Source organism: Ambystoma mexicanum, chromosome 4p (genome assembly GCF_040938575.1).
Source record: "Ambystoma mexicanum isolate Mex_15411 chromosome 4p, UKY_AmexF1_1, whole genome shotgun sequence".
Lineage (NCBI taxonomy): Eukaryota > Metazoa > Chordata > Amphibia > Caudata > Ambystomatidae > Ambystoma > Ambystoma mexicanum.
Window position 1 is genome coordinate 48,313,251 of NC_090927.1, and position 129,423 is coordinate 48,442,673.

General features: G+C 46.3%; 1 protein-coding gene across 1 annotated transcript; it reads right to left on the reverse strand.

Annotated features, from left to right (window-relative positions):
- Positions 1 to 53,555: 53,555 nt before the first annotated feature.
- On the reverse strand, positions 53,556 to 121,374 carry LOC138452962 (uncharacterized). The gene is made up of 3 exons (XM_069605332.1): positions 121,292 to 121,374; positions 112,974 to 113,085; positions 53,556 to 57,834 (listed from the first exon to the last, which is right to left on the reverse strand). Exons 2-3 carry the CDS (start codon positions 112,996 to 112,998, stop codon positions 55,361 to 55,363), a joined length of 2,499 nt encoding a protein of 832 aa, XP_069461433.1. The 5' UTR covers positions 112,999 to 113,085; positions 121,292 to 121,374; the 3' UTR covers positions 53,556 to 55,360.
- Positions 121,375 to 129,423: the final 8,049 nt, after the last annotated feature.

The following is a 129,423-nucleotide window of genomic DNA, read 5'->3' on the forward strand; positions in this document are numbered from 1 at the left end:
GCGTGTCCCTGAAATACACGTACCCCGCTCTCCCAGTCCCGATTGCGTGTGAAATCACCTGCAAGCCCCTGAAATATACGTACCCCGCTCCCCCAGGCCCGATAGCGTGTAGAACTTCCCGCGCACCCCTGTAATACACGTACCCATGCCAATCGCATGCAAAACCACCCGTGAGCCCCTGAACTACACGTACCCCGCTCCCCCAGGCCCGATCGCATGTGAAACTTCCTGCGAACCCCTGAAATACACGTACCCAGGCCAATCGCGTGTGAAACTTCACGCGAGCCCCTGAAATACACGTACCCTGCTCCCCCAGGCCCGATCACGTGTGAAACTTCCTGCGCACCCCAGAAATACACGTACCTCGCTCCCCCAGGGCCAATCGCGTGTAGAACTTCCCTTGCACCCCAGAAATACACGCACACGCTATTTTTGACACAGCGTGTTTGTCGCGTACACCTTTGCACGTCATTTGTCCTAGAGGGCCACAGTATGGGACATTCATCATAGCTGTATATACGTGCTTTTTGTTAGCGCACATTTTGGCGCACATTTTTTTCATGCGCAGGGACGCTACCGCCTGCCTTTGTGTGGCGGACGTGTTCAGGCATGAGCGCGTCTTTGCCCGTGCACTGTTTTGCCCTATTCGATTCCATGAATACGTGTTGTAGGCGAGTATGTGGGCGTGTTACGCCTACTTTTGTTATGTGCGCTTACGCTGTGGCAGTAGCGCACGCCGTTAGATGACCTGTGCGCTGGTGTGCACCGCGCAGATTTTCAGCGCACATCCCAGATTTTACTCGCGCACAGACTTCCATGAATAGATGTGCACAGGTTTTTCTGCGATTTTCGCTCTTGCACTGCGATTTTCGCACTAGCACTGCAAATCGCACGTTTTCGCACGCTTGCAACGAAATTCTCAGCGCACATTCTTTCCATGAATCGGCCTGCTACAGTGCTCTTGTTCTACCTGGCAACCCATATATGAAAGCCCAACTCTGAATAAAGATACTCCATGCAGGAGACGTTCCGCAAGCCAAGACATCTTCTCTAAAGTGTGACCTCTATGTATTTCAGTCAAGTGGCTGCAGTACATTTTATCAAACGTCTATAGACCATTCATAATCAGGGAGGTGTTTATTGTTTCAGACTGATGATTACCCCATATTATTCTCGAGCTTGGTTATTACTACTTTTTACAGAGTACAACTCAATATATGGGTTATATTGATGTTGGTCTTGGGTCAGTAATTGGGAACGCATTTCTGAAGACAAATAAGCATTCTTTACAAGCTTATGGTTACTGTGAAAAAAAACATTTGCGTATCGCAACCATTGAAGATGTTTTTTGCCTACATTTTTGGGTGGAAATTAAGGCCTTATTAAAATAATCTTTGATGTCAGCCAAACATAAATTAAAAAGAGTGGCCAGGATGCAACCTTGCTTTAGGCCACTGCTCATGTGACTGTTGTCCACAAGCTCCACCCCCCTTTGGTAACTAGACACCCCTGTAGTGGTGCAGTAACTAAAGCCAGTATTTTACCCGATACACATGATCAAATGAGTCTGAGAAATCTGTAGATGGAGGATATACTGGGTGTCAGAACGCTGCCTTACCCGAGGACCCACTCGCCCCACTGGTGCTTGGGTGCAAGTGTTTCAGTCTTGTTGCCACATTCACAAGCTTGGGAGCCGCCATGTTTTCCAGTCTGGGCAGGTGTGGGGGAACCAGCAGCATGGTTCAATGCATGCGCTTTGCATGGTCCAATGCCCTGGGCAAGATTCAGGCCGGTTGGGAGGCTCATTCTCATGTGAGCCACCACAAAACCTGAGGAGTTTCACAGGCCTTTGTGCCACAATTTCCTTCAGTCTGCATTGTGAGGCTTAGTGTTGGCGTGTTCTGCCTCCTGCTGCTTTGTGCCCGTTTTGCCCAGGGGCCTCCTTGCCTCTGCTCCGCCCGATTTCTTCTCTTTCTTGTAATTTCTTGTTTAGGGTCTCCCTGTTCCCTCCTTGGGGCGAGCTTTCTGTGTCCTTCCATTCTGACTCCCTTCTTTCTGGATACCCTCAATCAGTGTCCATCTCTGTTCCAATATCAGGTTAATACGTGCGTGGCCTGTCTTTCGTGGTGGTGGGGGAAGGATCTTCTACCAGACAGGACTGAGCCATTCAGTATTGGGTCCCGGGAGAGAGGGATTTCTATTCCCCACAAGGTCCTTCCACAGGATCAGACTAGACTCCAGGCCCTAGAACGATATGCTGGACCATTAAGAGACCCAGATATCTGGTACAAGTGGACAGCAACAAAACAGGGATCATGACCTCCACCCAGGTGGTTCAACGACAACCTCAAATTACAACAAAAAAAAACCAAGCACTGTCTGGAACAGACCTGGAGATCCATCCCTACGGCCCAGAACAAAACTGCCCTAGCAAGAATAACCAGAGCATACAGTCTGGAAATCAGAATAAGCAGGAAAACCTATGGGAACAGAATCCTAAACGTTCAGCAAGGAACTGCAAAGAATCATCTCTGAATTCAACTCCCTGGCCTGCTCCAGCCCCTCCCACCCGTCTCACAAGCTTTGTGACACCTTATCATTACACTTCCACAATGTCACTATTGAGGGACACTCCGCCATCATTTCTAAATTGGAACACATGCCCTCTTCCCCACAGGCCGACCCTCATCAAAACCCCCCTCAATACAAACCTTCAACTCTTTCTCTCCTATTTCACACCAGGAGTTCCTCTCGTTCCTAGCACAAGGCTGCCCATCATGCGTCCCCGGAGGACCCCTGACCACCCTCCTCAAAAACATCCTAGCCTCAACCTGTGCAAGCAGTATCACACGCTCAATCCTCAACCTCTCACTTACATCAGGACCCTTCCTGAAAGCCCTAAAAACCTCCTACATCAAACGCCTACCCAAAAAAACCTACACCCAACCCACTCCTCCCCCAGAACTATTGGCTTATCTCCAACACACACTTCATTGCCAAACGATGGACCGCACAGCATACAAGCAGCTTAGCCACTGGAGCCAACAACCTCCTAGACCCGGTGCAATCAGGCTTCAGACCGCTCAGAGTAAAAGAATCCTCCCTAGTGTCTGTCTGGGAATACCGAAAAAGAACATCTGATGCAGAAGGCTGCGCTGTACTCATTCTTCTTGACCTCTCTGCAGCCTTTCAATAGCATCGATCACACTACCCTACTATACAGGCTACAAACACTAGTAATCAAAGACACAGCCCTCTCATGGATCCTCTCTTTCCTCTCTAATCGCGCACAAATTATGCTACTCTACCCGTTCTCCTCCACCTCACGATCAGTAATAAAAGGGGTCCCACATCCTTTCAACCTCTACCGAAAACCCGCTGCCTGCAAATCATCCGCTGCAGCAATCTTACTTGCGACAACTGTGCAGACGACACCCAGATCATTCTTAAAATCCCAATATCGACAGGCTCCGACAGTCCAGACCTGTAAACATGCCTCACAGATATTGACCGCTGGATGAAGACCAACCACCTCATCCTCAACCCTGGGGAAGTTGAAATCCTAGCCTGCGGGAAAACAGCGCTCCTTCCCCAACCGATTCAGTGGCTGCAACCACTAGGACCCGCACCGGTAACTTCCAACTTGGTGAAACACCTCGGATGCACATTGGACACAGACTGATCCCTCTCCCAACACACCACCTCTGAATCTAAAACCTGTTTCTTCCATCGACGGATTCTCAGGCGTATTTTCCCTTACCTCACCTATGCTCCCCATTGCTCGGCCATTAACTCCATCCTCTCCTGCTTAGGCTACGCAAACTACCTTTACCTAGGTGCACCGGTGTTTCAACTAAGGAAACCGAAAAGAATCCAAAACGCTGCAGCATGCCTGTTCATTAACCTACCTCCCAGAGAACACATCAGCCCTATACTAAAAGTCCTCCATTGGCTCCCGATTGGTCAATGCAATACCTTTAAAGCATTGTGCATCACCCATAACACCGGCCCGTAATTCCTTCAAGACAAAATCCAGCACTTCCACCACTCAAGGTGTCTCAGATCTCGCACAGCTTATCGGCTAGTGGTCCCACTTCACATCTCCTCCAGACTGTGTGGCTCCTCGTTCTCTGTCCAAGCGCCAATCATCTGGAACTCCCTACCTCTAGAGATTTGCAATATTGAAAATCACCTGAAATTCAGAAAGGCCCTCAAAACCTGGCTGTTCCTTGTCTCCTCTTTAAACCTCCCCCTCTCTAAACTACATCGCTGAACCCAAACACAACATTCCTATCCACCCATTACAGCAAGGATGCCAGCAGCGTTCGCAGCATCTCACTGTGACAAACTATAACCCAACAACACCTCACGAATGCCGGCAGCTTTCGCAGAGGCACTCCCTAACAAACCTTCGCCCTCCATGTTTTTCTCTCACCCCCTATCGTCCTCCCTCATCCCCAGCACCCTCCCCATCCAGGAACCGCCCTCACTGCTTAGACTTTCATTACATGGAGACCATGAATAGCGAGACCAGCCATCTGCATCGGACAAAGAAAAAGAACACTGCAGCCGAGCTCTATCCAAGATACGGTACATATACCTTATACCACGCCTGTGGACAGAGGCAGCAGGCACGACCAATCATCCATGCACCATAGAATGCAGCTATGGCTATTCCATTCCGGTCTAGCAGCACACATAGCCGTCAACACTGAAACCTCTGACGAACACCTCTGCCACTAGATACAGCGACTACCAATGAAAACAAAATTCAGTCTAGCTGGGCACGCATCGAATCTTCAGCACTAGCACATTATCCTTAACCACCAACAGCGCCCACCCACGTGCCTGGCGTTTGGGCTGCTTACTGGAGCCTAGCTAGCCACCTAAATCCTAATACAGCAAAAATGCACACAAGCATCTCTTAATCGAAACCCTTAGAACCGGCAACACATGGACTGCGGTCAGCAAAGGGCGTTCCAACCACAAGCACATTGAGGCCATACAAATGGGGAAGAGCGCTATATAAATAACAAATACAATACAAGGAGTGGGCTGCTTGACAGATTGTGACACCTACCAATGCTTGGAAGCATTATAGGCCCTATGGGATGAACTGCAGGTCCACTAAAAAGACGTCATACTGACGCACAGATCTTGACTCGCAGTACTGCACTACTGTTAAAAGATGCCATCCCAAACGCTGGCTGCCCTCACTCTGAACAGAGCCACACTCTCGAGGTAGGTGGTCTCTTTAAAAAATAAATTAATACAAATATTAACCATGCGCACACAGCTCCTTCAAAGTCTCATTTGGGATCTCTTCTCTTTTTCATGTACAAGAAAGAGGGACTTCACTTCATCAAAGACGTTCTGGGGTCCTCAAGGGAAGCCAAGATGTATTGCCACCTGGAACTGTCGTGCCAGTTATTTAGTCAGAATTAGACCTGAATATGAGTGGAAAACTGTCTTCTAAATGCGCTGTGGGCATTACGAATACAAGGTGATTTTTTTTCATTGTGCATTTAGTTTATTTTCCAATCAAGAAAAACTTTTTGCACATTTTTAAAAAAACAAATCAAATTTGTTCTATAGAAAACTAAAAACGTAGATAAAATAAATACATTGCAATACAAATTAAGAATATTACATGCAGTTAACTAATTCATGGCCTGCTTCCAAATTTAAAAAGCTGCTGCATTGATTACTAAGGACTCGGCCCCCATCAATGCGGCCTGGAATTGTTCTCCTCTTATGACTTAAGAATTTCACAAAACCACCATATCCTCTGACATAAAGAGCTGTCAACGCAGTGCAGGAGGTGAGGATATGTCTACTTGTCTCAACTTCACAGATGCAGTACCTACAAATTTCATCCAGCACCTCTGTTTTTTTCTACGTGCTCATGAACTGACCCAAGTATGTTCAAGCGGAGTTGCATTGTGAATCGCCTAAGGCTTGGATTTGATCATTTAGTTAAATAAAAACAGGGCTTACCTCCTTTGAATCCCCGACAGGCATATTCTCTGTACCTCTTAAGGTTATGCAATTTGTCTATCGCCCTGATCATGTCCATCTCGCTTGCTTTCCTCTTTATCAGTGTTACAATGTCAGGGCGGTCGTGAATTGCTTCCAGGGTGAGTAAAATTTTGTGAAACTTATTTGGGCACGTTTTATGCAAATCTTTACCCAATAGTTGTAAAAGATAGTTTGAGAAAAAAGCCACCCGGTCTAATTTAAGATATAGTAGTACCTTTTTGATCGACCATCATGAGAACAGAGACTGTAAGCATATTCCAATCTCAGGGCCTCGACTGGAATCCCATTAGGCATATTCAGGAACATAGCAATTTGGCCTCCAGTTTGTCAAGCCAAGCTACTTCCGTGTCTGGCAAGACCTCCAAGGCATATAGAATAGCTGGATTTATACCAGCTCTATATATTTGGACAAATTCTTTTATATTGCTACCACTCCTCTACTGAACATAGGTTTTTATGGCCGACCATGTCCTCCGTATTTTTGTGTATATATATATATATATATATATATATATATATATATATATATATATATATATATATATATATATTCAGTGAAAAAACTTTGTCAAAGTGACGTTATGGTTCCAAGTAAAACCGAAAAACCCTTGAAATTCGCCAGTTATGGTAAGCTAAGCAACCATAACTCGCGCCACCACCCTGCACTGCTAAGACTAACACCCAGGACATCAAAGATGACATCACAAATGTCATTGATGACATCACTGATGACATCACATGTGTATGTAGTTTTCATGAAATATGTGTACAAGGGATTCTTATTATAATGTTGCGAAAAATGTGTCAAGGATCATTGCAATAAATATCATACCCTAATTAGTGCATTGAAAGATGCATTGATATAAATAGCATTCTATTATGGGGTTCTATCTGGTATACTGAGCAACTCATACAGAAACATAACATTGTGTGCAGCGTACAAGATGAAGGTATAATATTCGTAATGTTAATATGTTGAATAATGAAATGATAATTGTTTTCTTAATAGATTTTTGTGTACTGTGAAATATGTAATACGTAGCTAATAAAACACATGTATTACATAATTGCATTACTATAGACAAAACACAAAGACACAAGAACACATACCAATATGGGTATATACAGGGAAAGTGAAGTTAGCAAAAAAGCAGTAGCAGAAACAATTCATGACTTAACTGATTATTTTCATGCAAATAAATAATTGCTCTGTTTCAAAGCTGCTATTTACCCTATGTATATGTATCACTTGATGTGATTGGACCCAGAGGGAAAGTACAGCCATAAAAAAGAAAACAACAGAACTATCAGGAAGTGCTCATAAGTCTATTGATTATCTTTATACACAAAAGGGATTGCTGTCTTTCAAGCTTGTGTCTTCCCGTATGTATATGTTTCATATAATGTGACTGGACTCTAACAGAATTACTGTAAGAACCTACTTGAAGGATACGTCTACAAATAAAATAACATTTTTAGTTTCTGGCTGTTACTGAAGAAAACCATGTGGCCTAGACATGTCAGCAAAAGAAAGAAGAGCGAGCCAGACATGTGATGTCATCAGTGATGTCATCATGACATTTGTGATGTCATCTTTGATGTCCTGGGTGTTAGTCTTAGCAGTGCACGGTGGTGGCGCGAGTTATGGTTGCTTAGCTTACCATAACTGGCGAATTTCAAGGGTTTTTCGGTTTTACTTGGAACCATAACATCCCTTTGACAAAGTTTTTTCACTGAATTTCATAGGTTTCTAGTAGCGCAACTTAACCATAACGTCCCTTTAACAAAGTTTTTTCACTGAATTTCATAGGTTTTTAGTAGCGCAACTTAACCATAACGTCCCTTTAACAACGTTTTTTCACTGAATTTCATAGGTTTTTAGTTGTGCAACTTAACAATAATGACTTTCACTTTATATACATATCATATGGAACTGACTGAATCTCTTCTACTGTACTTGATGTCCGCGAACTAATTTAATGTTCGCGGACATGTTCGAAGAACAGTACCACTACCTAAAAAACTCTGGGGGGTATATTTGATTGTTGTATCATAACATAGGAACATTTAACACATTTAAAAAAAAGCACACAAACACATTATATGTACTAATACATAAGAAATGTAATACTAACCATTCTTTTAAATGCACTATGTTCTAAAATGGAATATACCACAAGAAAATAAATTGGCTTCCAACATAATTACCTCACAAACACAACAGAACTGAGAACAAGAGCAGACCCACTGAGTACATAGGACATATCTTACCTGAAATAGTAAGTGTACTTAATTTTATTCATATATTTATAAACTTTCTGTATTAGATAAAAAAAAATATATTATCTTTTTTTTTTTTCTCTCACAGAAATGTCTAGTACTCTGGAATGGCTAGAGGAACATTTCCCACATGAAGAAATGTCACAAGATAGTGAAACTAATGGTAAACACTTTACAATATAAACCATTTAATTATTATTATTTTGTGTACCTTTAACATATATATATATTTTTTGTACAGAGCATAACAAAATAGAAACTACCTCTGAAGAAGCTGTTATGGAAAACACGCTTGAAAGCATAAAAGAAAAAATTGATTTATTGTTGACCAATTTTAATAATTTGAAAACTTTTGTTGAAGATCATTTTAAAACAAAAACGTCATATCATTGCCCCACATGTACTTGTCCCCCCTCACCATATCCCAGTCAATTATCCCCAAACCCTCTCCATAACCCAAAACGTTTTGATGAGACTTCCATCCCTTCCTCACCTAATACCAATCATGTTGAAACCCCAAATTCTCCTGTTTTTGTTTCTGTTTCTGCCTCACCTTCTCTGTCATAAATTATTAATATATGTTAAATAAAGTTTAATTTTTATATTGTGTTGTAAATAGTTTCATTTTTTTTTTAAAAAAACAATGTATGTGTCCGCGGACAGTGCAGGTGTTCTAAAATGTTCGTAAATAAACGAAAATGGAGGTGTCCTGAAGAACACTATACCTGTTTGTACTGTTCGCTAGCAAGATGAAACTATTCTAAGAACACACGCGGTGTCCTGAAATGTTTGTAAAAAAAAAAAATTAAAGTGTCCTAAAGAACACTATATCTGTCCGTAGTGTTCGCTAGCAAGTTCAAACTGTTCTAAGAACACACGCGGTGTCCTGAATTGTTCGTAATTAAACGAAAATGGAGGTGTCCTGAAGAACAGTATATCTGTCCTTACTGTTCACTATTAAATTTAAACTGTTCTAAGAACACACGCAGTGTCCTGAAATGTTCGTTTCACGTGTGACGCAATTTTAATTAGTTCAGGACCCGAACAGTGTCCGTAGAACATCAACGCACAAGCGCTAGCCAATCTCCATGCATTTGGTGTCCTGCGGACATTTGCTTCCTTCGCGGACTTTTTCGCGAACGGATCATATGCCCGCGCCCACGCTGATCGCGTGTTCTGAATGAGGACACTGTTCGGGTCCCCGAACAAATTAAAAGTACATTTTCAATTAATCCATAATATTTTTCAATAAAATCTCACCATGGCACAAGTCCCACATAGTAATCCTGAGTTTCTACATACCTTTTGAAACTTTTCAAACTTTTTGTGTTTGATCTGTCCGCGGAGAGCGCGCATGTCCGCGAACCGCGCACAAGCACCCCTATAAACGACCACGCCCTAGAGCTTATTCTCATTGTGTTTCTAGCTATTCTTCAGAGCACAGCTATTTCTCCAGCAACTTGCTGATTAGACCATCGAGATGGCATCCCTGGCTGCAGAACTGCCACCTGGTGCTGCACCTGCTTCAGCACCACCCCCACCGCCTCCACCACCTTCCCAAGGGCCTGAAGAGGGGAACAGGAGTGAGGATGTGGAGGAGGAAGAAGAGGATGATGAGAATGAGGTAGAGGAAAACCCTACTACCCGCACTAGGCGTGAGTCTTGGGTGTGGCGGTTATTTACCATTCATGGTAATGTTCCTAAGGCTCGTGCGAACCGTGTTACCTGCAATGAGTGCAAAATTATACTCAGTCGTAGGAAGCACGGTAAGCACAGCTTTGGGACCACTACTATGAAGCGACACCTGAGGTCATTTCACTCTGGGGCTATTCGCAGGGTTGTACCTTGCGAAGAACGTAGCAGGTTGATTTCCTCTACTTCATCCTCTGTTTCTGATCCTGTCACCACAAGGACCACCTCTGTGGGACAGCGTCTTCCTCAAGCTGCCTCACAGGCCATACAGAATGCTGATGACCCTTACCTTTCGAGGGTCACAGTTGTATGTATGTACTGTGACACAGTACTCTGCAGGGGGGAGCGACTTCGTAGTGCTTTTGAGACTATTGTCTCAGAGCACGAGAAGATCTGCTCACTACCCAAATAGAACCCACTCTACATCTTCCTCTCTCAGCTCGCCCTTTCTTATCCCTGTGGTTGGTGTGCCCCCCCTTACCCTCCTTTCCCCTCCTCTCGTAGTGTGTCGTGTGTAAAAAACCAAAACAAAATACAAAATAACAAAAATCCCCCAAAAAATAAGGCTCTTTTCAGAGCCGCCTTTCACAGTTAAAAAATAGAAGTAACGATAAAGAATGCAGGGCCCTTTCTATTTCTTGAAAGTCTGCGGACAGTTCGCGAAATTAAAAAATAATTGGGGTGCTGCCCTATTGTAACCATTGCATCTTTCTCTGGGAAGAAGTGGTGGATCTGAAAAGAGCCTTTGGGTGGTGTTTGTAAGTCAAAAATTATAAATGCTTAACACCTACTTCAAAATGGTTGTTGTAATTCCAAAAAAGGTCGCAATGCATTTTGTACATTTCTCAGAATAATCTGATTGCCAGCATAAGATGGACTCCATCTCTGCGAAAAATGTATGTACTACGAAACATAATATTTTCATTGTGAAAAGAGGACATGCCAAAATCTCTTAGAAAGGCACAAACAGCCTTATTAACATTGCGCCTTGCTTTTTCCATTTGTGGACCAAACGAAGAAGAACGAAGCCACATTTGTCTCTGCGCAATCCGTGAAAATATCACTTGAGAATTAGGAAACATGTCCATAACCTTCCCAAGTCCTTCTTTCATAGCAAATTGCAGAAAAATTCCAGTCACATGTCCTAAACTGTTCCCTCCACAATGAATTACAATTATGCCTGGATGTTGCTCTGTCTCCAAAGTAGCACAGAGAGGTAGCAAGTCCAACCACTTCATTCCACATACTCCATGCCAGTGTACTTCCACATTTGGGAATACAAGATCTACAGCTACTCCACAGCTTTGTGCATGCACCTTCAACCAATGTATCCACGAATCTCCCAACCAAACAATCTGTTTTCTGAAACACACAGCCATAGCTATCTTTTGTTCTCTCAGGAAAAAGAGTATCTGAGAAACTCTCTCCTGGCACAACACACCCACTAAACTTTCCTGACCAATCCCTTTCAGTGCTTATTCTCATTTGCATGACTTCTGAACCCAACAATCCCCGGATGTAACTCCTGATGTCCGCGAACTACCGCCATGTCCGCGGACATATCGTAACATGAACAGCCCTTCTACCATTTCCACTTCACTCTCTCTGCCATTCCCTCATTGGATGTAGCTAAAAAATCACATGACCATGCACCAATCACATTCAAGACCTCTAGATATAACTGCATCATCATAGATCAGCACTGCAAATGTACTGTGAATATCTCTGAGTACAAGTGTCATATCATTGGCAAGCACCATCTACCAGAAATACTGTACAAGTCTCCAAGATGTCTTCTTGCAGCTCCATGCATATCCATATGCATGAACACAAACTTCAGGTATGCATATTTTCTGTACAGTAGATGAACACATTTTCAAACAGACTTTTAGCTTGTGTAATCTGTAAAATTAATTTACTGTATTTTTTTCAATATCATAAAATTAACTATCACTTATAAACCTTTATACTATTTACTTTCTTTATACACACACACTCAAATCATGTAAAACTAACATTTTTTTAAATGAAATATATAGACTACATATATTCAAACAGAATTGCATGCAAGCACAATCTATGTTTAAATCTTTAAAAAAATACTTATACAATTTCATATTTTTTTGTTTTTATTTATTTATTTACTTAATTACTTTAATTTAGACATGACATTGAGGCGCTATTACCTAGAACAGCTTACTTACAGAAATAGTGGTATTCACTTGTATATTATAACTTTCACAAGACATAGTAAAGATATATTTTTTTGCTACAGTTAGTTATTCAATACAATTTGTTCATTAAGAACATATCATATGTACTGAACTGATGCAATGTATCTTATGTAAATAAATTAGTTTAATGGTTTTAAAGAACGCACTGAGGATTTCAATTAAAAAAATAAATATCTAAATTAAAAACAGCGCTATATACAAACAAAGTTACTAATTTTAAGCTTTTACAATTGCAGTGAAGACCAGTCTCCTGAAAAGAAGCAGCCGAATTCGAAGAACAAAGAAGAACTAAGAAGTTACCTGTTAATTTAAGAAAAAAAGTAAGTAGAATATCACCATAATATTTGTATTATTAATCAAACATACTATAACATTAATACAAGCTATTTTGGTGCCTAAAAATAGAGATTGTGTACCATTTTGTCCAAAAATCTCCATGTCTTAAACAGCGATTTACAGCCAGAATGGACCACAAATTCCTATTTTTGGACACACAAATTACCCAACTGAACCGCTACAATTTTCATATTATAGAACAAACAACTGTTTTAATTGTATACATTAGATTTATTATTTGTACTTTTCCACACCACTAGCTTACTTTTTTTTGTCATCTGAACCCCAGTTTACTAACACATAAATTCAAGAATACCTATCCCTACTAGTTGTAGTTCCCAATGCACAATCACACACCATTACATACATCTTTATCATCTTACTCAAACACTCATGCACACAGCACACATACATTCCAGAACACCCCAACCCATATCTTCTTTATTTTTTTCAACAGACCCTAAAGAATGCCTACCAAAAGTCAAGTCCGTAGAAAACAACGCAAAAGTAGAGCAAATGAAAATAAGTGTTCAACATAAGCATCCATCTCTAGCAGAATTTGTAAAAAAAAGTTGAAACAAAACAGCTAATACAGTCATTTACCGAAACACAAGAAGTTTCAAGTACAAAAACTTTGCCTCCTCTATCAAAATGTAAAACAAACCAAAAAACAATTAACAGAAAATCAGCTATCACTACAGATAAAACTACTTCTTCAAATTTTAATATAGTGCAAAGTAAGCATACCAAGAAAAGTATTTTAGCCAAAATGTACCGTCACAAAGTCCTTCAAAATCTTATAAAAACAGGAGAAAAATCAGGTTCAATGCTTAAAACCTATCGTAGGAAATTAATCTTAGAAGCGTTGATGGACAGTGCAATTCTTCTGAAAAGAAAGTTATTTATTTTACTGTTAAACAAAATGAAACCACTAACAAAACTAATAACTAAATTACAAAAAAGACTTCTCAATAAGCGAAATGTCAACAGAAAGAACTTCTTAAGTATCTGCGGAGGTGAATAGAATCACACTACGAGCACAGAACCATATTTTAATGAAGAAGCGTACAAACAAAAGCAAACAAATACAATTGCCATACATAGCAGTGGTCGAGGTTATGAAAAAGTGAATAGTACCATAATGGAACAAGAAGTACTCCTTACAAAAATATGCCCTGAAAACTTAGAATTACCCCTCCATTCAACTGAATCAGAACGTCTAGTGTACAAATGGCCATGCACGTCAATGTGTAACATTCCCAAACAATGTTTCAAATCTTTACGCCAATTCCTCAATAAATATGTAAAAGGCAAAGACAAAATCAAAATTAAATTACTGCAAAATATGGATACCTGTCCAGTGCGCAAGTACACAGGACTACAAGGACATTCATTGGCCTGCATTACAGGACCTACTTGTAAAACCACTTTCCATGATATCAAAAGGATATCAACACATCATTCAACTATAAGAAATCTAGTCTATAAACTGTACTATGCTAAAAGTCCCACTTTAGCACTAGCAAAGTTAAATAACATCCTTCTACATGGTACAGCAAAAGACCTACTTGAAGAAATTCACTATATCCAGAAAAAATATTTTGGAAGTGAAAGCCATTTACAGAATGAAATAGCTTTAAACCAATTAAGCAACAATTCTACACATGGCAACTTTTTGCTAAACACATACAAAAAAGAAATACTAAAATTTAAAAGTACATCAGCTGAAGTACCAAACCATGTATGTGTATGTTGCCGTAGAACTTTTTATAAAAGTAACACAAAAACTGTAGACCTGTCATACAAAATAGAAGACAATGAAGATTCTGATGGTTTGAATTAGCTCTCTACCTTGTAGCAGAAAACAAATACGAAATAACTGAGCCCTTAATACTTTGCAGTTACTGCACTACAAAACTTGACAACAACCAAACTCCTTCACGTGCTATCACAAATAATTTGGAATTATACCCAGTACCAAAACCCCTACAACAACTTAATTTATATGAGAGCATCATAATTCAAACAGTACACCCATTTCAAGCAATAATACGCCTTCAACCAAAAACAGCAAAATTACCTCCCTCTAAATTGGTAAAAGGTATTCGTGGAAGAGTAGTGTATTTACCAGTAGATCTAAAAGAAAATGTGCACACTCTCGGAGTGCAACGTCCAATGCAGCAATCTTTAATTATCTTAGTAAATGGAGTACCTACAAAAGACAAAAAAATATGGCAACAGCTGGTAGATTTATATAAAGTTAGACAAGCCTTCCAATATCTTAAAGGGAATAATGAATATTACAAAGAAATTAATATTGAAGAAAACTTGAAAGATACAACTGAAATAATTCAAGAAACACAAGAAGCTGGTCAATTTGAGCTACTAGATCCTGCTACAATATCAAATACTTTAGACCATTATACAATTCATCCTTTGCACTGTAATGACACCGTAGAAGATGTACTGGAAACTTACCAAATGCGTCAAACAAAAGGATCGCCAATCAGCATATGGGAAAAAAGTATAGAAGCACGTGCTTTTCCTCTACTCTTTCCTACTGGCAAAGGAGGAAGGTATGATGATAGACCTATTCAAATATCAGCTTCAGAATACCGCTCATTACGGATGTATTCTGAAGATCCAAGATTTAGACAAAATGTGGAATACATATTCCACCTACTCTTTGAAAGTGAACTAGCAACTTTATGTTACGGAGTTTCACACATATTAAAATCAGGATCACACTTTCAAAATAGGACAGCTACACAATTATTAGAAAAAGTGCAACAAAAGTATGAGGTTTTACAATCAAATATTACAAATCTATTAGCAAATATGCGTGGTACTAAAGAGTACTGGTTTCGACGTCATGGAGATGTACGCTGTATGATCAGAAACCTTGGCCCACCCACTTGGTTTGTTACATTAAGTTGTGCAGAATATGCATGGGAAGATTTACATGATTTCCTACGCATATCAAATAAAAACAAAACAAACAGATATACTAACACCTGGAGAACTTTGATCTTTGGATCCTGTTAATGTTTCAAGATATTTTCACCATCGCTTCATTGCTATGCTACATTTTATTTGTAATAAAACTGTTCCTCCCCTTGGAGAAGTGCAACACTTCTTTTGGAGAAAAGAATACCAAGCCAGAAGAGCACCACATATCCACATGCTTTTATGGATTAAAGATGCTCCTTAATTTGGTCAAGACAGTGATGCCACTGTTTTACAGTTTATTGAAAAATATGTCACTTGTGAAATTCCATCAGAAGCCACAAATAGTGATCTTCATGCACAAATTTTACAATTTCAAAGACACAAATGTGGAAAATATTGTCGTCACAAATACAAAAACAAAGGGAAATACTACACCAAATGCCGATTTGGTTTCCCTAGACCAGTTACAAATGCAGGTCAAGTGAACAACCTCATGTCTTCAGTTAGACATAGTGTTAAAGGTAAGTCACCTAAAAATACATATTACATAAAAAGAAAAGAAGAAGAAAAATATATCAATGATTATAATGCAATCATTGCCCACTTATGGAATGCAAACATAGATGTGCAGTACATTGCAGACAATTCTACTGCAGTTGCACGATATGTCACAGCATACTTAACTAAAGCAGAAAAGACAGAGCTCCAAGACCTCTGGAATGACCTGTCATCAGATAAAACAGTATCTCAGAAATTATACAGCTTGGGCATAAAAATGCTCACCCATAGAGAATGTGGATCATATGAAGCAGCTGATCGTTTAACTGGTACTGCATTGTATGGTCAATCTGAAAATATAGTATGGCTAAGTCTTGGTCCAGCTAAATCTAGAAAAAGAGTTCTAAAATCATATGAAGATATAGAAACAATAGCCAAACATGATCCCAACAGCCAAGACATTTTAAAAAACAATTTATTGGACACATACTACCCAAACAGAAGTAATACTTTGGAAAACATGTGTCTATACCACATAGCCCAAAACTACACATACAAAAATAATATGAAACCTGATGAAAAAAAAAGGTAAATATAGAGTAACAAACTGTGAAGGCAGCTTAGTTAAACTCACTAAACCAAATTTAATTAATCATATCAAATTGTCATTAAAGACTCCTCAACATAAAGAAGTATATTACATGTCCCTGCTACAACTCTTCAAACCATGGAGAAAAGAAGAACAATTACTAGATAACTATGACTCATATGAGGATGCTTTCACAGCAAATGAAAGCACTATAACTGATGTAAACTTTACACAGTACAAAACAATGTTGCACAATGAACAGCAACACGAAGAAGAACTCCAAGCCCAACTAGATAAGGACACTCGTGACAGCAGTCAACCTTCTGTAACAGGAAGCCAAGAACCACTCGGAGAACCACTAATAATAAAGGAGGCAGAATTAGCTATGATAGAAGTAGAAAACACCATGTGTCAGTATGAAGATAAGGAAGACTTAACTATACTACAATCAAAACTAAACAATGAGCAAAGTAGCATTTTTCAAGAAGTAACAAAACAAATTGCACATGGTGTAAAACATGAAAATAAAGAAAGTTCCTGCCATAATTATAAACCTATACTACTGTACGTCAGTGGTGAAGCTGGTTCTGGCAAAACCTTCCTAATCAAAATCATTAGTAAGTTCCTTCAACAATTGACAAACAACAAACTGTCAGCTGTTGTCACTGCACTCACAGGTTTAGCTGCCTACAACATAGGTGGTGTTACATTACACCGATTACTACTATTACCAGTAGAACACCAGAACAAATTAGACTATTACAAACTTTCTGCAGAAGCTGCAATGGAATTACGCAGAGTATTGAAACAAATGAAAATGCTACGAATAGATGAAGTGAGCATGGTCTCCAACCTGATGTTAGCTTTGATTCACCTCAGATTACAATAAGTACTCAAAACAGACTATGAAGAGCTCTTTGCAGGAAAACACATTATTGTTTTTGGAGATCTGCTTCAATTAACACCAGTAAAAGGTGAGCCTATTTTTAAAACATTAGGACACAAACTCTGCCGTAAAACTGTTGGCAGCATTGGAAATGTCAACCTTTGGCAACATTTCCAATACAGAGAATTAACAGAAAACATGCGGCAATCTGCAGATCTCACTTATGCCAACATTTTTAAAAGTATCAGAGTTGGTATACTTTCTAAAGAAGCAGAAGCAATATTGAAAACCCGGCACATTAATGCACTTTATGGCGATAATGCATGTGCTACAGATGTTATGGAACAATTAGCCCACAAAAATGTCAATTGTATGGCCTTAATGCCAACTCTTGCAAGCTATTTCAAATTCAATGAAATCATGCTAAGTAAAGAAATGCAACCAATCATGGAAATTAGCGCCACAGACAAACTAGATGTACATGGTATGACACTACCCATGTGTGACCAAGCCACAACAAGACTGAATAGTTTAGAAAAATCAATCTCAAACACAGCAGGCTTAGAAAAGATAATAAAAGTATCCTTAAATTGCAGAGTAATGCTTAAACGTAACCTTGACGTGGACCAAGGACTAGTTAATGGAGCACTGGGTACAGTTGTTGGCTTTCAAACATACCCACGCAACAACAAAATTCAGTTTGTCAATATACTCTTTGGCAAACTTTCAGAAGTAAAAAGGATAGGATGCTCAACAGCTAGATTCCTTCTCTTCAAAGATATGTATGTACGCAGAGAACAATTTTCTCTAACTCTTGCATACGCAGTCACGATTCATAAATCACAATGTCTTACCCTAGACAAAGCAATGATAGATATTGGTAACACAGTCTTTAAAGAAGGCATGAGCTATGTAGCACTATCACGCTTACGTACACTTGACGGTCTATTTCTAATCAACTTTGATGCAAGTAAAATAAACGCTGATATTCCTGGCATTTTAGAATACAATAGACTTCGCTCACTATACACCCCCCACTAAAACACATATTCTGTTCCACAAAAAGTAAAACGTTATAAAAGAAAAATAAATCAAACAGAAATGCAACAGGATGTCACTGCAAATCCTCCAAAGAGAGTAAAAGAAACTAATACTTCATCAAGTACCACAAGCAAAAAAGAATCAATTAGGGAAAGTAAACAAGTACTCTTTAAAGAAGGAAGACAAACTCCAAAAAAAGCAGTTAGATACAGAACTACCTGGACCATTTAAATATAGTTGGTGTAAGTTGCTACGCAAATGTAGCAATGAATATTCTATTTCAATTACCACCAATTGTTGACAACATTTACTTACACAGTACAGACCCATTGTGTTTGCAAATGTTAGTACTTCACAGAAATGCAGCAAACAATCCTGACAACATGTATAGTGTTTTTGGAATAAGACAACAATTGGACTACTGTGCTGGAATGGTGAAATTCACTATAAATTCACAGGAACATCCACAAGAATTTCTAATGTACTTACTACAAGTACTGGAAAACAAAAACATACCTATAAATGAAATCTTTCAGATTTCATACATGTGGAAAGATACATGCACTTTCTGCAACAATGTGACACGAAGAAATCCCCAATGAACGCTTCATATATATATATCAATACCAAATTGTGAATCCATTCCATTTCAGCGACTTGTACAAAATGCAAACCATGGTAGATTATGCTCTACCTGCAATTCAGATAATCGCTCCACGTTAGTAATACAAACACATAGTAAATACATAATACTAATTCTTCTACGTTACAGTGCAGATGGTACCAAAAACAACTGCAAGCTGACTGGATTCACACATGGTCAAATATCACTTGGTAAGAAAACCTTCACAACAATAGGTATAATCTACCACGCAGGAGCCACAACCAATTCAGGGCACTACACTGCATATATAAAAAAGAAATGTGGATGGTTTGAATGTAATGATAGTACCATTACTCTAAAGCAGAGATTACCAGAAAATCTTACAAACGCTTATTTGATGTTCTTAAAACCAAAAACTTGTGTTAAAAAAATATAAACTGTTAGAATACTTCAAAAGCTATCTAACTGCTCAAAGATTCTACAACAACTAATCAGATAAATGAATACCACTAAATTAGACCAAAAAATACACAGTTAGAATACGGCAATTGGTATCTAACTGTCCCAAAATTTAACAATATCCAAATAGATAAATCAATACCACTAAAATATATATAAAAAAATAGACAGTTAGAATACGCCAATTGGTATCTAACTGCTCCAAAATTTTATAATATCAAAACAAATAAATATGTTACTGCTCCAAAAAAATACAACAAGCCAAAGTATAAAGCATTAGCCAGAAACAACAAGTGAACACTGAAAACAGACAACAAATAAACTGTAGCATAACAGAAAAAGTTTTTTTTTTAATCCAACATGGATTTTTTTTTCTCCCACAGACCCAATGATTTTAGCAACAAATACAGAAACTGAGCAAATTGCACAGTACTCTGATTTGTAATCTACTAAATATGAGGGTCCAAAAAAAAAAGTATATTGATTATACAATGTAATACGTCATTACAAAATACTAATACTAACATGCTATTTTCTTTTATCACAGAAATTAACAAGAAAAACATGGACTCCCGTTACTAGACCAAACAGTAAGTATACAATAATAAGGAGAACCATAGCAGCATATCACATCCATAGTATCTAATACCTTTGTTCCTTATACATTTGTTTTTCACCCAAAGTTATAAGCAAATACGAATGTGATATGCTGCGGTGGTTGTTGCCGGGGCATACAGTCTTGGGTGCATGGCCAAGTGGCCATGCACCCAAGACTGTATGCCCCGGCAACAACCACCGCAGCATATCACATCCATAGAGTCAAACATTTCAACTATGGTCTATGGAAACTTTTAATGTCCGCGGACATTGAGTGTTCTTGGAAGACTTTCAACTTGCCAGCGAACAATACGGACAGCGTTTTCAGGACACCCCCTACGAACATTTCAGAACAACGCGATAGTTCTTAGAACACTTTCAACTTGACAACGAACAATACGGACAGTGTCCTCAGGACACTCCCATTTTGTTTATTTGCGAACATTTCAGGACACCGCGAGTGTTCTTAGAACACATTCAACTTGTCAGCCGCAACCCCATTCATATTTGCAAACATTTCAGGACACAGCAAGTGTTCGACAACGTCTTCAGAACACCCCCATTTTGTGTATTTGCGAACAATTCAGGACACCACGAGTGTTCTTAGAACATATTCAACTTGACAATGAACAATACGGACAGCGTCCTCAGGACACCCCCATTTTGTGTATTTGCGAACATTTCAGGACACTGCGAGTGTTCTTAGAACAGTTTCAGTTTGCTTGCGAACAAAACGGACACATATTGAGTCCTCAGAACACCCCCATTCAGTTTATTTAGAACATTTCAGAACACCCGTGATGTCCGCAGACAAATCGAACACAAAAAGAACGTCTAACACATAAAAAACACAACTTTCATCCTATCTCATACACTCCCACCCTCCCCAAACACTCCTACACATCAACACACTCTACTAAATACAAATTTTGAACAAAGTTTCACCGTGCTGTCCGCGGACGACCGCAAATCCAAGATGGCGGGCGCTACCGAAAATCTGACGCGCTTCACGCTCCACGCCTTCCAATCAGCGAACACGTTGCATGTCTGCGAACATCACGCAAGCTGATTGGCCAATCAGGACACTGTCCGCGGAGCAAACAGGGAAGTGTGTCCGCGGACCGAACACAGATATCACTAATTTTTTTTACCTACTTTTTGGTCATTTTAAAAAAAACTACTGGACGGATTTTCACCAAATTTGCAAAAGCACGCTTTCGGGACCAAGCCGCTGCTCCTGGTCCAAATTTGGTGAAAATCCGTCCAGCGGTTTAGGCTATAGACGCGAGCAAACATTTTTTCCCATTCAGTCTATGGAAAAAAAAAAGTTTTGGGACCCCCCCTGGACGAATCCTCACCAAACATTCAGAGTGACCCAAATACTTCTTTTGCAAAGTTTGGTGAGGATCCGTCCAGGGAAAGCAAAGCCGCCCAAAAAGTGCTCTTCCTATGAAAACAGCAACTTAACCATAACTACATGGCCACTACCGTGGCCATGTAATATATATATACGGTAGTGGCCATGTAGTTATGGTTAAGTTGCTGTTTCCATAGGAAGAGCACTTTTTGGGCAGCTTATAACTTCGCTCCCCCTGGACGAATCCTCACCAAACTTTGCAAAAAAAGTATATGGCACACTCTGATTTTTTTTGCAAAGTTTGGTGAGGATTCGTCCAGGGGGGGAAAAGTTATAGGGGGGGGTCCCAAAACTTTTGTTTTGGAAAAAAACTTTGCTCACGCCTACAGCCCAAACTGCTGGACGGATTTACACCAAATTTGAGGCAGGAGCGGCGGCTTGGTCCCAAAAGCGTGCTTTGCATTATTTGGTGTAAATGCGTCCAGTAGTTTTTAAAAAAATGACAAAAATGTAAGTGAAAAAAATTAGCGATATCTGTGTTCGCTTCGCAGACACACTTCCCTGTTTGCTCCACGGACAGGACGGTGATTGGGCAAGCAGCTTGCGTGATGTCCGTGGACATCTGACGTGCTCTCTCATTCGATGCGGTGAAAGCGTGCTGTGCGTCTGGCTTCAGAAACGCCCGCCATCTTTGTTCCTCACATGAGAGGCTATGTCAGCAGGACCGGGATCTGCCGCCTGCACAGTAAGTCCGCCCGTGTCGGTCTCCTGTTCCTCCCACCCCCCGCTCATGCCCCGTGTCTCTCTCCCTCCCGCCGCCCAGCCCCGCTCAGGCCCCATGTCTCTATCCCTCCCGCCGTCCACCCCCCGCTCATGGCCCCGTGTGTCTCTCCCTCCCGCCCACCCCCCTGCTCATGCCCCATGCGTCTCTCCCTCCCGCCCACCCCCCGCTCATGCCCCATGTGTCTCTCCCTCTCCCGCCCACCGCCCGCTCATGCCCCGTGTGTCTCTCCCCTCCGCCCGCTGACCACCCCCCCGCTCATGGCCCCGTGTGTCTCTCCCTCCCGCCCACCCCCGCTCATGGCCCCGTGTGTCGCTCCCTCCCACCCACCCACCGCTCATGGCCCTATGTGTCTCTCTCCCTCCCGCTCATGGCCCCGTGTGTGTCTCTCCCCCCCGCTCATGGCCCCATGTGTCTCTCCCTCCCCCCTCAACCCCCCGCTCATGGCCCCATGTGTCTCTCTCCCTCCCGCCGCCCACCCCCCACTCATGGCCCTGTGTGTCTCTCTCCCTCCCGCCGCCCACCCCCCGCTCATGGCCCCGTGTGTTTTTCCCAACCCGCCGCCCACCCTCGCTCATGCCCCGTGTCTCTATCCCTCCCAGCGCTCACCCTCCGCTCATGCCCAGTGTCTCTATCCCTCCCGCCGCCCACCCCCCGCTCATGCCCCGTGTCTCTATCCCTCCCACCCATGCCCCATGTCTCTATGACTCCCGCCCACCCCCTGCTCATGCCCCGTGTCTCTATCCCTCCCCTCCACCCCCCGCTCATGCCCCGTGTCTCTATCCCTCCCCTCCACCCCCCGCTCATGCCCCGTGTCTCTATCCCTCCCCCCACCCCCCGCTCATGCCCCGTGTCTCTATCCCTCCCCCCACCCCCCGCTCATGCCCCGTGAGTCTCCCCACCCCTCCCTCATGCCCTGTGACTCTCCCCTCCCTCATGCCCCGTGACTCTCCCCTCCCCCCACCCCTCCCTCATGCTCCGTGTCTCTATCCCTCCCGCCCACCCCCCGCTCATGCCCCATGTCTCTATCCCTCCCGCCCACCCCCCGATCATGCCCCATGTCTCTATCCCTCGCGCCCACCCCCCGCTCATGCCCCATGTCTCTACCCCTCCCGCCCACCCCCCTGCTCATGCCCCGTGTCTCTATCCCTCCCGCCCACCCTCCGCTCATGCCCCGTGTCTCTATCCCGACCGCCGCCAACCCCCCGCTCATGCCCCGTGTGTCTCTCCCCCTCCTGCACACCCCCCCTCATGCCTGTGTGTCTCTCCCCCTCCCGCCCACCCCTCCCTCATGCCCGTGTGTCTCTATCCCTCCCGCCGCCCACCCCCCGCTCACGCCCCCGTGTCTCTATCCCTCCTGCCGCCCACCCCCCGCTCACGCCCCGTGTCTCTATCCCTCCCGCCGCCCACCCCCGCTCATGCCCCGTGTCTCCATCCCTCCCGCCGCCCACCCCCCGCCTCTATCCCTCCCGCCGCTCATGCCCCGTGTGTCTATCCCTCCCGCCGCCCACCCCCCGCTCATGCCCCGTGTCTCTATCCCTCCCGCCGCTCATGCTCCGTGTGTCTATCCCTCCCGCTGCCCACCCCCCGCTCATGCCCCGTGTCTCTATCCCTCCCGCCACCCACCCCTGCTCATGCCCCGTGTGTCTATCCCTCCCGCCGCCCACCCCCCGCTCATGCCAAGTGCGTCTATCCCTCCCGCTGCCCAGCCCCCGCTCATGCCCCGTGCGTCTAGCCCTCCCGCCCACCCCGCGCTCATGCCCCGTGTCCGTCTCCTGTTTCCCCCACCCGCTCATGCCCCGTGTCCGTCTCCTGTTCCCCCCACCCGCTCATACCCCGTGTCCGTCTCCTGTTCCCCCCACCCGCTCATGCCCCGTCGGTACACCCTGTTTCGGCGTCGCCGGTTCGGCGACGGGATGTTTTGGCGTGCCGCACACCAGTGCACATCGCCTGCTGTTTAGGGAAACGTTCAGTGCCGTGCACTGAAAATGCGAGTTTCAACTTCACCCCACACTATTTTAATATGAAACTGTTCTAGAGCGGTTTCATTTTAAAATAGTGTGGGATGAAGTTGAAACTCGCACTTTCAGTGCACTGCACTGAACGTTTCCCTAAACAGCAGGCGATGTGCACTGGGGTGCGGCGCACAGAGCAGAATTGATCAGCCGGGCTCACGAGGGTGGGGGCTGTGCTGCTCGGAGCAGACTGCTCCGAGCAGCACAGCCCCCACCTTCGCGGGCCCGGCTGTGTACTCTGCGTGGCTGTGGTGCCTGCATGAAGAACTCGCAGGACATTTATGTGTGGCCAGTTCGGCGCGGGCTGCCGCGCCGTGCCGAACCGGCTCCTGTGCCGAACCAGCCGCACCAAATCGTCCCGCCCCGAAATGTCCTCCTCTGTGCCCCGTGTCTGTCTCCTGTACCCCCCAACCCCCTGCTCATGCCCCCTATCTGTCTCCTGTAGCCCCCCACCCCCGCTCATGCCCCCTGTCTGTCTCCTGTTCCCCCCACCCCCCACTCATGCCCCGTGTCTGTCTCCTGTACCCCCCACCACCCGCTCATGCCCCGTGTCTCTTGTGTTGCCCCCAACCACCCCCGCTCATGCCGCCTGTCTGTCGCCTGTCCCCCCACCCCCCGCTCATGCCCCGTGTCTGTCTCCTGTTCTCCCCACCCCCGCTCATGCCCCGTGTCTCTCTCCTGTTGCCCCCCGCTCATGCCCCGAGTCTGTCTCCTGTACCCCCCACCCCCCGCTCATGCCCCGTGTCTTCCTCCTGTTCCCTCCCACCCCCTGCTCATGCCCTGTGTCTTCCTCTTGTCACCCCCTCCTATGATGCCCCTTGTTGACCTCTTGTTCCCCCACCCCCCGCTCATGCCCCGTGTCTCCCTTCTTCCCCCCCACCCTCCGCTCATGCCCTGTGTCTTCCTTCCCCCCCGCTCATGCCCCGTGGCTCCCTTCTTTCCCCCTAACTCCCCGCTCATGCCCCGTGTCTGCACTGTTGGAACAGGGCAGACACGGGGCATGAGCGGGGGTGGGGGCCCCACCTTGCCCTACCCCCGCTCATGCCCCGTGTCTCTCCTGTTCATCCCCACTCATGCTCCGTGTCTGTCTCCCTCCTTTTCCCCCCGCTCATGGCCCGTGTCTCCCCTGTTCACCCCCACTCCCCGCTCATGCCCCGTGTCTCCCTTCTTTCACGCTCATGCCCCGTGTCTCCCTTCTTTCCACCCCTTGCTCATACCACTGTGAAAACATAAAAATAATATGAGGCCGGGAAGCCCAAAAAGAAACACACCAACACAGGTTACAAAGAACATACAAGTGCTTTATTTAAAAGCTACAACAGTTACCAAAGTCAATTGACAAACAGATAGCTATTCGGCTCTCAGAGTAACGTAACGAACTTCAACGAAGGTTCGATGCATTAGAGAGAGAGACCGTACATTGGAATACTTGGGATTTTATACTCTTTATCCAGCCCCTGGCCAACCCCCTCGCGGGTTAACCATTCTAGAAATTGGGCCTATGGGTTCCTAGCCAGGTCAATCCTATAATATATGCATTTTGATTAGTTTCGCTGATATAGTTGTACATTTACACATAGGTCAACAATAGGACAAGGTCTCAGTTCGCGACCCCGACAAGTGGCCTGCAGGCATATTAATTATTCGTGCATACGGAGGTCACTACCGCCAGAATCTTACTCAGAATGTCATTCGGCCTCCATTTTGATGTTCAGGGTGACTTCCACATTACAAGAGGACCTAAAATGGCGGCTTAATCCAAGATCTCTAAGGTCAAGACCTTGCCGCAGAGTTTGTTCGTATATGATGTTTAGACAACTTGGCGTAGGCCAATACACATACAATTGTTGGGATAGGAGGCATAATATTATTTCAATAACCCCATGCATTGTCGTTCATACATCCTGAATCATTATCTGTAATGTCTATAGCCATTAGGTCGTTCATCAGAACCTCTTGTAACACAAACTCTTTAGATGCTGTGTCCGGGGCGTACATTTTGTGCCCTACTGTGCTCACCGCTTGAGCACAACATCCCCCTAGCATTGCACATATACTAGGTAGACACTGGAAACAGCAACAATGGAATAGCAGGATTCCCAAAATAATCAAGATAACGGAAAACACCTTCCAACCCCAGGATCGTAGAGAATCCCAGAACCAGGCGCTAATATTCCAATCTCCCACAGGAACATGCACCTCGGAACTAAGGATGTGCAAGTTCTGTATTGCTTTAAAAATTGTCGGTGCGGAGTCTGGTACGAAAACACAGCAAGCGGACCCCACTAATTTGCATACTCCACCACGTTCTGCCAGGATGACATCTAATGCCATCCGATTTTGGAGTGCTACCAATCTTATTGCCTTTTGTTCTAGTGTCATATTGTAGAGTATATCCGTGGTCCGGTTGATGGTTCTCTCCAGTACCCTTGCTAGCCCCCTAATGTTTTCAGAGTTTGCTATCTGTCCCCAAAATGGCACAACTGATTTCGCTATATCTCCCAATACTTGCCCAGGGGTATCTCCGTTCTCGTCCTGCCGTGGGCGAGCCTTAGAAACTTCCAATGTACTAGCTATAAATACCCCAGGTAACAGGATTCCTAAATAACAGGTTCCCTGCCAATCCTTGGGCAACCAGGGAAATGCTGAACTACCACAAACGAAATAAACAGCCCCCCCTACATACAGAGGCCTGTTCTCCCCAGTCAAATTTACAATGTTCACACAACCTTCAAAATCTCCCATTGGCCGAGTGCCATTTCTTTGTACACAAAAGGGGACTGAATCGGGGCTATGGTTAATAGAGTAGGAAGGGGGCACAGCGTCCTTATTGCCTATCAGAGCCATTTTAAAGGAAATTAGAGTTTGGAAAGGAAAAGATAGTTTATCAGATGGCCTAATAGAAGCAACATTAGGTCTACTTCTATTTGCGAAAAGCGAGCATCCCAGGGGAGTCAATTCACGTTTCTCAAAATCATTTAAATTAGTTTCATCAAAGTTCCCTGAGATGCTATCATTCCAACGGCCAAAGAATAGTGCTCTAAGAGAAGCATAGCAAGCAGTCGTTAAAGATAAAGGGTGAATATACCATCCTAGCCCCTTGTTCCCTTGTTGCGGTAAATGAGTGCAAATCCAACAATTACTCTTATTAAAAATGGCATGCGTTGCATTCATTACTATCATTAAAGTGTTATTATGATACTTTCGTCTATGCTGGGAGTCTCTAGGTGACAAGGTGTGGAGGTGTACAGAGGGAGTCAAAGCAGTAGGTACAATCTCAATTGGCAGTAGAGGTTTCAGAGGGTAAATTTCTTCGAAATACCAAAGTCCCACAGCAATAATTACACAAATTCCAATTATTATTAACACAACACAGCAATACGTTTTCGGGGCCCAGGCACATTGTTCGTTGTCCGAGTTGGTCACCCCCTTATTTACAAGTCCAATGCAGGGAGCAGCGGTGGAGGTGGCAGGCATCGTAGTTTCTCAATCGACGACCCCAATGTTCGTTGCTGGCGACACTATGGTCGAGCGACTTAGTCCTTCCCAACCCTAGCCAGCAGAATCCCTTTTTTTTCCTTTTGTTCGAAAGGAACTTTCTTTTACAAGAGAAAACTTTCAATCACTTCTTCTTTTCAAATGCATGGAAAAGACCCGTGCCGTAGTTCTATTTTCTTTGTCGAAGGTCGTACCAGATGGTACCCGGTACTGTTTGATCCGGAAATAGGGTAACGTCACTTCCTGAGGGAAGCAACGTATCGGAGGCGACGGAAGTCGCAGAACTTGAAACAATGTTTTCCGGAAATGACTTTTTCAAAGAGTGCAGAGACGAAATGGACTGTTCCCCAAGCTCCACGGGCTCAGTGAAATTAGCGCTGTTTGCTACTCCAGGATCAGAGATTGTAGCATCAGCGAGGGGTTCTGCTTCTTATGTAACATGTGGCGTCGGGTGAGGAAGTTTCTTGACGTGCGTCGCGTGGATCCAGTGTTTTTTCCCAGCCACCCGCACTGTTGTCTGGGTGACCAACAGCACCTGGTAGGGTCCCCTCCAGCGAGGAGCGAGACAGGAAGACCTTTCGTAGGCCTTCACTAGGACCCAACTTCCAGGCTGAATATCGTGTCCTGGGCCCGTAAACCGTACAGGTAAAGCTGATTGGATCTGATGGTAAATGAGATACAGATTTTTAGTCAACTGTTTACAGTAGTCTACAAGCAATACATTATCAACCTCCCTCAATGTTTTAGGCCTCGGAAGACCCCAAATATTAGCAGGTCTCCCCATCACTACCTCAAAGGGGGAGAGCCCAGTCTTAGTTTGAGGTGTGGTACGCATGGCTAACAATACAATAGGTAAGGCATCTGTCCATTTCGGTTTGGTGTCGGCACATGTTTTTGCAAGCTTATTTTTTAGGATGCCGTTATGTCTCTCTACCAACCCAGCACTTTGAGGATGTCTAGCAGAGTGAAATCGTTTTTCAATGTGTAAAGCTGTGCATATCTGCAAAATTACTGCTGCAACAAAATGGGGACCATTGTCCGACCAAATTACCCTTGGAAGCCCAAATCGTGGAAAAATTTCTTTTACCATAGTCTTTGCAGTGGTCATCGCCGTAGCATCTTTAACGGGGAAAGCCTCGACCCATTTACTAAAAGCACAAATAATCACAAGAACATATTTTAGATTGTTACACCGTTCCATCTCAATAAAATCAAAGTGGATGACCTCGAAGGGAACAGAAGGGGGCCCAAAGCTTCCCCTTGGAGTTACTGTCCCCTTTCCCACATTGTGCTGTAAGCAAATCATACAATTCTGAACATGGCGCTGTGCAATCTTCCAAATTTTATCATTTACCCATACTTGTTCTAGCATTTTCGTGATCTGCTGGGCACACACATGCATAGGATCGTGTGCCATCGTAACCATTGCCAGCACATATGAATCAGGGAGCAACCATTTTCCTTCAGATGTATCCACCCAACACCCATCATCATCCAGTTTCCCCATTCCTTCGGCCCACCTTTTAGATTCTTCTACTGTGGCATCAGTTTGGATATCTCGCACAGACCCAATACCCTCATCCATTACATAGGCATCTTTTGTTTCCCTTAGAGCATACATGTCTGCGCTAAGGTCTGTAGCCGTTTGCCTGGCTATCTGGTCAGCAAAAGCGTTCCCTTTTCCCACATCATCTATGACCTTACGATGTGCTGCACATTTCATGATCGCTAACTGCCTAGGGAGTGAGAGTGCCGAGAGCAATTGCACTATCAGGGGACCGTGCTGAATCTTGGTCCCATGTGAGGTTAGGAACCCTCTTTCCGACCAGAGCCTCCCGAAGTTGTGAGCCACCCCAAAGGCGTACTGGCTATCAGTATATATGTTTACTATACGCCCTTCGGAGAGTTCACAAGCTCGGGTCAACGCTATAATCTCTGCGGCCTGCGCAGAGTTATGCAGAATTCTCTTAGTTTCAACAACCGTGCTCAACGTAGTAACTGCGTAAGCAGCTGCAGATGTACCATCTGGAAGTTTGAAGCAGGAGCCATCACAAAACAGCTCCCTGCATTGCCCAAAGGACTAAGGTCTATCCTGCCCTTGGTTTCCTGTTCAGTGGCATACAGGCAGTCATGTAATTCTTTGTCACGGCAAACAGTATTTTGCGGGAAAGGTAGAAGTTCAGCCGGATTAAGAACACAACACCTCTTAATTTGAATGTGAGGGGCAAACAGAATTAATTCATACCTTGTCAGCCGTGCAGAGGTGAGGTGTTGTGTTTGAGTCTTATTCAATAGGACATCTACAGAGTGAGGTACCATCAAAATTAAATCATGGCCTAGGACCATTCCCTCACTCTGTTTTACAGACGCGGCAGCAGCAGCGACAGCTCGCAAACATCTTGGCAAAGCGCATGCGACAGGATCAAGGGCAGAGGAGTAGTAGCCGCACAGCCTATTCTTCCCTCCATGTTCCTGCGTTAACACAGCCAAAGCACATCCATCACATTCATGCACAAACAACACAAAGGCCTTGTCATAATTTGGAGTACCCAGAACCGGTGCAGAGCATAACGCGGTTTTGAGAATCTCAAATGATTGTTGATGTTCCGATTTCCATGGCAGTGGCAGAGAAATGCCCTTCTTCGTCAAAGCCAACATCGGTTTTATCACTAGTGAAAAGTTCAGGATCCACAACCTACAGTAAGAAGCCATACCTATTAAGGCTCTGACTTCCTTCTGTGTATTTGGAATAGACATGCCAGAAATGTGTTTTATTCTTTCAGGTGTCAATCTTCTCCCCTCCTTTGACAGGAGGTAGCCTAAATAGGCGACCTCCTGACAACAATATTGAAATTTTTTGAGCGAAGCTTTATGACCATTTTTAGCTAGATGAACAAGCAACAGTACAGTGCCTTCTTTATAAGCACTTTCAGAATCTGCAGCCAAAAGCAAATCATCGACATACTGAAGTAGTGTACAAGTAGATGGCAATACAAGGGTGTCAAGCTGCTCTTTCAAAGCTCTACTATAGATGCTTGGACTTTCAGTATACCCTTGAGGTGCCCGAGTAAATGTGAATGAACGGCCACCCAAGGTGAACGCGAACAAATATCTACTCTCCTCGTGTATAGGAATGCTAAAGAAAGCATTCTTTAGATCCACAACACTAAAATACATAGCTGTAGCAGGGATCATTGTTAGTATCGTTGTTACATCAGGCACAATTGGAAATTGTGGGGCGACAACTTTGTTAATAGCACGAAGATCAATTATAAAACGGTATGGGATTGCATTGTCGCCTTTCTTGTATACAGGCAAAATCGGGCTGTTACATAAACTACCTGCAATCTCTTCAATCACTCCTCGATGCACAAAATCGGAGACAATGCACTTCAAAGCACGCTCGCACTCAACTGATATTTTATACTGCGGAATGCGTGGTAATTTAACTCCATATTTCAAAACTATTTTAACGGGCTCAATCTGTAGTACCCCGACATCATTGTCGTCAACCGCCCATAAACATTCCGGAACAACACTAAATTCAGGAGGCAATGGTCGAGTCAAAAACTGAGAATTGGGAAGTTGCTGTGGTGAAACAGTCAGTCGTACTCCATCAGAGGAACAATGAATAAATGCATTCAATTTTTTCAGCAGATTTAACCCCAGCAAATTCTCTCCACAGTTCGAAGTCAGAAGGAAGGGACAATGGTCCGTAAAGGGACCCAAAGAAACAGACACCGGTGAAAAATCCGGATAAACAATTGGTATACCAGAAAACCCTACAGAAACGTTTGTTTGCCCCGACAGTGGAATGTTTGGAACCCGGGAATGATCAATGGAGCACTTCTGTGCTCCAGTGTCTATCAAAAACTGATGTTTCCTATTCCCTACTAACAATTCAACGTTGGGACCTTTCTGATTAACGGGAATAGGTGAAGGTTCCAAACCCTGCTTCGGGCAGTCCTAACGAAACAAAATGTTATCGGAAGGAAGCTCTTCAGAAAGGTAGGCAGCAGAAGGGTGATCAAATATGTTTCTTGTATCCACACTCGCAATCTGATTTTCCCGTGAAAAAGGTTGCTGAGGATCTGGCGAAAACTGACCTCTATCAGGGCCCCCCGCTCCAGGGCGACCTCTAGGTCGTCTACCCATACTCCCAAATGCATTGCTTGACCTTTGGCGAAGGACGGGGCATTGTGCTCGCCAATGACCTTCCTGGCGGCAATAGGCACATTGATTAATATTCACAGAACCCAAAGGAGCGTTTCCTTTTGGGACATACTGACCTCTGGTCTGTGACATACCTCCTCTGGGATTTCTAACAATTTGTTGCAATAATACTTTAGTCTTCAAATCTCCTTTCCTCTTCTCTACTTTCTCTTTTTCATTATTCACACGGTTCTCATAATACTGAGCCATGTGCAAAACTTCAGATTGGGATTTCGCCTGCCAAGAGCTCTCAGAGGACATAATCTGTGACTGGATGTCGGGCAACAACCCACGTACAAATTTGTCCACAAACAACCTTTTCCCAGACTCTGTGCCCAAGTCCTGTCCACTGAAATCAGAGAATACCTGTTCAAATCTATTAAAGAACTCGGTGGCACTTTCAGTTTTTCCTTGAACACAGGCCGTAAGCTAGTCCCAAATAATTATTTTCTCAGGAATTATGGTTTTCAATTTTGCGACAATTCTATCAGGCAAAGTAAGTATTACCTGAGGTGGTTTTTCACCAGCTGGTCTTGCCCCATCAAACCTAATCATGTTAGCCCACGTATCTCCTAACCCTGGTACATCGTCTATTGTTCGAACCTGCTTCCATAAATCTACGGGCAGGAGTACAGGGAATAGCAAGTCAATGTCACTTAAGGTGAACACAGAGGACTGCAAAACGGACTCTATCTCCTTGTAAAACCCTGTTGGGTTTTTTCTGATATCAGGAATTGATTGTCTAATAGTGTTCACTTCCTGTCGTGAAAACGGGACGTGAACAAATTGCGATACATAGTGTGCAGGGATGTTCACAGCGGGTGCACCAGTCCCAGCATTAGCGGGAATCTCAACCTTAGGGACAAATGTCGGAGGAACCTCTCTCATAGGCAACTGAGATGTAGGTAACTCCGACCGCTTACTAAGCAACAGAGCCAAGTCGAGCGCTAAGGCAGCTGAAGAAGTGTCGGGCCAAAAAGCCCTCTTACAAATACCCAATAATTCTATAGGACAACTAACCTTCTTCCTTACACATTCATCTTGCAGGTACTGTACCATTACCTGAATCACCTTCTTCTGCATTTCTACTGTATACTGACTATACGTGTCATATACTTCATCTGGCGGTATCGATGAATCCGAGATCCATCGAATCGCATCTTTAGTACAAATTCGTACTTCCTTAGGTGCCGATCTACGACACGGAAGGAACCGTTTCTGCACATACATACTGTCGTCTTCATCATCCTCATCTCGTGATTTCTCAAAGTCCCTCCTATTCTCAAACAATCTCTCAACATGACCATGTACTTTCTCCTCTGTGTCCCTCGAAAGTGCTAAAGTATTTAGATCCCTCACCCCTTGTGGGAGATCCGAATTTTGTAATCTATCCCACATTACACATAAATGAGTCCCCAAACATTCGATAAAAACATTTTTCTCAGGAAAATTGTCCATATTTGATGTGGAAAAAACGTTAACTTGATCACCTTTCTCCATACAGTGCTTAGCCCATGCAAATAATTCCTGTTTCCTGCCTGCAGAAACAGTATTTCGAGTGACAATCTTCGACCCCGTACCCCGATCAACTTCAGTCAATACAGAACCACTCGGGAGCAGAGGTGCGGGCAAATTTAATGGAGGCGCAAGGATCGGCGTAAGAGGAAGGGGTGGTTCGATAGGCGGAGGAACAACAACTAAAGGAATAGGAACAATAGGTTGCACAGGGGGAACAGGAATAACAGCAGGAATAACAGCAGGAATGGGCAGAGCACCCGGGAGAGGATCATACGGAGGTGGCGCGGAGGCACCAGGTCTGCGTTCGTTTAACAATTTTTCAATAAATTCTTCGGAAACATGAAAATCTTTAGAGGGATACATTTTCTGGATACCTAGGGAGAAAGCCCTATCCATATTTTTGACTGACTCCGAATGTTTTTCCTTATCATATAACAACGTCTTTTCGGCATTTGTTTTATGACGGCATGCATGTTTATCCCTGCTTTTAAGCTGCTGCAGCACTTCTTTTTTCCAATTCTGCAAAACGTCAAACGCTGCAGGTCTGGCCTTCTTTTTTAGCAAGACCGATTTTAGGTATTCAATACGGGGGATCTCGAAACTACCATTGATTGGCCACTGAAATTCGGAGGCATGTCTGGTTTGTCTGTGCCAAATATCATTAAATACTATACTTCCAATGCCATACTTACAGTACATAGTATATGCCGGCGACCCCTCCTGTGGTGCTGGGCGGCTAAATTCCAAAGATTGTCAATCGCTGCGGAACAGAGCCCTAAAGCAGCTAGACAATTTCCCAGGCATTTCACAAAAAATTGGTGTTACCTGGTCAATAATTGTGTCTGCAGATACAATACGCCAAATTCAAATTGTCAGGGTTAAATTAAGAGCCGGGTCACGACTGCACCTGACCAAACCTAAGGAGGACCGTACGGTTTATCAAAGAACTTACATAATGAATTTTACCTTGTGTTTGGTGGTTTCGACAAATCTGCCCGCCTCAAAAATGGACCCTCGTCAAGATGCCGTGTCAGATCACACGACTATCGTCCAAGGATCGGATCGTGCAGCGCTGCCGAGGTATTGCGTCTCGTTCGGTCGGGCCCGCAGTATCACACCGTCCGATCCCGGTTCGATAGTCTGCATCAACCTTCAATGATCCGGCATCAATCTTGAGGGTCCCTATTCGGGCGCCAACTGTGAAAACATAAAAATAATATGAGGCCGGGAAGCCCAAAAAGAAACACACCAACACAGGTTACAAAGAACATACAAGTGCTTTATTTAAAAGCTACATCAGTTACCAAAGTCAATTGACAAACGGATAGCTATTCGGCTCTCAGAGTAACGTAACGAACTTCAACGAAGGTTCGATGCATTAGTGAGAGAGACCGTACATTGGAATACTTGGGATTTTATACTCTTTATCCAGCCCCTGGCCAACCCCCTCGCAGGTTAACCATTCTAGAAATCGGGCCTATCGGTTCCTAGCCAGGTCAATCCTATAATATATGCATTTTGATAAGTTTCGCTGATATAGTTGTACATTTACACATAGGTCAACAATAGGACAAGGTCTCAGTTCGCGACCCTGACAAGTGGCCTGCAGGCAAATTCATTATTCGTGCATACGGAGGTCACTGCGGCCAGAATCTTACTCAGAATGTCATTCGGCCTCCATTTTGATGTTCAGGGTGACTTCCACATTACAAGAGAACCTAAAATGATGGCTTAATCCAAGATGGCGACTTACATTACTTTCTCTAAGGTCAAGACCTTGCCGCGGAGATTGTTCGTATATGATGTTTAGACAACTTGGCGTAGGCCAATACACATACAATTGTTGCGATAGAAGGCATAATATTGTTTCAATTCCGACACCCCGTGTCTCCCTTGTGTTACCTCCGCCACTCATGCCCTGTGTCTCTCTCCTGGGCTTCCCGACCCCCTGCCGATGTCCTGTTGTGTTCTCTTTATACACCCTGCCTTCCCTTTCCCTGGTGTCCATCTTGGTAAAAGATTTTCCTTCCTACACCGGGACGCCTGACTGCGGTGTCCTGGTTTGGGAAGAAAAATCTTTTTTTTACCACCCCGGGTTCCCACTTTGAGAACCTAGGATGCTAGTGGTCTTCCTCCATTGTAAAGGACGTAATGGTTACGTTGCACTAATAAAAAACTATGAAATTCAGTAAAAAAACGGTGTTAAAGCAACGTTATGGTTAAGTTGCGCTACTAAAAACCTATGAAATTCAGTAAAAAAACGTTGTTAAAGGGACGTTATGGTTAAGTTGCGCTACTAAAAACCTATGAAATTCAGTAAAAAAAGGTTGTTAAAGGGACGTTATGGTTCAAAGTAAAACCGAAAAACCCCTGAAATTCAGCAGTTATGGTAAGATAAGCAACCATACCTCGCGCCACCGTGCTCTGCTAACACTAACACCCAGGACATCAAAGATGACATCACAAATGTCACTGATGACATCACATGTGCATTTACTTTTCATGAAAACTCTGTACAAGGGATTCTTAGAATGCTGACCAAAAACTGTCAAGGATCATCGGGATAAATATTATGAGCTAATTAGTGCATTAAGCAATGATAAATAGCATTCTATTATGAAGGTCTATCCAGTATACTAAGCTACTCATGCAGAAACATAGGCAGTGTGTGCAGCATACATGATGAAGGTGCAATATTCATAATCTTGCCATGTCGAATAGTGAAATAACTGCTTTCTTATTAGAGTTTTGCGTACTGTGAAACATGTAATAAGTAGATAATAAAACCCACTTAATACATAATTATTACAGACAAAACACAAAGAGACAACAACACATACAAATATGAGTATATACAGGGACAGTGAAGTAAACAAAAAAGCAGAAGTAGTAGCAGAAAGAGTTCATAACCTAACTGATTGTCTTTATGCAGAGACATTATTGCTCTGTTTGAAAGCTGCTACTTACCATATGTATGTGTATCACATGATGTGACTGCACCCTAAGGAAAGGAGAGGGAGTACAATGTATACAAATATGAGCATATACAGGTAAGGTAGAGTAATAAAAATAAAACTATGAGAAAGTGCTGATAAGCCTAATGATTACCTTCATGCACAGAAAGGATTGCTCTCTTTCAAGCCTGTGTCTTCCGCTATGTATATGTTTCATATGATGTGACTTAACCCTAAGTCTACAAATATAGTACCTTTTCAATTTTTACTTCCTGACTGTTACTGAAGAAAACTATGTGGCCTAGATATGTCAGTAAAGGGAAAAAAGGGAGAGCCAGACATGTGATGTCATCAGTGATGTCATCAATGACATTTGTGATGTCATCTTTGATGTCCTGGGTGTTAGTGTTAGCATTGCACGGTGGCGCGAGTTATGGTTGCTTATCTTACCATAACTGCCGAATTTCAGGGGTTTTTCGGTTTTACTTTGAACCATAACAACCCTTTAACAAAGCTTTTTTACTGAATTTCATAGGTTTTTCGTAGCACAACTTAACCATAACATCCCTTTAACAACGTTTTTTCACTGAATTTCATAGGCTTTTAGTAGCACAACTTAATAATAACTTTGACTTTATGTACAAATAATATGGAACATACTGAACCCTTTCTACTGAATTTGACGGTCCGCAGACATGCTCGGACAACAGTACCACCACCTAAAAACTCTAGGGGAGTATGTGTAATAGTTATATCATAACATAGGAACATTTAACAAATTCACAAAGCAGCACACATACAAGGTATATGTAATAATACTTAAAAAATGTAACCCATATATGTAACACACTAACCATTCATTTAAATACAATATGTTTTAAAATGGAATATACCAAAAGAAGATACAGTGGCTTCCACCATAATTACCTCACAGACACTCCACAACCAACAGCAAGACCAGACGTATAGACTACTGATTACATATCTCATCATACATAGTAAGTACACTTCTTTTTGACCATATTAACCACAAAATGGACAAACTTATGAAAAATTTTATGGATTTAAAAAGCTTTGTTGAAGATAACTTGAAACTACCAACAGCACACCATTGTCCAACCTGCACTGGTCCCCCCTCTCCCTATCCCACTCAGTTAAGTCAAGTCTCTATGGACCAAACCGTTTCGATGATATTTCCTTCCCTTCTTCATCTGATCCCAGTTATCTAGAAATCCCTAATTCTCCTGGTTTTTTTTTCCGTTTCTGCCCCACCTTCCCAGTCATAATTGTATATATATATGAAATAAACTTACTTTTCTTATATTGTGTTGTAATTACTTTCAGTTCTTTGTGATAAAACCAATTTAGGCGTCCACGGACAGCGCAGTTGTTCGGAAATGTTCGTAAATAAACGAAAATGTAACTGTCCTTAGGACACTACATCTGTCCGTAATGTTCTCATGCAAGTTGAAAATGTTCTAAGAACACTCGTAGTGTCCTGAAATTTTCGTAAATAAATGAAAATGGAGGCGTCCTTAAAAACACTATGCCTGTTCGTAGTGTTCCCTAGCAAGTTGAAACTGTTCTAAGAACACTTGTGGTGTCCTGAATTATTTGTAAATAAACGAAAATGGAGGTGTGCTTGAAAAGCTATGTCTGTCCATATTGTTAGCAAATAAATTAAACTGTGCTAAGAACAAACAGCTACCTTAGCGAACATGCTCACGAAACAATCATGTGACCACGTCCACGATGATCTCGTGCTCTAAATGCGGACACTGTTCGTCTCTCCGAACAGTTTAAAAGTACATTTCCAAGTAATCCCCATTATTTCTCATTAAAAAATCACCATACCACAAATCCCACATACTAATCCTAAATTTCCACATAGTTTTTGTGACTTTTTGAACCTTTTTTGGTGTTCGATCTGTCTTGCGGACGGCGCGCATGTCCGTGACCCACGCACAAGCACCCCTATATAAGGCCACGCCCTAGAGCGCATTCTCATTGTGTTTCTGACTATTCCACAGAGCACACTGCATTTTGCTGCATACTTTGCAAATTTTGAGATTTCCATCTCCAAGCCGATGACATCCATGGCTCCACTATTACCACCTGGTGCTACATCTGCCTCAGCACCACCCCCACCCCCTCCACCACCTCCACCACCACCACCACCACCACCACCATTTCCCCAAGGGCCTGAAGAGGGGAACAGGAGTGAGGATACAGAGGAGGAAGAAGAGGATGACGAGAATGAGGTAGAGGAAATCCCTACTACCCGCCCGCGGCGTGATTCTTGGGTGTGGCAGTTGTTTACCGTTCATGGGAATGGTCCTAAAGCTCGTGCGAACCGTGTCACCTGCAACAAGTGCAAAATGGTACTCAGTCGCGGGAGGCATGGTTCGTATAGCTTTGGGACTACGACCATGAAGCGACACCTCAACTCATTCCACACTGGGGCCATTCGCAAGGTTGTACCTTGCGAAGAGCGTAGTAGGTTGATTGCCTCTACTTCATCCTCCGTTTCTGATCCTGTCACCACAAGGAACACCTCTGTGGGACAGCGTCTTCCTCAAGCTGCTTCACAGGCCATACAGAATTCTGATGACCCTTACCTTTCGAGGGTCACAGTTGTATGTATGTACTGTGACACAGTACTCTGTAGGGGGCAGAGACTTCGGAGTGCTTTTGAGACTATCGTCTCAGAGCACGAGAAGACCTGCTCACTACCCAAATAAAACCCACTCTACATCTTCCTCTCTCAGCTCGCCCTTTCTTATCCCTGTGGTTGGTGTCCCCCCTTTACCCTCCTTTCCCCTCCTCTCCTAGTGTGTCGTGTGTAAAAAACCAAAACAAAATACAAAATAACAAAAATCCCCAAAAAAATAAGGCTCTTTTCAGAGCCGTCTTTCACAGTTAAAAAATAGAAGTAACGATAAAGAATGCAGGGCCCTTTCTATTTCTTGAAAGTCCGCGGACAGTTCGCGAAATTAAAAAATAATTGGGGTGCTGCCCTATTGTAACCATTACATTTTTCTCTGGGAGGAAGTGGTGGCTCTGAAAAGAGCCTTTGGAAGGTGTTTGTATGTCAAAAATTATAAATACTTAACACCTACTTCAAAATGGATGCTGCATTTCTAAAAAAAAAGGTCTCAATGCATTTTGTACATTTCTCAGAAAAATCTGATTGCCAGCATAAGTAAGATGGACTCCATCTCTGCGAAATATGTATGTACTATGAAACATAATATTTTCATTGTCAAAAGAGAACATGCCAAAATCTCTTAGGAAAGCACAAACAGCCTTATTGACATTACGCCTTGCTTTCTCCATTTGTGGACCACATGAGAAAGAACAAAGCCACATTTGTCTCTGCGCAATTCGTGAAAACATTACTTTGGAGTTTGGAAACACATCCATGATCTTCTGAAGTCCTTCTTTCATTGCAAATTGCAAAGAAATTCCAGACACATGTCCTAAACTGTTCCCTCCACAATGAATTACAATTATGTCTGGATGTTCCTCTATCTTCAAAGTTGCACAGAGAGGTAGCAAGTCCAGCCACTTCATTCCATGCACTCCATACCAGTGCACTTCCACATGTGGGAATCCAAGATCTATAGATACTCCACAGCTTTCTGCATGCACCTTCAACCAATGTATCCACGAGTCTCCCAAAATCCACACAATCTGTTTTTTGAAACACTCAGCCATAGCTATCTGTTCTTCTCTCACCAAAAAGAATATCAGAGAAAACCTCTCCTAGCACAACACACTCACTAAACTTTACTGACCAATCCCTTGCTACATTAAATCTCATTTGCATGCCTCCCCACCCCAAATTCCCCGGATGTAATACGTGGTGTCCTAGAACTACCGCCATGTCCGCGAACGTATCGTAAGATGGACAGCCCTTCTAACATTTCCACTTCACTGTCTGTGCCATTGCCTCATTGGATGTAGCTAAGACATCACATGACCATCCACCAATCAAATCCACAACCTCTACATGTAACTGCATCATCATAGATCAGCACTGCAAATGTACGGTGAATCTCTCGGACTACAAGTCTCATACCATTGGCAAGCACGATCTACGAGAAATACTAGACAAATCTCCAAGATTTCCACTTGCAGCTTCGTCCATATCCATATGCATGAACACAAACTACAGGTATGCATATTTTCTATACAGTACATGAACACATTTTCTAACCAACTTTTACCTTGTATAATCTGTAAAATGAATCTACGATCATTTTTTCATTATCCTAAAACGAACTGTGACTTACAAACCTTTATACCGTTTAATTTCTTCGTACACACACACGCAAATAATTTTAAACTAATCTTTTTCAAATAAAATATATAGACTACATACAAACAAAATTACATGCACACTATATGATCAAATCTCAAAGAATAATATTTGTGCAAACACATATTTGGTATTACTTTTTTTAGTTTATATAATGACTTACATTTATATAGGACAAGCAGGCTATGACATTCACTCACTATTACGTGGAAAAGCAGGTTATGACATGGACTCACTATTACGTGGAAAAGCTTAGTTGCAGGAATAGTGGTATACAGTGGTACATTATGAATTTAACAAGCCATAGTGAAGATATTTTCTTTCCTACAGTTAGTCATAAAATAGTTTTAATGGTTTTAAGGAAGGCGCTGAGCATTTCAATTTATGAAATCTATATCTAAATTAAAAAGAGTGCTATATACAAACCAAATTACTAATTTCTTTCTTTTACAATTGCAGTGAAGACCATTCTCCTGAAAAGAAGCAGCCGTATTGGAACTACAAAGAACAACTAAGAAGCAAACTGCTCATTTTAGAAAAAAAGTAAGTAGAATGTTACCATAATATTTGAATTATTACTCACACTATAAGCTTAATTCATGCTATTTCTGTGCCTAAAAATAGAGATTCTGCACCATTCTGACCAAAAATCCCCCGTCTTAAACAGTGATTTACTGGCAGAATGGCCCACAAATTCCTATTTTTCGACACACAAATTACCCAACTCAGCCGCTAGAATTTAGATGTAGAAAAAATAACTGTTTTAATTGTATAGCTTTAGATATACTATTTATACTTCTCCACAACACTAGCTTACTTTTTTCTGTCATCTGAACCCCAGATTAGTAACACATTAATTCAAGAATAGCCATCCCTACTAGTTGTACTTCCCAATGCACAATCACACACCATTACATACATCTTTATCACCTTACTCAAACACTCATGCACACACCACACATGCATTGCAGAACACCCCAACCCATACCTTCTGTATTTTTTTCAACAGACCCTAAAGAATGCCTACCAAAAAGCAACTCCGTAGAAAGGGACGCAGAAGTAGAGCAAATGAAAAGAAAAGTCTCCAACATAAACATCCATTTATAGCAGAATTTGTAAAAAAAAAGTTGAAATACAACAGCTAATACAGTCATGTAGTGAAACAGAAGAAGTTTCTACTACAAAAACTTTACCTCCTCTATCAAAAAGTAAAACAACACCAAAAAACAATTAACAGAAAATCAACTATCACTACAAATAAAACTTCTTCTATAAATCTTGATATAGTACAAAGTAAGCATACCAAGAAAAGTATTTTAGCCAAAATGTTCCGTCACAAAGTCCTTCAAAATCTTATGAAAACAGGAGAGAAACCAGGTTCAAGACTTCAAACCTATCGTAGGAAAGTAATCTTAGAAGCGTTGATAGACAGTGCCCTTCTTCTCAAAACAAAGTTATTTATTTTAGTGTTAAACAGAATCAAACCACTAACAAAACTAATAACTAAATTACAAAAAAGACTTCTCAATAAATGAAATGTCAACAGAAATAACTTCTTAAATATCTGTGGAGGTGAATGGAGTCACACTACAACCACAGAACCATACTTTAATGAAGAAGCCTACAAACAAAAGCAAACAAATACAATTGCCATACATAGCAGTGGTCGAGGTTATGAAAAAGTTAATAATACCATAATGGAACAAGAAGAACTCCTTACAAAAATATGCCCTGAAAACGTAGATTTACCCCTCCATTCAACTGAATCAGAACATCTAGTGTACAAATGGCCATGCACGTCAATGTGTAACATTCCCAAAAAAATGTTCAAGTCTTTATGCCAATTCCTCAATCAATATGTGAAAAGCAAAGACAAAATCAAAATTAAACTACTGCAAAATATAGATGATTGTCCAATACGCAAGTACACAGGACTACAATGACATTCATTGGCCTGCATTACAGGACCTACTTGCAAGACACCCTTCCATGATATCAAAAGGTTATCAACACATCATGCAAGTATAAGAAATCTAGTTTATAAATGTTACTATGCTAAAAGTCCTGCTTTAGCACTAGCAAATTTAAATAACATTCTTCTACATGGTACAGCAAAAGACCTACTAGAAGAAATCGACTATATCCAGACAAAATATTTTGGAAGTGAAACCCACTTACAAGATGAATTAGCTGTCAACCAACTTCGTAACAATTCTGCACATGGCAACCTTTCCCTACAGACATACAAAAAAGAAATACTGAAATTTGAAAGTACTTCAGCTGAAGTACCAAACCACGTGTGTGTATGTTGCCGCAGAACTTTATATAAAAGTAGCACAAAAACTATAGACCTATCATACAAAATAGAAGACAATGAAGATTCTAAATGGTTTGAATTAGCTCTCTACCTTATAGCAGAAAACAAATACGAAATAACTGACCCCATAATACTTTGCAGTTACTGCACTACAAAACTTGACAACAACCAAACTCCTTCACGTGCTATCACAAATAACTTGGAATTGCATCCACTACCAAAACCCCTTCAACAACTTAATTTATATGAGAGCATCATAATTCAAACAGTGCACCCATTTCAAGCAATAATACGCCTTCAACCAAAAACTGCAAAATTACCTCCCTCTGAATTAGTGAAAGGTATTCGTGGAAGAGTAGTGTATTTACCATTAGATCTAAAAGAAAATGTGCACACTCTCGGAGTGCAACGTCCAATGCAGCAATCTTTAATGATCTTGGTAAATGGAGTACCTACAAAAGACAAAAAAAATTGGCATAAAGTTAGAGAAGCCCTGCAATATCTTAAAAAGAACAATGAATATTACAAAGAAGTTAATATTGAAGAAAACTTGCAAGATACAAGTGAAATAATTGAAGAGACACAAGAAGCTGGTCATTTTGAGCTCCTAGATCCTGCTACAATATCAAACACTTTAGACCATTATACAATTCATCCATTGCACTCTAATGACACCATAGAAGATGCACTGGAAACGTACCAAATGCGTCAAACAAAAGGATCACCAATCAGCATATGGGAAAAAAGTATAGAAGCACGTGCTTTTCCTCTACTCTTTCCTACTGGCAAAGGAGGAAGATACGATGATAGACCTATTCAAATATCAGCATCAGAATATCGCTCATTACGAATGTATTCTGAAGATCCCAGATTTCGACAAAATGTGGAATACATATTCCACCTACTCTTTGAAAGTGAACTAGCAACTTTATGTTACGGAGTTGCACACATATTAAAATCAGGATCACACTTTCAAAATATGACAGCTACACAATTATTACAAAAAGTTCAACAAAAAGATGAGGTTTTACAAGCAAATCTTACAAATCTATTAGCAAATATGCATGGTACTAAAGAGTACTGGTTTCGACGTCATGGAGATGTACGTTGTATGATCAGAAACCTTGGCCCACCTACTTGGTTTGTTACATTAAGTTGCGCAGAATATGCATGGGAAGATTTACATGCTTTCCTACGCATATCAAACGAAAACAAAACAAACATAGATATTCTAAACCCTGGAGAACTTTGTTCACAGGATCCTGTTAATGTTTCACGATATTTTCACCATCGCTTCATTGCTATGCTACATTTTATTTGTAACAAAACTGTTCCTCCCCTTGGAGAAGTGCAACACTTCTTTTGGAGAAAAGAATACCAAGCCAGAGGAGCACCACATATCCACATGCTTTTATGGATTAAAGATGCTCCTTAATTTGGTCAAGACAGTGATGCCACTGTTTTACAGTTTATTGAAATATATATCACTTGTGAAATTCCATCAGAATCCACAAATAGTGATCTTCATGCAAAAATGTTACAATTCCAAAGACACAAATGTGGCAAATATTATCGTCGCAAATACAAAGGGAAATACTACACCAAATGCCAATTTGGTTTCCCTAGACCAGTCACAAATACAGGTCAAGTGAACAACCTCATGTCTTCAGTTAGACATAGTGTTAAAGGTAAGTCACCTAAAAATACATATTGCATAAAAAGAAAAGAAAAAGAAAAATATATCAATGATTACAATGCAATCATTGCCTCCTTATGGAATGCAAACATAGACGTGCAGTACATTGCAGACAATTCTACTGCAGTTGCAAGATATGTCACAGCATACTTAACCAAATCAGAAAAGACAGAGCTCCAAGACCGCTGGAATGACCTGTCATCAGATAAAACAGTGTCTCAGAAATTATACAGCTTGGGCATAAAAATGCTGTCCCATAGAGAATGTGGATCCTATGAAGCAGCTGATCGATTAACTGGTACTGCATTGTATGGTAAATCTGCAAATATAGTATGGCTAAGGCTTGGTCCAGCTAAATCTAGAAAAAGAGTTCTAAAATCATACGAAGATATAGAAACAATAGCCAAACATGATCCCAACAGCCAAGACATTTTAAAAAACAATGTATTGGACACATACTACCCAAAACAGGAGTACCACTTTGGAAACCATGAGTCTATACCACATAGCCCAAAACTATACATACAAAAATAATATAAAACCTGATGAACAAAACCGTAACTACAAAGTGACAAACTGTGAAGGCAGCTTGGTAAAACTCACCAAACCAAATTTAATTAATCATATCAAATTGTCATTAAAGACTCCTCAACATAAAGAAGTAGATTACATGTCCCTGCTACAACTCTTTAAACCATGGAGAAAAGAAGAAGAAATACTAGATAACTATGACTCATATGAAGACGCTTTCAAAGCAAATGAAAGCAGTATAACTGATGTAAACTTTGCACAGTACAAAACAATGTTGCACAATGAACAGCAACACGAAGAAGAACTCCAGGCCCAACTAGATAAGGACATTCCTGACAGTAGTCAACCATCTGTCACAGAAAGCCAAGAACCACTGGGAGACCCACTAATAACAAATGAGGCAGAATTAGCTATGATAGAAGTAGAAAATACCATGTGTCAGTATGAAGATAAAGAAGACTTAACTATACTAGAATCAAAGCTAAACAATGAGCAACGCAGCATTTTTCAAGAAGTAACAAAAGAAATTGCACATGGTGTACAACATGAAAACAAAGAATGCACCTGTCAAAATTACAAACCTATACTATTGTATGTCAGTGGTGAAGCTGGTTCTGGCAAAACATTCCTAATCAAAATCATCAGTAAGTTCCTTCAACAATTCACAAACAACAAACTGTCAGCTATTCTCACTGCCACCACAGGTTTAGCTGCCTACAACATAGGTGGTGTCACTTTACACAAATTACTACTCCTGCCAGTAGAACACCAAAACAAATTAGATTATTACAAACTTTCTGCAGAATCTGCAATGGAACTACGCAGAGTATTAAAACAAATGAAAATGCTACTTATAGATGAAGTGAGCATGGTCTCCAACCTAATGTTGGCTTTGATTCACCTCAGATTACAGGAAGTACTAAAAACAAACTATGAAGAGCTCTTTGCAGGAAAACAGATCATTGTTTTTGGAGATCTGCTTCCATTGACACCTGTAAAAGGTGAGCCTATTTTTAAAACATTAGGACACAAACTCTGCCGTAAAACTGTTGGCAGCATTGGAAATGTCAACCTTTGGCAACATTTCCAATACAGAGAATTAACAGAAAACATGCAGCAATCTGCAGATCTCACTTATGCCAACATCTTAAAAGGTATTAGAGTTGGTATACTATCTAAAGAAGCCAAAGCAATATTGAAAACCCGGCACATTCATGCACTTTATGGTGATAATACATGTGCTACAGATGTTATGGAACAATTAGCCCACAAAAATGTCAATTGTATGGCCTTCATGCCAACTCTTGCAAGCTGTTTCAAATTCAATGAAATCATGTTAAGTAAAGAAATACAACCAATAATGGAAATTAGCGCCACAGACAAACTAGATGTACATGGAATGACACTACCCATGTGTGACCAAGCCACAACAAGACTAAATAGTTTAGAAAAATCAATCTCAAACACAGCAGGCTTGGAAAAGATATTAAAATTATCCTTAAACTGCAGAGTAATGCTGAAACGTAACCTTGACGTAGACCAAGGACTAGTTAATGGAGCACTGGGTACAGTTGTTAGCTTTCAAACATACCCACGTGACAACAAAATTCAGTTTGTCAATATTCTCTTTGACAAACTTTCAGAAGTTAAAAGAATAGGACGCTCAACAGCTCGATTCCTTCTCTTCAAAGACATGTATGTACGCAGAGAACAATTTTCTCTAACTCTTGCATACGCAGTCACCATTCATAAATCACAAGGTCTTACCTTAGACAAAGCAATGATAGACATTGGTAACACAGTCTTTAAAGAAGGCAAGAGCTACGTAGCACTATCACGCTTACGTACACTTGACGGTCTATTTCTAATCAACTTTGATGCAAGTAAAATAAACGCTAATATTCCTTGCATTTTAGAATACAATAGACTTCGTTCACTATACACCCCCATCTACAAACATATCCTGTTCCACAAAAAGGAAAATCTTTTAAAAGAAAACTACATCAAACAGAAAAGCAACAGGATGTCACTGCAAATCCTCCAAAAGAGTAAAAGAAACTAAAACTTCATCAAGTACCACAATCAAAAAAGAACCAATTAGGGAAAGTAAACCAAGTACTTCCTCAAAGAAGGAAGACAAACTAAAAAAAAATCACTCAGATACAGAACTACCTGGTCCATTTAAACTTCTAAATGAAATTGGTGTAAGTTGCTACGCAAATGTAGCAATCAATATTATATTTCAAATACCAGCAATTATTGACAACATTTACTTACACTTTAGAGACCCATTGTGTATGCAAATGTTAGTACTTTATAGAAACGCAAAAAACAATCCTGACACCGCGTATACTGTTCATGGAATAAGACAAGAATTGGACTACTGTGCTGGAATGGTGAAATACACTATAAACTCACAGGAAGATCCGCAAGAATTTCTAATGTACTTACTATTAGTACGGGAAAACAAAAACATTCATATAAATGAAATCTTCCAGATTTCATACATGTGGAAACATACATGCACTCTCTGCAACAATGTAAGACAAGAAAAAAATCCCCAATGAGCGCTTTGTGTATATATCAATACCTAATTGTGAATCCGTTCCATTTCAGCAACTTGTACAAAATGCAAACCACGGTAGATTATGTTCCACCTGCAATTCAGATAATCGCTCCACGTTAGGAATACAAACACATAGTAAATACATAATACTAATGCTTCTACGTTACAATGCAGATGGTACCAAAAACAACTGCAAGCTGACTGAATTCACACATGGTCAAATATCACTTGGTAGGAAAACCTTCACAACAATAGGTATCATCTACCACGCAGGAGCCACAACTAACTCAGGACACTACACTGCATATATAAAAAAGAAATGTGGATGGTTTGAATGTAATGATAGTACCGTTACTCTAAAGCAGAGATTAGCAGCAAATCTTACAAACGCTTATTTAATGTTCTTAAAACCAAAATTTGATAACTAAACTGTAGTTAAACCTTAAGTACACTTGTAGTAAAAAATATAAACTGTCACAATATTCCAAAAGCTATCTAACTGCCCAAAGATGCTACAACAACTAATCAGATAAATTAGGACTACTCAAATAAATCAAAAAATAGACAGTTAGAATACGCCAATTGGTATCTAACTGTCCCAAAATTTAGAAATATTCAAACAGATAAATCAATACCACGAAATTATATAAAAAAATAAACAGTTAGAATACGCCTTCTGGTATCTAACTGCTCCAAAACTGTACAATATCCAAACAAATACCTAATATCTTACGGCTCCCAAAAACTGGAACAATCCAATGTATAAAGCATTAGCCAGAAACAACAAGAAAACAATGAAAACAAAACAACAAATAAACTGTAGCATAACTGAAAAAGGTTTTTTTTTAATCCAACATGGATTTTTTTTCTCCCACAGACCCAATGATTTTAGCACGCCAAAACATCCCGTCGCCGAAGCGGCGACGCCGAAACGGGGTGTACCGACGGGGCATGAGCGGGTGGGGGGAACAGGGGACAGACACGGGGCATGAGCGGGGAGTGGGTGGCAGGAGGGATAGAGACACGGGGCATGAGCGGGGGGTTGGGCGGCGGGAGGGATAGACACACGGGGCATTAGCGGGGGGTGGGCGGCGGGAGGGATAGACACGCGGGACATGAGCGGCGGGAGGGATAGACACACGGGGCATGAGCGGGGGTGGGATAGACACACACGGGGCATGAGGGAGGGGTGGGCAGGAGGGGTAGACACACGTGGCATGTGGGAGGGGTGGGCGGTAGGGTTAGACACATGGGGCATGAGCGGGGGTGGGCGGGAGGGCTGGGCATGAGCGGGGGGTGGGCGGCGGGAGGGATTGACACGGGGCATGAGTGGGGGGTGGGAGGCGGGAGGGATAGAGATACGGGGCATGAGCGGGGGGTGGGTGGGAGGGATAGAGATACGGGGCATGAGCGGGGGGTGGGTGGGAGGGATAGACAGACGGGGCATGAGCGGGGGGTGGGCGACGGGAGGGATAGACACACGGGGCATGAGTGGGGGGTGGGCGGGAGGGGAGGGCATGGGTGGGGGGGTGTTCATGAGCGGGGGGTGGCCGGGAGGGATAGACACACGGGGCATGAGCAGGGGGTGGGCGGGAGGGGAGGGCATGGGCGGGGGGTGGGCATGAGCGGGGGGTGGGCGGGAGGGGTAGACACAAGGGGCATGAGCGGGGGGTGGGCGGCGGGAGGGAGAGTGACACATGTGGCATGAGGGAGGGGTGGGCGGGAGGGATAGACACGGGGCATGAGCGGTGGTGGGCGGGAGGGGTAGACACACGGGGTATGAGCGGGAGGGGTAGACACACGGGGCATGAGCGGGGGGTGGGCGGTACATGAGCAGGGGTGGGCGGGAGGGGTAGACACACGGGGCATGAGCGGGGGGTGGGCAGGAGGGGTAGACACATGGGGCATGAGCGGGGGGTGGGCAGGAGGGGTGGGCATGAGCGGGGGGTGGGCAGGAGGGAGAGAGACGCACGGGGCCATGAGCGGGTGGTGAGGGGGAGGGAGAGAGACACACGGGCCATGAGCGGGGGGTGGGCGGGAGGGAGAGACACACGGGGCCATGAGCAGGGGGTGGGCGGGAAGGAGAGACACACAGGGCCATGAGCAGGGGGTGGGCCGGGAAGGAGAGACACACGGGGCCGTGGGCGGGAAGGAGAGACACACGGGGCAGTGGGCGGGAGGGAGTGACACACGGGGCCATGAGCAGGGCCGTGGGCGGGAGGGAGAGACACACGGGGCCGTGGGAGGGAGGGAGAGACACACGGGGCCATGAGCGGGGTGTGGGCGGGAGGGAGAGACACACAGGCCAGGAGCGGGGGTGGGCGGGAGGGAGGCAGACACGGGCGAACTTACTGTGCAGGCGGCAGATCCCGCTCCTGCTGACAAAGCCTCTCATGCGAGGAACAAAGATGGCGGGCGTCTCTGAAGCCAGACGCACTGCATGCTTTCACCGCATCCAATGAGAGAGCACGTCAGATGTTCGCGGACATCACGCAAGCTGCTTGCCCAATCACCGTCCTGTCCACGGAGCGAACAGGGAAGTGTGTCCGCGAAGCGGACACAGATATCACTAATTTTTTTCACTTACATTTTTGTCATTTTATTAAAACTACTGGACGGATTTACACCAAATAAAGCAAAGCACGCTTTCGGGACCAAGCCGCCGCTCCTGCCGCAAATTTGGTGTAAATCCGTCCAGTGGTTTGGGCTGTAGGCGTGAGCAAAGTTTTTTCCCATTATGTCTATGGGAAAAAACAAAGGTTTTGGGACCCCCCCCTATAACTTTTCCCCCCCTGGACGAATCCTCACCAAACTTTGCAAATGCCACAGTAGTTTTCTGAGCGCAGTTTGTGAGACCTTCAAGCACATGGTTCTTGGGTTTGTTTTATTTATGACCATAAAACTGTCTTTAGCATATTGGTTTAAGGCATCAATTATACACTGAAGGCCAACCTGGTCTTGCCAAATATTATTATGTCATCAGTGTATGACATACTCATAATTTTAACACCATTTATAGTTGGGGGAAAGTTTCTTACCGCCTTAAATGTCTGTTCCATGTTGGCCACATATAAATTATACAGGACAGGTCCCAAGACACAGCCCTGTTTAAGACCCCGATATGTGGAAGCATATTTTGAGAGGCACCCCTCTTGGTTAAGACGAACTGCTACCGATGTGTTCGTATAAAGCAGTCGGATATAATAGAGCAAAACAGGATTGATGCCCCAGTCTTTTAATTTTTTCCAAAGCCTACTTCTGAAATCCAAGTCAAAGGCTTTTGAAAAATTGACATAAAAGCAGGAACGCTTATTCTTCCCTTTGGACCTTAGGGCCTTCCGGTACTGTAATGTCACAATGTTAGAGATTGTGTTATATTTTTTTCCTGAAACCTGTCTGGAAAGTGCTCAGTATGTTATTTAGTTCCATCCAGGTGTTTAGTTGTTCTAATAATACTTTGGCGAATAGTTACTGGCTTGTATCCATCATCGCCAGAAGGCGGTAGTTATCTGGAATAAGTCCATCCACTTTCTTTAAAATCGGCACCAGAATTGACTGACGCCAACTATCTGGTATTTGACCAGTCTTAAGAATTTTCAAGAAATATAATTCCAACAGCCGGGCCCAGAGGATTGGATTATCCTTAAAAACAAGATGAGGGTTACAGTCGGACCCAGGGGCACGAGATGCTTTAGAATTTATTATCAGTCTTTCCAAATTTACCACCGTCATCTCTGCTTCTAGTTTACCACTTGGTAACAATCCCACCTTGTCCCATACCACAGGCACCTCTACCGCCAGCTCCATCATTACATTTTCAGAGGGGTTGTACAGATCTTGTATATGTTTAATCCATCTTTCCTGTGTAATTGGATTAAGTTCAGTCTGAGAAGAGGAATTTCTAAAGCTAGTAAAATTGCGCCAGAATTTCACCTGGTTATCCAGTCTCAGCCACACACATTGATTCTGCCAGTTTACAGTTCTTATGGATGCTTTATGAGTTTTATGGCAGTTTCTTTATTTTGTGGCTAGGTTGGACAGCATATTCTGTTTGGCATTAGGAGATAGCGCCATATTCCTTTTGACAGCTGCCTTATCCCTACGATGCTGTCTCGTTCTTTGTAGGATCCTTACATCGAAGGGTTTCTGGCAGCTGTCATGCGAATTATCAGACCGCTCTTTTCAAGAATATCTAAGAGATAACCATTTCCTTCAGGTTCCAATCGGCTGTTATTAAGATAGCTTCTAGAACTTCAACATTGTTATTTAATGTATCATTCACAAGTTTAATGTCGCTATGTACCCAGCATATTCTATTGCCTGCGAAGTTCAGAGTTATTTTGGCGCATTTCTGAATTGGCTCTAATGTAGCTTTTAAATTTGTTGTCCAGCATAATGGGTCATGATCGCTAACCCTATTATGGAGTACAGATATTGGGCTACATAACAAGCTCATTTCCACGTCCACTATGACATAGTCAATTAAATATGTTATGATACCATTTGACCATATATATTGTGGTTTAACATGGTTACTTGGCATGATACAGAGAAATTCAAGATAGTAAAATTCAAACAATTTGTGCCAGGAGTGGTTCTGTGCCAAACTGTTAGTGTCCAACATATGTAAGGATCGTCCGTTAAAGTCGCCGGCCAACAAAACGTGGCCGAGTGCTGAGATCTCCGACCAGCGAGATATTGCATCTATTATTAAGGACTGTATGGATGTAGTGTGGATGCCTCGTAGTGGGTCATAAATGTTGATGATTAAACTTTCCACAACAGGCAGTGTCGAAGTCTGCACTATGCCCAACAGTACATTCAAAGACTGTTTCTCACTTGTGAATGGCAACAATCTTGGATGCCCCTTAGCTCCTATTGCAAGACCTCTGCTCGCCCTCCCCCTCTTAGGCCGGGTGGCGTTCTTAAACAGGATTTGGTATCTGTCTATGTGGAAGCACTTGTTGCTCCAGGTTTCTTGAAGCAGAAATACATCCGCGTCTTCTAATAGTGCCTGTCCCTTCGGATGGAGCAAAAGGGAACAGTGTCCTCGTGAATTCCATGAGACCCAGGACAAGTATAGTGTAGAATTCCCTTGTCAGTTGGCTCCATTACATGAGTGCATTGGCATCCAAAGAAATGTCTGGTATTTTGTCCCGTACCTGTAAGCTATGATTGTGTAGTGCTCTTAGGGTTGCTCTCTCCGTGGGCTGTGTTAGGATTGGTGAACTTTTTATTGATGTTTTGCAGGTTGAAGTTTGTGCCCTGGAATTTTCAGACATATTAGCGTCTATTCTGCCTTGAACAGCGTCTCAGCATGTGTTTTCAGCATAGCAACCATTAAGAGTGATGCAAACTCTACCAACACCCAATTTGTATTGCTGTTCCATCGTGGCAGCTCCATTTTCCGTATTTCTGTAGATTGAATGAGCTACAGGTATGACAAATGCTTAAAAATAGATAGCAACACTGATCTGTTTAAGAATGGGCTGTGAAGGGAAGCGCCCCCAATTCAGCACGATCCTCCCCGCAATGAGAGACAATAAGGGACTCTCCCGTAGTGGGAATAAGGCCAAGACAGAGTGCGGGTGAGCGTAAGTGGGAGTTTATCCAAGAATAAGGCATGCAAAGAACTCTGCAACCTACGAGAGCGCTCTGCCTGACAATAGCAAAGACAGGCGTATTTCTAATACAAAAAACGTCATCACCACCTAAACACTATAGGGGGCACAAGTCAATTGGGATTGGGTGGCGTCGACTAACTATAGGTGTTGCTGCAGCGGGGTTGGTCCTGGCGGGACGACGTCACTGGTCAGCCTCGTGGGTTGGGTTGGGCCTGGCAGGCCGGCTTGAGGTCATCCGTGCGGTGTTGATGTGCTGGGGCAGCCTGTGACAATGACGAATACCTTTCCTGTCTCATTTGCCCTAGGCCATGCACACTGCAGTTATTCAGAAAATGACATTTAAGTTCGTTAATAAATCGCTTCAGCAGCTTATCTTATAAAATAAACACAACACATGAGGAATGCACCTCGTGAGAGGTCTGGTGGTTGTCGGTTGGGGTGAGATTTACCTGTGTCCTATGGACCGGTATTTTAGGTCGCGGGACGGGGCTCTGGGGCCTGGGCCGAATGATACATGTCTGTCTGCTGCGTTAGAAGTTATTATATAGATGGGTCTCTGTGTCTTGTCCCAATGATGGGGGTCGTCCTTACACGGGGTCAGGATTCTTGGGGGGTTCGTGGGATTTATGAGAGGGTGCTAGTAGATCAGTGGGTTCATCCATGGGTTTATTACTGTGCTGTAAATAACACAGGTGGCGGGCTGTGGCCTTGGTTGCGGCGCCGGGGCCTCTGACTCTCTGAAGTAACGCCAGCTTGGTTGGGGGAGGTGAGGGAGCGCGGCACAAGTCTTAGCTTTTTTATCTGGCGGGCTTGGTGGGGTGGGAGAGGGAATGGCCTTGCATATATCCACAAAGGTATTTTCCTCGTGCGTTGCTGATCAGTAAATGCAGAAGTTCTATACTGTTCTGCCTTATTTTGACGTTATTTAGACACATATATATATACTTCAATTTCGTTACACATTTCTTTAATACAGTCGGTTCCAGTATCTTTTCATTACCTAACATTATATTCACTACATTGTGTGCGTATTGTATGTACATTTAGACGTTATACGAGGGATATCTAGGTTATGGCCTACAGAGATTGATGCTCGCCGCTTTGGGTGAATTAAAAAACATATATGAGTTCAAGTTTCTACATACTATTGAAAAACACTTTTACAGATAGAGGTTACACGTTTGGTCAACATCTTTCTCCGTGGTTATAGCAGCATTAGTCCAGACCTGGAGGGATATCATATAACGTTACATTTTTATGGCTTATTCACATTTTAAACAGAGGTAGTTCATTGATACCAATACTTGAATTGTTTTCTACCTTCTTCAGATAGTGATGCTTCAGCTTTTTTCCTCGCTACCCCGGCCTTGCGGTCCGGGTCATACGGGGTGCAATATCACATTGTTACTAATATAATGTTGCCGTGTTGGCATCTCGGGTTTAGCTCATCTCCGACTTTCTCATGGGAACGCGCTCGCAGCGGATCTGTCAGGGCTGCTGAGGCGACAGAGATGCATGAAAGGCCCTCCAAAGGTGGGGGCCTCGTTACAGTGTGCTGAACTCACACCATGTTTGCTAGGCAAGATGGCGTCTAGGCCTAACTTAATTTTTGGTAAATGCAAAGACAGGGTGCGTGTGGGCAATGTCGTCGGCGGGTGAACCCTCCTCCACCTGGGCCCGGGTGGCATGAGGGGGCGCCCACCGAGTCATGGTCCCCGCCTGGGGAGGAAGCTGTAGGTGAGGAGGGCCTTGCGGCCATTGCTCCCCTACATTTCCCCCCTTTCGTTACTTAAAGTAACGAATTTCTTTAGCTCTTCCAATCTTCTACATTCTTGTTCCTCTAACACTGCACCATCCCATGCAGGGGTTCCTTTTATAGGCATCCATGCTCTGCACACCCCCCTTAAACTCTCACCTCTCCTAGCATACTCGTCTGGTGTACATGTTAAATATATACAGTCGCCAGTTTCTTCCAGATCTACCCAGACCTCCTCATACCATTCCAGTTCTACGTCTCGTGGTTCTTTGATAGTGGTGTGCCATAGTTTATCTACTATGTACTTATCACGGCACATAGGCACTAACTGGTACCTGGGGGTGTTATCTGCTCCTGTCTGCACATGTACTTCTTGTGTTGCTTTAATTGTACCACCGGAGTTGCCCATTGTCACCATCATCATTGCACCGTTAGGAACTGCGTTAGCACAACATCGGAGGCCCACCTGGCACAGGCAGAACATCACAAGGATGATCACCACTATTGGTATCAGGAACTTCATTGTCACTCCAAGCCATGAGGGAACCCAAGAGAAGATATTGTCGAACCACGAGCTATCCTCAGCTCCACCTTCCATTTTCATCTTCTCGCCCAGGTTATGTACTGCTTCAATAACGTGGGACAGGGACCCATTTTCTGCGTCTTCAGAAGGTACGAACGTGCAGCACGCACTTCCTATTTTTCGGCAAACACCTCCATCGATTGCTGTTAACAGGTCTAGAACATACCTGTTCTGCATGGTCATTAATCGCAGAGCTCGTAGTTCCACCTTTATTATGTTAAACCCTTCTTCAGTGTCATTGGCCAACTGGATCAGTTCCCACCGTGTGATCTGGAGCCATTTTGCATTTGCTCTTGCTTGGACACTTGATACTAGCGAAGCAAAGAATGTTTCCACGGAGCTGAACAGGCGATACCTGTCTGGAATCTGTGCCAATAAATCAGATGATGCTTGTGATATGTAGTTCGAGGCTCGCTTGTTCCTTGAGAGCTCTTCTCCCTTCCCTCCGGAGGACAGGACATAAAGGTGCGCTTGTGTAGTTGGAGAAGCTGCATTCTGGTTCAAGCCTTCTTTCATCATGTTACTTCTGTCAATATGGCTTTCTGGAATCACCATTAGTGTTGAGTGCAAAGTGGCCATTGAGCAGCTCCCACTCCATGATTGGGGAAGATGCAGGTACGCCTTGTTTCCGCATACCCAGTAGGTGTCCATTAGTGCTGCTGTCCCTTTTTTCATATCTGGGATGGTGAGAGTTTTGTTACAGTTCTTGTTCGTTCCCATTGCCATTTTTCCTTCTCCCTTGAAACATAGTTCGTTTTGTATTTCACTTTGTAGCTTGAAGGGTTTCTCCATCGCTGTTACCCATGTTAGTTTAGGGATGTGTTCTTTCCATATTGGCAAGCACGTTCTTTCCATCCACCGCAACTTGTCCGGTTGGACACCTTTCAGTGCTTCTGCCTTGCACAGCACTTCTTCGTTTTTCCATTTGTTTTCGGAAAACAGTGTCCCTTGTATTGCAAAGAAAGGTTCTTTAAGACAGATCACTCCAGACGCTTGCGAATAGCACGTTTTGTTGTTCTGTAGCATTCTGAAAGAGACATCGTGTGCTTGGAAAGTGTTCTTTATTCTACACAGCGTGAGATGAAGGAGACATTGGGCATCCACAATGGGCAATTCTCGTGGCAACAATACTTTAGGTGTGCCTGATGCATGGGGGATAAGTGAGCAGACATAACAGCTCTCATTGGTTGTCTGTTTGGCTGTTGTGCTCATATCTGCATACCATTTATTTGCTTGGTGAGGGTGTCGTGGGTCTTCCATTTTGTCTAACCCTAGCCCATAATACTCATCATACCCTTTTCCACCAGTCTCTCTTCTCCGCCTACTTTTCTCCCTTCTTCTGTACCTTCTCGTTATAGTAGGTGAAGAACCAGGCCCCCCTTCCTCCCTCCCACCCCCATTTTCTAATTCTTCATATAGGGACTTGTGTTCTGTCATCATAATCACTTTTCCATCCTCCTTAATAAACAAGAGATCGTTGTTTGAAATTGGGGCGGGAGGGATCGTGCGGTTGTTGTATGTTCCAGGTTGGGACATTGTGTCATTGTTTAAATTTTTGGTTCTTGATTGTGACAGGACAGCAGTGGGTGGTGTAGTATAGTAACCCCACACAAAGTGTGATCCATCCCAGATCAAGAAATCACCTTCTTTGATACCTACAGTCGGAATTGTTTTCGTTCCAGGGGCAAGGGTGGTGTTGTTCCCCCCTCCCCCCTCGTTCATCTCGGTAGAGATGAACGCTATAACCCAGTGTAATACCAGACAAAACATTGAGATGAAGAACACGATAGCACACATTGATAAACCACATTCAAATGAATATGTTAATCTAGCCACTAACATTTCTCTAAATCTAACATATCTATTGGTTGCAGGCTGCCCATTCGATGCCATGATAAATCCTGTTTGAGACACAAGAGTTTATTAAATACAAACATGTAAACATTTCCACGTTGTAACGTTTCGGTGATAAAATATAGGGTTGGGTGAGGGAGGGGGTGTGTTGACAGACAAGGTAGCCTTTCAAGCATCATTATTCGTACATTACTATATATATATATAAATAATAAAAAACATGACAGTTTAAAAACAACAATAATAAAAAAACTTCTTAAAGAGCACAGGAGAGGAAAAAAGAACCCCACGCAAAACTTTCAAAAATTGTAATAAAAAGAAAATTTCCATATACATATGTACATGTTTTAGTCCAGGACATTTGTTGCGCGCTAATTGTGTTCACTGTTCATCTCATAATGCACACAAAATTCCAATCATTCATTCCGCACAACTTCATCGTCCGCTGTTGCCTGTGCCTCGTCCTGCACCTCACTCTCCGCAGCGCTGTAAGCTTTACGTACATCTGTCAAATGCACCCAATATCGCAGGCCCTTAACCTTTACTGCTGTAGGCGTGCAAAACACTACCTCATAGGGGCCATGGAAACGTGGTGCGTTCCACCTCCGCACAAAACTTCTAACATATATAAGGTCACCAGGCATTAGCTGTAGTGGTTTTTCAGGCAACCTGTTTGGTTCAGTCGCGTTTCCCTCCTCTCTTGTCGAGGGGGGGGCTAGTTGCTTTGCAATTACGCGCGCTGCCCGTGTCAGTTTTCGCAGATATTCTGTGAACTCCTCCCCCAATATAGCTGCGCTTCTGTGTGCATCAGAACGCTCACGGAGAGGCGAATGCGCTGTATGCATTCTTCTTCCCGTGACGATCTCGTGCGGGGACAAATGGTGATCCTTACTTGGCTGGTTTCGTAGTTCAAACAAGGCCAAAGGCAGGCAGTACATCCAAGTCTTTTTAAGGGAAAAACAAAGTTTTGATAATCTGCTTTTTAACAGGCCATTTATCTTTTCCACGACGCCATTACTTTGAGGATGATAAATCGAACATAATTTGTGCTTTATTCCCAATAATGTAGTCACTTCTTTAAATAATTCATTAACAAAATGTGTCCCGTTATCTGAGCGAATAACGTCGCAAATTCCCCAGCGCGGAAACACTTCCCGCACTAGGAACTTTGCGGCGCCCTTCGCGTCAGGGCGGGCACATGGTCCTGCCTCCACCCACCTCGAAAATGGACATACAACCACAATCATGTATCGAGCCCCGTTACACCTTTCTCCCATGTCTACATAATCAATGTGGAGCTCTCTGAATGGGCCACTTGGTTTTGGTATCGTACCCCTTAGTGTACGCAATGTCATACCTGAGTTGTAAATTTGACATGTCGTGCATTCTAGGGCTAACCTTGTGACGTGTTCCTGGAGGCAGGGTGCAAACCAATCTTCTTGTATCTCTGCCATTATGTGTTTCCTTGTGTTGTGTGCAGGAAAGTGTAGTTGTTGAAATGCTATTTCTAACAGCGTAATTGGCATTACCACTTTTCCTGAACTGTCTTGTCGCCACAATAAATCAGTCGGTGATTTGCTGCATCCTCTCTTAGTCCACAGCAATTTTTCCTCTGCACTAGCTCCCTCTTGCAGCTCTATTATCTCCTGTGTGGACATCATGTTGTATCCTGTGGGGACCTCTTGGCTTGCTGTGTGGTGCAACATGTACTCTCCTATTTCACCTTTTTGTAGATATGAAGCTGCTTTGGCAGCGGCGTCTGCTGCCGCGTTCCCCAAAGATATAAAATCTGTATTTGCGGTATGAGCTTGACATTTTACGATGGCCACTGCCGTGGGGTCTTGCAGGGCCTCAATCAGTTCTTTCAATAATTCTGCATGCTGGACTGGCGTTCCGTCTGCTCGCCGAAACCCTCTCCGCCCCCACCGGGCCAACCCGCCGTGAACTGTTGTTGTCATGTATGCTGAGTCTGTATATATGGTCACTGCGCACCCCTTGGCGGCATGCAATGCTTCTATTAGCGCTATTAGTTCTGCTGCTTGCGCTGAATAGTGTGATGGGAGGCGGTGTTGTACTAGTATCTCATATTCATCTTCCTCTAATCGTACCACTGCCATACCCACATGCTTTTCTCCTGTCTCCATGTCTATTGATGCTGACCCGTCCACAAAATACACCTCACCCTCGGTCAGGGCATTTTCAAAAATCACTGGATCCTTACTTTCGTCACCTGTGTACGTGGCGCAGTTGTGGTTTTCCATGTCCTCTACGGTGCATGCCTCTGTGATGAATGTGGCTGGGTTCACTGTTTTACATCTTACTATATGGATGTTAGCGCTGGACAGTATTATCTCATATGCTGTGGCGCGTTGTGTTGTCAATGTGCTCTTTGTTCGCTCTAATATTGCAAAAAGTGAGTGTTCCACAAACAGTGTCACCGGGCAGCCCATCACTATCGTGGCACTTTTTTCAATTGCGAATGCGGCTGCAGCTAGGGATTGCTCGCACGCGAAATGACCTTGCATTACTGCGTCTAGGGTGCCGCTATAGTAAGCAAGTGGTTTGTGCCCTAAAGATGTTTTCTGTGTCAGTACCGCTGTCATCAGTGTTCCTTTGCAGTGTGAAAATAAAAAGAATTCGCGCCCATAATCTGGATTTGCTAGTACTGGAGCGCTTGATATCAGCTCTTTTAGTGAGTTAAATGCTGTGTTCATCACCTCTGTCCATTCTATGTGTTTGTGTTCTTGTTGTGCTTCTTTCAGTGCCTGTAGCAAGGGCCTTGTGTACGCCGCATAGTCCAATATCCATGCTCGGCAATAGTTACACATACCCAGAAATTTCTGCATCTCTTTTACTGTTTTGGGCTCCCCAATTGTTCTAATCGCCTGTGCCCTGTCTGGTATAATTCGCTTGCCATCCTTTGATATCAGCTGACCCAAGTATAGGACCTCTGTCAGACAGTATTGTAACTTCCCCTTGTCCACCTTGTACCCTTTATTGGCCAATAATGTCAAGAGTGTTATCGAGTCCTGTCTGCACTCTTCCTCAGCCTGTGCACAAACCAATAAATCATCAACGTACTGAATCACTGTGCTTTCTACAGACAAATTCCCCAGATCTTCATGTAGTACCCTGTTAAATATGCTTGGGCTCTCGCAATATCCTTGTGGTAGTCTGCAGTGTTCGAACCTCCTTCCTCCCAATGTAAATGCTGTCAAGTACCTGCTCTCTTCTGCTAAGGGAATCGAAAAAAAATGCATTTTTTAAGTCAATTACTGTGAAGTGTGATGCTATTTTTGGAATGTTGCACAGTATTGTCGCCGGGTTCGGGACTAAAGGGAACTCCTTCATTACCACATCGTTCAGTGGGCGTAAATCTTGTATCATCCTCCATGAACCCCCCTTCGCCTTTTTGATTGGGTAAATGCATGTGTTGCATGGGGAGTTTGAGGGCACTATTATACCCTGTGCTAGCAGTGCATCTATTGTCTCTCTGATCCCTTCTTCTGCTTCTCGCGACAGTGGATATTGTTTCACCCGGGGTAGTATTGCTCCCTGTTTTACTTTTATCACCACAGGCTGAACTTCATGCAGCAACCCTACATCGTGGGGGCCATTAGTCCATAAGTTAGTGGGTACTGACCTCATGTCTTCATCAAAAAATGTGTGCGGTGCTCCTACTACCGCCATTAGTTCAACCTTAGTTTGTCTGGCTGTAACTACAATGTCGCAGGGCATTGCCAGTTCCATCACTACTTCACCATCTCCCTCAGTGTCAGAAAATAGCTCCTCGTCCGAGAGCTCTCTCAGCGGGATATTTGCATTTGTACACAATACTGTCCGCCACTCACACCCTTCCATGTCAATACCAATCACACATATTCTGTTTGCTGATACATGTATTGCATGCAAATCCAACGATAGTACTGTCCCAAGAGCAGTGTCAGGGCTTGCTATGGGACGAAAAAGGAATTCTGCTGGGATCCTCCACTCCACCCTTTTTAGTTCTGGTACTATGAGAGCCAATGTTCTCATACCTTCAACAAACATCTCCTCATTTCTTGGTACCCCTCTGATCTCTTTCATGATTGTGTGGCCGTGTATTACTGCTAATATACGGAGGGGGCATATGCCTGGCGTTGAACATACGATACCGCTCCCTGTGAATGATATTGTCATGTTTAATTTGCTCAAGAGATCTCTCCCCAGTAAGTTGATGGGAGAGTTTTCATAGTACAGTAAGGGTGCTTTCACTGTTTTACCCCCCACTGTCACATCCAATACCTCTGTGTAAGGAACTTCAATTACAGCCCCAGAGAACCCCTGCGTCTCTAACGTTCTATTAGATAACGGGAACCGGCCCTCTCTAATGCATGATTTCTCCGCTCCCGAATCCACCATGAATATGAATTGCTTGTCTCCTATCTGCGCTCCTATCAATGGTTCCTCTGATGCATTGTGGGTCGTAGACAGTACTGGACACGCAAGTGCTCTCTGTGGGCTGTCCTATGCGGGGTGTCTCATTGCCCCCCCTTGATCGAAAATGTTCCCCGAAACCACTGACACTCCACTGTAAGGTGCGGGGGCGGGTGCCCCATTAGCTACTGTGGCGAAAGTGTTACCAGGCGTGTAGTGCACATTGTCATTATTTTGTGGGCTGGTCTGTGTTCGGTACTGATGTCCGTGTAGTTGTGCGTTACTCCTTTGTACTACATTGTCTGGTTGCTGGTATTGTCCCATGGGGAGGCCGTAGGGGCTTCCTGGATGGGGGTGTCCGTACTGTTCTATCTCTTGGAAACCGTTGTTTTGTCTGCTCCTACATTCTCTTGAGTAATGCCCCCATCTCCCACAATTCCAACAGCTCCCCTGTGGGCCTCTGGGACCCTGCCACCCATTTCCTCCCATTCCTCCGTACCCTTGTCCTCCTCTTCGACCCCTGTACCCACCTCTTCCTCCTCTTGGGGCCCACTCTTGCCACGTTGGACCTCCGTTCTGCTCCTGCTCTGTCCACTGTCGTTGCCCTTGTCCTGCCCAATTCGCTGCTATTCTTCCTTGTATTGCTATTTGCCCCTCCTCTCCTTCCTCTCCCTCCCGTATGAGTGGGAGTCCCGCTACCGCTGCTGCGACCTTCACCAATTTTGATTGCACCAACTTCGCCTCATCCGCCAACCTTTTCTGTGCTACTTCCCTCTCTCTTTCTTTGATCCGTTTACAATGGTGTACTATTATGCTTTGGATCTCCGGCCAGCCTTTTGCCTCAACACCTGCTATTTTATCTAGTGCCTTTTGCACTTCCTTTGGGAGCCCTCTCTTAATGATGAAGTAAAATAGAGACGTGGATTGGTGCCAGGGCGTACCCGTTTCCGCTCTCCACATCTCCTGCACCCGGAGAATGTAATCCATAGCGTCCTCCCCGTCATTCATGGTACATTGCATTACTGACTGCAAATCAGGGGTATCTGGGAAGGTTTCCCGCAGTGCGTCCCACACCCTTGCTCGCACGGTGTTAAAAGAAGCCCCATCATGGCGATCACACTCTAAAGTTACAGCTGGAAAACCCGCTTTAGCCCACACTCTGTCCGCCTGATCCCCTACTGCGGACACTAGTAGGCTTTTCACATCGCCTACTGCCAGCGGTATACCAGCGGTATGTTTCTCAAATGCATATATCCACTTGCTTGCCCCTCCTGACAGCTGTGGTAGTAATTTCATTAAATTAGCCTTGTCCATCTGAGCCCACGGTATATAGTTTGGCCTCCCACCCCCCCGGTGGAGTAATGGGAGTTGTAATTTCCCTTTTGCCGTTGCAGCTTCCTTTTCCTTAGTCACTGCTGACTCTAATGACGCCATCTTCCCCACCCTATTTCTTAGTCGTCCCATCCATTCATCTTCTATAGTCCCCAGTGAACATGCACCATCTAGCTCCTCGCCTTCTCCTCCTACTGCCATGCTCAATCTATCACTCTCATCCCCCCCTCCTCTGACATCACATAACAAATCCTCTCTGATCCCTCTCTCTCGTGAGACGTCACCAATACTTCCTTCTGCTGTCCCCACTTCTATTATTCTGGTCGGTTCTTCCTCAATTCTGAACAGTATTTCCCCCTTTTTCCATCCCTCCTCAATTTGTCTATTTTCGCTCGACGCTCTAGACGTGCGTCCAGATTGTGTGGGGGCGCATGCTGTGCGTTCATATATGTCTTTTATTCTTGAGAGTTCATCTCTTGCCACTGTAAGCCTCGACTCTAAGTCACTCGTTAACTTCTCTATATCCACCCTCTGTGTGCCTCCCTGAGCGCGCTCTCTGGTGTTTTCGTATGGTGGGGGTGCAGTTGGTCTTTGTGGCGTGCTGGTCGAAGGGGGAGGCACATAAATCGGGTCGCTATATCCTGCTGCAGGGGCTGGTTTAGGTAATATTGGGTACAACATAACCACTTCCGCAGGTTGTTCTGTACTTAACTGTTCCTTTTCCTCTCGCGGGATCATTAGTGGATTGTCTGTGGTGGAAGGTAAATCAATATTTGGAGCTGGAGCTTTGGGTGGGGGTACTTCCTCAAACAATCTCCAAAGATCTAATATCTCCTTCCTATTCTGCCATTGTTTTCCCTTATACTTGAGGCGAATACATGTACATACCATATCAAGAACGCTTTTGTCAAAAGACCCTCCTTCTGGCCAAATCTGGGGCAACCCCTCCCCTTTCAATTCTGTTAACCATTGATCATGATATTTATTTATGCGTTCAGCATATCCCGGCAAGCTCTTACAAATGTGTGACAAGGGAGTTTCAGCCCCCATCCTTTAAATCGCTAGCGCTACCGCGTTCGCCTTCGTTACTTTTTATTAGGTGTAAATATGCGTATGTGTACCTTTATGGCACAGACAAGAGCGGACCTCTCAAAATTATCACCCACTGTTATTCACTGCACAAATCTCTTCTCACTCACCATATCTCATCTCCTTCCCATTCCCAGGCACTCTTATGTGATCTCACTTGCAATTGATCAAGTAATGGTTATGGCCACACTCTCTGGCACCACCTCGCGGCCACCCGTTCGTCTCCAACACTCGTACGGTGCGCGCACCCTTCACAATGCTTTCCACTCACACTTTTGTCTTTCTCCTCCCTTTCCTCCCTAGCCAGCTGTCCCTGTTTTCCTGCTAAGGTTACTATGTTCACGTCTGTACGTGCCACTACTGAGTCCCCACTTTTTAAGATGTTCTAACTACTTTATACCCTTTTCATTTTCACCCCCTACCCCGTGGAAATGGAAAAAAGAAATAGAGAGAGAGCACAATCACTAAAAAATATTCCCGGTGTCTCCTTTTGCTAGACACCAATAACTTATTTCTCACTTCTTCATATATTCCCAGTACTAGTCTAGATAGCACTATGCGGCGCCGCCTTCCACCCCCTTTCGGAGCTAGGTTTCCGTCACTTCTACCACGTCACTTATTTCTTACTCCTAATGGCCATATGCAAAGAAAGAATAAAGAAAGTTTCAAGACCCGTCTTTAGTAGACCTCCGCAATTCTCCCCCTCTACCTTTCCCCGTTCTTTTATTCCCAATTCCCCTTCTTTTCCCCTTGACGATCACTCGCACTCGGTACTCACGTGCCCGTCTTGAACCGATACTCTCCGAAACTGGGTCCGTCCAGGCGGCGTCACCGGTAACTCAACGGTCAGCCCCTGGCTCCGGCGAGCGGCACTCAAAGGGGATTTTTTTCCAATCGGGATCCCGTACCCTTTCTCATTGAGTGCGCACTTCTTATTGTGCCGGTCGCCGTTGGCGGGCAGCCTCCCGGAGACGGCTAACCGTGCGTATCCCTTCTCGACCGGAGATTCTCGTGCCACAAGGGGGTCGTTAAGAAGGAGTTAGGAAAAATAGTTTGGAGATATCACGTCGGGGTCACCACTGAAGGGAAGCGCCCCCAATTCAGCACGATCCTCCCCGCAATGAGAGACAATAAGGGACTCTCCCGTAGTGGGAATAAGGCCAAGACAGAGTGCGGGTGAGCGTAAGTGGGAGTTTATCCAAGAATAAGGCATGCAAAGAACTCTGCAACCTACGAGAGCGCTCTGCCTGACAATAGCAAAGACAGGCGTATTTCTAATACAAAAAACGTCATCACCACCTAAACACTATAGGGGGCACAAGTCAATTGGGATTGGGTGGCGTCGACTAACTATAGGTGTTGCTGCAGCGGGGTTGGTCCTGGCGGGACGACGTCACTGGTCAGCCTCGTGGGTTGGGTTGGGCCTGGCAGGCCGGCTTGAGGTCATCCGTGCGGTGTTGATGTGCTGGGGCAGCCTGTGACAATGACGAATACCTTTCCTGTCTCATTTGCCCTAGGCCATGCACACTGCAGTTATTCAGAAAATGACATTTAAGTTCGTTAATAAATCGCTTCAGCAGCTTATCTTATAAAATAAACACAACACATGAGGAATGCACCTCGTGAGAGGTCTGGTGGTTGTCGGTTGGGGTGAGATTTACCTGTGTCCTATGGACCGGTATTTTAGGTCGCGGGACGGGGCTCTGGGGCCTGGGCCGAATGATACATGTCTGTCTGCTGCGTTAGAAGTTATTATATAGATGGGTCTCTGTGTCTTGTCCCAATGATGGGGGTCGTCCTTACACGGGGTCAGGATTCTTGGGGGGTTCGTGGGATTTATGAGAGGGTGCTAGTAGATCAGTGGGTTCATCCATGGGTTTATTACTGTGCTGTAAATAACACAGGTGGCGGGCTGTGGCCTTGGTTGCGGCGCCGGGGCCTCTGACTCTCTGAAGTAACGCCAGCTTGGTTGGGGGAGGTGAGGGAGCGCGGCACAAGTCTTAGCTTTTTTATCTGGCGGGCTTGGTGGGGTGGGAGAGGGAATGGCCTTGCATATATCCACAAAGGTATTTTCCTCGTGCGTTGCTGATCAGTAAATGCAGAAGTTCTATACTGTTCTGCCTTATTTTGACGTTATTTAGACACATATATATATACTTCAATTTCGTTACACATTTCTTTAATACAGTCGGTTCCAGTATCTTTTCATTACCTAACATTATATTCACTACATTGTGTGCGTATTGTATGTACATTTAGACGTTATACGAGGGATATCTAGGTTATGGCCTACAGAGATTGATGCTCGCCGCTTTGGGTGAATTAAAAAACATATATGAGTTCAAGTTTCTACATACTATTGAAAAACACTTTTACAGATAGAGGTTACACGTTTGGTCAACATCTTTCTCCGTGGTTATAGCAGCATTAGTCCAGACCTGGAGGGATATCATATAACGTTACATTTTTATGGCTTATTCACATTTTAAACAGAGGTAGTTCATTGATACCAATACTTGAATTGTTTTCTACCTTCTTCAGATAGTGATGCTTCAGCTTTTTTCCTCGCTACCCCGGCCTTGCGGTCCGGGTCATACGGGGTGCAATATCACATTGTTACTAATATAATGTTGCCGTGTTGGCATCTCGGGTTTAGCTCATCTCCGACTTTCTCATGGGAACGCGCTCGCAGCGGATCTGTCAGGGCTGCTGAGGCGACAGAGATGCATGAAAGGCCCTCCAAAGGTGGGGGCCTCGTTACAGTGTGCTGAACTCACACCATGTTTGCTAGGCAAGATGGCGTCTAGGCCTAACTTAATTTTTGGTAAATGCAAAGACAGGGTGCGTGTGGGCAATGTCGTCGGCGGGTGAACCCTCCTCCACCTGGGCCCGGGTGGCATGAGGGGGCGCCCACCGAGTCATGGTCCCCGCCTGGGGAGGAAGCTGTAGGTGAGGAGGGCCTTGCGGCCATTGCTCCCCTACAGCTGAGAGGAGTTGGGATGTTCTCTTCCAGGATAATCCTGGATGAATAATCGGCAGTGCAACATTTGGTTCCAAAGGATATAAGGTGGTATGCTCTTCATTATCCCGCTTTGGGGATCCTTGTTCTATAATTGCCCTTTTTTAGGGCCCAAGTTGCTCAGTTGTTGACTTATCCCCTTGGCATTTCGGTCTTTAGCCTTTGGCCCCTGCAGATGTACTTGTCTTTTAAGTCCGTCAGAGGCACAATTTTGAAATCTGAAACCCCTACACACACATTGCTTCGCGTCCTTCTGATCTCCTTTGTTTGTCTGAGTTGACTCAGTTCAGGTATATGCAGAGCGGGTAAAGTGTGTGTTTTCTGGAGTGAACGTTTATTTTTTAACTAAGTAGGCAGTGAAATATGGACTTCCTCCAATTCCCAACTCGTATTAGGATTTCCAATAGCCTGACTTACTGTCGCTTTCTGCATTACAGCCAATTTTTCCTTCTTGGGAGGATCCTTCAATTCTGCCAGTGTAAAGTCAATATTGTTTTGCCCCAAGTCCTTTTGTTTATCCCCGGGAATTGTGATGATATCAACTTTCTTAAACAAAGATATAATTACATCCAAATGTTTCAGGGAAAGTTTTTAACTAGCACCAAGCTCGTCCATTGTATATGCCAGTATTAAGGCTTGGGCATCCATATTACCCTCCAATGCAACCATATAGTCCTTTGTTGCAACTTGATTGGGCAGACTTATTCCAGAAATATCTGATTGGATATCTGCCCCAGACTCCGTTATGTTGGAAGAATCAGAGTGTGAGGCATTGTATTTATTACCACTTCGTAGGTTGGCGCGTTTCTGGTGTGCTCTGGCGTTCCGTAAAGTCGCGTTACGCGTCATTCCTCAACTTGTGTAGGTTCCAAAAAAACACATTGTTAAGATTTACAAGGTAAACAGCCTCAGTGGAGACTTCAGCGTTCAGGAGAAACAAAAGCGGTGTATGGGAAATCAGCCATGCTTTGCTGCTTACTATAAAAAAAGACCGCTTTGCAAAAGATTCTAAAGTCACTGATAGCAATAAAATCCCCAAGCATATGACAGGGCGCTGGCGTATTTTTATTTGCGTATGTCTATGTGGTTTTAAAGGCAGAGGAAAACATAAGAAAGTAAATAGCCTTTAAATAAGTACAACGCACCCACTCACAACGGCTTACCTCAGGATTAGGTCAACCAATGCTTGATGTTAAGCCATCAAAAGCAATTTCACCAGAATATTTGGACTTTCAGTCTCGGCTCGTAATGCAGCTTCAAGGTAGACCAAATTCCAAGGTAGGCGTCACCCAGTCCACCCGTCCACCGGAACACACTGCAGCACACCGCTGCACTCCGCCAAGCAATGAGCTTATGAGGGGATAGACACCTCCCTCACGCAGTGCAGCAGTGTAGGCAGAGTAAATAAACTCAGCCAGAGTTTCACGAAGGTAATGCCAATTCTGACGACACAACGCTGCACTCCACCGAGCAAGGAGCTTATGAGGGGATAGACACCTCACTCACGCAGTGCAGCAGTCTAGGCAGAGTAAACAAACTCAGCCAGAGTTTCACGAAGGTAATGCCAATTCTGATGACACAACGCTGCGCTCCGCCGAGCAAGGAGCTTATGAGGGATAGACACCTCCCTCACGCAGTGCAGCAGTGTAGAAAGAGTAAACAGACTATTATCACCATGGTCCATGCCGGTAACTTACCGACTCCGCCATGGAGAAAGGGGGAATTACCACCCCATTACAAGGTTGGCGGTGCGGTAATTCCCCCTTTCTCCATTGCCCTTCCCCATTCCCATTTTTTCCCCATAGGGCTCAATGGGGAAGGCGGTAAGTACGGTGCCGCAAATTGCGGCACGTACTTAGCACCAAGGTCCCTTTGCGGGTCCCTACTTTAACAGCTGGTAAAACCAGCCGTTAAGGTCGGGCCCCGCAAAGGGAACTCGTAATTAGGCGCTAATGGGTTAACGGCGCCGCAGACTTTTACGGCGCCGTTGACCCATTAGCGCCAGGGTCGTAATGAGGCCCTATGTGTGGTTTCTGAAGGATGTTGCAGGTAATGTATTTTTCAATAAATTGTAAGTGGCATCACTGTCATGGCCAAATTTGGGAGTATCTTTTATCCACAAAAGCATGAGGACGTGTGGTGCTCCTCTGGATTGATATTCTTTTGTCTGAAAGAAGTGTTCCACTTCTCCAAGTGGAGGCGTAGTTTTATTGCAGATAAAGTGCAGCATGGCAATGAAGCAATGGTGAAAGTACCGTCATACATCGACGGTCACGAGAACAGAGTTATCCTGGTGTTTTTATATCTATTCCATCTTTATTTGGGTTTGCAGTGTGTAATATGAGGAACCCGAAGGTGTCTCACCCGCTAGTCCCCAGATATCTGTCATCCAGGTGGCCTGGACACAGCCATCGCTATTGGATCCAGTTCCCGGGAGTGGACCAGTGGGGGAGGATCACCTGGATTGGGGGAGGGGTCTTTGGGGAGTGCAAGTGAGATACCGAAAGGTGAGATGCGGTATCCCCGTCCTTATGACACATTTCCCCCATCTTACCCAGTAGGATATCTAGAAACTCTACCCCCTTTTCCTACTCGAACACTTTCTTACGCTGTGAGCGATAACAGACTACCAGAGCCATTTACCTGACATGTTGAAACAGATGGGTCAGGCAGAGTCAAGCAGTTGACGATAATTTCACACACACCTGACTGCCCTTTATCTTCCCCATAGGGATAAAAGGCAGAGCACGAAAGCACACTCTGAAAAAGGCCAAATGCATGAGGAAGCAGCAATTCCGCGACGGCAGTTGAAACGGAGGAGAAAGGCTGCGAGGCCTGAAAGGACGAGGTGGGAATTGTAAAAAAAACAGAGTTATCCCAGTGTTTTTATATCTTTTCCCTCTTTATTTTGGTTTGCAGTGTGCAAAGGTCATGTAAGCCATCCCACAATCAGTGTGACGTCGGAAACAGTTTTCTTTTGTACCACACATGTTTGCCAGGAGATTTGTGATACTTGACTGCAAAATGTCATCTTTCTCTGATCTTTTGAAGCAGTTGGGCAGCGGGCATGTTTGAGAAATTAGAGCCCGTTATTAATGAGTGTGCAATTCCATAACAGAGTTGCTAGTTCACTTTCGAAAGCGGAGGTGTAAAATGTATTCTACAGTTTGTCTGAATCGTGGGTCATCAGAATACATTCGTAAAAGAGCGATATTCTGATGCACTAATTCTGTGGATGCTTCATCGTATCTTCCTTCTTTTCCTGTAGGAAAGAGTAAAGGAAAAGAACATGCTTGTACACTTTTCTCCCATATGCTCGTTGGGGATCCTTTGGCTCGATGCATTTGATATGTCTCTATTGCATCTTCTATGGTGTCTTTGGATTGTAGTGGGTGAATTGTATATTGGTCAAAATGTTGTCTGCAGAAACAGGATCTACACGTTCCGATTGGCCAGTTTGTGGTGAATCTTCAATTATTTGGGTGGTTTCTGTGAGGAACCTGATGGTATCTCCCTGACTAGTCCCCGGGGATCTGTCATCCAGGTACAGGGCACGGTCATCGCTATTGTATCCAGTTCCTGGGGGTAGACCAGTGGGGGAGGATCACCTGGAGGCGGCGTCCTCGGGGAGTGTAAGTGGGGCATCGACGGTTGAGACGCGGTATCTCCTTCCTTATAACATTTCTTCCCCATTCTACCCCGTAGAATATTTGGAAGCTCTAACCCCCCTTTTCCAACACATTTTTGTACACCAGGAAAAACAACAGACTAACGGAGGCGTTTTCCTGACATGTCCCAACACAAGGGTCAGGCAATTGATAATAATCACACAGACTTGACGGCCCTTTACCTTACCCACAGGGTTAAAAGGTGGACCACGAGAGCACACTACGAGCAATGCAGACTGCATAACGAGGCAGCTATTCCGAGACTGCAGTTCAAGAGGAGACGAAAGACGGCGAGAACCGAAAGGAAGACAAGGAGAGATGAGACCTTGGACTGTTCAACCCAGACACGCAAAGCCTCCGAAAAAGGAAACCTAAGACTGCAAACAATAGCCAGAGTGTGTTGTAGCAGATGTCAACAGTAAACAGAGCCCTCCTATGCTGAGGATCAAGGCAGAGAGGGGAGCCAGCTACTGTGGTACCGGCCTTAACTCCAGAGACAAGAAAAGCCCAGTGGTTCATCACAGCCAGTGAGTCGGAGGAAGAACCGATAAAGAAACCAAACTGTGTTGAGCAAAGGTTGCAAACGGCAACATACGGTGAAACAAACAACTGTTAGAAGCGAAGGGGAAAGAACAGCTGCAGAGTGGTCCAGCACCACCTGGGTGCTCACTCGAATGCCTCTTGCTGGTCCTTCCCCCGTTATGTTTGATGAAACTACCGGTACAGAAGGCCCTAGGAGAGCCTCACAGAGAAGGTTGTAGTGGTCATACAAGGGTCGAGTAAAACCCCTTGTACAGTCAAAAGTCTTTGACCCATGAACAAAAGTAAGCTAAGGGAAGTAAAACCTGTGTGGTGAAAAGCAGAAAGAACTGTGTAATTGGCATTTGCCAACCCGACTGAGTAACCCGACGAACATTGTGTTGACAAAGTGAACCCGATTGAGGGATGTCCGCAGTGGATTGGTTAAAAAGACATTAAGATTTGTGGATGCAAAAGATGAAGGGCCTCATCACACGGAAGGCGGTGAGCCATGGCGCTATTAGCGCCATGGCTCATGCCGGTAAAATACCGGCACCGCCTTGGCGGAAAGGGGTTTTACCGCCCCATTCCAAGGTTGGAGGGGCGGTAAATCCCCCTTCCGCCATTGCCCTTCCCCATTCCCAATTCTGCCCCATAGGGCTCTATGGGAATGGGGAAGGCGCTAATTACGGCACCGCAATTTTGCGGTGCTGTAATTAGCTCCGAGGTCCCTTAGCGGGTTGGTTTTTAACGCCTGCAAAAAGCAGGCGTTAAAGCACCAACCCGCTAATGGACCTCGTAGTAAGGCGGTAATGGTTAACGGTCACCGTTACCATTAACGGTGGCCGTTAACCATTACCGCCTTCCGTGTAATGAGGCCCGAAGTCTCTTGAATAAAAGCCATGGTGAACCAGATGGAGGAAGTCCAATATTCGAGAGGGGTCTGAGCCCGGAATAGGGTGACCCAGTGGTGAAAAGCCCTCACCCAACTTGCATATGATGAACTTATTTGTGTTTGTAATTTTGAACACGTTAGGTCCTCAAAGGTAAGAGACTTTTTGCAGAAAAAGAGACTTAACCAACGAAGGTCCCGATACCTAAGAAAGGAACTGTAGCCTTGCACGGAGGACGCCAAAAGTGTGCTGTGCTCAGGAGTCCCACCTTGTCCCGTGCTAAAAACGTGGGAAATGGAGACCCCGGCTATCCCATCCTAACTTATCATTTGTGACACTTCTTTCTTTTATTGTGAAACTCCATCCCACACTATTTTTGTTATTTAGCTGTAAGGTTTTGGCAATAGGATTTTTAGAATAGGCCATTTTTATTTGACAAGACACTTCTAGCAACTGCCTTATTATTATTTCGATGGTCGTAGCTTGCTCCCATCATAGATTTAGGTTTAGATTAGGTGCTTTTCCAACCGTTCATACAGGTCAATAAACCCCTTGAACTGTGATAATTTGTGTCTGTCTTTACTGTTGCCACCATGAGTATCTTACATTTCTGTTGTGTTTTCCTTTATGTACATATCTCTGTAGTATTCATTGTTTTCTTTGAGATATTGTAGGGCTTGTCTAAATTTGTTTAAGTCGACTAGTTGTTGCCAAAAATGTTTGTCTTTTGTTGGTACACCATTAACTAGTACAATCAAAGATTGATCTATTAGTCGTACTCCTAGAGCTTCTACATTTTCTTTAAGATCTAATGACAAATGTACTACTTTGCCACAGATGCCTTTTATAAACTCGGATGGAGTCAATTTGGCAGTTTTGGGATAAAGGCGTTTTATAGCTTGAAATGGATGTACTGTTTGAATTATGATACTCGCATGCAAGCTAAGTTGTTGGAGAGCTTTTGGAAGTGGGAAGATTTCTAAGTTATATGTGATAGCACATGATGGCATTTGGTTATTGTCAAGCTTGGTATTGCAGTATGTACAAACTATTGAGGGGTCAGTTATTTTGTATTTATTTTCTGCTGTTAAATATGTTAATATGTTAAAAGGCGTATGTTACATATTGAGCTGCATGTCCATTTGTACACTGCATGGTTTGTTTGTGCAAAAGGAACATTTGGTTGAACGTTTGCTGGTGACTTTTTCTATAAAGGTTTTTGCCATATTGGTGTCTTCACCCCTTCATAGCCTCGGCCATTATGGTCTATGTCAATTGGTTTATTTCATTGAAATATGGTTCTGTGCTGCTTGTGTGAATCCATTCACCTTCACAGAAGTTGAAGAAGTATCTATATTGACATTGTGCATGTTTAGAAGTACTTTTAGTAATTTATGGATTCATTTAGTTAGGGGTTTCATTCGGTTTAAAATTAATATAAACAACTTTTTCTTTAGTAGAAATGCGCTGTCAATTAGAGCTTCAAGGATTTGTTTTCTGCAGTAGTATCTAAGAGTAGATTGTGACTTTCTAGCTGTTTGATTTTAAGGTTTTCTATACATTGTTTTAGAGGCGGATGACTATATGGAGTGATAAACCTGAGGGTATTCTCACTCCTGCTCCCCTTGGATCCTCTGCGCAGATGGCCAGGGAAAGGCCATCGCTCTTGGATCCTGACCCTGGGGGTGGAGAAGTACGGGGGGGATCACCTGGGTAGAGGGTCCTTGAGGATTGGGAGTGGGGTGCCCGTGTGCGAGACATGGTATCCCCTTTTCCCAATGACCACCAACCTAACCCTCCCCTAAACTTCATGGGCTGTTATAAGACAGTTCCCCTCATTTCTCCCCATTTGACAATTGACAGTACTGGGACGAAGAAGAGGCAACTAAGAACAATGAAGACCACTCTTCTACCACTCTGGTACTGGGACAAGGAAGATGCCTGTGAATAGTTGTGAAGGTCAGGCATGTCCCGTTGATTGTAGTCAGGTAGGACTGATAGGACATCCACACCTGCAGGTGTACAAAAGGAGACCAGCCCAGCAGCAGGAGAGACAGCGGGGTAACCTGTGCATGTAGGAGCAAACGGAGCAGCAGCAGGAAGGCCGGTGCAAGCATGGCGTTGGAGTTGGAGCTGGGGCTCTGTGGAGCAAACCAAACGTTAAGAAGGGATCGGTGTGGAGAGGCTGTCCCTTTTTTATGTGTTAAAGATGCTCTTTCCCCTGTGTTGGGATGTCGACACAGGGGTGCCTGAAGGGCAGGAGTGGGACCCCTGAGTGAGGGGCAGAAGGCAGTACGACCCATGCTGCTGGGAAGCCCTTGAATGCGACCAGTGAGTTTTTAGTCATTGAGAAACCCAGTGTGCGAGCGTTTAAAATTGGTGGTTCGAGAAATACTTGGTATCGGAGTGTTTGCGTGTTGGAGAAAACACATTTTTTTCTAAAGTCTCCAAAGGATGTATATTACATTGAAGTGAATCAAGGAAATATTACACTGCGGGTTGCATCAAAGGTGTGGTTCTTGAATACCGAAATGAATGAAAATCTAAACAAGTGCAACCTGTGCCTTTTGAATACCGAATTGAGTAGCATCCAGCATGTGAAATAGATTTGACCGTCGGAAGCAGTTACACGTGGGTACTGTGTTAATGGGTACCTGCGTAGTCCGGCTTGACGGTTTAACGTGTATTCCAGATAGGCGCTTGGTCCATTCTTCTAGTATGGCTGACAGACAAGTGTTAGGAATGCACCTGCTCTCATCTTTATTCAACAATGTTAAATGTTACCTGCTTGTTACCACGCCTGCTAGTAGTTACAGCTGTGTATATGTTTCTATTATTGACCCTCTGTCTGCATCATCGTCATCATGGAACTTGGAACCTGCTCGCCTTCAGCTCAGGGGTTCCAGGTTCAATGAAGTGCCAGTTGGTGTGGGCATGCAGCTGGGTGTCGCTGCTGGATAAGACTTGGCTTGCCTCAGTTATAATAAAGCCTTATCCCCAAGCTATCACCGTGTGCAGAATATTCTTACTTGTGAACCGATCGTAACTGGTGATGATGTTTAAGGGAAGCAGCGACTTCCGGCACCTCAGACCCTAGAAGTAAGTGGATCACGCGAGTCCTGCCTTGGCCTACAACAAGAGGAAAGCAGGCAGTCAGCTGGACACAGGTGAGGGCTGTGCCACGTAAAGGAAGCAAAGGAAACCAATTAAAAGGCACATCAGGCCTCATTTGGGTGCACAAGCCACAGACTCAGCCTAGTCGTCACGGCTGCTGGTGATACGCATCTGGGTCAGAGGAAAGGACCCAAAGACATGCCAATACGTGCAGCAATTTTGAGGGAGAAGACGTCGACCATGTTGCCTTGGCAACAGCCACGGCAAGGATGCGGATAAAGCAAGTTTGCTCTGCGCTTTATCTTGACAACGCAGCAGCCAGCGATTTAAAAAGAATAAAAGGAATTTCCAAAGAGGAACTACCAAGCTTCAGTGAATAAGCCCAACAGTGCAACCAAGCACATTATCATTGAATGAGCACAAAACACTGTAGCCAAGCATAAGTAAACTACTAGTATTGTGCACAAAGAACCACAAAGATCAAAGAACCAGTGCAACAGTGCAGGCATATACAATGTACTGCAGAGGTTTGTGGAATCAATGTAAAACAGCGGAACCAAACACAAACGTAGCGTTCCACAGCGCTGCAAGGAACATTTAGCTTCACACAGTGTTGAAATGGCCAATGGGCCAGGCCCAGTGTTCTTTCTACCAACACCAGGTGAACCCAGAGGTGGTTTCACAAAGTATGTATCAGCGGCGTTCAGCACAAACGTAGTCGAATGACCGGAAGGAGGCCCTGCTATTCCACTGCCTTGGACCTGCAGGGCAGGAAATACTAAAAGAGTTACCAGAACCTGTTAGATTAGGACAGGTGGGCCTATATGAGATAACTAGATAAACATTATGAAGTTCAGGAGAACATCATATTAGCATGCCATCACATTGCTACTAGGCAACAGAAGGTGGGTGAGAGCATTGAGGAATTTATCACAGCTTTAAGAGGGCTGGCTGTCAAGTGTCAATTTACGCATTGTCAGAAGGAGTATCTATGAAAAGACATGTGAAAAGAGCAGAACCCCACTTTGGGAAGGGCCACTGAAACTGCAAAATGTATAGAACATACGGAAAACTGTATCAAGGCTCTTCACTCTGAGAAAGTACCGAGGGTCACAAGATGGCATCAGATGAAGGCTCTGTGAACAAGAACTCAAAGACTTCACAGAAACAATGGTTGGGCGCTGGAAGGAAGGGTCACTTGAAAACAATAGAGACGCAAGGTGACTTGATGTCTCGCAGTAATAGAAGCACAGGATGACTGTGGGGTTCTCCGAAAGAGTCCAGGCCCACTTCAGGAAGAAGATGTTACAGGTGTGCTAGTAGTACCTACTTAGCCAGTGACAGAGAGTGTGTGGCCATCCACATAATTTGTTGAGAGTGTGGGCGTAAAGGACATGTGGCATGCTGCTGCAAGAATTTCAGATCTTTGGACAAGTGAGGGAAGTCACTGACGAAGAGTAGGACGAATATGAAAACATGGGTAAAGGGGTGATCAGTTCCATACAGGTTGTCTCAGGAAACATCAGAAGAAAGAAACCCTATGCCATGGTAGTCATACATGGGGTGCCCATCTCCATGCTAATAGACAGCAGTGCTGACTACACGCTGGTGAGCGTCCAAGTTGATTTTTTTATTTTTTTTATTTGTATAGCGCACCGAACCCAGGGGTATCTGGGCACAAAGGTTACAAGTATACTTTAAGCTTGAAAGGTTTTCAGACATTGCACATAAGATATACACAAGACACAATTGGAAAGTATAAGAATATCCGGGCAAATAGTAGAAAAATGAAGAGGACACTGCGTTACATAGGCCAATGGTGAATACGAGAGACAGAATAGTGAAATTAGACCAGAGTGGGAGCTATGTTACATAATACAGTAGAATGTGCCGGAACAGACAGAAGGCAGCAGAATTTACTTGTCGTTTGTTCTAAGCCAGTTTAAGGTATTACGCCTGAAATTGAGGAAGGATTGGTCCACTCTCAGGGAGTATGGGAGTGCCTTCCAGGTCTGTGCTGCCATGACCGGGTGTCAGGATCTCGTCACGTGTTAACCAACGGCAAAAGAATAAGAAAACTTACTGAGTTACGGGACGGCTGCAGCCAGGGAGAAAGCTGCGTTAACAACGCCTCTTGTGGCACCACCTCGCTTAATTCATCCTCTATTGCCTCGGTGCATCGGACATAGGTTGCCATGGTGACTTTGGTGTCTGATGCATTCCCGTTCCAGCATGTGACGTTTTAGGGGAGGAGTATGTTTCCATGTCAACCCATAAAAACTTCTGGGTTATGCAGATCCCTGCTTCTGATTTTGCAAAAATCACGGCTTCGCACTCTTTGGCACTCTGTATTGATTTATTGTGTTTTGTTCCTTGTCTTGCCTTGCCTTGCCTTCTCGTTATCCCATCCCCGACCCGGACCGTTGTAAAGGAATTGCTTTTTGCCCGCTGAACTGCTACTTTGCTGCCCGCACGTTAACAGACATGGAACGCCTCTGAGACTCCCTCTGCTGCTGAACTGCTACCTCGCTGCCCGCACGTTAACAGACCTGGAACGCCTTTGAGAATCCCTCTGCCTGCTGAACTGCTACCTCGCTGCCCGCACATTAACAGACCCGGAAAGCCTCGGATAAATCCTTACCTGTTCATTTCACCAACTGGAACATTAGCTCTTACCTGCGACTACGCTGCATTCTTCACGTCCTGTTTGGATTGGCTTCATTAAAACTTCTCCACACCGCACCAGTGTATTTCCTCAAGGCACCATGAAATGGAGACTGGAATATGTCAGAATCCGGGGTAGTTGAACTCGTAGTGTAGTAGTAGAGTTCTTCCTACCAATGTACCCCTCTTGGTACCCAAGGTGAAACCCAGAGGAGTCAATTAGTCGAAAGATGGAACACCAGACGAAGGACCAGGCACTGTAAGGGAACAATGGCACGTTCGTCTGCAAGTACAAGGACTGTGCAAGAAGTAGCAGGGCATTAATCTTTAGACAAGAGCTGGTGAAACACTAACCTAAAGTTAGATGAGCTTTTCTAATCTGGTTTAGGAGGTTTCAATTCCCATCAGAGATGTCCTCAATGAAATCACTAAAGAAATCAAGATGCAAGATCAGCTAAGTAACAAATCTAAAAAATCAAGGTAGAAGAATACGGTTAAGAACAATGACTTACCAGATTGACTTCTGTTAGACTTGGTAAACCCCACGGTGCAAACAGTGTATTATCTAACCCGACGGCACAAGGAAGATGGACCGAAACAAAAGTCTCTAGTCCCAGAACTATCCCGCCGGCACGAGGACGCCCAACGACCTGAGCGCCAAGTAATTCCAGTTTGTGCGCCTTGAGGAAATACACTGGTGCGGTGTGGAGAAGTTTCAATGAAGCCAATCCAAACAGGACGTGAAGAATGCAGCGTAGTCGCAGGTAAGAGCTAATGTTCCATTTGGCGAAATGAACAGGTAAGGATTTATCCGAGGCGTTCCGGGTCTGTTAACGTGCGGGCAGCGAGGTAGCAGTTCAGCGGGCAAAAAGCAATTCCTTGAATGTTAGCGCCCCCCAGAAACGCACCCCCCTTAATAGGAGGCAATGAAGGACACACCCCAGAAGGGAATGAGACCAAGTGCGGGTGAGATCAAAAGGGCTTTATCTAAAACCAATATAGGGCATGCAAAGGACTCTGCAAAGCTCCGAGAGCCCCTTGTCTGACAATAGCAAAGACAGGCCTATTTATTTACAGAACAACGTCATGGGTGACACAAGCTATAGGGGGCACATCATCGTGGGGATTGGGTGGCGATGTCTAGGGGCAAACATTGTAGATCGTTGCTCCTTCAGGATTGGTGGACTTTGGTGCAGCGCCACGTGGGGTGGAGGGTCAGCTGGGCTCATCGGGGTGGAGTGCCGTGCCGGACATGCTTTGTAGTGATGATTGGTAACTAAACTGACATTTGCCCTTGTGGCCACGCATTCACACTCGTTCATTACACTTCATGCTTCCGTCAGATTATAATTCTTGCAAGCTCTGACCTTAGATCAATAGGCAGACAGGGACATTGATATGCAATAGGAAGTGTCCTGACACATCAATTGTAAAGGTAAATTAGGTTCAGGACAGGATGGTCCCATGTGCATGGTCAGGGGCATGGGAGGGGTCACTTGAATACCCTGTCTCGTTAGACACAGTGAGGGATGGTATTACGATCTGTTAGTACAAGGGTGGGCGCCCCCCCATTTCGAGGACCATTAGCTGGGGTCGGCGGAGGTACCACTGGTCCGTGGGGGGGCATGTAGGTTGGGTCCAAGAGACAGTGGGATTTAGGACCAGGTAGCTCATAAGTCATCGAGTCAGGCTGTGGCGGCCCCTGACATGGGGGAGGTGGATGCTTGAAATGGGTCCAGCAGGGTCGGAAGGGGAGGCGAGGCTGTGCTGTTCGAGCACCAGCTTTCTCTAGCAGGCCTGGGCTGGGAGGAGGGGGGAGACGGCCTTGCAGCTTTGTGCGCGGCTCCCTGCACAGAGTCAGTGTGCTGTCCCTTTGATGAGGGGGCAACTATCAACACGTGGAGTCTCTGAACTGGCTTATATACAGTTGCATTAGGAGAAACAATAACTAGGGGCCATACCATTTCAACACAACATTTTCATATCTACAGTTGACATCCGAACATGAGGTAGCATTTGGCAGGTGTATGTGTAAAAGGAGACAACACATATTATTGTATAATATCATCATTTAGCCAGTCTTTGTACATCTTCATACTATAAACGATATCTGTTGCATATTTACTCATTACCCACTCTTCATCACATTAGCAGAGAACGTTAGTCAACGCGACATATATTACATAAATGGTTTTTTACATATTACAAGAGTTCTTGGGGGTATGCAGGGGTGTAGGGCGCCACACAGTAATCGTTTGGGGGCTTGGTACAGGGTCAGGGCATGAAGGTTTTGGACAGGTTTTGGTTACTCCTTAATGTTCCCGTTCATGGCTGGGGCAATGATGTACTGCGGAAGGTTAACAGCTACAGTGTTGTTTTTTGTTGTTTGTTCGTGTCTGGTTGCTCGTGAGAACGAGTCTTCAGCAGATCTGCCATGCGGCGGAGGGTGGGGGAAGTGTGGGCCTCTGTGCGCACGGTCGAGCGGGGGTCAAGCTGCAGCTTTCAGTGTGCACGTTTACTCTGCCTGGGTTAGACATGAGCGCTTTCAACAAAAATGGAGTTGGCTTAGTATGAAATGGCATCTGTTATGCCACATAACGTGGCTGTGCAGCCTCACGTGTCGGTCTGCAGCCGCCCTGCCGCCTGGGCCCGGGGGGCCGGTGGGCTACAGACGAGTCATGAGTCTTCACCTGGGTGGGAGATATAGTGGGAGGGGGGTCCTATTGACCTTTCCTCCCCTACATTTCCCCCCTTTCGTTACTTAAGTAGCAAATACCTTAGCTCCCCCAGCCGCTTGCGCTCTTTCTCAGCTAACACTGCCTCTTCCCAGTGTAGTTATGGTTAAGTTGCTGTTTCCATAGGAAGAACACTTTTTGGGCGGCTTATAACTGCGCTCCCCCTGGACGAATCCTCACCAAACTTTGCAAAAAAAGTATATGGCCCACTCTGAATTTTTTTGCAAAGGTTGGTGAGGATTTGTGCCGGGGGGACAAAGTTATAGGTGGGAGTCCCAAAATTTGTTTTTCCCATAGACTGAATGGGAAAAAAAATTTGCTCGCGCCTACAGCCCAAACCGCTGGACGGATTTTCACCAAATTTGGACCAGGAGCAGCAGCTTGGTCCCAAAAGCGTGCTTTTGCAAATTTGGTGAAAATCCGTCCAGTAGGTTTTTTTAAAATGACCAAAAAGTAGGGCAAAAAAAATTAGTGATATCTGTGTTCGCTCCGCGGACGGACTTCCCTGTTCGCTCCGTGGACAGGACGGTGATTGGGCCAGCAGCTTGCGTGATGTCCGCGGACTTCTGATGTGCTCTCTCATTGGATTCGGTGAAAGCGTGCAGTGCGTCTGGCTTCAGAGATGCCCGCCATCTTTCTTTCCCGCATGAGAGGCTTTGTCAGGTCAGCAGGAGCATGTCTGTCTCCTGTTCCTCCCACCCCTGCTCATGCCCCGTGTCTGCCCCACCCCCCGCTCATGCCCTGTGTGTCCTTTCTGTCCCCTCCACCCCCGCTCATGCCCCATGTGTGTCCTTCCTGTCCCCCCCACCCCCGCTCATGCTCTGTGTGTCCCCTGTTCCTCCAGCCCCCCGCTCACGCCATCGCACACGGTGGCCAGCGGAGGGCCGAGGAGCAGGATCTTCCGCACGAATTCATGTCCGTGCGGCATGTCCGTGTTTTTGTTTGTCCCCCCCACCCCCCGCTCATGCCCCGTGTCTCTCTATCCCTCCCCCCACCCCCTGCTCATGCCCCGTGTCTCTCTATCACGCCCCCCCACCCCCCGCTCATGCCCCGTGTCTCTCTAGCCCTCCCCCCACCCCCTGCTCATGCCCCGTGTCTCTCTATCCCTCCCACCCACCCCCCGCTCATGCCCCCTGTCTCTCTATCCCTCCCACCCACCCCCCGCTCATGCCCCGTGTCTCTCTGCTGTTGCCCCCCACCCCCGGTCATGCCCAGTGTCTCTCTTCTGTTGCCCCCCACCCCCCGGTCATGCCCCGTGTCTCTCTCCTGTTCCCCCCCACCCCCCTCTCATGCCCCGTGTCTCCCTCGTGTTCCCCCCACCCCCCGCTCATGCCCCGTGTCTCCCTGCTGTTGCCCCCCGCTCATGCCCCGTGTCTCTCTCATGTTACCCCCCACCCCCCACTCATGCCCCGTGTCTCTCTCCTGTTACCCCCCACTCATGCCCTGTGTCTCTCTCCTGTTGCCCCCCACCCCCCGCTCATGCCCCGTGTCTCCCTCCTGTTGCCCCCCACCCCGGCTCATGTCCCGTGTCTCCCTTCTGTTACCCCCCACCCCCCTTTCATGCCCTGTGTCTCCCTCGTTTTCCCCCCACCCCCCACTCATGCCCCGTGTCTCCCTGCTGTTGCCCCCACCCCCCGCTCATGCCCCGTGTCTGTCTCCTGTTACCCCCCACCCCCGCTCATGCCCCGTGTCCCTCTCCTGTTGCCCCCCACCCCCCGGTCATGTCCCGTGTCACCCTTCTGTTGCTCCCCACCCCCCGGTCATGTCCTGTGTCTCCCTGCTGTTGCCCTCCCACCCCCCACTCATGCCCCGTGTCTCTCCTGTTGCCCCCCACCCCTCGCTCATGCCCCGTGTCTCCCTCCTGTTGCCCCCCACCCCCCGCTCATGTCCCGTGTCTCCCTTCTGTTACCCCCCACCCCCCTTTCATGCCCTGTGTCTCCCTCGTTTTCCCCCCACCCCCCGCTCATGCCCCGTGTCTCCCTGCTGTTGCCCCCACCCCCCGCTCATGCCCCGTGTCTGTCTCCTGTTACCCCCCACCCCCGCTCATGCCCCGTGTCTCTCTCCTGTTGCCCCCCACCCCCGGTCATGTCCCGTGTCTCCCTTCTGTTGCCCCCCACCCCCCGGTCATGTCCTGTGTCTCCCTGCTGTTGCCCTCCCACCACCCTCTCATGCCCCGTGTCTCTCTCCTGTTTCCCCCACCCCCCTCTCATGCCCCGTGTCTCCCTGCTGTTGCCCCCCAACCCCCGCTCATGCCCCGTGTCTCCCTGCTGTTGCCCCCCACCCCCCGCTCATGCCCAGTGTCTCCCCTGTTCCACCCCACCCCCCGCTCATGCCGTGTCTCCCTCCTTTTCTCCCCCACCCCCCGCTCATGCCCCGTGTTTTCCCTGTTCCCCCCACCCCACGCTCATGCCCTGTGTCTCCCCTGTTGCCCCCCACCCCCCCGCTCATGCCCCGTGTCTCCATGTTGTTGCCCCCCACCCCCCTCATGCCCTGTGTCTCCCTGCTGTTGCCCCTCGCTCATGCCCCGTGTCTCTCATGTTACCCCCCACTCATGCCCCGTGTCTCTCTCATGTTACCCCCCCACCCCCGCTCATGCCCCGTGTCTCTCTCCTGTTGCCCCCCACCCCCCGGTCATGCCCCGTGTCTCCCTCCTGTTGCCCCCCACCCCCCGCTCATGTCCCGTGTCTCCCTTCTGTTACCCCCCACCCCCCTTTCATGCCCTGTGTCTCCCTCATTTTCCCCCCACCCCCCGCTCATGCCCCGTGTCTCCCTGCTGTTGCCCCCACCCCCCGCTCATGCCCCGTGTCTGTCTCCTGTTACCCCCCACCCCCGCTCATGCCCCGCGTCTCTCTCCTGTTGCCCCCCACCCCCGGTCATGTCCCGTGTCTCCCTTCTGTTGCCCCCCACCCCTCGGTCATGTCCTGTGTCTCCCTGCTGTTGCCCTCCCACCACCCTCTCATGCCCCGTGTCTCTCTCCTGTTACCCCCACCCCCCTCTCATGCCCCGTGTCTCCCTGCTGTTGCCCCCCACCCCCCGCTCATGCCCCGTGTCTCCCTGCTGTTGCCCCCCACCCCCCGCTCATGCCCCGTGTCTCCCCTGTTCCACCCCACCCCCCGCTCATGCCGTGTCTCCCTCCTTTTCTCCCCCACCCCCCGCTCATGCCCCGTGTTTTCCCTGTTCCCCCCACCCCACGCTCATGCCCTGTGTCTCCCCTGTTGCCCCCCACCCCCGCTCATGCCCCGTGTCTCCCTGCTGTTGCCCCCCACCCCCCTCATGCCCTGTGTCTCTCTGCTATTGCCCCCCACCCCCCGGTCATGCCCCGTGTCTGTCTCCTGTTACCCCCCACCCCCCTCTCATGCCCTGTGTCTCCCTCGTGTTCCCCCCACCCCCCGCTCATGCCCCGTGTCTCCCTGCTGTTGCCCCCCGCTCATGCCCCGTGTCTCTCTCATGTTACCCCCCCACCCCCGCTCATGCCCCGTGTCTCTCTCCTGTTGCCCCCCACCCCCCGGTCATGCTCCGTGTCTCCCTCCTGTTGCCCCCACCCCCCGCTCATGCCCCGTCTCTCTCTTCTGTTACCCCCCACCCCCCTTTCATGCCCCGCGTCTCCCTTGTTTTCCCCCCGCCCCCGCTCATGCCCCGTGTCTCCCTCCTGTTGCCCCCACCCCCCGCTCATGCCCCGTGTCTGTCTCCTGTTACCCCCCACCCCCCGCTCATGCCCCTGTGTCTCTCTCCTGTTGCCCCCACCCCCGGTCATGTCCCGTGTCTCCCTTCTGTTGCCCCCCACCCCCTGGTCATGTTCTGTGTCTCGCTGCTGTTGCCCTCCCACCCCCTCTCATGCCCCGTGTCTCTCTCCTGTTACCCCCACCCCCCTCTCATGCCCCGTGTCTCCCTGCTGTTGCCCCCCACCCCCACTCATGCCCCGTGTCTCCCTGCTGTTGCCCCCCCCCCGCTCATGCCCCATGTCTCCCCTGTTCCACCCCACCCCCGCTCATGCCCCGTGTCTCCCTCCTTTTCTCCCCACCCCCCGCTCATGCCCCGTGTCTCCCTGCTGTTGCCCCCCACCCCCGCTCATGCATGCCCCGTGTATCTCTCCTGTTACCCCCCACCCCCCGCTCATGCCCCGTGTCTCCCTGCTGTTGCCCCCCACCCCCCGCTCATGCCCCGTGTCTCCCCTGTTCCACCCCACCCCCCGCTCATGCCGTGTCTCCCTCCTTTTCTCCCCCACCCCCCACTCATGCCCCGTGTTTTCCCTGTTCCCCCCATCCCACACTCATGCCCCGTGTCTCCCCTGTTCCCCCCCACCCCCCGCTCATGCCCCGTGTCTCCCTGCTGTTGCCCCCACCCCCCTCATGCCCTGTGTCTCTCTGCAGTTGCCCCCCACCCCCGGTCATGCCCCGTGTCTCTCTCCTGTTACCCCCCACCCCCTCTCCTGCCCCGTGTCTCCCTCGTGTTCCCCTCACCCCCCGCTCATGCCCCGTGTCTCCCTGTTGTTGCCCCCCACCCCGCTCATGCCCCGTGTAGCTCTCCGGTTACCCCCCACCCCCCGCTCATGCCCCGTGTCTCCCTGCTGTTGCCCCCCACCCCCCGCTCATGTCCCGTGTCTCCCCTGTTCCACCCCACCCCCGCTCATGCCATGTCTCCCTCCTTTTCTCCCCCACCCCCCACTCATGCCCCGTGTTTTCCCTGTTCCCCCATCCCACGCTCATGCCCCGTGCCTCCCCTGTTCCCCCCACCCTCCGCTCATGCCCCGTGTCTCCCTGCTGTTGCCCCCCACCCCCCTCATGCCCTGTGTCTCTCTGCTGTTGCCCCCCACCCCCCGGTCATGCCACGTGTCTCTCTCCTGTTACCCCCCACCCCCTCTCATGCCCCGTGTCTCCCTCGTGTTCCCCCCACCCCCGCTCATGCCCCGTGTCTCCCTGTTGTTGCCCCCCGCTCATGCCCCGTGTCTCTCTCATGTTACCCCCCACCCCCCGCTCATGCCCCGTGTCTCTCTCCTGTTGCCCCCCACCCCCCGGTCATGCCCCGTGTCTCCCTCCTGTTGCCCCCCACCCCCCGCTCATGCCCTGTCTCTCTACTGTTACCCCCCAGCCCCCTTTCATGCCCTGTGTCTCCCTCGTTTTCCCCCCGCCCCCGTCATGCCCCGTGTCTCCCTGCTGTTGCCCCCCAACCCCCGCTCATGCCCCGTGTCTGTCTCCTGTTACCCTCCACCCCCCGCTCATGCCCGTGTCTCTCTCCTGTTGCCCCCCACACCAGGTCATGTCCCGTGTCTCCCTTCTGTTGCCCCCCACCCCCAGTCATGTCCTGTGTCTCCCTGCTGTTGCCCTCCCACCCCCTCTCATGCCCCGTGTCTCTCTCCTGTTACCCCCCACACCCCTCTCATGCCCCATGTCTCCCTGCTGTTGCCCCCCACCCCCCGCTCATGCCCCGTGTCTCCCTGCTGTTGACCCCCACCCCCCGCTCATGCCCTGTGTCTCACCTGTTCCACCCCACCCCCCGCTCATGCCGTGTCTCCCTCCTTTTCTCCCCCACCCCCCGCTCATGCCCGTGTCTCCCTGCTGTTGCCCCCCACCCCCCTCATGCCCCGTGTCTCTCTCCTGTTACCCCCGACCCCCCTCTCATGCCCCGTGTCTCTCTCCTGTTCCCCCCACCCCCCGGTCATGCCCCGTGTCTCTCTCCTGTTGCCCCCCACCCCCCTTTCATGCCCTGTGTCTCTCTCCTGTTGCCCCCCACCCCCCGGTCATGCCCCGTGTCTCCCTGCTGTTACCCCCCCCACGCATGCCCCGTGTCTCTCTCCTGTTCCCCCCACCCCCCGCTCATGCCCTGTGTGTCTCTCCTTTTGCCCCCCACCCCCCGCTCATGCCCCATGTATCCATGCTGTCGCCCCCGCTCATGCCCCGTGTCTGTCTCCTGTTACCCCCCACCCCCTCTCATGCCCTGTGTCTCTCTCCTGTTACCCCCCACCCCCTCTCATGCCCCGTGTCTCGCTCCTGTTACCCCCCACCCCCCTCTCATGCCCCGTGTCTCCCTGCTGTTGCCCCCCGCTCATGCCCCATGTCTCCCTGCTGTTGCCCCCCCACCCCCCGCTCATGCCCCGTGTCTCCCTGCTGTTGCCCCAAAACCCCCTCTCATGCCACATGTCTCTCTTCTGTTACCCCCCACCCCCCTCTCATGCCCCTTGTCTCTCTCTCCTGTTCCCCCCACCCCCCAGTCATGCCCCGTGTCTCCCTGCTGTTGCCCCCGCTCATGCCCCTTGTCTCTCTCCTTTTACCCCCCACCCCCGCTCATGCCCTGTGTCTCCCTGCTGTTGCCCCCACCCCCCACTCATGCCCCGTATCTCTCTCCTGTTACCCCCCACCCCCCTCTCATGCCCCGTGTCTCTCTCCTGTTGCCCCCCACCCCCCTCTCATGCCCCATGTCTCTCTCCTGTTGCCCCCCACCCCCGGTCATGCCCCGTGTCTCCCTGCTGTTGCACCCCACCCCCCACTCATGCCCCGTGTCTCTCTCCTATTACCCCCCACCCCCGCTCATGCCCCGTGTCTCCCTGCTGTTGCCCCCCGCTCATGCCCCGTGTCTCCCTGCTGTTGCCCCCCACACCCCTCTCATGCCCCGTGTCTCTCTCCTGTTGCCCCCCAACCCCCTCTCATGCCCCGTGTCTCTCTCCTGTTGCCCCCACCCTCCGGTCATGCCCCATGTCTCCCTGCTGTTGCCCCCCGCTCATGCCCCGTGTCTCTCTCCTGTTACCCCCACCCCCGGTCATGCCCTGTGTCTCCCTGGTGTTGCCCCCCACCCCCTGCTCATGCCCCGTGTCTCTCTCCTGTTACCCCCCACCCCCCTCTCATGCCCCGTGTCTCTCTCCTGTTGCCCCCCACCCCCCGGTCATGCCCCGTGTCTCCCTGCTGTTGCCCCCCACCCCCGCTCATGCCCTGTGTCTCCCTGCTGTTGCCCCCCACCCCCTGCTCATGCCCCACGTCTCTCTCTCCTGTTACCCCCCCACCCACCTCTCATGCCCCGTGTCTCTCTCCTGTTACCCCCCACCCCCTCATGCCCCGTGTCTCTCTCCTGTTGCCCCCCACCGCCCAATCATGCCCCGTGTCAACCTGCTGTTTCCCCCCCACCCCCCGCTCATGCCCCGTGTCTCTCTGCTGTTACCCCCACCCCCCGGTCATGCCCTGTGTCTCTCTCCTGTTCCCCCCACGCCCCACTCATGCCCTGTGTCTCTCTCCTGTTGCCCCCCACCCCCCGCTCATGCCCCATGTCTCCCTGCTGTTGCCCCCTCTCATGCTCCGTGTCTCTCTCCTGTTGCCCCCCACCCCCCTCTCATGCCCTGTGTCTCTCTCCTGTTGCTCCCCACCCTCCGGTCATGCCCCATGTCTCCCTGCTGTTGACCCCTGCTCATGCCCCGTGTCTCTCTCCTGTTACCCCCACCACCCGGTCATGCCCTGTGTCTCCCTGGTGTTGCCCCCCACCCCCCGCTCATGCCCCGTGTTTCTCTCCTGTTACCCCCCACCCCCCTCTCATGCCCTGTGTCTCTCTCCTGTTGCCCCCCACCCCCCGGTCATGCCCCGTGTCTCCCTGCTGTTGCCCCCCACCCCCTGATCATGCCCCGCGTCTCTCTCTCCTGTTACCACCCACCCCACTCTCATGCCCCGTGTCTCTCTCCTGTTACCCCCCACCCCCTCTCATGCCCCGTGTCTCTCTCCTGTTGCCCCCCACCCCTCCATCATGCCCCATGTCTCCCTGCTGGTTCCCCCCCACCCCCCGCTCATGCCCCGTGTCTCTCTGCTGTTACCCCCACCCCCCTCTCATGCCCCGTGTCTCTCTCCTGTTACCCCCCACCCCCTCTCATGCCCCGTGTCTCCCTCGTGTTCCCCCCACCCCCGCTCATGCCCCGTGTCTTCCTGCTGTTGCCCCCACCCCCCGCTCATGCCCCGTGTCTCTCTCCTGTTCGCCCCCACCCCCCCTCATGCCCTGTTGTGTTCTCTTTATACACCCCGCCTTCCCTTTCCATGGTGGCCATCTTGGTAAAAGATTTTCCTTCATGCACGGTTTGGGAAGAAAAATCTTTTTTTTACCACCTGGGGTTCCCACTTTGAGGACCTAAGATGCTAGTGGTCTTCATCTATTGAAAAGGATGTTATGGTTAAGTTGCGCTACTAAAAACCTATGAAATTCAGTGAAAAAACTTTGTTAAAGGGTCGTTATGGTTAAATTGCGCTACTAAAAACCTATGAAATTCAGTGAAAAATCTTTGTTAAAGGGACGTTATGGTTCCAAGTAAAACCGAAAAACCCTTGAAATTCGCCAGTTATGGTAAGCTAAGCAACCATAACTTGCGCCACCACCGTGCACTGCTAAGACTAACACCCACAACATCAAAGATGACATCACAAATGTCATTGATGACATCACGTCTGGCTCACTCTTTTTTCTTTTGCTGACATATCTAGGCCACATGGTTTTCTTCAGTAACAGTCAGAAACTAAAAGTTTATTTTATTTGTAGACGTATCCTTCAAGTAGGTTCTTACAGTAATTCCCTTAGAGTCCAGTCACATCATATGAAACATATACATAGGGGAAGACACAAGCTTGAAAGACAGCAATCCTTTTTGTGCATAAAGATAATCAATAGACTTATCAGCACTTTCTGATAGTTCTGTTGTTTTTTTATGGCTGTACTTTCCCTGTATATGGTCATATTTGTATACATTGTACTCACACTACTTTCCTTAGGGTCCAATCACATCAAGTGATACATATACATAGGGTAAATAGCAGCTTTGAAACAGCAATCATTTATTTGCATGAAAATAATCAGTTAGGTTATGAATTGTTTCGGCTACTACTTGTGCTTTTTTGCTAACTTCACTTTCCCTGCATATACCCATATTGGTATGTGTTCTTGTCTCTTTGTGTTTTGTCTATAGTAATGCAATTATGTAATACATGGGTTTTATTAGCTACTTATTACATATTTCACAGTACACAAACATCTATTAAGAAAATTATCATTTCGTTATTCAACATATTAACATTACGAATATTATACCTTCATCTTGTACGCTGCACACAATGCTATGTTTCTGCATGAGTAGCTTAGTATACTAGATAGAACCCCATAATAGAATGCTATTTATATCAATGCATCGTTCAATGCACTAATTAGGGTGTGATATTTATTGCAATGATCCTTGACACTTTTTTCGCAACATTATAATAAGAATCCCTTGTACACATATTTCATGAAAAGTACATACACATGTGATGTCATCAGTGATGTCATCAATGACATTTGTGATGTCATCTTTGATGTCGTGGGTGTTAGTCTTAGCAGTGCACGGTGGTGGCGCGAGTTATGGTTGCTTAGCTTACCATAACTGGCGAATTTCAAGGGTTTTTCGGTTTTACTTGGAACCATAACGTCCCTTTAACAAAGTTTTTTCACTGAATATATATATATATATATATATATATATTTTTTTTTTTTTCTTTTCATTATTTTTTTCGCAATTACTGCCCTATTCTGGCATATTTTCCCTATCGGGGCTCTCTGCACCTCTTGATGGTCCCACACTGTAATACGCTTTTCGGACGTCGGTCAGATGTATCCAATACCTCAAGGCCTTAACTTTTACCGCCGTGGGTGTGCAAAACACTACTTCCTATGGGCCCTGAAATCTTGGAGCATTCCACCTACGAACGAAACTCCTGACGTACACCATCTCACCTGGTTCTAGCTGGCCTGTTGCATTTCCTTGTTCTTGTGCAATTGTTCCACTCCCCTCCTCACTTGTGAATGGTGGTTCGAGTTGTTTAGCTATCATACGGGCTGCCTTAGTGAGTTTTGTAAGATATTCGTTGAATTCTTCTCCTAATACAGTAGCACTTCTGTGTGCATCTGAATGTCTGCGGAGAGGGGAGCGTGCTGTGTGCATTCGTCTCCCTGTCACAATTTCATGTGGTGACAAATGGTGGTCCTTGCTGGGCTGATTTTTCAGCTCAAACAAGGCCAAAGGGAGACAATGGACCCAGTTTTTCTTCATGGTGAAACACAATTTTGAGAGCCTTCCTTTTAGTAGTCCGTTTATGTTTTCTACCACGCCGTTACTTTGCAGGTGATAAATCGAGCATCATTTGTGTTTGATTCCTAGCATTGATGTTACTTCTTTGAAGAGATCGTTCACAAAATGTGTGCCGTTGTCTGAGCGAATTACATCGCAAATTCCCTAGCGCGGGAATACCTCCCGTACTAGGAACTTTGCAGCACACTTGGCATCTGGGCGGACACAGGGACCTGCCTCTACCCATCGTGAAAAGGGGCAAACTACCACCATCATGTACCTCGCCCCGTTGCACCTTTCACCCATATCTGCATAATCTATATGCAGCTCTCTGAACGGACCTACTGGCTTGGGTATTGTTCCCCTTAGTGTCCTTAGAGTCATGCCAGAATTGTATACCTGGCACGTTGTACATTCCATTGTTAACTTGGAGAGTTGTTCTTGGAAATCTGGAGTAAACCAGTGCTCCTATATCTCTGCAGCAATGTGTTGTTTTGCATTGTGTGCCGGGAAGTGTAGCTGCTGAAACGCCACTTCTAATAGCTTAGTAGGCATAACTACTTTACCTGTGTTGTTTTGCCGCAATAATAGGTCAGTGGCTGACTGGCTGCACCCCCTTTTTGTCCACAATTCCTTCTCGTCCTCCGTTGCCCCTTCCTGTAGTTTCAATATTTGAGACACTGGCATGGCATTGTACCCGTCTAGAAAGTCTTCTTCTGCTTCTTTTCGCACTAAGTACTCACCTGTTCTTTCCTTCACTAAGTACGAAGCTTCCTTCGCGGCCGAGTCCGCTGCCGCGTTTCCCAATGAGATGAAATCTGTGTTGTTAGTATGAGCCTGGCATTTCACTATGGCTACCATGCTGGGGTCTTTTAACGCCTCTATAAGTTCTTTTAACAGTTCTGCATGTTTCACAGGTGACCCATCTGCCCTGTTGAATCCTCTACGCCCCCACCTAGCAAGACATCCGTGCACTGTTGTAGCCATGTATGCCGAATCTGTGTAAATTGTCACTGCGCACCCTTTTGCCGCACGCAATGCTTCAATTAGTGCTACCAATTCTGTGGCCTGTGCTGAAAAATGGGCGGGCAGTCGTTGTATGAGAACCTCGTACTCACCTTCTTCCATTCGCACGACTGCCACCCCTACATGCTTTTCCCCAGTTTCCGAGTTTATAGAGGCTGACCCATCTATAAAAAATACCTCACCTTCATTTAGTGCATTCTCACTCACTACAGTTGTTCCTTTTTCCTCACCCTGATACGTTGCACAGTCATGTGCTTGCACGTCCTCCACAGAGCATGGTTCGGAAATGAATCTTGCGGGGTTGACCACCTTACACCTTACTACATGTATATTGGCGCTTGACAGTATTACCTCATATGCAGTAACTGTGTGGTTAACGTACTTTTTGATCGCTCTAGTATGGCGAACAATGAATGTTCTACATACAGTGTCAGTGAGCATCCCATTATTATGGTGGACCTTTTTTCAATGGCGGCTGCGAGGGCCTGTTCGCATGCGAAGTGTCCCTGCATTACAGCGTCGAGCGTTCCACTGTAGTATGCCAGTGGCTTGTGTCCCAGCAAGGTTTTCTGTGTTAGGACTGCTGTCATGAGTGTCCCCTTGCAGTGTGAGAATAGGTAGAATTTGCGCTCATAATGTAGGTTTGCGAGCACTGGCGCACTCGATATGAGTTCTTTTAGTGAGGTGAATGCATCGCACACTTCTGCATCCCACTGAATCTCTGTTTTCCTTCTGCGCCTCCTTGAGTGCTTGAAGCAAGAGGCGGGTGTATGCTGCATAATCTAAAATCCATGCACGGCAATAGTTGCACGGCAATAGTTGCACATCCCTAGGAATTTTTGCATGTCTTTCACTGTTTTTGGTCTCCCTACAGCCCTGATGGCTGCCACTCTGTCTGGGATTATTTTCTTGCCATCTTTTGAGATCAATTGCCCTAGGTACAGCACTTCACGTTGACAGTATTGCAACTTTTCTTTGTCAACTTTGTACCCCTTTTGGGCTAACTTTGTCAACAGGGCAATGGAGTCTTTTCTACATTCTTTGTTTTTGCTGCAAATCAACAAATCGTCTACGTACTGTATTATTGTGCTATCTGCTGTTATGTTCCCAAGATCTTCATGCAATATTCTATTGAATATGCTTGGACTTTCGCAATAGCCTTGGGCAATCGGCAGTGTTCATACCTCCTCCCCCCTAGGGTAAATGCTGTCAGGTATCTGCATTCCTCTGCAAGGGGTATTGAAAAGAATGCATTTTTCAAATCCCCTACTGTGAAGTGGGATGCTTCTTTTGGGATACTGCACAGAATAGATGCAGGGTTTGGGACCAAAGGGAACTCTTTCTGGATGACGTCATTTAGTGGGCGTAGGTCTTGGATCATCCTCCATGCCCCTCCTTTTGCTTTCTTAATGGGGTAAATGCATGTGTTACACAGGGAGTTTGAGGGTACTATTATCCCCTGTGTGAGTAGGGCATTTATCGTTTCTTTTATTCCCTCTTCAGCTTCCCGGGACAGGGGGTATTGTTTTACCCGGGGCAGTATTGCTCCAGGTTTAAGGTTGATCTTCACTGGTGTGACTCCGTGTAGCAGGCCTATGTCATGTGGACCTGTTGTCCACAACTGCCAGGGCACCGATTGCATGTCATCATTAAAGAACGATGGTGGGGCCCCCACTACCGCCATTAGCTGTACTGACACCTGTCTGTGCTGTATCATTATATCGCAAGGGATGGCTATCTCCATTATTATTTCACCATCACTCTCTGAGTCAGTAAAAAGCTCCTCGTCTGACAAATCTTGGAGTGCAATGTCGTCGTTATGCACAACACAGTGCACCATTCACAACCTTGAATGTCCATTGCAATCACTGCTATTCTTTTGGCTGAAACTTGTACTGCATGTATGTCTAATGACATAACCGTTCCTGGTACTATCTCTGGTCGGGCTATTAGGCGAAAGACAAATTCTGCTGGTACTCTCCATTCTAACTTTTTCAACTCTGGGACCACTCGCACCAATGTTTTTAACCCATGCAGGAATATATCTGGGTCCACTGGTATTCCGCGCACCTCTGGGCATGTTGCTCGTGAATATATCACTAGCATTAGACGCATGGGGCACATCCCTGGGTTAGAGCATACGATTCCTCCTCTGTTGGTAAACGAAATCGTCATGTTAAGTTTCCTCAGGCGATCCCTCCCCAATAGGTTGTCAGGGGATTGCTCGTAATACAATAAGGGTGCCCTTACTGTTTTTCCCCCCAATGTCACATCCAAATCTTCTGTGTAAGGAACTTCGACCACCGCCCCAGAGAGCCCCTGCGTCTCCAATTTACGATTAGATAGCGGAAACCGGCCTTCACGTAAACATGACTTCTCGGCTCCTGAATCCACCATAAAGATGAATTGTTTATTTCCTATCTCTGCCCCTATCAATGGTTCCTCACTTGCATTGAAGGTGGTCGATAGGATTGGACATGCGAGTGTTCTCTGTGGGCTGTCCTATGCTGGATGCCTAGTTGTACCCACCTGGCTGAAGATATTGCTTGAAACTACTGCTACACCTCCATATGGAACAGGCGCGCCATTTGACGCTGTGCTGAAGGGGTTATTCTGGGTGTAGGGAAGGTGCTCGCTACTTTGCGGGTGTTGTTGGACGTTATGTGGCCTTTCTCTATACTACTCTTGTCCCCCTTGATCTCGCTGCTCCCTTCCCCAGTCCTGGGGCAATCCGTAGGGGCTCCCCGGATGGGGGTGCCCGTAATGTTGGTCATCTTGGTAAGTTGTGTTTGGTCTGCTTCTACATTCACGTGAGAAATGTCCCCACCTCCCACAATTCCAACAGTTCCATTCCACTGCCTCTTCCCGTTGTCAGCCCAATTTGCTGCATCCTCCCTTTTATTGCTACCAGTCCCTCCTCCTCTTCTGCATCTCGGTCGCGGGGGAGTGCTGCTACAGCTGCAGCGACCTTCACCAGTTTCGTTTGTATTAGCTTTGCCTCATCTGCCAACCTTTTTTGTGACACCTCCTTTTCCCTTTCTATTATACTCTGTATTTCTGGCCATCCTTTCGCCTCAATTGCTGCTATTTTGTCCAGCGCTTTCTGTACCTCTTTTGGAAGCCCTCTTTTTATTATGAAGTAAAATAAGGAAGTTGATTGGTCGTATGGCGTGCCCATTTCAGCTCTCCACATCTCATGTACGTGAAAAATGTAATCCATAACCTCTTCCCCATCATTCATGGTACATTGCATCACTGACTGTAAATCTGGTGTATCTGGGAATGTTTCCCTTAACGCGTCCCAGACCCGTGCACGCACTGTGTTGAAGGCGGCGCCGTCATGTCTATCGCTGTCCAATGTTATTCCTGGGAACCCTGCTTTTGCCCACACACGGTCTGATTGATCGCCTACTGCTGATACAAGTAAACCTTTAACATCCCCTATTGCCAGGCGCACCCCTGCAGTGTGTTTCTCGAAGGCGTATATCCACTTACTGGCCCCCCCTGATATCCGGGGCAATGACTTTAATAAATTTGCCTTATCCATTTGTGCCCAGGGTATATAACTTGGTCTTCCTGCCCCCCGATGTATCAGTGGGAGTTGTAGGCGTCCCTTGCTTCCTCTTCCCATACTCACCTTTGACCCTTTCTTTCCTACCACGGCTATCCTCCCCATCCTCTTCCTCAATCTCCCTGTCCATTCTTGTTCCATTGTTCGCCACAACGGAGTTTCCCCGAACTCCACTAGGCTACCTCCTGTTGCCATTCCCAATCTCCCAGCTTCTTGCTCGTCTTCTTCTATGTCACACCATAGCTCTTCCCTACCGTCATCCGTCACCTCTCCACCTTCCACGCTTCCTCCACTGCTGTTTGCTCCCAACTCTACTATCTGTGTGGCCTCCTCCTGTATCCTGAATAATATTTCCCCCTTTTTCCACCCTTCTTCATTTGACTTATCTAAGGTGTATGATCGCGACAACCTCTCCGACCTGAATGTACCTGGCTCACTGTGAGCGCATATAATTTGTATTTTTGACAATTCTTCTCTGGCTATCGAGAGCCTAGCATCTAAGTCTTCTGCTAGCTTACATATGTTTACTGAAGGGGTACTCACCTGCCCATTCGATCGGGGGCAATCATATGGTGGCGGTGATGTTGGCCATGCAATGGGGGTAGGGGTACTATTGGGTACATATGTGGGATCACTATAACCCTCAGCGGATGCGGGTTTGTTCAGGATTGGGTACAATCGTGTTACTTCCATCGATCCCTCTTTCCCTCCGTCCTCCTTGCCACCTTCTGCTCCTGCAGGTGGGGTAGCAGTGAGGGCAGGTTGATCGAGAGTAGTATCTGTTTTCTTCGGCAGAGGTATCTCCTCAAACAATCGGCATAGGTCTAGTATCTCTCTCCTGCTATGAAAGTGTTTTCCTTTAAACTTTAAGTATATGCAGGTTGCAACCATGTCCAAGACGCTCTTGTCAAATGACCCTCCTTGTGGCCATACCTGAGGTAGGTCTTCCCCTTTCAGTTCCGTGACCCATTGGTCATGGTACTTTGTTATTCTCTCTGCGTGTCCAGGTAAACTTCTACAAATGTGTGCTAAGGGTGTCTCTGCCCCCATTCTTTACCTTCGTTTCCCTACTCTCTTGTCTCACCTTCTTCTGCCACTGTGTGTGACTAAATATATGGGGCTATATTTACTTGTAGTTCTTAATCATCAATTCAGTTCATACAAAATGCATTTTTCATTTTTATAACTTACCAGGTCACACTTACAATGACCGCACCACCGGGAAATTACCTAAACAAATAGTAAATTGCACCGGCAAACATTTTTTTAAAAATGTTAAACAACACAATGTGCATGTAAAAAGCCGTCATTCATCATACGCTAACATCCAAAACATAAAATGTTACCCTCCCCCCTATTTACTGATACACTCCCCTCCCCTGACCTGTATTCCTCCTCTTTTGTTAACCTGTTTTATCCCCCTTTGTTTAGTCCCCCCCTGTTACTTTTGACAGAATAAAGAAGAAAGGAAAAGCTAGTTATAATCTATTCGTTGCGTCTCTTCGACTGTTCAGACACCTCAAATATATATATTTTCACTGTTTCACTTATTATTCCCAGCACTAGTCGAGATAGCACTATGCAGCGCCACCTTCTTACCCTTACGGAGCTAGGTTCCCATCCTATTTTTCCCTTATTCACTCTAATGGACATATGCAGAGATAGAGAAAGTGTTAGAAAGTCAAAAAGTCCCCTTTATTCTCCTCTATTTTCCCTTCTTTTTACCAATATCTTTTTCTTCCATTTTATTACCGCTCGCACTTAATACTCACGTGCCCGTCTTGACCGAGACTCTCCGGACTTGGTCCGTCCAAGCGGCGCGGCCTCGCACTCAATGGCCCCACCCGGCTCAGGCGAGCGGTACTAAGGGTTTTTTCAAAAGGGACCCGCACCCTCTCGCCCTAACTGCGTGCGCACGTCTCTGCGTACCAGTTGCCGTAGGTGGGCGGCTCTGTTGAGCGGGCGCGCCGTGCCTCTCCACTGCGACCGGGGCCGTCTCGTGCCAAGGGGACAGTTAGAAAGTTTTAATCACGCATATGGGGTCACCACTGAATGTAAGCGCCCCCCAGAAATGCACCCCCCTTAATAGGAGGCAATGAAGGACACACCCCAGAAGGGAATGAGACCAAGACCAAGTGCGGGTGAGATCAAAAGGGCTTTATCTAAAACCAATATAGGGCATGTAAAGGACTCTGCAAAGCTCTGAGAGCGCTCTGTCTGACAATAGCAAAGACAGGCCTATTTATTTACAGAGCAACGTCATGGGTGACACAAGCTATAGGGGGCACATCATCGTGGGGATTGGGTGGCGATGTCTAGGGGGCAAACATTGTAGATCGTTGCTCCTTCAGGATTGGTGGACTTTGGTGCAGCACCACGTGGGGTGGAAGGTCAGCTGGGCTCATCGGGGTGGAGTGCCGGGCCGGACATGCTTTGTAGTGATGATTGGTAACTAAACTGACATTTGCCCTTGTGGCCACGCATTCACACTCGTTTGTTACACTTCATACTTCCGTCGGATTATAATTCTTGCAAGCTCTGACCTTAGATAAATAGGCAGACAGGGACATTGATATGCAATAGTAAGTGTCCCGACACATCAATTGTAAAGGTACCTTAGGTTCAGGACAGGATGGTCCCATGTGCATGGTCAGGGGCATGGGAGGGGTCACTTGAATACCCTGTCTCGTTAGACACAGTGAGGGATGGTATTACGATCTGTTAGTACAAGGGTGGGCGCCCCCCCGTTTCGAGGGCCATTAGCTGGGGTCGGCGGAGGTACCACTGGTCCGTGGGGGGGCATGTAGGTTGGGTCCAAGAGACAGTGGGATTTAGGACCAGGTAGCTCATACGTCATCGAGTCAGGCTGTGGCGGCCCCTGACATGGGGGAGGTGGATGCTTGAAATGGGTCCAGCAGGGTCGGAAGGGGAGGCGAGGCTGTGCTGTTCGAGCACCAGCTATCTCTAGCAGGTCTGGGCTGGGAGGAGGGAGGAGACGGCCTTGCAGCTTTGTGCGCGGCTCCCTGCACAGAGTCAGTGTGCTGTCCCTTTGATGAGGGGGCAACTATCAACACGTGGAGTCTCTGAACTGGCTTATATACAGTTGCATTAGGAGAAACAATAACTAGGGGCCATACCATTTCAACACATTTTCATATCTACAGTTGACATCCGAACATGAGGTAGCATTTGGCAGGTGTATGTGTAAAAGGAGACAACACATATTATAGTATAATATAATCAATTAGCCAGTCTTTGTACATCTTCATACTATAAACGATATCTGTTGCATATTTACTCATTACCCACTCTTCATCACATTAGCAGAGAACGTTAGTCAACGCGACATATATTACATAAATGTTTTTTTTACATATTACAAGAGTTCTTGGGGGTATGCAGGGGTGTAGGGCGCCACACAGTCTAATCGTTTGGTGCTTGGTACAGGTTCAGGGCATGAAGGTTTTGGACAGGTTTCGGTTACTCCTTAATGTTCCCGTTTATGGCTGGGGCAATGATGTACTGCGGAAGGTTAAAAGCTGCAGTGTTGTTTTTTGTTGTTTGTTCGTGTATGGTTGCTCGTGGGAACGAGTCTTCAGCGGATCTGCCATGCGGCGGAAGGTGGGGGAAGTGTGGGCCTCTGTGCGCGCAGTCGACCGGGGGTCAAGCTGCAGCTTTCAGTGCGCACGTTTACTCTGCCTGGGTTAGATATGAGCGCTTTCAACAAAAATGGAGTTGGCTTAGTACGAAATGGCGTCTCTGTTTTGCCACATAACGTGGCTGTGCAGCCTCACGTGTCGGTCTGCAGCCGCCCTGCCGCCTGGGCCCGGTGGGCTACAGACGAGTCATGAGTCTTCACCTGGGTGGGAGATATAGTGGGAGGGGGGGTCCTATTGACCTGTCCTCCCCTACATCCTTTACAATGGTCCGGGTTGGGGGATGGGATAACGAGAAGGCAAGACAAGGTACAAAACACAATAAAATCAATACAGAGTACCAAAGAGTACGAAGCCGTGATTTTGCAAAATCAGAAGCAGGGATCTGCGTAACCCGGTTTTTATGGGTTGATATGGAAACATACTCCTCCTCTAAAACGTCACATGCTGGAACGGGAATGCATCAGACGCCAAAGTCGCCATGGCAACCTATGTCCGATGCATCGAGGCAATAGAGGACGAATTAAGCGAGATGGTGCCACAAGAGGCGTTGTTAACGCAGCTTTCTTCCTGGCTGCAACCGTCCCGTAACTCAGCAAGTTTTCTTATTCTTTTGCCGTTGGTTAACACGTGACGAGATCCTGACACCGGGGAAACTACTTATCCCAGATTTTTTTAGTTTAAAACTAGGGGGACCAGACAGAAGGAGTAGACTGTTTTAGTGGGGCGCGATGTAGATTTCTTGACTATTTCCTCCGCCAGGTACTGTGGTGCGGCACTGTTGAGGCATTTGTAAGTTACAGAGGCCTTTTTGAGTAGGATTCTGTCATTGATGTACAGCCAATTATTTTGTCTCCTCAGCTCCGAGATATGCTTTTATTAGGAATGCTTAGTGCAGTTCCAAGGGCATTGTTTTGTAAGATGTGGATTTTATTCGTAATGTACTTACTGGCACCTAGGTAGAGGCCATTACAGTAATCCAGCTTTGAAAATATAAAGGCGTTAGCTAGGATGATGCAGCTTTCTTTGGAGAGGAAAGGCCTGCAAGCCCTGATTAGCTTACAAGTGTAGGCTGTTGCGGATGCCATACTATTTATTTATTTATTTATTGCATTTGGTTAAACGCCCAAACCCTCGGGTATCACGGCGTTGGTTACTTACATCAAAGTCATCTTAAGCAGTTCCAACATGGCATTTGCATACATACATTTACATACAAGTTAATCAGTTACAGATATCTTATAGGTTTTAGGTAGTTACAAGCATCTTAGGTAGATCTTAGGCTTCTTAATCTGTTTACATTAGTCATGGGTATCTTAGGCATACCTTAGGCTTTTTTACCAGTTTACATTAGTCATGGGTATCTTAGGCATATCTTAGGCTTCTTAATCAGTTAACATCAATCATGGGCATCTTAGGCATATCTTAGGCTTTTTTACCAGTTTACATTAGTCATGGGTATCTTGGGCATATCTCAGGCTTTTTTACCAGTTTACATTAGTCATGGGTATTTTAGGCATATCTCAGGCTTTTTTACCAGTTTACATTAGTCATGGGTATCTTAGGCATATCTTAGGCTTTTTTACCATTTTACATTAGTCATGGGTATCTTGGGCATATCTCAGGCTTTTTTACCAGTTTACATTAGTCATGGGTATCTTAGGCATATTTTAGGCTTTTTTACCAGCTTACATTAGTCATGGGTATCTTAGGCATACCTTAGGCTTTTTTACCAGTTTACATTAGTCATGGGTATCTTAGGCATACCTTAGGCTTTTTTTACCAGTGTACATTAGTCATGGGTATCTTAGGCATATCTTAGGCTTTTTTACCAGTTTACATTAGTCATGGGTATCTTGGGCATATCTCAGGCTTTTTTACCAGTTTACATTAGTCATGGGTATTTTAGGCATATCTCAGGCTTTTTTACCAGTTTACATTAGTCATGGGTATCTTAGGCATATCTTAGGCTTTTTTACCATTTTACATTAGTCATGGGTATCTTGGGCATATCTCAGGCTTTTTTACCAGTTTACATTAGTCATGGGTATCTTAGGCATATTTTAGGCTTTTTTACCAGCTTACATTAGTCATGGGTATCTTAGGCATACCTTAGGCTTTTTTACCAGTTTACATTAGTCATGGGTATCTTAGGCATACCTTAGGCTTTTTTACCAGTGTACATTAGTCATGGGTATCTTAGGCATATCTTAGGCTTTTTTACCAGTTTACATTAGTCATGGGTCTCTTGGGCATACCTTAGGCTTTTATACCAGTTTACATTAGTCATGGGTATCTTAGGCATATATTAGGCTTTTTTTACCAGTTTACATTAGTCATGGGTCTCTTGGGCATACCTTAGGCTTTTTTACCAGTTTACATTAGTCATGGTTATCTTAGGCATTTTTTACCAGTTTACATTAGTCATGGGTCTCTTGGGCATACCTTAGGCTTTTTTACCAGTGTACATTAGTCATGGGTCTCTTAGGCATACCTTAGGCTTTTTTACCAGTTTACATTAGTCATGGGTATCTTAGGCATATCTCAGGCTTTTTTTACCAGTTTACATTAGTCATGGGCATCTTAGGCATATCTTAGGCTTTTTTACCAGTTTACATTAGTCATAGGCATCTTAGGCATATCTTAGGCTTTTTTACCAGTTTACATTAGTCATGGGTATCTTAGGCATATCTTAGGCTTTTTTACCAGTTTACATTAGTCATGGGTCTCTTGGGCATACCTTAGGCATTTTTACCAGTTTACATTAGTCATGGGTCTCTTAGGCATGCCTTAGGCTTTTTTACCAGTTTACATCAGTCATGGGCATCTTAGGCATATCTTAGGCTTGTTTACCAGTTTACATTAGTCATGGGTATTTTGGGCATACCTCAGGCTTTTTTACCAGTTTAAATTAGCCATGGGCATCTTAGGCATATCTTAGGCTTGTTTACCAGTGTACATTAGTCATGGGTATTTTAGGCATATCTTAGGCTTTTTTACCAGTTTACATTAGTCATGGGCATCGTAGGCATATCTTAGGCTTTTTTACCAGTTTACATTAGTCATGGGTATCTTGGGCATATATTAGGCTTTTTTTACCAGTTTACATTAGTCATGGGTCTCTTGGGCATACCTTAGGCTTTTTTACCAGTTTACATTAGTCATGGTTATCTTAGGCATATCTTAGGCTTTTTTTACCAGTTTACATTAGTCATGGGTCTCTTGGGCATACCTTAGGCTTTTTTACCAGTTTACATTAGTCATGGGTCTCTTAGGCATACCTTAGGCTTTTTTACCAGTTTACATTAGTCATGGGTATCTTAGGCATATCTCAGGCTTTTTTACCAGTTTACATTAGTCATGGGCATCTTAGGCATATCTTAGGCTTTTTTACCAGTTTACATTAGTCATGGGTATCTTAGGCATATCTTAGGCTTTTTTACCAGTTTACATTAGTCATGGGTCTCTTGGGCATACCTTAGGCATTTTTACCAGTTTACATTAGTCATGGGTCTCTTAGGCATGCCTTAGGCTTTTTTACCAGTTTACATCAGTCATGGGCATCTTAGGCATATCTTAGGCTTGTTTACCAGTTTACATTAGTCATGGGTATTTTGGGCATACCTCAGGCTTTTTTACCAGTTTAAATTAGCCATGGGCATCTTAGGCATATCTTAGGCTTGTTTACCAGTTTACATTAGTCATGGGTATCTTGGGCATACCTCAGGCTTTTTTACCAGTTTACATTAGTCATGGGCATCTTAGGCATACTTTAGGCTTTTTTACCAGTTTACATTAGTCATGGGTATCTTAGGCATATATCAGGCTTTTTTACCAGTTTACATTAGTCATGAGCATCTTAGGCATACCTTAGGCTTTTTTACCAGTTTACATTAGTCATGGGCATATTAGGCATATCTTAGGCTTTTTTACCAGTTTACATTAGTCATGGGTATCTTGGGCATATCTTAGGCTTTTGTTACCAGTTTACATTAGTCATGGGTATTTTAGGCATATCTTAGGCTTTTTTTACCAGTTTACATTAGTCATGGGCATCTTACGCATATCTTAGGCTTTTTTACCAGTTTACATTAGTCATGGGCATCGTAGGCATATCTTAGGCTTTTTTACCAGTTTACATTAGTCATGGGTATCTTGGGCATATCTTAGGCTTTTTTTACCAGTTTACATTAGTCATGGGTATCTTAGGCATATCTTAGGCTTTTTTTACCAGTTTACATTAGTCATGGGCATCTTAGGCATATCTTAGGCTTTTTTACCAGTTTACATTAGTCATGGGTATTTTAGGCATATCTTAGGCTTTTTTTTACCAGTTTACATTAGTCATGGGCATCTTAGGCATATCTTAGGCTTTTTTTACCAGTTTACATTAGTCATGGGTATCTTGGGCATATCTTAGGCTTTTTTACCAGTTTACATTAGTCATGGGCATCTTAGGCTTTTTTACCAGTTTACATTAGTCATGGGTATCTTGGGCATATCTTAGGCTTTTTTTTACCAGTTTACATTAGTCATGGGCATCTTAGGCTTTTTTTACCAGTTTACATTAGTCATGGGCATTTTAGGCATATCTTAGGTTTTTTACCAGTTTACATTAGTCATGGGTATCTTGGGCATATCTTAGGCTTTTTTTACCAGTTTACATTAGTCATGGGTATCTTAGGCATATCTTAGGCTTTTTTACCAGTTTACATTAGTCATGGGCATCTTGGGCATATCTCAGGCTTTTTTACCAGTTTACATTAGTCATGGGTATCTTGGGCATACCTTAGGCTTTTTTACCAGTTTACATTAGTCATGGGTATCTTAGGCATATCTTAGGCTTTTTTACCAGTTTACATTAGTCATGGGCATCTTAGGCATACCTTAGGCTTTTTTACCAGTTTACATTAGTCATGGGTATCTTAGGCATATATCAGGCTTTTTTACCAGTTTACATTAGTCATGAGCATTTTAGGCATACCTTAGGCTTTTTTACCAGTTTACATCAGTCATGGGTATCTTAGGCATATCGTAGGCTTTTTTTTACCAGTTTACATTAGTCATGGGTATCTTAGGCATACCTTAGGCTTTTTTTTACCAGTTTATATTAGTCATGGGCATCTTAGGCATATCTTAGGCTTTTTTACCAGTTTACATTAGTCATGGGTCTCTTGGGCAGTGGCGTGGGTGTGACAGGACAAGTGGGAACCTCAGCATAGGGCGAGGAGAAAAAGTGTTAGGCAGTGGGTAATACAGAGTAAGGTAGGCTATGTTGCACATTTTACTATGGATATTTGTTAAATAGCCAGGTTTTAAGTTCTTTCTTGAACTTAGGGAAGGAGGTTTCGTTGCTGAGGTGGGGGGGGGAGCGAGTTCCAGATGCGAGGAGCTGTTATGGGGATGAAGGCTAAGGAGGCAGTGTGGACCCCTGAAGGTTTACCCTTGCATCTGGGATCCCCTTTCACATGGTTAGTTGACCCACAAGCATAACATTTACCGAATGCTTTCTGGAATGGGGGCTTCTGCTGACCTCCCTCTGGTTTGGCACCAAATGTTTCACTAGACTGACATGGTTTCCCAAAAGGCTTACCCTTTTTATGTTTGTGGCCCTCTTTTGGGTGGTTGGATTTAAAATTCTCTTTGTCATCTTTCTTGTGCTGCTTCCCCTCATCCTTCTTGTGAGTGGCCCTGTTGGCAACCCACAAGTCAGCAGCCTTTGCTAGCTTCTTGGGATCAATCTCTTGAGTCAGCCAAGTGCTGTCTCAGCTCAGGAGAGCAAGCATCAAAAATAGATTCCAACAAAAACAGATTTCTTATTCCTTCAAAGGGTATTTACTTTGTAACCTTTAACACATCAGTCTTTTTGAGGGTCCTAAACCTCTTAAGGTACTGGGAAGGAGTGCTGTCTCAGCTCAGGAGAGCAAGCATCAAAAATAGATTCCAACAAAAACAGATTTCTTATTCCTTCAAAGGGTATTTACTTTGTAACCTTTAACACATCAGTCTTTTTGAGGGTCCTAAACCTCTTAAGGTACTGGGAAGGAGGTTTCCCAAATCTGGCTATCAAAGCCAGCTTCACATTCTCATACTCCAATCTTTCAAGTTCCCCCACCTCCATTACAGCATCAGTTGCAACCTGGGAGAGCCTAGTCAAAAGCCAAGGAATCAACTAATTCTCTGTGAGTCCCTGAATCCCATGATTGTATTCAAAAGCACCCAACCAACCCCAAAATAACAAGTTTTTTCATTTTTTATTTTTCATGCTGGGCTGAGTGGGTAACTGCAGGCTGGTGACACGGTTTTTGTGACCCTCCGTGGGCCATAATTGTAAATTTGGTTTCCTGTGCCTCTTTTTTCCCCCATTGCGTGTGTTCCTCCTGACCCCTCTCCCCTTCCGTGGTTTTCCTCGTTGGTCCCCTCCCCCTCCCTCCCGCCTCTCGGCCCTCCCACCACCCTGATTGGCCGCTTTTCTCCTGTTATGAAATAGGTTGCCTCGCAGTTCACCGCGCTCGCCATTTTAATGCTGGGCTGAGCGGGTAACTGCAGGCTGGTGACACGGTTTTTGTGACCCTCTGTGGGACTTAATTGTAAACTGTTTTTCCTGTACCTCTTTTTTTCCCATTGCGTGTGTTCCCCCTGCCCCCTCTCCCCTTCTGTGGTCTTGCTCGTTGGTCCCCTCCATATCTTCCCACCTACCGGCCCTCCCACCACCCCGATTGGCATGCCTAGCCGCCCACCCCCTCATTACCGGCGCTACCAGGGCAGCCCCTGCCCGGCAGCCCCATGGCTAAGGGCCCCTAGGCAAAGAGTGGCTCCCACTGAAGCGGCACCTTTTGTGTCTGCAGATTAGTCCCACCGGCTGCCCTGCATACCCCCACCCCCTCCATCTTGCAGACTCTCAACTCAGGTGTGTTTTTCCCTTGTTTATATATTATGCACTGTATCAATATTTAAAAACTGCATTGTGAAACCTAGGCCTTTCTCCCTCTATTCAGGATTTTCAAAATTAGGTGTGTTTTCTTCTCCTGTCTTAAACTGGGCTTTCGATAGCAATTCTATCCTAGTGTTGCCGTCTTGTCCTACTGCTCTATCGGCTTGCCCCTCACTGTCGTGTCTACCTGCCCCTGCCCTGCGTCCTCTAGTTTACTCCCCCCTCTCCCTTCCACCTCTTCCTCTCCCCTCCTTTTCCATGGTGCTCTCTGTCTCTCCTATCTTTTCTAACTGCTTCTCTATTGATTATCCTGCTCTCCTCCCTAAATCTGGTAGGAAGAAGTTTAAAAAGGACATTCTGGTCTCGAACCCAGGCCTCCCTATCGCTGACACCTATACCAGTGCCTTCTACAGGCAAACTTTCACCAACATCCTCTTTATCGTTCCCTCACCAGATCTATGGACCCTACATATGGTCTCTATGCTCTCTCCTTTCTCTTCTCCCATTAATGGTGGCACCCGGTGGGATGCCCTCCTGGCCTCCTTCCTTTCATCTAAGGTCATCATTAATGTTTACTCGAATAGGACCGTCCTGGTCCAAGGCCCTCAGGCCAACCTTCACCTCTTTGAAAGATGCGTCCTGCGCCTCATCAATTTCCTTTCTTCTCCTGCTGTCCCCTCTCCCCCCTCTGCGGCTTCCGTGCCTCCCCCTGCTGCCTCCTCCTTGGCTACCTTGCCTTCTCCTTCCTTCTCTGCCCCCTCTTGGGCTCCTTCTACACCTCCGCAGGGCGTACCTCTGATCTGTACCCCTCCCCGGAAGTCCTTCAAGGACGGCAACCTTCTCCACATTGCCACTCTTAACTCTCACTCAGCTGTAAAACACTCCTCTGACATCTGCCGCCTTCTGGAAGAACTTGACCTCGATGTCCTCAGTCTCACCGAGACATGGTTCACGGCCAGCTTTGTCACGAGCTTTGACACGCTTCTCCCGGACAGCTACAAGATCCTCTCTGTCCCCAGGTCCAACCGCTCCGGAGGGGGTGTGTAGCCCTGATCTTCCCTGAGTGGATTCCTGCCTCTGTCACTCCTACGCAGGCCTACTCCTCTTTTGAATTCCTTGTCTGCAGGCTCTCTCTCTCCCCTAGCCATTCCCTCACTGTGGCTACTATCTATCGACCACCTGGTCAAATCTCCTTCTTCCTGAGTGGGCGGACCTCTCCTCTTCACTCCTGGCCTCAACCACTCAACTCCTCCTTGTAGACTTCAACATCCACCTGGATGCCTCCTGTCCCCCCTCTCGACTCTTTTGCGACCTCTGCGACTCTCCCTCACTCACTATTCTCCCCTCTGACCCGACTCACTCTGCATGGCATACTCTGGATGTTCTGATCTCCTCAGACCTCCCCCTTTCGGTCCCTCTCTCCACTCCTCTTTCCTGGAGTGATCACTTTCTCCTTTCCTCCCATTTCACCCTCCCTATCCCTCAGGGCAAGCCACTTCCATCACTGCCACCAACCTTCTCAGTCATCAGACCCATGAAGCGCGTATCAGTTGAGGCTTTCACTGCCACCTTCTCTCCCCCCCCTGGCCCCTTTGTCTGACTCTCACCCTGACACAGCCCTCTCCACGCTCCACTCTGCTATATCTGATACTCTTGATATCCTTGCCCCTGCCATGAGAATCCACCTCAAGCCCAAAGCCAAGTGCAACTCCTGGTACGACTCAGACCTCGTCACCCTAAAACGCAAGTGCAGGGTGTCCGAGAGGAAATGGCGTGCTTCATGTACATCCTCTGACAAACTGGCCTGCCGCCTGCTCCAAAGCCAATTCCGGCTCTCTGTCCTCACCAAGAAGAGAGCTCATATCCAAGCCCACGTCTCTGCAGCATCTAACAACTCAGCCGAACTCTTTAAAATCTGCAAGGAACTGGCCAATCCTGCTGCAGTCTCTACCTCTCCTGTCCCTTCCCAGGCCCTCTGCATGGCACTGGCTTCTCACTTCATCTCTAAAACTCAGGACATCCTGTCCTCCCTCTCCTCCTCCCTGTTCCCTCCCCCTACTCCTTGCTCTTCCTCTTGCCCTTCTGCAGCCACCTCTCCTCCCTCCTTCTCTGCCTTTCCCCTGTTCTCAGCAGACAAGGTTTCTAGACAAGTCTGATCTATGAAAGTCTCGTCAAAACAGGTTCACCCCTGTTCCTCCAAAACCATCAAGGACCACATTGACCCCCTGGCTGACTTCTGCAACCACTCCTTCGCCACGGGAGTATTCCCTTCCCCCTGAAGCATTCCCTTGTGCACCCTCTTCTTAAGAAACCCTCTGCTGACCCCTCCTACCCTGCTAACTATCGCCCAATCTCCATCACTCCCTTCCTAGGCAAGCTCCTGGAGTAACTTGCCATCTCCCACCTTAATCTCCACATTGAATCTGTTGGTTGTCTTCATGACAATCAGTCTGGCTTCAGAGCTGCCAGAAGCACGGGAACTGCTCTCCTGAACATCCGTGAAGACCTGCTTTCCAACCTTGACTCCAACACCCACTGCGTCCTCATCTTGCGTGATCTCTATTCTGCCTTTCACACGGTCAACCATGCCATCCTGCTCAACTGCCTCCGTGATAACCTGAGTATCACTGGTCAGGCCCTGGCGTGGCTGACTTCTTTCCTCTCCGACGACCCTCCCAGGTCCAACTTGGGTTCTTCCTCTCCTCTATCTTTTTCTCTACCTGTGGTGTTCGCCAGGGGTCTTACCTCTCTCCGTGGCACTCCTTGCCCAACGCATTGCCGCTCTCTGTCCTAACTTGCAGTGCTATGCGGATGACACCCAGCTAATTTTCAGGCTACCTTCAGCCACCTCTTCTCCTGCCCTAATTTCTGACTGTCTGTCTGCTATCCAGGAATGGTGTGCCGCCAGTGACCTCTGTCTTAATGCCAGTAAGACTGAGATTCTCCTCATCGGCACACCCACTCCCTCCTTTCCTGTAGCTCTCTGGATGGCCTCTTTTGCCCCCTTCCTGCTCCCACCTGCAACCTCGGGTCATCTTCAACTCCACACTCTCCTTCTCTCCTCACATCCCTGACGTCTCTAAGAAGTCACACTACCAGCTGCACCTCTTCAGAGGTATTCTTCCTTTGCTCTCCTTCCCCCAGAAGCTCACTGTCTCCAAAGTTCTGGTTCTCTCTACGCTGGATTACTGCAACAGCCTCTTTCTAAATCTGCCTGCCTCTACTCTCCGCCCCATGCAACTTATCCAGAACAGGACTGTGAGACTTGGCCTTGGCCTCAAGCCCAGGTATCGCATCTCTCCAGGTATGAAATCTCTGCACTGGCTCCCAGAGGCTGCGAGGATTAAGTTCAAAACCCTATGCATTGTCCACAAGGCCTTCTGGGGCACGGGGCCTCAATACTTTTAACTCTCTCTTCCTAAATATCTTCCTTCTCGAGCTCTTCGCTCATCCGCCTCCAACTCCCTCAGGGTCAGTCGCTTCTCCAAGCAACGAGTTGGTGGTAGATCTCTTTCTACAGCTGGGTCCTCCCTCTGGAACAGCCTCCCTGCCTCCCTTAAACTTGAGGAGAACCATCTCCGGTTCCGGAATCACCTCAAAACCTTTCTCTTTGCTTCTGCTTTCTCTCCTCCTCTCTCCTGCTGACCTCCTGGCTGCTACCGGATCGGCACTGGATTACCTGGACACCCTCTGATTCGGCCCAGGTCCCTCCCTCGCCAGTCTCTCACACCTGCACTGCCTGCCTGTCAACCCCCATACTTGGTGACTGTTTCTGAATCTCTACATTCCCCCTACCAGCACTTGACACCCAATGTCTGCACTTACCCTGCACTTGCCACTTGCCGGCCGTTACTTATACTTATTGTTATTATCTATTCCCATGTACTGCTCTGTCCATTGCCCCCATCCCACGCACTTGCGCGATCTGACTCACACCTGGTCTAGTAGGAACGTTGTCGGTCCTCACTCTATTCCCCCTGCCTCGTCACGCCTTGTAACACTTGTGTATAGGTGCGTTATAAATGCAATATCATATATACATACTATCTGCTTCTTTGGGCAGACGAGGCCTCTTGGGACTGGAGGACTCTGGGAAAGAAACATTTTCAAAAGACAATCTTTTCATTTCAAGAGCATGTTGCATTTCCAATTCCCTGAGTTTGATGTCCTGATGTTTGGCTTGAGCTTGCAACCTTTTAAATTCCAATTCAAGTCTAATTTTCTCAAGAGACACATATTCTGGACTCAGTGATATGTTTTTGTATTTGTTTATTATTTATATCGCGTACCGAACCCTGAGGTAACTGGGTGCTGGAAAAAACTTGGGTGTTACATACAAGGGAAAAATATGAGACAATAGTAAATAGGGTGACCAATGGTTCCAGGTAGGTCGGGCTCATGAGACATAAATATGACATAGCATAAGCACAGGTCCCAGTCGACATAGGTTGAGGCAAAAGGGCCTGCTGAGGCAATGGGGCCTGCTGAGGCAAGGGGGGGGCTCCCCTCCTGGGACCCCTCACTCACCTCTGACTCTTCTAAGACATTAGAGTTAGACTCTGAATTATCATCCTCATTTTCTGGACTAGTAGGAGATACGTGCCTACTATCCAACCGTTGATGATCTAACAACCTTGTTATTTATTCTATTTCTTTCCTTTAACAGAGAGATTCCTGATCCTACACACTTCTTCCAGTTCTGCCACTGTTAAAATGATCAGGGCTTCCTGTTTGAAGTTATCCATACTTGGCTTGTTACAATTGCTATCCTAGTGGAGCTTAGCCTCGTGAAGGTCTTAGTTGAACAAAAAGCAAAGCAAATACTCAAAGTAACAACACTACAATAGATCCTCACTGCCTGCCACCAGTGTTAGGCAAGACTGCGTGCAGTACCCTTTGGGAGACTACAGCTACCTTGACCTATTGGCAACAGAAACCCAACCTTTGGTATAGGTCTGTACTACACAGGTTGGTAGTGTGGCTGAGCAGCCAGGCTTATCTCAAGAGGGGTCAATGTGAGCAGTAGTGAAGTTACAGAGATTCACAATGACAATTATTCAAATAAACTCTTACACTCAAGGTTTCTTGATTAAACAATTATTAATTTAACCGTTAGTTATATAAGCCTTCTTCAGAAGGGAGCAAAACATATAACACTTCAAAATACACTTCAAAACGCACTCTGTTTTTATAAATTAGTTAATACCCATTGGGGATGGCACACAGACACTTCCTACACCCGCAGGTGACCTAAATAGCTAGGACACTGTGGACATTGATTTATCAATGGTACATTTACAGCAATACTGAGTTTGGTGTAAGGGTTAGATAGGGGAATAAAACAATGGTTAACAAATTCTTCATAAAACAGTTAAGTACTTTTTGAACCCTCAAATGCAAAGTAAATTAACCATTTCTTGCGGGAAGTGTAAAGACACAACGTCAGAGGTAAGAAGAGTCTCTCAGGGAGCCAGGACAGCCAATGTTAGTTGAGCAAAGTCTAGGGGAGCTGAAGATCTTTGCAGGCAAGAACAAGTCTTGCACAATGTTTTTAGAAAGGTTTGTAGAAATAAGATTCAATTGAAGGGCCACGAGCTGAGAGGCAAAGATGCAAGCAACTCTGCAAGGTTTACCAAGACAAGCCTGAACTGAGAACAAGTAAGGCTACACCCCCTGTGAACTTCTGACCAATGATGGCACCCTCCCTCCTGCAGTACTGCGCTACTGTATAAAATACCAAGACCAATGCGGGTACCCTCCCTCCAGCAGGACTGCGCTACTGTATAAAATACCAAGACCAATGCTGGCATCCTCCCTCCACCAGCAGTTCTGCGCTACTATATAAGATACCAAGACCAATGCTGGCGACACCCTGCAGCAGTACTGCGCTACTGTATAAAATACCAAGACCAATGCGGGCACCCTCCTGTTGTAAAACACTTGAGCTAAGCTTCAGCTAGAAACAAACTAAGTAACAAGGAAAGCAGAATACAAAAAGGGGAAATGGCTGGGCCTAGCACCAAAAATAGCAAAATGGGGAGATACGCATAACCAAAAAGTAATGTAGTGCCTGCAATTCAAGATGACAATACACATTTTAACAAAATATGCACCACATTTTGTTAATTTCCTTCTTTTGCAGCACCTAATATTTTCAAAACCCACACACAGTCAAGCAAGCAACATTTCACCCTGAACATGTTCATTTGTAAATACATTGGGGCTTATTAGGAGTACGGCGGTGCAGTAAAAATCGACGGTAACAGAGTGGTAACTCAGTTACCGCTGCATTACCGCTTCGCTGTACTACAAGTTAGGCAGTGGAGTGGAGGCTTCTCCTCCAGCAAAAAGCCGAAGGTAAATCAGCCACTTAACAACTGAAAAACAGCAAAATCGGTGGAATTACCGCCGGCAGTAATTCCACCGAAATCCCCGCCGCCTACCAATAACCAATAGGGAACATATTAGCAGAGAAATCTCGCCGACATACCTGGATGTATTTTCCTTATTTGCATATTCTTTACACAGGTGAACTGGCCTTGCACAGCACCCTAGTCAAGGATTACCTCAGCCATCTCCGATGTTTCATGTGTGCATCGTTTCTGTTAGAAATGACAATGTTCAATAAGTTAAAGAATAGCCGCCTAGTGAGGCCTTACTGTATATCCATTTGAAGTACAATTGTTCTCAACTTTGGTGAAATGGCATTGCTGATCAAACATCTTATTGTACATACTGCAAGCTCCAGCACACAGTGATTTAGACCCGCTGAAGACTATACTGCACCACACTCTCCGCCTACCACCGCTGTCCTTAGCACAGACAACCCCAAATCACCCACTCCACTCGCCTGATCCTTTCCCTGTACTCGGTCTACTTTCCTTTTTTATTGTTGCATTTACGGTTTACAGAAAACCTTACACAACAAAAATATTACAAAACACTAAAACATGTATCTCTCATAACACTTAAAAAACTTAGAACAATAAATAAAAATTCTAAATTCAAATTTCATGTGCATATCACAACATGGCATCACACAATTTTTAGGTTTTTCTTGGCCAATTCTGTTGTGACAAACTTTAGGACGACATTTAAAGCTAGAATCAGAGAAATGTTAGATCGCCAAATGCATGTACACAAGAGGAGGTTCAAAGACATATTAACCGGTTTTTTTAATCAAAGTAGGATCACACGGTAACCCAATGTCTCAAGGTTACGGTTGAGTCCATGACCCCACAAAGGGCCTCATCACGAGTTTGGCGGTAACCCTTAAATCCGGCGGTAGCACTATTACCGCCGGATTTAAGGGTCCACCAAATCAGGGCTTCGGCGGATTTCTCCCCAGCTCTGAGATGGGGGGGATATCCACCGAAAATTGGTGCTCATACCGCCGGCGGGAAATCCGCCGGCGGTATGAGCGCGAAAATTCCCCATTGAGCCCAATGGGGAACGGGGCATTCCCGAATGGGCTCAGTGGGGAATTCCATTACTGCCAAACCCGTGATCCGGCGCTAATAGTGCCGGGGGGTTTGGCCGTAGGGCAGATAGCGCCAGCGCTATTAGCAGCGGCATTACCGCCCAACTCGTGATGAGGCCCAAAATCTAGTTATAATTAGTAGAATCACAGATAGACAGCAGTTAGTTTCCTTCCAGTGCTTAATCCTCTTGTAGGTGGGAAATTGATTAAGCCTAAAGCGCATATACATCATGCAAATGGTTGCACAAGGAAAGCGTTGAAGTTATAGTGGTATTCATTCTCTCACATGGGGAAAATGGGAATAATCCCCATAGGTTGAGTAGGAAGCAATACAGTCCACAGTTTCAACCCAATCAGCCCTGAATAAGCTCCTCTTAACGATCCCCTGACGCTGCACAAGATCTTCCTGTGTAACCCCAAGAGACCAATTTTTCGGGGATCCATCAATTTCCTGATGGTTGAAAGCTGTTTCCAGATATATCTGGCCTTCAGAGAAACAAGGCAGAACGTGTGTCTTATAACCGCGTTCGGGATAGCCATGGAGAGACCCAGCACCTCCTTCCATAGCTTTCATTGTATAGTATCAGGAGTAGGACCCATGTCGTGGGTAGACAAGTCAAGACAGTACAAGATGATGGGTTCAAATTTAGCCAGATAGTAGCACCTCAGAGGGAGCAAGGAGAATTTACATACTTCGAGCTTCAAAAATCTAAGTTGAACCACTCATTTTTTGACTTATCAAAGAGACTGCTTCTCTAAAGTTCAATGCTAACCCTAGTAGTGAGGTTATAGCCTAGATAGGTGACAGCCTTGATCTGGTCGACGCTTTTTCCGGCCCCATCGCCCAAACGCAAGTCTGAACCTTGAATCCCCTCGAGAAGACCAAGACCTTCGATTTACATGCATTGGGTAGGAGATTATCAGCCACGGTATAGTCGAAGAATAGCTGCATGTTCCTCCTAAGGCCTCGCAGAGTTCTGTCTAACAGGATGCAATCATCCACAAAGCCATCCATTCCAACCTAGTATTACCCAACTTTACAGGAGCAATAGAGGGACCCTGCCACAGTCTCTCCACATCACACGCATACAAGTTCAATAGAATAGGGACCAATGTACAACCCTGCTTTACCCCAATAAATAAATGCATCTCCTGCGATAGGGACCCTTCCTTAGTTACCCATACACGTATGGTGGTATGTGTATGTAACAATGCAAGGAGCTGAACCAGCTTACAAGCTATGTTTATATCGAGCAGTTTGAGCCAGAGCCTAGACCTAATAACTCCATCAAAAGCACTAGACATGTCCAAAGATGCTATAAAGATGGCTTGGAAAGTTCAAAACCGTAAGGTATGCACACAATATATAAAAGGTTATATATATGTGCAGGCACCTTACTATGGCGTGAGCACTTTTCAAGCCATCTTTTATAAACCTGGAAATAATATGTTACATATTTCCAGGTTTATAAAAGGGGAGAGCCCAGGGTCAGCCAGCATGCCCCCACTACCCTGGAAGCTCAGCTCCAGGCTGGTCTCCCCCCAGGCCACATTCTTCGGCCTTAAACATATAAAAAGAAAAAAAACATTACACGTTTACCGGCCTCGAGGGCAGAGCGAGCAAGAGCGTCAGGCTCCAACTTCTAGCATCATGTCCATGAAGTGAATTTGCTACAGAGCATGCGCAGATCATCACTGAGACATCATATGTGAGGTGGCTTTGCTACAGAGCATGCGCAGTTCTTCGCTTCCTGCATCATCTCCTTGAAGTGTCTTTACTAATGAACGTGTGCAAATCATCGCTACCGGCACCATATCTGTGAAGGGACTTTGCTGAAGAGCATGCGCAGATTGTCACTTCGGCTCCGGTTTACGAATATTCTGTGTATACCTTGGTGCATGCGCAGACCCGTGATTTCTAAAATTTCAGTGGAGTTTCATCATTCTTTGCTCCGCGGTCCCATACATGCCTGCCTAGGTTACAAAATCAAAAACCCTGAATGTTTGCCCCGAATACATGTGCGATTTAAATAAAAACAAAGCAACTGTGGGGACATCACGTGATTGTGGGAGCGTGTTCTCACGAGATCTCGGCATAACGTGATCTCGCGAGCCCACGCTCTGCGGGAAAACGTTCTCGCCAGTGTTGATGCAGCGGCAGACCAAGCAGGTCATGCCACAGCGCTGCTCCTGATGAGGAGGCAATAAAAGGAGGTTTTGAGCAGCCTCCAGTCACAGCTTCTAGGGCATAAGTCCACAGCCACAGGAGGCTACAGGGGGGCCCTAGAAGCTTGCAGCGTGCCATCATTGTGCACACCCTTCCCACAGTGAGTTAACTGGAAAGCCATGAAGTTGAACTGAACCGAACTGTGAGTAAATGTTTGTCCCGAGTTAAGGCAGTTTAAGGTCCACCCGTTTGTTTTACAATAAAGACAGTTGGAACCCCTTACAGCATCCTGTCGTCCTTTAAGGCCACAACATAATTGGCGACGAGGATATCAAAATACCCACGGGCCCACCATGCAAGGCGCCACACCGCCCCCTGCCTTTCTCCCTTCACCAGGGACACCAGCAATTCCATGGATGCAGTGGGAGCCCCTTTTCTCCACCTGTCTGGAAGCAGTGGGCGGCACGCGGTATGCCCCCGTCAGGAAGAGGGCGATGCTGTTAAATGCATTGGGGGTTGAAGGGCAGCGCATTTTTGCCAGTTTGAAGGCAATACCTGCGGCCGATGATGACGACGACGACGTCTACAAGGAAGCGACTCGTCGCATTGTGAAGAGGTTCACCAATAAGGAGAACGTTGTACTGCACAGGCTGAGGTTCTACACCCGCAAACAAGAAGGGAGCGAACCCGTGGACGACTACATCACCAGGATGAGGGAGCTGGCTTCTCTTTGTGCCTTTGGCGAAAACGCAGAACAGTCATCTGCGACATGCTCGTCGTTCACACTAACTCTAGGAAAGTGCAGGACAAGTTCATACAAGAAAAGGAGGTCACTCTTGACAAGGCCATCCAAATTGCCAGGGCGGAGGAAGAAACCTCCAGCAGACGCAAAGAGGCGGGAAGTCACCTGCCCGTGCCTGAACTTGCGGCACTACAATGGAGAGGGCGCAGAGACAAGCAGTCCCGCGACGGCCCCAGAGACAAAGGTCCCAGGCAAAAGGAGGCACCCAAATGCTATAGATGCGCCAGCACCAAGCACATGGCGAATGATCGCGACTGCCCCGCCAGGAATAAGGAGTGCTCTAAGTGCGGACGCATTGGTCACGTGGCTCCGGCATGCACGTGGCGGGAGAAAACTGTTTCCCATGTCGATGGTGACTGCGCTCCAAGCGATGATGACGATCTACAGGACAGACCCATGGTCGTCATGGTCAACGCCCCCCATGCCAGGAGGGAAAAGTCCCACTGCACCATTAAGGTTGACGGAATGGAAACGCGCATCATGGCAGACTCGGGATCTGACCTCACTATCCTCCCCATCAACACATACAAGGAGATGATGGGACAAGCAAAAGTAGAGATCAGAACGACCAGGCAAAAACCGATGGTGTTCGGTGGTGCAATTGTCGACCTTTTGGGCTACATCAAAGCCCGGATCGATTTCAAAGGGAGGTCTACCACCACCGAAGTGTATTTCTCACCCAAAGGTCCAGCCGTGCTGGGATGGGACGATCAACACAAACTCAGCATGAAACTAGATCCCAGCACTCCGGAACAGGTACTCATGGTCTCCTCAGGAGCAGCGCAAAATTTCAAGGAGATGTTCCCTAACCTGTTTTCCGAGAACCCAGGGAAGGTGAGAAACTTTGTCCACAAGATTCGCCTGAAACCCAACGCGATCCCGGTGAAACACAAAGTCAGGGCAGTACCTGCCACAGCGAGACCCGCATTGGATGCCCACCTTCGGAAGATGGTCGAAGAAGGAACCATCGAGACCGTGGAATCCTCAGAGTGGCTGAGTCCAGTAGTTTTGGTCAAAAAGAAATCCAGCAACGACCTCAGGATCTGCATCGACCTAAAAAGCCTCAATCTAGAAAGTAATCACGGATAGCTTTCCACTCCCCAGCATCAACGAAATCGTCCTCATGATGAAAGAGGCGGCAATCTTCTCTAAGCTGGACATGCGTGATGCCTATCACCAGATTCCCCTGCACAAATCCTCTCGCCCTCTTACAGCATTCATCACTCCTTTCGGCACCTTCCAATATACCCGCATGCCATTTGGGTTGTCGTCGGCAGCATCCACATTTCAGAGGATGATGAACTCCTTACTTAAAGGACTCACGAATGTTTCCTTCTTTCAAGATGATATCCTTGTGTATGCCAGAGACAACAAGACCCATGACAAGGCACTCAGGACAGCCTTGAGCAGGCTTCAAGAGGAGCGCATTCACCTACGCCATGAAAAATGCGTCTTCGGAGTGCACAAGGTAGAATACCTTGGGTACTGCATCTCAAGTGACGGCGTCAGTCCCAAGAAGAACCTCATGCAGGCCATAACAGAAGCCCCGGCTCCGATGTCCAAAGAGGAGTTACGCTCATTCCTGGGCCTAGCGGAGTACTATGCCAAATTCGTCCCTAGATTCTCCGAGACCACGTCTCCCATGAGGGAGCTTCTGAAGAAGGGGGCAGCCTACTCTTGGGGCCTGGAACAGAGCGAAGCTTTCTGTGAAATCAAAAAGAGAATTCTACACGCGCCGTGCCTGAAACCATACAACCCTGAATGGGACACCTGCATTACCACAGACGCCAGCGCGTATGGCCTGGTGGCCACCTTGACCCAGAAGAAGGGAGACACTGAGAATATTGTGGCATTTGAATCCAAAGCGCTGTCATCATCGGAGAAGAATTACTCCACGGTTGCGAAAGAAATGTTGGCATGCGCATGGGCCGTCGACTACTTCAGATCATACGTATGGGGGACGAGATTCAAGCTGATCACCAACCACAAACCCCTCATTCACATGTTGAGCCCGGGCGGCACCAAGACTGCCACCCCGAGGCTGGCCAGGATCGCTGCAAAGCTTCAAGAATATACATACGAGATAGCCCACATTGCGGGTTGGAAAAACGCACAAGCGGACTGCATGTCCAGACTCCTGAACCAAAGCGCCCCCGGTACCACATTCTTGGAAGATGAGTGTGTCGTAGCCTCCATCAGTGACTTAAGGAACGGCAAGTACATGGACCTGAGTGAGCGCCACTGGCAGGAGGAGTTCGAACAGGACGATGCCCGACGGCACGTTAGTACCTGGGTTCGCGAAGGATGGCCCAACGAGAGAGCGATCCCCGAAGGCCTTCGTCCCTACTGGAAAGTGAACGAGGAAATCACCACCATGAACGGTCTCATCCTCAGAGGCGATCAAATCATCCCGCCCAGCGGAATCCGCAAGGTGATACTGTGCAGAGCACACTCAGGCCACCTGGGATGCAACATGAACAGACGCAGGATACGCGACACCTACTGGTGGCCAGGCATGGACCAGGACATAAGACAAATGGTCGAAAGGTGCCATGAGTGCACCAACAGTGACAAGCACCTAGCCATGAGGCAAGACCCCATGCTGCCCACCGAAGTCCCCAAAGGGGTGTGGCGAAAACTAGGTTTGGATTTCATTGGGCCCCTGGACAACATGCCCCCAGAACACAAATACGGGATAGTCATGGTCGACTACTTCTCCAAATGGGTGGAAGCTGACTTCACCTCAGACATCACCACAAGCACAGTCATTGAAGCACTCACCGCCGTATTCCAGCGGGAAGGTCTACCAGAAGAACTTGTCACAGACAACGGAGTCCAGCTAGTCTCCCGAGAAATGGAGAAATTTCTCAAGCTCAACAACATTCGACAGCGGAGAGCAAGCCTATACCACCCACAGGCCAATGGCCTGGTGGAGCAGGAAAACTGCTTCATCAAAGGGGCGCTACAACTGGCTCATGCCTCGGACCTAGACCCATACAAGACCGTCAAGGAAGCTGTAGCAGCCCACCGCCTCACCCCCAACGCCGTCACAGGTGTCTCGCCATTCCATCTGCTGAGGGGGAGAAGGGCAGCATCCTCACTGGTACCACCCTAGCTCCATCAAGTGAGGGCTGACGAAGACGTGGACATGGATGACGTAGCGTTTCGCATGCAGCGCAACAAAGAAGCCATGAAGACCAAGGGGACTTGCGTCGAGCCGCTCGACACACAGCAGTTAACAGAGGTGACCTGGTGAAAATACGCCTTCCCCACAAAGACACTTCGACTGGTTCCAAATACAGCAGTCCCATAGAAGTCATGGAGAGAGGGTCAAACCACATTTGCACCAGCGACGGAAGGAAATGGAATCTAGAGAGAGTGGCCATGTACCGCAGGTAGGAAGACAGGGAAAAACCACACTGGGATACCGGAGAAGATCAAGACCGCCAGGAGACATTCGAAAACCCTCGCCTCTCAGAAAGAGATGCCTTGGAGCCACACCATGGCAACGAGCTCTCAAGCCCCAACTCTCCAACTACACCTAGGGAGGCACAGCGAAGAACAAGAAAAGGAGAACTGGAATCACCCGCACCTCCTCAAGAGTACTCCAGCAATCCTGCCCCAGATACAGATCTAAGCAGACCTCAGAGAGAGAGAAGGAAGCCCAGCAAGTTTGCGGACTTTGTCATGGAATGACCATCCATCCTTTTCCCAGCAAAGGAGGTGTGTGGGGACATCACGTGATCGCGGGAGCGTGTTCTCGTGAGATCTCGGCATAACGTGATCTCGCGAGCCCACGCTCCGCGGGAAAACGTTCCCGCCAGTGTTGATGCAGCGGCAGACCAAGCAGGTCATGCCACAGCACTGCTCCTGATAAGGAGGCAATAACAGGAGGTTTTGAGCAGGGTCCACAGCCACAGGAGGCTACATGGGGGCCCTAGAAGCTTGCAGCGTGCCATCATTGTGCACACCCTTCCCACAGTGAGTTAACTGGGAAGCCATGAAGTTGAACTGAACCGAACTGTGAGTAAATGTTTGTCCCGAGTTAAGGCAGTTTAAGGTCCACCCGAACTGTGAGTAAATGTTTGTCCCGAGTTAAGGCAGTTTAAGGTCCACCCGTTTGTCTTACAATAAAGACAGTTGGAACCCCTTACAGCATCCTGTCGTCCTTTAAGGGCACAACAGCAACATTATATACACCCAGTATTCGAATAATCTAGGTTTATAAAAGGGGAGCCCAGGATCAGCCAGCATGCCCCCACCGCCCTAGAAGCTGAGCCCCAGGCCGGTCTCCCCCAGCTCACATTCTCCGGCTTTAAACATGTTATTAATAATGTTTAAAAAACATTGCACGTTTACCGGCCTTGAGGACAGAGCACACAAAAGCATCCAACTCCAACAGGGTTACTTCTGACTCTGAGCATGCGCAGATCATCGCTTCCGTCACTATCTGTGAAATGGCTTTGCTACAGAGCATGTGCAGATCATCGCTTCCAGCACCATATGTGTGAAGTGGCTTTGTTACACAGCATGTGCAGATCATCCCTTCCGGCACCATATCTGTGAAGTGGCTTTGTTACACAGCATGTGCAGATCATCGCTTCCGGCACCATATCTGTGAAGTGCCTTTGCTACAGAGCATGTGCAGATCATTACTGTCGGCACCATATCTGTGAAGTGGCTTTGTTACACAGCATGTGCAGATCATCGCTTCCGGCACCATATCTGTGAAGTGCCTTTGCTACAGAGCATGCGCAGATCATTACTGTCGGCACCATATCTGTGAAATGGCTTTGCAACAGAGCATGCGCAGATCATCACTGCGGGCACCATATCTGTGACGTGGCTTTGCTACAGAGCCTGCGTAGATCATCTTTTCTGGCAGCATCTCTGTCAAGTGGCTTTGCTACAGAGCACGCGCAGATCGTGGCCTCTGATCCGGCTCACGGATATAGTGGTCATACCTTGGCGCATGCGCAGACCAGCGATTTGTACAATTCCAGTTGAGTCTCGCCTTTCTTAGCCACGCGGTCCCATACACGGCTAATCAAAAAGCCTGAGATGTTTTCCCTGAATATATGTGCGAATTAAATAAAAAAAAAAGCAACATTATATACAACCAGTATTCGAATAATCTAACATTAAGAGCGTGGCTAGTGGACACATCTCTCTGCACGGGAGGGACACTCTACACGCACACGTGCACATTTTAGCAAAGTTAATGTCTCTCCTCGTCCCGTGGCCGAGTCCTGCAAACGCGGTTGAAGTGGTTAGAGGGAAAACAACCATGACTTCAATAGGTTTTAGTCAGTCTATACATGGTAACTGTATATTAGTTACAGCATGCTGTGATTAATGAATTGTATTTGTCATCTGATGTCCAGACATATACACACCCTATCTTATTGCTATTAAATCAGAACAGCTCTATACATCAGCATCTGTGTGGGGAAAAAGTCCCCCTCTAGACCCTCCCAGTAATACAAATTAATAATGAGCTGCAATTTCATTTCAATTGCAATAATAGCAATATTAATAGACAGGATGCCTGCTCCTACAACACGGCCGGGAGGGCTTCTGAATTCACGTTTTTTTGTTCTTTCACATTTCTTAAGTGCAGCAGAACCACAAGGATTGTTAAGTATGGAAATTGCAAGTGCAGCCATTTCCAAATGACACGTCAGGAGCAGCCGTGCCTTTAAGCCCAGGCAGAGTATGCAGATCAAAAGGGCACAGCACTTACCCATGTCATTGTCCCCTGAAAGATCTTATAGACTTGTTGAGCTATCTTCCCTTGTGTGCCTCTGCATATTAAAACACACACAGCCTCTCCTCCTGCCTTTCCACATATGCCGCTGTGGCAAAGTGACACAGTTCACTGGCTGCGCCCGCCACAGAGACGCAGCAACGCTCTGCCAGCCTCTGGGAAAACCCGGAGACTCCACGCTCTTCCCCGGAGACCCGGAGAAGAGCATCAAAACCCGGGGTTAGGCAGGTATGTGCGGTCCACGGGTATTAAACACAAACAGACCTTTGTACGATCGTTTTGTCCGCATTTGTGAAAGCGTACATCTGTGGTGCATTTCCTTAAAAGTTTATAAGAGTGCCTCAAAAAGGTCATTTGTCCACCTATTTTCTAACCTTTCCAAACAGGGTCGTCTCTTGCCACGTGCACATCTTTTTATGACCTATAAACGGAACGAAATGGAAAGTAGTGGAACTATGTTCAGCTCTACCTCCCCTTTTTGTCCACAGTCCAAACCACCCCTCTGCTCCCCACTGACCGATACTCAGCCCCCAATTCAAACCCCCTACCTGGGTCCTCCCTTTTCTCCACTCTACCCCACACTTGTGTTCTACAACAGTCCTATCATGACTGATAAAAACACAATGAAAGAAAATACATTTAAATGACCACCATGAGTTTGTCATTGCACATCATGCAGCTTTAAGCAGCACCCACCTTCCAATCACACAGCTTTTGCACCTCGTAAGGGACATGCCCAGGACTATAGCCACCCCACTTTTAAAAGTACAGGCACTGTCTGCAGCAAAGAGATCAGTGCCGAACTGAACTTTGTGGCGGCTTGGCAATGGGCGTTATGTTCCAAGCAGTCTATACAAATAAACAAAAGCAGTCCAGCAACTCCGATGTGACACTGCAGAGTTATCAGCAGCGCCCCACTGTGAATACCCAGTAATGAGACGTGAAAAACAAAGGTGCTCTCCCTAAGCCCTGGAATAGTGTTCTGGAATGATGTCAGGTTTCCTCAAAAAGTAAGTGAACGTTGTACCCTTTAGTTCCCACCCACTTTGGCCTCTGACCATAAATAACGTGTTTCTTCTCTAGACAAGGCACATTTCTGAATTTCCTCGGCTATTTACATACATGCCAACATGTTGCAGCACCTGGGAGGGAATGTCTCTAGGAGAAATATTTTCCCAATTGTTTGCATTGGGGTTCGAATTATTTTAGGAGGGAAGCAGTAAAAAAAATAAAAATAAAAAAAAAGAATCGGAAGTCTATCACCTAAACTCAGACACAGTGGGCTCATGTTGACTGCCATACACGTTTATTGGAAGTAAAAGGGTTCGGGTTGGGGAAACTCTGATCTTTCCCTAAAGCTAAGAGGGGTTTGCCTACCTATCTCAACCAAACCCAAAGAACTGTCAGGATGTCTTTGTCTGAAGTAAATAGTCCCCTGTCACAAGTCCAAAGCCTATTTCCATCCCTCACACTATTGACTGAACTATAATGAACAAAGGGTCTTCTTAACTCAGAAGAATAGGTTGTAGATCAAATCAAAGTAGGGGAAGGGTTATTCTGGATGAATGTCTCCCCTTTTGGTCCTGTTCCTCTTTTTAAGAGAGCTCCAAACGACAACAGTTCCAAACCCAAAGTTCTTAAATGTAAGACAAAGTCCATAAAGTTCTTAGATATTTCTCTGTAACACAAACTTTGCAACAACCAGGTGCAATGATTCCCTTGCCCTGGTTCCTTCTCTTGACAATCCTCTGTTTTTTGTAATACAAATGTAGTGGCCTGAAAGGAACACTGGACACAGGTTGGTTGCGTAGCAAGCTTTATCGCCCTGATTAGTATATTATTGTACATGTACAGATGCATACAGCATAAATAGAGTCTCTGCGATAACCACTGCAGTGGGAATATGTCTCAGTTAATGTCTGTGCATGCAGCCAGGCTGGCAACCACTGCTGTTGGACTCACAGCAGTACAGTTATGCCTGCAGTAAGTTTCTCTAGGAATGCTGGCACAGTAACACTACCAGGCATGGGTGAGCCTGGTGGTAGTGTGTACACATCAGACTGAGGGCCTGGATGCATAAAGAGGAGCATAGGGAGTGTCCTTCTGTTTCCTGGTCCGCTGCGAGTCTGGTGGGATTACGGGAGCTGCGCGAAGTCTCGCAGGATCTCGCGAGCATGGTTCCTCACATATCACCTTTTGTCGAGCAGCTTGGTTCTATTCCATGGCAAAGTCTCTGGTATTTGATTGGTCTTCTCTTCTCTCACTGGGGTTGACTCTCACAGGGTGAGGATTTTGGTGGCACGGATTTGAACTTCGGAGTTGTTTTTAGGCCCTGTGACCATGGCGTCCTTTCTCTGTGCAATTCTCCTACTTGTGTGAGGTCCTTTATGTGGCCACTGTTGCGACCTTCATACTCCATGTTCTCTATCTCTATTATCACAGTGCCCTCGCATGGATCCTGAAAATCCCTTGGACACTCTGTTCCTGTGGATACACTCTTCTCAGGAGGATTTCTTTTGAACATGGCCACTCTATTCAAGCTCCATCTTTTGCCATCACTGGTGTAAATGTGGTTGGTGTCTCTTTGAGCAACCTCTATAGGCTGGCTGCACTTGGAACCTGTTACCATGTTTTTGTGGGGTAGATTTATCTTTACTACTTTGCCCACCTCAACTTCTGTCCGATGTACCGCTCTGCACATGTCGCTCTGTGCTTTCATTTGCTCCTTGATTTTCTGGTTTCTCCAAACCACATCTCTCAGGTTGATGGTCTCATCCTGCCTCACCTTGTGTAGCCAGGGCGGTACTAGCTTGGACGCAGCCCTCCTCACCCTCAGCATTTGGAAAGGTGACACTCTTGGGACTGCGTTGGGAGTCAGGCGGTGAACAGCTACGGTTTTGTGAATATCCATTCCTGCTCCCCCGACTAGTTGGAAGGCACCTTTTATGAATCTATTTGCACGCTCTACTAATCCATTTGCTTGTGGGTGGTAGAGGCTGGTTCGAAACTGTCCAATGTTGTGTCTCTTCAGAAATCGTTCCATTGCCTGCAAAAATCAATTGGACGCCATTATTTGTGACTATTTCCTTGGTTAATCCTTCTTTCTGGAACACAGAAGTTAACACTTCAATCACAGTGGTCATCGTGATGTTTGTAAGGAATTCTACATCAACCCGTTTGGACAAATAGTTTCAGTGGTCGAAGTGGCTGGGAGAGGTGCTCCTCTACTTCTTTTAATTAAGTTATACTGTTCCAATACTTTTATTTTAAAAAGAAACCGTTCCGGAATGATTTTGTTTTAAAATAAAAATGTAGGAAGAAGTTGAAACTTGCACTTACCGTGCTGTGCACTGAACGTTCCCCTAAACAGCAGGTATATGTGTTTTGGAGTTTGTGTTGTGCGTGGGATGGGGGGTGTTGATGGGGTTTGTGTGGAGTGTTGCAGGCCATTAGGTAACATAGTTCCACTACATCTTTTTGTACACTTCCACCACTGAATAGTCTACTAAGACTACTCCGTACTTGTGGTCCGGTAACATATTGGCCAATGGACCAATGAAATCCAGACCGAATTTTTGTGCCACACTCTGGGGGGTATCTCAGTGGGGATAATGGGTGCTGGTCTCACCTTGAGCCTTTTGTCGCTGTTAGCATGCTCGTGGCACCTCTCAATCATGATCCTCATATATTGATCCATGTGTGGCCACCAATGCGCTTCCCGCACCCTCCGTCTGGTCATGTTGCCGCTGAGGTGTCCTGCGTGTGCCCAGCATAATATCATTTAGCGCATTCCTTTGGGCAGTATTATTTGATCTCCTCTCATTACAGGACTGTCCAGTTCGAATACTTATTCATTGTCTTTCCAATACGGGCGCTGACCTTCCGGAACTGCCCTCTCATTGCGTCAGCCATTGTGAGCCCAATTTGCCACTTTGCTCAAGGACTCGTCTTTTTCTAGTTCTTCCTTCCAGTGGGCTTTGCTCATCTCCAGGAATTCTTAGCTTTTAAATCCTTGACTGATGCCACTACACATTCGTTCTGCAGGACCATGGAGCTTGAGGTCCTGCGGTCTATCAGCCTTCACATGCAGTCTGCCTCGGCATTCTTCCAAACCGCTATATATAAACCGCTATATATAGAATCTCATATGTGTATTCTTGCAGCTTTGCTGCTATTCGAGCCAGCCTTGGCATGGAAGTCTTGGTGCCTCCTGGGCTCATGTGAATCAACGGTTTGTGGTCGGTGACCAGTCTGAACTTGGTACCCCATACATACATCCTAAAGTATTCTGCTGCCCAGGCGCATGCCAGCATCTCTTTCTCGACAGTTGAGTAGTTCTTCTCTGAGTCAGAAAGTGCTTTGGATGCGAATGCTACTATATGCTCTGTGTCACCTTTTCTTTGTGTGAGCGTGGCTCCTAGCCCATAGGTGCTTGAACCTGTGGTGATATATGTGTCCCACATCGGATTGAACGGTTTGAGGCATGGGGCGTGGAAAAATCCTTTCCTTGACTTCGTCAAAAGCGGTTGTTTGGGATTGGCCCCAGTCATACTCCGCACACTTCTTCAGAAGCTCCCTCAGGTGGGGGGGTAGTTGTCTCGGAGAGCCTCAGTACGAATTTTGCATAATGCTCTGCAAGTCTGAGGAATGATCGCAGTTCATCTTTCGACATCGGAGTAGGGGCTCTTACAATAGCCTGTAGGAGATCCTTCTTTGGGCTTTCTCCTTCTTTCGATATTTGGTACCCGAGGTACTCGACATCTTGGGATCTCAGTATTCATATTTTGTATCTCAACTGAATCCTTGCCTCTTGGGGTTTACTCAACAGCGTCCTCAGTGCTTTATACGGGTTTCTCCATCTTCGGCATAAATGAGGATGTCATCTTGGATGTATGACACATTTCCAATTCCACGTAAGAGGGAATCCATCATCCCCTGGAAAGCCGAGCCAGATGAGGACAGACCAAATGGCATACATGTAATTTGGGTCGTACGAAAAGACGTGATGAAGACTGTAAGCGGACAAGATTCTTTATGTAGACTGATCTGGTGATACGCATTGCACATGTCCAGCTTCGAGAAGACGGTGGCCTCTTTCATCATGAGAATAAGTTTGTTAATCCTGGGTAGCGGGTAGCTGTCCATTATTACCTCCATATTGACACTATGTAGGTCGATGCATACCCTTATATAATTGGTCTGACGCTTTTTTTATAAGGACCACTGGGCTCAGCCATTATGAGGATTCTACTATTTCATTGGTGCCCTCCTTGATCATTTTAGACGGTTGAGACTCCACGGCATGTCTTGCTGTTGCTGGAACAGGTCTCACCTTGTGCTTGACAGGAACAGTATTGGGGTTGAGCTGGATTCTGTGGACATAGGGGGTCATTACGACCTGGGCGGTAGCCATGGAGCTATTAGCTCCATGGCTGCCTCCCATACCGTGCCCGTGTCCGGTGTGGTGCAATGGGGACTTACCGGTCTAGTGCGACCCTGGCGGGACCAGTATATCCCCATTGCACCAACCATTCCCCATTCCCATTGGAGCCCTCATAGGGCTCAATGGGAATAGGGAAGTCGCTATTTACGGGCCTGCTAATGGCAGGCCCGTAATTAGCAGCCTGGTCCCCTAACGGGACCCATAAGGGACGTGTGGTCCGATCACACGTCCCTTGCGGTTCCCGTTAGGGGACCTCAGAATCAGGCGGTAGGGGATTACCGGCACCAGTCTCCTTACCGGTGCCCGGTATCCCCTACCGCCCGACTCGTAATGACCCCATAGTCCTTTATTCTTCCCGGTTTTTCTGAAAATAATTCAGGGAATTCCTCACGTAGGCATGACGCTCCTCTTACTGCAACCAACAATACTTGCTCGTCAGTGCAGGGGTCCAGGCGGATGCTCAATTTGTGTTAATCGTCCCACCCAAACACTGCTGTGCCTTCTTCCAAGAAATATACTTTAGACACAGTTTCTCCGCCCTTAAATTCAAATTTGGCCTTGATGTATCCCAGCAAGTCTCCTGACGGACCCCCTAAACACTGTCCGCTTGTGCTTGGTACTTCTGACTTCCACCATGTGCTGGCCCACCATGCTTTTGTATGTCCGGATGGGAATGATAATCAGATCTGAACCAGAATCCGCCATCACTCGGGTCTCATTGCCGTCCACTTTTATCGTGCAGTGGGGTTTCCCTGGAAGGGTGAACTCTACCCTTTTGGCACGGGTAGAGTTCACCATGATGACGGTTGGCCTGTCGGCATCCCATTCGTTCTTGCTTGTGGATCTTTCATCCTCGACGCTGGTGAAATGTTTTACCTTCCACGTGCAGGCAACTGCAAAATGACCAAATCTCCTGAAATTTGAACATTATTTGTTCGTCGCTGGGCAGTCTCTGTCATTTGCCAGGTGCTTCGTGCTGGTGCACCGAGGACATGTCAAGGGCTCACTTCTTCTGCTGCCACCTTCAGTGTGTGCAACTCTCCTGAGCTTGTCGTGGCGTCCATTCCACTGTATCGCTGTCATCTCGGAGGCGGGCGCCATTCCGACCATATCTTTTCATCTGCTTGCCATTTCATCTTCCTCTCTCGCAATCTGGATGGCCTTGTCCAGGTTCAGTTCTTTCTCCAGGATAAACCTGTCCTGTACCTTCCTGCTATTTGTGTGTACTACCATGTCACAGATGACGTTTTACCCATTGTACCCAAATCCACACAGGGCTGC

What these genes read in the sequence shown, in the direction of transcription:
- LOC138452962 (XM_069605332.1), bottom strand. Translation starts at nt 112,998, where the DNA reads ATGCAAATAAGGAAAATACATCCAG. An exon ending in AATAAGGAAAATACATCCAG is followed by an intron (nt 57,835 to 112,973) that starts GTATGTCGGCGA and finishes TGTCTCAAACAG; the next exon opens with GATTTATCATGGCATCGAAT.